Here is a 137,774-nt window from a genome sequence, read left to right on the forward strand (position 1 = left end):
AAAACTTCGCATGAAATCGTAAACTCTTAAAAAACTTTGATATTAAGTTGTAAAACTTTGTATTCGTATCTACTTAAAAAGTTAAAAATATTACCATTCATCTAGAGGCACTTCTTTTTCAACACCCTTTCAGGAAGAGGAGAGTAATGGACTCGGGTGGAGATTGTCCTACATGCATCAATAGCAGCCTTGATATCAAACCGTTTGTTGACAGTCCTTTTCAGGGCCACGTTAAGCTTGTAGTCAATGCACGCGATTGAACCACTTTCAAGATCAGCAATAGTCTCTAACTTTCTCATTGCAGCTTTCATATTTGAAGCTTGATCACACACAACAACCTGCTTCTTGACCATTTTAAGTGACTCAAAACTTTTAACCAAGTTGTCCAACTGAGTAGCAATGTTCTGACCAGTGTGCTTTCCCTGAAGGAATGGAACAACTCCAACAGTTACCTTTCGTAGAACAAACTCCTTGGTGATGTAATGAAGAGTCACCGCCACGAATGGATTGTTGTTGCGTGAGGTACAGATGTCAGTGCTGATTGCAACACTGTTGCAATGAGGAAGCTTCTTGTCAAACATGCTCTTCGTGGCCATCTGCAGATACCTATATAGAAGAGGTAACTTGAAGCGAGCCATTCAGGCACCACTTTTAACGTTAAACCTCGAGTCAAAGTGGGCAAGCAGTCTTTGGAACGAAATAGAGTCACGCATGAAAAAAGGCTGATTGTCAGTTCCGAGGTAAATCATGTGCTCCATGTCACCACAAAGTTGAGTGATGCTCTGAGTTATAAAATTTTGATTTCCAACTTTTTGCGGCTTCAAACATCGTTTTAATTAAGTTTTAACATCTTTTAAAGGTTTTCAAAGTCGATTAAAATTAAAGCTACAACCTTTTACTGCTTTCATAACCGTTTAATTGACTTTTTTCGAAGTTTAACGGATTTTAACTTAGTTTACTTTAGGAAACGGCTTCCAAAGTCGAACAAAAAATATACGATCTTGAAAACCGTAACTCGATTGCTTGATCTTCAATAAATATCAGGAGTGTATTTAGGAAATTAACTTTACTTTTTTTATTTAATAAATATGGTTATTTTTTCAAAATAAAGTTAAAACAATTTTAATTTTTTACTTTTGATAAAGAAAAAATTTTTCCAACTAATGTTGCAAATTTCAATAGAATAAACATATAATCAAGTAAAGTGAAAAACTTTCCAATCCTATCGTATTCCGTTTTAATTAAGTTAAAAAACCTCGAACTTTTTTTTTGAAAATTCAAAAACTTCGAGCTATATTTCGTTCTGATCAGGCGGAAACATTTTCGAATCATATTGTTTACCGTTTTAATATTTTTATATTATAATTCTAATAATCTTTTATAAACCATATTGAAACCAGGGCCGGCGCGAGTAGGTGTCAGATAATGAGGCAAAAATTTTGCTTAAAAATCTTTCCATTTTTCCACATTCTGCTTGACTTATTAGTTAACACGAGTAATTTTGCAACTTTCTGAATGATGAGATTAAAAAATAGTAAAATTTGAATATATTAACGAAATGTATGAAATGTATTTAATAATATCAATTAATATATAAATCGCACAAACATATTAAACTTAAAATAATTCAGGAAACAACTCACGCAACACAGTTTTCAAAATTTTTCTGCAAAAAATTAAACTTAATTAAAGTAAGGAGAAAAAGTTTTTTTTTGTTTCAGCAAACTTAAACTGTGTACTTAATATAAAAGATCTACTTTTAAACAATGTGTGAAAAGAATTGGTCCACTTTTCCTATAAGATCAAGATACACAAGAGAGCAAGAAAAATAATCTAACATTTTTTAAATTTTAAAATAAAAAATTGTACAAGATCACATTGCATATAAATTTAATTGTATAATATTACATTGCGTAATATTTCGTTATCATGAAGTTATTAGCTTAATTAATATGTAAATTTGTCCCTATTACTTTGCTGATGAAGTTCTGAAAGAATTTTGAACAAAGATACATTTTGTTTCTTTAATTTTCCCCCTTAACTAGTAAGAGTCAAACAATTCGCATTAATTTAGCACGCTTTATGACCATAAGATTAAAGTGATGCATTTTGCCTCATTTCTCTTTGCCCCATATTATTTCACTTTGCCCCAAGTTACCAGATATAAACAAATACGCATAACAACTTTTTAAGCACGTAAAAAAGCAAATCAACAATAACAAAAAACAAAAATTAAATACAAAATTATGCTATAATTCATTTATATTGTTGTTGAATATGAAGAGTTCTTCTTCTTCTCATCTAAACAACAAGTAATATAAAACTTATTGTCTTTTAAACAACAACTATTAAAAATAAATATGATATATTTCAATAGTAAGGTTATAATTTTTTATTAATTTTAGCTACCTGCAACCTAAATAGTTGTTTTGTTTACATTATAAAGTGCGTTAATAACGATGAGCGAAACATCGTCGGGTTTTGTTATTAATCTAAAGAATTCTTAGAAAAAAAACATTCAGCTTTTTAAAATAGTAGCAAGGGAAGTTGGGGCACAGTGGATTGGATTTCTTTATTTTTTAAATTGAGCAAAAGTTAAAATATGTATTTTATTTTTTTCATGGCGAAAGGATTGAGATATATGTCTCTTATGATAATAAATCACTAAAAACTAAATATTTGTTATCTAACGGTTCACAGAAAGGTTTAAAGTGAGTTGTGTTACGTTATTCCCTGTGCCCCTTTACTGGGGCAAAGTGAATCAATGAACACAGCTGTGAATTAATGATAGTGAATAGGGGCATAGCCAAATAACTATGAGGCTGAGGGAGTAAAGACACTGTACATTATAGTTTTGGCATACTTTTATTAACTAGATTATTATAAAATCGAAAAAATAGACATTTTGAAAATTGAGAAGAAAAAAAGAATTTTATTAATAACAAAACCTACAAAAATATTAAAAAATCAAAAAGTCATTCAAATATTATATTCATAACTTAAAACTAATAAATTTATTTTCATGTAGTTTGTTTGTTAAAATGTCAAAAAGAAAAAGTAAACTATTAAAAGGAAGCATAAATAATCCGAATAGAAAACTTCAACTTTTAAAATTATTTCAACCATGATCTCCATAAAAAAAATGAGGAAGGTAAGAAAATTTACTTTAATTAGTTAAAAATAAAAGTTACCTACCAAAAACCAATAGTCCAAAATTTTGTGGTAACAACTATAAATAAAGATGGCTGATATATGAGTACATAAATTGATCACACTATCAAGATGAAAAAAATTATAATCTTTGAGGAAATGTCTTTATTCACTGTGCCCCTCGATCCACTGTACCCCAACTTCCCCTACAATGTTACTACTGTTTTCAAATAGAAGACCAAGTGACAGTGTTTTTAAAATTTTTATGAAAAAACCTTTCGACGAGCCATATTTATCCCTCTAAACAGCTATGCAATAATGCGAATAAGTTATAAACATTCATCACGTTAAGCCTTACTAATAAGATTAAATGACTAGGTTTATTATTCATATAAACCTATGATATTCATATGGGTAATTCTGTATTCATATAAACCTATGATAACTCTAATATACACCTTTGTGTATATTACTTTTAAACTGCATATTACACACAATAAAAGTTAAAATATTTTAAATTAATAATATGAACGTAATACATATGGTATAATATATCAGATATGCATACAGTAATATATAGATGTCATGCATTGAATAAGTATATATAGTAAATTTGAATAATATATGTAATAATTTGGATACAGTATATTGAAAATATGGATATAGATCAATATTTATAAACAATATTGTAACAAGCTAAACCTTAATTTAAAACAAATTTTTCAAAGTATTTATCAATATGTTTCTATTTAAACATTACTTATTGTTACAAACTTTTATTTCACTTGCAATTGTTTTAAATATTTTTCTTTAAATCGCATATTTTTTCTTTTTCTTGTTTACAGATGAAGATGTTTGCAATATTGGTCATTAGTCAACTAAATAAAAGACAAAGACATAAGACAACTACCCAATGTGCACAGAGGTCCGTGAGACGTCTACACGATGTCTTGTGGACATCTCATGTCCAAAGGACGTCCTTAAGACGTCCGTTCTGTGCCCGCTGGGTAGCTAAAAGACAAAAGACATTATCAACTGAATAAAAGAAGAATTTAAAACTTCCAAAAGAAGAATTTAAAACTTCCTTAGGATATATGTTTCAATCTCAAACCTCATTTGATTTATATTCTAAAGCAGTATTACACACAATCTTCTAGCAGTATTTCAATGCATCGTCAGTTTCATGCAGATCTTACTTTGGTGGATGAAGATGGCGATGTCCAAATTTACTTTGCACGCTTTAAAATGCCAACTTTAAACTCGACAGTTTTTTTTCAGAAGAAAAAGAAAAATACTTTTTTTTCCTTTTATATTACACAGGGGCACGTGACCACAACCCTCCCCACTAATTTTTTTGTAAAGGACTATTTTTTTTTAAAGAAATTTCTAGATGTAGAGGACTTTTTTTTAAATTGACCTCCACTTTAAAACCCGTGTCGTCGGCCAAGTATTATACACACTAAAAATTAAAGGTAGAAATTTTTAGTTAAGGTAGGATATGTGATATACCCTTAGTAAGGTATAATTTTGTACCTTATAAGGTAGAAAATTATACCTTTAAGTTAGAAAATTGTATGACAAATAATTGTTTTTAATATAATTTTCTACCTTAAAAGGTAGAAAATTATACCTTACTAAGGGTATATCACATATCCTACCCTAAGGTAGAAAATTCTACCTTTTTTTTTAGTGTGTAAGCTCTTCATATATAAAACCTCAGTCAATCTACAAAATAATACATAACAACATAACCAACTAAATTTATATTTTAACTTTCGTTTTATACCACAAAAAGTTTTCATTAATTTATTAGTAACAAATAGACGACGATAAAATTTTGTAATGGCAGTTAATGCGAAAATCGACAACACAATTAGTGACAGTATTAATAGCTTAAAAAGCTACCATTTAAATAGTATTAGCTGCTAATTGTCAAATATGTGTATTTAAAAGTGTAAAATAAAAGAATAGAGATCTTAATGGTTTTGCATAAAATCATAGATATTAAAAGAATAATTAAATAATTACAACAGAATTTGTAACGTGACTCGGAGTTTCACGATTTACGCGATCATCATACGTTTACGTCTGATGACGAGGTGCTGTGACAATAAAACTGCATTTTGTAAAAATAGACCAAGGTTATGCGCAGAATTCAACGAAATCAATAAGAAAATATGTATTTTTTTTTTTAATGCCAAAATTTTCAAGGCCAAGGCCTCAATTTTTGGCCTTAAGGCCAGGCCAAAGTCAAGTCCAAGGCCAAGGACTAACAACTCTGATTTATTGCAAGAAAATATTAATTTTAGTTTTAAAAAAAACTATTTCACGTTATTATAACAATATTTTATTTTCAAATTTACCTTTAAAGTAAAGAATAAATTTACCTTTTTTACCTTTAAAGTAAAGAATAAATATTGCTTGCGAAATAAAAACTGTTTAAAAGAACCCTTTTGTCAAACAAAATTTTATCAATTTTGTATAGATTATCGAGCACCTTATCTCTGGAATAAAATTGTCCAACCTAATTTTAATTCATCTATCTCTTTTTCTGTTTTTAAAAACAAATTAAAGAATATTATTTTTTCAACGAATAACATATTGAAATAGTTTTGAGATTTTAACGATTTATTATTTCAAATGTTTTGAATTGTTATTTTGTCATAATCTATTTGTATTATTTTATATTATATTTATATTGTAATTTTTATATGGTTCTGGCGACAAGATCGTTATGATCTTCTTCCAGATTCCAAGTTTATATATTTATATATTACATATAAATCACGACATGTAAATAATGTAAACTAAAACTAAACTTAAAAAATAAAAAAAAATTGTAACGTAAAGAAATGTTGAACTTTGACTAAACTATTTTGGGATAAAATGACCATTTGATGCATGAGATATGACACTTGCAAATATAGCGCAGACTCCAAATATGTTATGTTATGCTCGTGTTAATTAAGTATGACTCCAAATAAAGTATGTTGATGCTCATGTTAATTGAGAATCTTTTCCAAAAAATTACGTTTTGTGAAGCCTGGGACAAAAAAAAAAAAAAATCACCCCTATTCCAAAATAATACTTTAATTCAAATTAAAAAACTAATTCTTTAAAAAAGATTATTTGATAAAATTTGAGACCTGTCAATAAACTTACCTTTACCCAGTAGGCACGGTACGTTTTTTAAACGTTCTTTAGACGTTTTTGTTAGGTTTAAACCTGATAAAAACGTCTAAAAAACGTTTTAAAAGCATACTATGCCCACTGGGTAGTACAAGTTAGTTAAAATATTTTGTTAGTTCATATCTCGTTTATCCAATGCCGCATTTGTAGCTATGACCCTCTAAGCATGAATAGTCATCGCCCTATTATTTTTAATAGAGTTAAATCAATACATATCAACAGTAAAAACTAATTATCTATTTTTTTTATAATTTATTGATTTAGAAATACGCTATAAAAGTAGTAATAAAAACGGTTCTTACAAAACGTAACAACAATTAAGTTATGTAACGTGAGTTTTTGCGCTTAGGTTTTTCTCTTAAAGACTCTTTTACCTTTCGTTGCTTAAAATCTTCGTGCTTTATTTTAAACTAATCATAGGAATAGTTTTGAAAAGCTCAAATAAATTCAAAATTAATTCTGATTATGGAATTAAAAAAAACTGTTTGACAAAATTTTTCAATGGAAGTTAAAAATAAAGCGTTTCTTTTTGGTTGGCGCCCCTAGGCAGTTGTTATTTGCAACTATTTCTACATAAAATACTTACTAATGTGCTTTTAATCATTTGTTAGGGTCTGCAATCGTAACATACTTCTTTTATTTTTCCAATAATTGTTTCTGCCAGCGTTTACAAGTTTGTATAACTAAAAAATTTTTGAAAATATAAAACAGCTTAAAAGTATAAATATAAGATTTTTTTTTTACTCCGATAAAAACTAATATCACGACCGGCGTTAGAGATTAACAATTTCCGAAATTTTTTGGTATGGACTTTTAATTTTCATGTCAATATAATACTATTCGGCTATCGCATTTTTTATAAAAAAAAAGTTTTCCATTTACTATGAAAGTTATCTTATTTCAACGGTAAACTTGGTTAGGCTTACTATCTTGCTTAGTATTATATTGTATTATATGTAGTATTGTCTTTGTACTCTGTCCTTTTTTCCGCTAAACAGCCTGAAACTTAGGAACGACCTAACGACCTAATGCCGACTTGTCTGTCATTAACTGTTAAATCGCTTTTTTGTAAAAAAAATTATTTTCTTTTTTTTACAAAAAAGTAGAAAAAATAATTTAAAGTAAACTTTTCTCTTACCGACTTGTAATCTCCTTCTCGTTTTCCTGTATGCACGCGATGAACTTGGCCTTGCAAAGTTAGACAACAAATGTTGTTGAACGACAATATGGAAACCAGAAACCAAAGAAGTATAATTTTACGCATTTTTGAATAAAAGAGCGATGATATTAGATGGTTTCACAAGATATAAAACTATAAACAAATTTGATATTTGCATAAAAAAAAAAATTAAACACACACATAAATATATATTTATATACGTATATATATATATATATATATATATATATATATATATATATATATATATATATATATATATATATATATATATATATATATATATATATATATATATATATATATATTTACATATACATACACATATATATATATATATACATATACATACATACATATATATATATATATATATATATATATATATATATATATATATATATATATATATATATATATATATATATGTATATATATATGTATGTATATGTATATATATGAAAACGATTGAAAGTATTATTACTATTATAAAGTACTACACTATTATAAAAGTTTAAAAATAAACTCACCAAATTTTCTTTTAAACAAATTTAATTTGGCGTTGTAACCGACTTTGGATACTGTGTGAAGAAGGTCTTCTTTGCAAAGTTACCAGGAAATAACTGTTAAATAAAATAAGAGCATTTTTAGTTTAAGATAAGGCGTTAAATGATAACAGATGTCAGATTCTTAAATTATTACATTCAACATAAAATATTAATGGCTATTAATCTTCTAACCATTTCTTCATTTGTAAGTTATAACTCAATAAACTTACTAATTAAGGATTGTTGAAATAGTTAAAATAATAAATTTACCGACCATGTTTTTATAATTAAGACGAAGATCTTTAAAAAACTTGATTTAATAGATAAATAAATATAAAAATAAAAAAATCTAACAAACAGAAGATACTAGAAATATCAAAAAAAGTTGTTTGAAATAAAAATGACTTTTAAATCTTTTTTTTTTTTAATTTTATTTTGAATTCTGTCACAAAGTTGATATCGCGGATTAAGGATTATAAAATCGAATGTTTATTCGAACTTATTTTAATTTTGTTAATGTTTTGTATTAATTCATTAATAGGATATCATTTCTTCAATAATTTTAATTTGATCAAAACAAAAGATTTCAGACTAAGGACGGAGAGAATATATAAAAATTTTAATGATTAATGTCCTATAAAAACTTTTATTGTACTGAAATCCTGTAAACAATTTCATGTCGCGTTTAAGTTTTTTAAAGCAATATATATATATATATATATATATATATATATATATATATATATATATATATATATATATATATATATATATAAACACACATACGATTTTGGATACTGCAATCAAATCCCTGATTCGATAAAAAAAGAACGTGCTTTTTGCCGCGCAATCTTGAAAAATTATTATGAATATTTGAAGCAGATATAGACTTTAAATTACGACTTTTACAAATGCGTCGAAAAAACGTTGTATTTTTTAACTTTGTGGCATGATTTCCGCGATACCGTTTAAAAAAGCTATTTATTTAAAACGCGCACAGTTTTAAATAAATAGCTTTTTTTGATGTTTTTTAAAAAAACATCAAAATCATCAAAAACATCAAAATCATCAAAATTAATGATGACCATGTTTTGACTTTTCACGTAAAAAAACCTTTTTTTTTCGTGAAAAGTCAAAACATGATCAGCATTAATTTGTTAAATGTATAATAAAAATTATTAGTTTCTTCTTTTTAACTTTTCTTTATCTCCTTGTGAGAAAATATTAATCATTCCTATATGACTGGCGACAAAAAAATCATAAGGGTTTAGGTTATATGCTTTTTAAACTTAGTTTATTTTACCATTGAATGCCATGACAGCTGAAATTGTCTCCTTAAACATATTAGACATTTAATATTTAAATATGATTTAATATTTCTTTGATAGGAAATAATAATGTGCTTATTTTATCAATATATTTATTCTATTGCTAATATTATAAAATAACAATAATGGCAATAGAAAAAGTTTGTTAAAGAGACTATTCTTCATTATTAAATGTCATTAGTAAAAACATTTGGTGTGTAAACCAACAATAAATAAAAAAATTAAACTTCGCTCAAGACATTTAATAAGTTCTGTCGGTTCAAACAATCATCTAATAGATACTGTCTGTAAAAGTAATTTTCATCTAAATGTTTCGTCTCATCAACTTTTTCTATAATATTTTTAATTTTTCTTGATCGATTCTTTTACCAAATTTTTTTATTTTTATTATTCTTTAATTATATAAAACATCTTTCAAGCTTACAAGAAACCGGCCACCATGTCTTTCAAGAGAGTCACTTTGGAAACAAGGAGTCAAAATAAAAGTCAAAGTCATTATTTAAAAGTTCTTCTATTAGAGATGCTTGGCATAAAAATGTCCTTTTTAAAGCTAAAGATGTTTGAGCTGATAAGGTAAAGTTTTCACAATTAGAAATTTTTGAACTTCTAAAACTTGAAAAGCGACTGTGCAATTGCACGCAGAAACTCTTTTCAAGTGGAAAAAAAAAGCTTTTTTTATCTTGAATCGCTGCTCTTCCAAGACTATTACTAAAACAAAATCGGTCTTTTGAGTTGGAGATTGTCCACCACACTTTGAAAAGATGCAGTAAGCTGGAAACATCTTTAGAATTTGGAAAATAAGATTTTATAGCATATAATGCAAGATTTTCTTTTAACCCAATTATAATTAAACATACAATTCTATAAAGTTCATTCTTATTATTGGTACTAATAAATTCTTCTACACAATACTCGGCACACTTTTGCAAATATATTTCATCAAATAAAACAACAATATCCTTTGATAAAGTATAATTTTCCAACTTTCAACGAATCAACTTTATCTTCTTTTATCTTGTTTAAAAGGGAAACTGAAGGTAAGGATAACTGTTCAAGAAGAATTTAATGAAAAATCTTAGGCCTAAAAAAATAAGCCAATAGAAATTAATAAAAATTTAGAACTTAATCAGTGCATTGGCAAGAATTCTTGGCTAATATTTTAAAATGGTACTTTATTTATCAAAGCGATTAGAAATTACAAGTTAAAGTCAGTGTTTTATGAAACAAGCTTTTACTTTTCCATTAATAATTAATTTTACGATACTAATAAAAATGACAGTATTGATAAAAATAAACTTACAGTAATAACATAAACATTGCAAAAGCAGTCGTAGAATATGGTTATTTCATAGATTTGTATGCATTATTATCTCCATCACTGACAACTGAACTACAAATGAAAGACGTATATCCATTCTTACTTGAGAAACCGATGAAACCATTTTTTCTAACTTGTCTACTCTACAAAGCCTACTTAACTCAGTTACAATTGATAATGGTGAGCAGGCCAGCCCAGAGGGGGGCACTGAGTACATTTTTCCTAGGCACAAGGACAAAGGGGGCACATGCAACCCTCAATAAAAGATTTTATTAAAATTTTTAAAAATCATAAAGATCTAAAAGACTCTTATTTCAATTAGAATTTATTACAACAGACTTCAAATATTTATTATTCTAAACTTTCGAAAAAGAAAAAAAAAAACGTTGTTTAATAACAATTATCACTAGATGAATATATTTTATTAAACATTTTATTTTATTCTATTGTAAACGTACATATATATTAATGCATACGCATTAGAAAATGTGTATGCATTAATATATATGTACGTTTATATTACTTTTATTTTAAATCAGTTAAAATATACTATAGTTTCACGTTCTTTTAAAGAGATTTTAAGCATTTTGCAAAATTTTTATGTATTTTAAAACTGATTATGTATGTATTTGCTTTTATATAAACACAGGCAATATGTCAACGGGGTTCGGTAATAAGACAGTTTATGTCTTCTTCTTACTCTGGCCTAAATTTACATATGTAGTATATATTTATTGTAAATTTATCAAAAGGCAAACTTAAAAAAAAAAAAAATAATAAAGATATTTTTATTGTGACTAGCAAGCAGACTGAATACATTTTTTTTGAAATCGATAATAGATAACTAGTTTTTAGCTGAATCATTTTGAATATATCTGCTTGTGAGTGTGATAATGAGTCTAGTACTACTGCAAATTACTAGAGGACATTGTGACTCCAGGTATAGCCTAATAGATGTATTACCTTGTTCATAATTGGATAATCATAATTTTAAAACGAGGTTTAAAGTAGCAAATAAATATATTGGTCGATTTTTATTGCAAAATTTATGCGAAACAAAAGGTTATTGGTACAAAAAGCGGCGTTGATCGCACCCACCAACCCCACATGCAGTATGGACTTGTAATATTTTGTGAACGTTTTAATAATGATGGTAATAATTGTCAAGTGAGAAAAAAAAAGGAAGATTATTTGCATAATTTTAAGCAAAAAATTTAGAACAAAATAAAAGATTTTTTTTTCCTGTTAGATATTTTGTAAGATTTTCAGAATTTTATAACAAGAAATGAAAATGAAATTTACGTTAAGTTAAACTGAAATTTCACAATTTTCCTTTTTTTTGCGTGGAAAGACTGATAAAAAAAACTGTAAAAACAGTTCTTTTTTAGACGGAACATGCTACCAACAGAGTTGATGAACCCTTAAGTCTAAGAAAGCCATCTTCCCCTTTAATTTTTTCATCGGTCTCTGAAGAAGAAGATAATCGGGTGAGTTTGGGACGCATTCTTATTTTATGAAAAACCTGCAGATAATAAAAACATATCACATTCTCAAATACTTTTTTTAATTAACGATCAAGAGGCGATTCAACTGGTTGATTAAGCATTTATAAACGACCCTACTTTGTGGAAGTGGGTTTTATCCAAAGTCAAACGCGATCTAGTGATACTAAATAAACCACCTCAAAATCCGGCACTTTTTCCTAGAGATTCGACAAACAAAAAAGTTTCTGCCTTCGTTTTTTACAAAACTTCTCTCAACGAGGAGAAGATTAACAGAGACTGGCTTATATAGAGTGGAATTGCAAAAAAACTTTAGTTTGTTTTCTCTGCTCTATTTTCGGACAAAAGCATAATTTTGGCTTTAGATTTCAGTCTTTCCTCTAGGTGTGATATGGCGGAATAAAAGGTAATTGGCGAAAGCTAGAAGAAAAGATTAAAAGCCACCAGTGTAATGTTCAACACAGAAATCACTACATTGTCTAGAAATCAGCCTTTGAAGCCTTGAAAAATCAGACCGGGATTGATTCAGAACTTGAAAAGTCAATAAGAAATGAGGTATCTTAATGGTATTAAATTGTACGCTGCGTCCTGGATCTCACTTTCCATTTAGTTTCGAGAAATCTAACTTTTTAAGGTGTGTTAACAGTTTATGTTCATAAAATAATTTTAATGTTTCTAGGAGTATTAATCTATATGTAATCTTTATTTAAATGTTATGTTCATGTTTGTTTAAGGTCATCAAAAATGCTGATCGAGTACAATAATGGTATTTTTTCAGCCACCCTTGAGCAGTTGGGGAAATAAATAAGACACTTCAGTCCCATCTAGAAGAAGCTTCTCGACACCAAAAAAAACAAACAGGAATGCAAGCACGCTATTTGAACAGGAGAACTCAAAATGAGTTCATTATAGCATGTGGTGAAACTGATTTCGTTGTTATTATTAAAGAGATCCACAAAGCCATTTATTTTTCCATTATTGTTGATGAGACACCAGAGGTGTCTCATACGGAACAAATCACTTTCGTTCTTCAATTTTTCCGCCTTGATTTTGAAAATCAATGGACAGTAAAAGAGCGATTTCTGAAAGTAGATAATCTGGAGAAAAATTGATTGCATGCCATCATTCTCGAGAAAAATCCACAAGTTTTGTTGATCCCTTGCAGTTCTCATAGTCTCAATCTAGTTGGTGTTCATTCTGCAGAATCCTCTACCATAGTCAAGAACTATTTTGGCAACATCCAATTGTTGTATAACCTTTTTAGTGGTAGCCTCATTCGCTGAAAAATTTTGACTGAGGCCACATTTTTTACCTTGTTTGGGACAACACTTTCCATCTTATTTGGACGTTTGATGAAGGGCAATCCCTTCCCCAAACGTCCCAAAACTAGATGAAGTGCGCGCATAGAGACTGTCCTGTCATTGTCGAAACGACCAAAAGAAATACTGAAGTCCTTGAAACTTCTTGAAGAAAATGATTTAGAAGATCATCAACTGACTTTAGTTAAAGCATTCAAAAAGTGGATTCAATTATTTAAATTCATTGTCTTGACTTCTTTCTGGTTCAAGGCTCTTATGTGTCAACGATGTGTGTCTCCTTCTTCAATCAGAAAGTGTTTCTTTGGATGATGAGACAAAGTCTTTAAAGACTCTAATCAATGATCTTGACCGAATACGTTCTTCTTGGCCTTAAATCCTCTGAGAAGCAAAACTGGTTGTATCTGGGTTAGCTTCTTTTAGGTTTCAAAATTATTTTGGTCAAAAGAGAAATGGACAAGGAAATGGAAAACACTTTACGGCGAGTCGATGAACACAGCACACTTCCACAAAGACAAATCAAAGGCTTTTGAGGTGAACGTAATTACTGTTGCTCTTGGCACGCTTCTCCAGCAGATAAGATACAGAATAGACACAGCTCAAAAGATGACGGATATGTTTTCGTTCATATGGTGTTCTCCATTTACTTAGAGTGATGATGACTTAGTCAGAAAAAAACATGCAAAGTCCTGGCAAATCTCTACGCAAATGATGTAAAAGAAGAGGAATTGAAGAAATCCGTCATCTAGATGTTCTGACGCAATCAAATACTTTTGGACAAATAGAATCTCTTTCTTCTATCAATTTGTTCAACAGAATCTACCAGAAAGGTCTTAAGTCAATATTTCCTTTGACCTGTATTTTGCTTCCCATTTTTAATACAAACCCGATTTCAGTGGCTGAAGGAGAGCGCTATTTCAGTAAGCTTGCACTTAACAAATCCAAATTGGAATTAACAATCACTGAAGAACGCCTTACTTGCCTAATGGTGATTTTAATTGAAAACAACTTTGCCAAGACTTTATCGTACGAAAACGTCATCTCTAGTTTCGCAAAGAAGAAATCCCGCACAGTGAAATTCCGCACAGTGATATGACCAATGATCTATATTATAACTGGATAGCGCATCTCCTTAGAAAATAGCGTAATTTTTGAAGCCAAAATATTTTCGCCAGCGCCATATTGGAAACGCTGAAATATTATTTAGTTAAAATATTGTAAGGTGAACAAGCTATTTCTTTATTTTGGTGGATATTATTTTTCCTTCTAATTTTATTCCTTCAAACACTAAAAAAAGAAAAAAATGGACCATCAAAATACACAATCAAGAATGGAGTCCAAGTAGTAGCAGTTTGGTATGTTCTGATCATTTTTTAGAAAAAGATATCAACAGAACTGAACAAACTGTTAGGTTAAGGGAAAATTCTTTTCCTAAAAGATTTAAAAAATTACCTGACCACTTAAAAAAGGTATATAATCAATTATGTTTTTATATACTCTACAGGTTTGTTCAATATGTACCTTTTAGTTCTTAGTTACCCTATGCAGTGTGCTAGAGGGTTTATAACACAACTGTATGGTAAGAAGCTAAAACATATAATAACCATTTCGCTATTGCATGCTTTAGTTTTATAAATGCTGCATGAACTATTAGCTAAGCTCTGTGAGTAAACACAACTTAGATGTTCCTTCAAGTTTGATATCAAATTTGAAAATTTTATAAATATATATATATATATATATATATATATATATATATATATATATATATATATATATATATACATATATATATATATATATATATATATATATATATATATATATATATATATATATATATATATATATATATATATATATATATATATAAATATATATATATAGGTACCTTCATTCGCGTCCGTTAAATATCCGTTTTTTATTTTGACATCGCTTTCAAAAAGTTTCCGGTTTTTTTATGTTTTTCAAATTACACTATATACATGAGGGAAAGAGTTTTAAAAAGCTAGCAAAAAAGGAACTGTTAAATTTGTTTATATTATTTCGATTTAAGTAAAGGTTAAACTTGATCATAATGCTAATTTTTTTTTTTAATTTCGAGTTTTTCATTGTTAACGAATCTTGCAAAAGGTAATTTTCATATGAAAAATTTATTATACAAATGCTCCTAAATGAAACTAACATGCTCAAATAAATTATTTATAGATCTTTCATTTGATATATAATAATCAATATGTGAAAATCTCCTTCATTTTTAAAAATGTTGCATACAGTTGCTCACGACAAAATGACTTATCTTCGATAGCGCGATTTTGTTTTACAATTCTTTGTCTCTTTTTATTGCTAATTTTTTTCTTAATTTTAGATGGACAACAAGACTGCAGAAGATATTTGCCTTTTAATTAACTCATATAAATGGTAATCCAAGCTTGTGTTAAATGGTAACATTTACAGCATTTTTTATAAAAATAAATTCAGGTTATTAAAAACCTGTCTGAAACTATAAAAACTGAAAATTGAACCTAAAGATACATCTGATTTAAAGATATTCACTAACAATATAAGACACTTGCATAAAACGATAAAAATCTTCAAAAGAAACCCTACCCAGTCATGCACTGCTATTGCTAATATTTGGCAACAGCCATTTAAATATGAAAGAAAAATAAATAGATCCAATGTAAATATTCACCTAATCACTAGTGATTTAAATACAGAGCCTGGCGTAGCTTGTCAATCAAGGGAAATTTCAATAGATAAACCAAAAATTAAAGCTCAATCACATGAACATAAATTTTCATCCTGTTCTAGCAAAATGTCTCCTACCTCTAGTAATCTTACCTCTCCTACTTTAACTATTGCCTCAGACGCAACACAGAGAATAAAATGCAATTTATGCAAAATTTAAAAAAAAGGATTACGTAATTTACAAGAAAAGAAGAGAAAATTGGCAGTTTGTTTGTTAAGAAGTTCAATAACCCAAAACAAACATGCAAGCAAAAGACTTAAAAGACAATGTTTTTCAATAAATTTGTGAAAATTAAAGTATTCAAACGAAAAAAGAAAAAATAGAATTCAGCAGAATAAGTTCCATACTCCAAAATGTATAAAGTTGAGAATTCTTAGAATAAGTAGAACAAAGTTGCAACAAAGAGTTAAAAAGATAGAAAGGAAACACCAAATTCAAAGAATTACAGGAACAGATAAAAAAAAAAGAGCGTGAAAACAAACAACTTGTAGAACAAAATCATTATTTAACTAGTATTATTTTAGAAAAAAAAGGAGATAATAGGCTAATTATAGAAACCAAAAAACTAAAAACATATGATCTACCCATAAGAAAATGTGTTTATGCTGCAATTGTTAACAATGTGCCAGTGGAAAGTGACTCATTTTTGTTGGAAAAAATTTCTGAAACATTACACAACACAGAACTACAGGAAACAATTGTGAATGTGCAACATTGGTGTTCGACGCGACCACCATTTTAGACAAACATGTCAATGCGTTTCATATCAATACCTATCCTCCACAGAGATCTTATTCCTTATCAACTGCTAAACTTGCTAGGGGTACAGGATTTGACTGTGCTACTCATATAGTTAGTGTGTTAAAAGAACTTGCTAATACATTTGCAGAGTTCAAAAAAATGCCAGCAATAAAAGTTTTAGACATATTCACTCATAAAATCAAAAGTTGTCTGTCAGACAGAGTACCTGTTAATAGTTTTGTGAGAAACATGCTTCAGGAGGAAATGGACATTGAATTAATACAACTACACTGCAATGTTCATCAACTGGAAACTATCGCTTTAGAGTCATTATAAGCTCTTAGAACAATAGATAACGAGATGAAGCTAAAACCAGCTAAAGTAACTGATGGGATTGCTGTAACAGTCCTCAAAGATATTTCAAAGCTAAGGTAATGGATATTTTTTATATGTATAACTTTATAAAATTTTCAATAATAGTTTTAAAAACTTTTTTTGTTTGTTTGTTGTTTTACAAATTGTTTTGAAAATATGAAATAGTAACTATTTTTTTCTGAAAATCAGGTATAGTTTCAAAGAAGATCCTGCTTCATTCAAAAGCCATCTTAAAAAAAAACAATGTTGCTCCAGGGCTATTCCTTCGATATGTTGGTAATAGATTTCATGTCTTGTTCCATATGGCAGGGATTGCTGTTACACAAAAAAAACTTAAACAAAACTTTCTTGAAAGGTACATATTTTTAAGATGAATAATAAGTTTAATAGAATTCCATTACAATTTTGTACTATACTTGAATTTTTTTTCTTTCTGTTATTTCAGCAACACTATAAATAAAATTTGCAAACTTTTACTTCAAGACATAAGTAAGGATATGACACTTGAACAATTGCAAGGATTGGGCCAAATAGGTAAAATAATTACTGGGCCATGGATGAGTCTGGTTTATAAAAATGCAACAGGAAAGAGTAATATTGAGTTGGTAAGTTTTTAATAAAAGTAATAAAGGAATTTAAAACATGTATAAAAATTTCATCTTTTTTTGTTAGGGGGACATTTTCCAGAAAGCAATAAAGAAATTATCCAACTTTAAAAGTAATCCAGAATCAATTCTTTAAACAGATGTGAATGTATTTAGTCAAATATTGAATATTAAAGAAGCAACTAGAGAAGGATGTTAAAAAAGCAATAGCTGGAATTGCAAAAATAACTCTTTTTATTAATATTGATGAAAAACAAAAACAATTTTTAGCTATAATTTTAAAGAATGGAACGTTGATAGGGCAGTTTATAAGCCATATATTGGAGCTTGATGATGGAAATATATATTTATTTTTTGGTAGGATTATTAATCAAAAGTTAGCAACAAAGAAAACATTATATACATGCACAATAGGATATTGGAAAGTCAATGAAGATGAAGCTGAAGATATTGACATAAGCCAGGAAGGAGTTGTAGCAGATTTAATACTTAAAGACCAGGAATTTATTTAAAACTTTCATTATTATATTATGTCCTATTGTCAAAGACGTCTTTTTTGAAAATTTTGTATACAAATTTTTTATTTAATTTTTATTTTTTTAAATTTTCTATAGTAACTAAGAGCTGACACATGATTATTTTACATTTTAGGTAATGTAAAATAAAAGAAAGAACAGACACATGACTTAAGGCTTTCTGAAAACTCTAAATATAATGATGTTCATTTATATGTCAAATAAAAATGATTTGCAAAAACTTGTGATAATTAAAACTTGGGAAAATACCTAAAAAAGTTAGCATCCCTGTCTCTGTTGGCTTAACTAACTGTTAAGCCAACGAGTAATTAATTTTTTATCTTAAACTAAATTTAAATTCATGAACAGCTTTCAAATTTAATCTAAACATCTTTTAATGCTCGAAAGATATGACCATGTGATATTTACAACCCCTCGTTTAGGGCTGGGTGGAAACTTCACTTGGCCATAATTTAAAAAAAATAAAAGATTATTAAGTGAATTTGAAGCCTGTTGATGAATTTAAATTAAGTATTGTATTTACTCAATCCCGTCACATATTTAAATAAAGTTTTTTTCATGGTATATTGTGACTTTCTTATGAACTATATTTTAAAGTCCACCTTTTGAATTGCTAATCTTTTGGGGTGTTTTTGTTCCCAGGCTCCAATCACAATTTTTTTTTTCATAAATTTTTTTTACATTCTCATTTGATACTGAGAATGTAAAAAAATTTTGAACAAACTTAAATTTATGACAAATTATGACAATTTTTAAATAAAATGACTTAAATAGAATTTTACTTGTTTTTAAAATGGGCCAAAGCAACCCCCTTTATATACATATATTTTTTTTTATTAATCTAATTATTATGAAGTGGGATATAATAAACATTTTTTATTATATATGTCATGGTACATTGTGAATATCTTATGCGCAATATTTTAAAGTCCACTTTTTGAAGACGTTATCCTGTGTATCTTTGTTAAGATGTCCACTATATTTTCTCCACCTTCAAAACGGCATATCTTTTTTTCTAGTTAACCTAGGATAATTAATTTAGTATTAAAAATAGTCATTTAATATTCTCTTTATAATAGAATTAATTTGGTTTAGAAAATAAAAGTTTAAATTTTTTATGAAGATACCTATATATATATATATATATATAGTTTTTTTTTTTTTCAATATTAGAAAATGAAAGAGAGAAAAGTTCCTGTTAATAGATCAACTTTTGAAAATTCTGAAAAAAGTGATGTTGAAACTAGTGTTATACCTATCTGCATGAAAGTTGGCTCCCCCAAAAAAATATATAATTGCAGTTTAACTAAAAAAAAACAGATCCTAGAAACAAGATAATTATGTCTTTGAAAAAGAAGGTAAAAGCAGAGCAGTAAAAATCTCGAAGAATGAAAAAAAGATAACATCTCTTAAATCAGTTGTAAAAATATTAAGCCAAAAACAAAAAATATCATTAAATTGTGAAGAAATGCTATTAAAAGCATCTTCAGAAGTTCCTCAAGTTTTAACCAGAAGAATGATTATGCATAAAAATCATGGTAAAGGATTTAAATATTCAGAAGAAATCAAATCCTTTGCACTTGCCCTGTAGTTTTATTTAAGTAAAGCTTATGATTATGTGCAAAAAATATTTAATTTTAATTTACCAATCAAGCACAAATTAGGAAATGGTATGGAAAAGTTTCAGCAGAACCAGGCTTTACAAAGTTAGTGTTTACAGCAATTAAATACAAGGTTATAGAAGCTGAAAAGTTAGGATCTAAAGTCATTTGCTCACTTATGTTAGATGAAATGGCTATCAAAAAACACATATCATGGGATGGAAAAGCATTTAAGGGGTATGTTAATCTTGGGAACGGCATACAAGATGACCAGTTGCAAAAGATCACCATCACCAGTTGCAAAAGATGTCCTAGTTCTCATGGCTGTCAGTATAAATAGTTCATGGAAAGTTCCATGTGGATATTTTTTTATAGATGGATTAAATGGTGCCGAACTAGCAAACATTGTAAATTTATGTAGTAAACGATTGACAGATGTTGGTGTTGAAGTCATATCACTAACATGTGATGGACCCTCATGTCACATTTTCATGTTATCAAACCTTGGTGTTTCAATTGATGCTTTAAAAATGAACACTTTTTTCAATCATCCTCTCAACTCTGATAAAAAAGTTTATACTCTCCTTAATATTTGTCAAATGCTTAAGCTAATTTGGAATTGCTTTGCAGATAGTGATGTTTTGTTTGATAGCGAAAACAATGCAATGTTGTGGAAATATATAGTTTATCTTCAAAAACTGCAAGAAGATGAAGGATTTTGCATAGGAAATGAATTAAGACTAGCGCATATTAATTGGAGGCAACAAAAATTGAAAGTTAATCTTGCTGCTCAGGCAATTAGTTCAAGTGTAGCTAATGCAATAGAGTTCTGTTGCAAAGACCTTAAATTAGTGCAGTTTTAAGGAAGTGATGCAACAGTTAAATTTATTAGAATATTTGATAGATTGTTTGATATTTTAATCTTCAAGAAATCCCTTTTCTAAAGGTCATAAATCTGCACTAAAAATGAGTAATAAGCATATATGGGATAAATTTTTTGATGAAGCATATGATTATATTTCAAACTTAAAAGACTCATCTCATATATTGTTGCATACGACAAGAAGAAAAACATAGTTTTTATTATAGGTTCATTGGATTTTTAATAGCTATAAAAAGTATTAAGCAGGTTAAAATATTTTGTAAAGTTATATTTATATCTGAAAATTGTAAAGTTATATATATTGTATGTATTATATAAATATATATATATATGTACATATATATATATATATATATATATATATATATATATATATATATATATATATATATATATATACATTTATATATATATATATATATATATATATATATATATATATATATATATATAGAGAGAGAGAGAGAGAGAGAGAGGAGAGAGAGAGAGAGAGAGAGAGAGAGAGAGAGAGAGAGAGAGAGAGAGATTATCTATAAGAATCATAAAGATTACCTATGACTAATGAGAATCATTAAGATTATCTATAAGAATCATAAAATCATAAAGATTACCTATAAATAGTGAGAATCATTAAGATTTGCTATAACGAATGAGAATCATAATGATTAGCTATAAGAATTATTAAAATTAATAAATTTAAGTGTAACCGTAACCGTAACCCTAACCCTAAGAAATACAATATGTATATATATATATATATATATATATATGTGTATATATATATATATATATATATGTATATATATATATATATATATATATATATATATATATATATATATATTTACATATATATATATATATGTACATATATATATATATATATATATATATATATATATATATATATATATATATATATATATATATATATATATATATATATATATATATATGTACATATATATATATATATGTACATATATATATATATATGTACATATATATATATATATATATATATATATATATATATATATATATATATATATATAGATATTTTATTACCTTGTTGAAATTCCTGAAGCACCTTTGAAATATATTCTAACATATAAGTTAAGTCAAGAGAATCTGGAGTTGTTTTTTGGTTCAATATGAGGATCAGGAGGATTTAATAATAACCCAACAGTGCAACAATTTACTGCAGCATTTAAACGACTTTTACTGAAATTATAAACCAATATAAACAACTTTAATGAAATCTGCCAAAAGCTTTAATGAAATCTCGCAAAAGATAAACTAGTAGCAAACTAAATTTTTTTCCTAATTTTTGCTTTCAGCAATATTTCTAGTGTAAATACATTTTTAAAAACAAAACCATAATGAACTCAAACTTTAGATTGCTTGGCAATTGGATGCACACAATATACACGATAAAAGGCACACAAAAGCATTGATAAAGTACGTTTACATCGGAGCCATATTGAAGGAGGATCAGGAAATTGTGAAAAATTACAAGCAGAAAATATTTTAAATGTCTTTTATGATTCAGTTACGATAAATAACAGCAGTTTGGATATTACATCAGTAAACATAATCAAAAAGTCTGACTTATCTGAAAGAACATCTAAGACTACTGATCATTATTATTCTTTTATTACTAATATTTCATTGCTAACTGAGTATAAAAAAGCAGCTGTTGCTTATATATTTGGCTTCGTTGTTAAAATGGCAAAAAAGAAAATATTTTGTATGTTATGTTGTGATGCACTTGGTTCTAAAAAACATTTTCCAGAATCCAATTTTCTTAAAGTAAAGGACAATGGTGGTCTTATGAAACCAACAAAAGATGTTATTACTGTTTGTGAAGAAACTAAAAAAAAAATTACAAGAATGCTAGCAACAATCCTGGAAAACTGCCACAGTCCAAAAATATCCCAGAAGTTATATCTATTTGAGTTTTAGAAAGTTTAAGATTTGTTATATTTAGAGACTTGCATGAACATATGTTTGATACTGGTATTAATGAAAACCATGTTTTTAAATTAATCAAAATAATTTCTCAATGTTATTGCTAAGTCAGACTTAATGATCTGGGAAAACAAGCCACTGAGAAAATGTCACGGAAAAATATTAGAAAAACATTAAGTAAATTGGTATTATTTAATCATCAATAACTACAACTTTTACAAACACAAAACTATCTTATATCATAAATAGTAAAGTAATATATATATATATATATATATATATATATATATATATATATATATATATATATATATATATATATATATATATATATATATATATATATATATATATATATATATATATATATATATAATATATTATTAACAACAATAAATAGAATGCTGTTTAACTTATATATTTTAGAAAAAAGGTGGAGAGATTATTTACTTACTTTTAGGAGTATTATATTTTCAACTTGTACTTTAATCATAATTTTTGAATATCAACATAAGAATCTAGATAATTTGTCTAAATAATACGATCATTCGTTAGACATTTTACAACAGATTTTTACTATTTTGTTGATATTGTCTTTTTTTCCTTTTTATTTTAGGTACTTTCAATCCTTTTCTTTTCTTCTTCTTTCTTTTGGTTTCTTTTCTCAGAATTTCAAGCGCATCATAACAAATCGTGGGTTCTCACAATATGGCCGCCAAAATATTTTTTCCGCTTCAATTTCGATATAAGAGATGCCCTATCCAGTTATAATATAAATCAGTAGATATGACTAGCTTTCGTAATTAACATTTTCTTGATGAAATATTCCATTCATTTTAAATTGTATTTTCTTTTTATCATATATAGCCTAGTTCAAATATAGAGCGTTTATGTGCAGCGATAGTTAATACAAAAATAATTTTTGTTTTTATTAAATTGTAATGTGATTGTAGACATACGGACGATAAACAGTGAAATTCATGCTTAATTCAATATACCTAGGAATCCAAAGTTTGGGGCACCAAAAATTGACCCTAGTTTCAGTTGAAAAAAGATTATCAAAAGTTATTCTCGATCAGCAATGACAACAAATGTCTTTCTGGATTACAATAATTTTCAATTGAACATCAGCTGGCTAAGCATTGACTTTAATGAAATCTCGCAAAAGCTTTAATGAAATCTCGCAAAAGCTTTAATGAAATCTCGCAAAAGCTTTAATGAAATCTCCCAAAAGCTTTAATGAAATCTCCCAAAAGCTTTAATGAAATCTCCCAAAAGCTTTAATGAAATCTCGCAGAAGCTTTAATGAAATCTCCCAAAAGCTTGAATGAAATCTCCCAAAAGCTTTAATGAAATCTCCCAAAAGCTTTAATGAAATCTCGCAAAAGATTTGTATAAACTAGTAGCAAACTAAATTTTTTTCCTAATTTTTGCTTTCAGCAATATTTCTAGTGTAAATACATTTTTAAAAACAAAACCATAATGAACTCAAACTTTAGATTGCTTGGCATTTGGATGCACACAATATACACGATAAAAGGCTCACAAAAGCATCGATAAAGTACGTTTACCACAAGTGCAATCCAAAAAAATAAACTAAAGTAAACTCAGTAAGCTCAAACTTTAGATCACATAGCAATTAGATATACGTAATATTTATGATAAAAGACACACAAAAGCATAAATAAAATTTGTTTACCATAAGTTCAATCCAAGAAAAAAAAATTCTTAATGTAAGAGGTTAATGTACTCTAGGGTGCTCCAAATTTTTTTTCTCAAAATTACTTTGCTCCCCGGGTGTTTTCCTATTCCTTTCAGTATTTAAAGTGAAAAAAATCATACTTTAGGATTTTAAAATAATTCTAAGCCTTGCCACCATGACAAAAATGTTTGTCACATTGTTTAACATTGAAAAAGTACCGTAAGATTGGGTGGCTTTGGCCCATTTTGCACCTTAATGTCTATTGCATGAAAGCCGCAAAAGTTATTTTCTCAAACACTAAGTACTATTAGAAGTACATAGAAAGGACAGTTAGAACTATCTGTCTCCCATTTAAAAATTATTTACCTGAAGTATCTTTTGGGTGGTTTAAATAGTGGGCTAAAGTCACCCTGTGTGTTAGGGTGACTTTGGCCCAACCCTGTAAAAAGGGACTAAAGAAAGCAAAACAACAATAAAAACAACAATATTTAACCAAAGAAAAAAAATATACAAAAATAAAGTGACAAAAAAAGAATTAGTAACAAAGTTCTTGTATACAGTAAATAAAATATAGGTACAAACTAAACAAGTATAGGTACTAAGTAAACAAAACAGTTTAGGTATAAAGTAAACAAAAATGACTAAAATGTTATAAAAAATTTAGTGAAAAAGTTCTGGAACTGAATAAATTCCTCTTTTCAAAATTTTCTTTGGTTCCTCAATAAAATCGACTATTTCAGGCTGGGGAAAAAAAGTTGCACTGCTGGTAGTGACCATTTCCAGTTAAGTCCATTTTTTTTCAAAATAGTAATTTCTACTCCATTTTATCAACTGCAGAAAAAAAAAATTCGAAAGTTACTTTAAAATTAATCAATAGTTATTACATTAAATAATAATAGTTATTAAAATAATTAGTTATAAAGTTTACTAATTGATTAGCTAAATATAAATAATTCAAAATAAATAAACAAACCTGTCCAGGATTTAACTCTCCATTGCATTTAACAGTTACAAAACAATTCTCAACAAGATTTAACAATTTCTCCTTTTTACAAACATTTTTTGTTTTATCAATATTTTGAAAGTTCTTTTTGCCTAATGCTGAATGATCTAAAGATTCTGTATGACTTTCTAAGACTAAACTTACATCCGCAAAAATTAGATTAGAAGTCTCAGTAGTTCCAGTATTTGTACTTGGACCAGCAAAGTCAATGTTGTTGGTCTCAATTGTATTTATAATACTGATAGGTGCAACATTATTTGAATTTAATCTATTATTTTCATTTATAACACAAGATGATATATCTGTTGAACATAAGCTTTTACCTGGGACAGCACATACTTTACGTCGCTTTGGTTTTTTAGAACCATTTGAGAGATCATCCAGTGACTTACATAAATGATCTAAAAATGATTGGCTTACTAAATTAGTAGTTGAGTCTAAACCTACATTACAACATGGTAGTCGTAAAAACACTTAAGACTTGTCTAATGGAAAAATTCCCATTATCATTCCCATGTTCATTTAAGTTGGTAGTTAAACGGTCTAAAAGTCTAGGAAATTCATCTTTAGGAAGAGAAGCAACTCTCCTTCCTTTTCCTTTCTCCTTCCATTCACATAATATTTTGCGCCAGTTAATTTTCATAGGTCTAAAGTAGGCAACATCTAATGGCTGCGTGAGATGTGTAGAGCTTGCTTGTAATGCCACAAATCCTATGTTATTGCTTTGACACGCATCCAGTACTGCAATGCTCAAATGTGAAGATACGTTATCACCTATAATCACACTTCTTCCTTGAGCCTTCTTAAGTCTTGGAAGAAGAAAAGAGAAAAACCAGTCCTCAAAACATGTTGAGTCAAACCAACCACTTTTTGATCTGTTATAACGTGCTTTTGGTGGCCCATGTTCCACCCATGTATTCCATAATGACTCAGCTTTGTAAACAACATAAGGTGGTAGCAATTCACCATTAGCATTGCCACAAAACATTACAGAAAACGAGATCTTTGTAGAATTAATTATGCGTTCAGGATACTTACATCCACGCTTTATTAATACATTTTTTTTTAACTGGATCATCACTGAGATTGGTTTCATCATAATTCCATATATTATCAGGTGATATATTACTTATTTCATTTGATAGATTTATAAAGTAGTTATCAATCACAGTCGTTCCTATTTCTGCTCTCTTTCGCTTTATGTTGCTTGCAAATCTTACTGTGAGTTCTGGATTTCTTTTTAAAAAAGATCGAATCTAATCGCCGCCTGGAAAATTATTTTTGAAATGAGGTATAACGACGCCTTTTTTCTCTAAATACCCTTTTACTATGCATCTTAGATCATATTTATCAACAGGAAAACCAAACTCAGATGATTTTATTGCATATCACGGTGCATAGGAACATACTCTAAGACCTTGCAACACATCCCCAGAGATTTTATTTTTGATTATCATTAGAAAACATTTCCTCATTCAAAAAATGTAAACGACAACTTTTTTTAGTGGGGGCCTGGGGAGAAAACACACATTTTAGGGCAGTGCCCAGGAATTTTGTTGTTCAAGATAGGTAGTTAATAAGCATGGGGCATACTCAAGTATGTTGATACTGGTAGCAAATGAGGATGACTTGCAAAAAATTAAGGTAATTGAAGCTAAACCAACCCCGCCCCGATCCCTAACTGCCCCCTTCCAAGAACTACGTCTCCTTTAATCGTAAATTTTTTTTTTTTGTTTTATCATAAAATAAATCAAAATTCATCGACAGATTTCAAATTTCATCAAAAAATCTCTTTTCGTTTAAGATTTATAACAATGCAAAGCCTAAAATTACCCCCTGAAATAACCTTAAATGGTCTCAACTTTTAAACGAAAAATTTTTTTTTGATGTAATTTGAAATCTGTCGATAAACTTTGATCTAGTTTAATATAAAACAAGCAAAAAGTTGAAAAGTGTTTTTTGGAACCATATCCTGTGGAGGGCTATAAGGAGTCGAGAAGGGTTTGCTACAATTATTTATTACAGTAAAAAAAAAAACTCTGATTTTTATGGTTACATTATGATTGATATTTTACATTTCAAAGTCATACTAAACGTTTGTTCATAGGAGATTTAACACTTTACTTTTTACAAACTACATTCCTGCAAATAGTAAGCTACTTTAAAAGTGCTTGTAGTTGTAAGCAACAACTGCGTTTTTCAGCGCCTCTATATAGTTTGGGCTGTGCTCTCCAACTTTTCTCATTCGCCAAAACTGATTGAAATCCTGATGAATGGATTCGAGAGCTTGTTCAGTCCAGTAACCTAAGCCTATAGAACAGTAGAAGTTCAAAAGAAATGCAAGTTTATTTAATAAATATTCGTCGTAAATTATGCAAATTTTACGAATCAACTGTTGAAATAGAGTATTTAATTACTAAGATTATAAATTATTTTTAATCAAATTTAAAAGTTATTTATCATACCAAAGACTCCACCTTTCATGTTGATAAATTCAATAACATGTTGCTCAATTATGTGTACCTTCAAAGGAATTGTAGCCCTTAGATTTCTATAGCTCGTAGAGAACTCCTCTAGATCTTTAACATACGTGGAGCTTAATGATTTTCCAAAACAACCATGTACTATTTTTTCAAAATCTCTAAGTACCTTAATATATTTGGCAGCGGAAACTCCAAAATTAAACTCTTGAAAAAACAGTTCAAAGCTGTCTATGTTTTTAAGCAATTTATGACAAGCATTGCCTTCCAAACGATGCTGCCCTTGGTAGGACACTCTGCAGATGTTTATTTTAGACAGATATTGATTAACAAAGTGTAACCCACACTCCTTGTTTTCAAATAAATTTTTTTCAATCTCTTTTAAAATTTTGTCTACAACACCTAGCAGTATATGTAGTCCAGGAATATTTACAAGTTCTAGTATTTTTTTGTTTTTGTTGCCTGTTAATAAAGGGGAGTTAACAACATTAGTGTATTTTTTAGCTTTTTTTAAATTTGCACCATCAGCCATCCATTGGTCGTACAATGTACACAAAGACTCTAGAGTATAATGATCAGCTTTTTGAAAGTCAGGAGATGACGTCATGCAATACGGACAAGGGTGTTTTGATGTTGCAGTTTGTTTTCCAACCATTTGAAGCAAAATCTTTAGATCTTCAGATACTGTGTAATCTAAGGATGAAATGTTTAGCTTATCCAATATTAACCGCAAGTTATGGTATTTTTTGTTCAATGAAGGCAAAATGGCCAATATAATAGTTTTGTGGACGCTTGAATCTTTAAAATCTTTGCACGCATATCCGTCACTCTTGCTCAGTTTCTCTGGAATTTTATTATTTTTTAACTCTGGTTTTAGGGTTATTGACAGTGTAACTTTTAGGAATCCCTGCCCTATATCTACACCTAATTTGATATCAACATCATTTGTTTCTTGACTTCTGTGATGAAGTACCATTGCTACGAGTTCTTCAATGTCATTGCAATACACAATAGGAGTATCTTTTTCTACCAACTATACATTCATAAAAAATCCAAATGAATAATACAAATTGCAATCTAGCTATAAAATAATTTTTTTGGAAATAGTTTACTTACCTCTTCGCTTTCTTTTAATTTTAATAGCAATGGGAGTTTATCACAATTGAATAAATTTCCAATTATTTCGTTGTTCTCAATCAGTTTAATATTGAAACCGGATTCCACACTTTTTTGTCCTGCCTCACTTCTCAGAAATCGTGCAACTTCAATCATGTTGCGATTACTTATAAATCATAATAAAGTTATTACAAAAATTGGCTTTAAACTCATAACAAATTTATTTTTAAAAGTATTTTTAAGCAACAAAAATTTACCTGGAATGTAGTTTTAATTGAAGTTTGTTCAATTTATCTAAAGAAAAGAAAGGTTTCTTAACCTCAGTCTTTCCGAAAGAGACAGTGAGTTGCTTCGGACCAAAGGTTTTCAAAACTAAGGTGTTCTCTGAGTCATTTGTGCTGAAATCTTTGATAGAGCTGGACAGAACTTTTCCTTGCGTTGATGGGGATGTTGATTTTACAATGGCAGTCAAATTCTTTTGTCTTTCTAATTTCGTACAGGGATGTGGAATTCCCTGTCCCACTTAGGCATAACAATGTTGACAAACTAGTCTTTCTGCAGGTTTATTTGAAACATCTTCAGCGCCTTGATAAACAAGCTTTCCCGAAACACAGGGATGTGGAATTCCCTGTCCCACTTGGGCATAACAATGTTGACAAACTAGTCTTTCTGCAGGTTTATTTCAGCGCCTTGATAAACAAACTTTCCCGAAACACAAATTTTAAATGAAGTAAATTAAACATCAATATAGTTATAATTACCTTCATAACACGGCCGCATAATGAAGTAAGGATCAGTCCCTGCAAGCTTTTTTCTACATTTTGAGCAAAGCATGGTAGGAAGGTCAGGATTATCCGCTGAATAATCTTTCCAGAATATAGTTTTGATAAGGTTTGAGTAGTCATTTTTCTTTTTATTTAGATTTAAATAAGTTGTTTCAGGGTTATTTATTGGTCTTAAATCCGTGCCTTTCCTGAAGCAGCAAATGCAAAATTTTTTTACAAAATCACTATGTTCTTTTGCATGTTTCGGCATTTTAAATGAATGCTTCAAATAAAAACTTCTGATATAGATTGATAATATTGGCATGATATGTCGGTTATATCAATCAAATGTCAATATAATGCCTATAAACACATGTCAATATAATGGCTAAAAACATGCTTTCAGTTTGTATATCAACGTGTGCAAAGAGTTATTATGCAACTGTTAACAATTAGCAACTGCTAACTTTTACTAATTGTTAATAATTAAAGGTTGCTTTGCTTTGTTTTTATTTCAATAAAAATGTAAATAGAAAGTAATAAAAATTACTTATCCGTCTGTAAATTTTAATGTTAAACAAAAATTTTTAAAAACTTTAAAAAATAAAATTGATAAATCTATCACAAATATTTCTGAAAATCTAAATATGGGGCATGGGCATGATTTTGTGGTGTTCGAGAAGATTCCCCAAATCCCCCCTAGGGTATGGTTCCAAAAAACACTTTTCAACTTTTTGCTTGTTTTATATTAAACTAGATCAAAGTTCATCGATAGATTTCAAATTACATCAAAAAAAAATTTTCGTTTAAGAGTTGAGACCATTTAAGGTTATTTCAGGGGGTAATTTTAGGCTTTGCATTGTTATAAATCTTAAACGAAAAGAGATTTTTTGATGAAATTTGAAATCTGTCGATGAATTTTGATTTACTTTATGATAAAACAAAAAAAAATTTACGATTAAAGGAGACGTAGTTCTTGGAAGGGGGCAGTTAGGGATCGGGGCGGGGTTGGTTTAGCTTCAATTACCTTAATTTTTTGCAAGTCATCCTCATTTGCTACCAGTATCAACATAATAAAAATTTGAGTATGCCCCATGCTTATTAGCTACCTATCTTGAACAACAAAATTCCTGGGCACTGCCCTAAAATGTGTGTTTTCTCCCCAGGCCCCCACTAAAAAAAGTTGTCGTTTACATTTTTTGAATGAGGAAATGTTTTCTAATGATAATCAAAAATAAAATCTCTGGGGATGTGTTGCAAGGTCTTAGAGTATGTTCCTGTGCACCGTGATATGCCTTAAACATGTCTTCTTCTTTTGATGTAAATATTTGCTGACCACCATACTTTTTAGGATATGTCTGTTTTATTTTATTTTTTAATGTTGATCTTGGTATATCGTATTTCAAAGCTGCTTGTCGTTGAGTAATTAAACCATTCTTTAAATCTTTTAATGCATTGTCTAACTGTTCTAAAGTATAAGTAACATATTTTCTTTTTCCACGATTTAGCTGGTAATTTTGTGGCATATTTAAACTAAGAACTAAATAAATTTCGCTATTTACAATACAAACTGTTATACTGATTTTCTATTGCATTACTACTACAAAATTTTTCATTCCAACATAGTAACTACCATAATATCTATAAATGATCACTAAAAAAGGTTTACTCTAATACATGGGGTGACTTTAGCCCGGGCCAATGTCACCCTATATAGTGGGCCAAAGACAACCTATTTTTTTTAAATCTCAATTGCAAAAAAGTAATAAACTGTTAAGCTTTCAAAACAAGATAGAATCAAACACTAATGGTTTAAAATTAATTCAGTGTATATTCCAATAAAAAACCTTCTCCAGCTACTGCTAGGTAAAAGTTTACACACCTAAAAAAATTCGGATTTTAGGTGCTTCTTCTAAAGTGCAACTTACAATAATATCACAAAGACTCGAGTTAAGTAAACTAAGTTAGGCTAAATAAATAATAAATTTCCAACAATTTGCTATTAAACATTAACCGTTGAATTAAAAGTTGAATTTAAGCAATCATAATTTAGGTGTAAACAATGATCTAGCCTAGCTACCATGATATGATAATGTTAGGCCTAAGAAAATACTGATCCAGCCGTATTTGGAAAAACAATTATGTAAGTTATTTCATAGATTTTTTAGTTTTTTTTTTCTGAAATCTGGTACATTGCGCCGGTGTTGTTCCACCACTTGTAACATATATTGTTTTTGTGCTTCGTCTCTTGTTAAAGTATTTGCAAAGTCTGTTATGAGCTTCATTTCCCTCTCGGCTAAAGCATTGACAACTTTTGCATGACGTATAAACATTGCCGCTTCTTGCAAATTATTGTCGGTTTCCCATTGCTTTGGAGGCAAGTGCAACCAGGCTGTTTCATTTCCAAGTAAATTGAACAGGAGCCAGGATTTCTTGCTAATCAGATGTACCAATTTTGTTGAGGATACTAGCTGTGGGAAGACAGGAACACCTTTATCTAGTGGTTTGTCTTTTTTTGCTTTGATAAGTTATCTGGCAATTTGTTTTTTTTCCGAATCTGACACCAAATTTGAAAAGAGCGAAAATGTGACCGTTTCTTTTGCCAGATACCACATATGCCTGTTCAATGCTGAATTTGTAGCTCCAGCTACCTCGGGGCCAATTTTCTTGAACATATGTAGATCATACCATAACTGAAGATCATTTGATGGTGCATCGGCTGAAGAAGGGGCGGCAAACCACGCTTTCACATTAAATAGGGCATTGAATGTGCAAATACGACGCAACTTTTCCATTTTTTCAGGATCATAATTCAGCTGATCACCAAAAGCATACATTTTAGCAATTTATATAACAGTTGTCATCCAGCGTGCATGATGGTGTGCACAAGGCTTGAGCCAATGCACTCCACGAGGAGGCGTTTCTCCTAGAAGTATGAGCACAAATTCTGCAGATTCTCTGTAGTCATTCTGAGGCCAAGATTTGTTGCAAGAAATTAACAACATTTTCCTTCTGTTGCTTGAGACGTCGATCAGTAATACTTAAAATTTTGAAATTCGATCGTTGTTTTATTGTATCCCAAGATTTTTTAAATTCCATGATTTCAGGGGTGTCCGGACTGGATGTTGGACCAAAAATCTGTTGCCATGCGGAACACAAAATTCTCTCCATCACATGATCACGACAAGCAAAATATAATACTTTCTTGTTTAGCATCAATTCCAACTGTGCACATGCACCATTTTTCCATCCTGAATTTGATACAGTAGTATCGAAAACAAGACCAACAATGGACTATTCAACTTTCCACTTGACTACAAGTGAATAGCTACTATCATCCGAGATAACTGGAACCCCAAGAAGTTTACCTTCTTTATAGTTTGGCATCCCAGCCACAAGAACACCTAGCCGTTTAGCATCCTAAGGAACAATTTTCCCGTCCCAATGTAATGTTACGTACTTCGGGGAAACAAATGTAGTTTCAATCTCATTGGCATTCTTTATGCAAAGCTTTTTAGCAGCCGTTCTACTGCTTGTTTTCGATAAAGTCACACACTTCAAATTAGCTCCACCCTCTGCGAGTATAGCCGCCATGAAGGCCGTTCGTTTACCAGTTGATAAATTCAAGCGGTCTGCCATTGTTGAAAGTTTTGTCACTTTTGAAAGGATTTCTTGGAAGATCCACTGTAATTTTGTCTTCTCTGTCAGGTTTCCTTTGTTACAGTATCAGCTTCCTGACATTCAAAGTCTTCATCTTCACATTCGTCTGAACTACATGTAACACTAATATCCTCTTCTGATTCCATTACTGACTTGGGGGTGTCAACACTTGTCGTTTCAGGATTGGTGCTCATTGTTGCTGCCAGATTATTTTGACTCAGTTCTTCAGCCATTTTTCTTGCTAATTCAATTCTCGCTCTCTGAATTTTTTGAGAAACTTTTCGTTTGTACTTTTTGTCTTCTGATCTCAAAATAACTCTTTCTTGAGATTTAACTGGTGTAAGAAATTCAGCATCTTCTTTTATTTGCTCATTATCACGAAGCCGGTCCGTTTCTATTTTGTTTTGAGCATCTTGGTGAACAATATAAAAGTATTTTTTCATATCTTCAATAAGTAGTTTTTCCTTTGCTTCATTTGATTCACATCTTTTTTTCTTCTGGAGTGTTCTATAAATATTATAGAGATCCAATATTTTAGCTTTAACTTTGTCTTTGCGTTGTATTGCAATTCCAGCTTTATCCTATTGATTTTGAATTTCCACTACAACTTTTTCAGCTACAGCACCATTACAACTGACATGTTTGGTTTGTTTCATCGGCCCGTCCTTCAAAAAGAAAAAGAAACACACCTCATCTCCCTTCGAAGGAATTCTTGTTTGTAGTAATTCAGTTAATGCTTTTCCTAATAACCAGGTGTCAATATCTTTCCTGTCAATAGCTTTCCTGAGGACAGGTCTATTCATGATCGTTTTTAAGAGTTCCTTCAAAACCAATGATTCCGTATTATAGTGTAATATATACACTATACAGCGCTACAAAATTCAGTCTGCTTCTGTCTGATGAGTAATTCTTGTTTAACTTCTTTTATTAAATTTTTTTCCTAAAAAAAAATTTAGAAAAGGTTTAGAAAAATATTTAGATTAGTTTAGAAAAAGGACTAGCATAACTTTTAATAAGAAAATTTAGTGAGCTCGTGGCAAGGCTTAAACATGACTAAACGACTTGATATTTTGTATTTTATCACAAAATAGATGAACGAATAGGAAAATTACCAGGGAGCAAGATTCTGAGAGAAATTTTTTTCCACCATTCTTCTCTAGAGCGCCCTAACGTACTCCCAACCTCTATCGTCACCAACTCAAACCGGACCTGATATCCATTTGCCCCTTTCTCCCACAACACTTAACATTAATCTGCGACTAATGGACCTATATATTTGTATATTTGTAAATATATATATTAGATTTTTACCAAAAGTTTACCGGTAAAATTATGTCAGTAAATTTCCGTAACTAATGATTTTCACTATACTATACTATAAATTAAGCAATTTATTTGAAATCTCCAATTATGAAATGAACTTTCTTTTTTTCTATCATTGTGAATGATATTTTATTAAAAATTTTGTTACAATTTTTTTATCATAGTCAGAAACGCACATATCACTCCTAAAGTTAGGTGTGAGCAAAGCCGGATATTTGGTCCGATTTTTAAAATCGGATTTTACCAAACCGGACCTGATATCCGGTCCGATTTGTTAAAATCTGTAGCTGGAGTTTTCAACTATGGATGAGCAAAACCAGATATCCGGAATAGACTAATTAAAATCCCCCCTAGTTAAAACTTCCAACTTGGAAGTTTTAACTATGGGTGAGCAAAACCGGATACCGGATCCGATTTGTTTAAATCCGAATTCGATTTCAGTAAATCGGACCGGATATTCGGGTTTGCTTACCCCTACCTAAAGTTATGCATGCTGTTACGGAAATCAGAACTCTTCTATCTCATTTATTTATTTGTTTCTCTAACAAAAGTTTAAACAAAGAATATGGTAAATATAATTATTATGCTCAAAAATGCTTTAAAATATTTTAAAAGGTTTGAAATATTTTAAAATGGTTTGGTCAATAAATTTTTTATCAACTAAGCAATTGTTTGTTTTGTTTGGAAACTGCTACTGTTGGTTAAGTTTTTTCTAAACATTTTAAGAAGTATATTACTTCTTTCTTGTGATACATTTATTGTGATGTTTATGAATTAATTAGTTTCAGTTTTCTTCAAAATGTCAGACGTTTGGTACACTACACCTCAATCAATTGATAATTGATAATCAATCAATTGATAACTGATAATCAATTTATTTCTCCTTTAAAGGAGAAATCAATTGATTATCAATTGCAAATATTTAAGATTTCTCTTTTAAAGGAGAAATCTTAAAAGTTTGCAAAATATTAGACTTGAAAGAAGACTTGCAAAATATGTGGAAATATCAGTAAATACTTAAGTTTCACAACTGGAATGTGGTATTAACTAGACAAAAAAAATGGAGTCAAAAAAAGAAACACAAGAAAAGTTGGCAACAAAAAGCTGCAACAGAATCAAAAAAAGTATTTGATTTCAACTTTTTTTCCAAAGCAATCAATTGATGAAGTTGTTTCGACGGCGCTGGAAGAATTTAGTTTCCACGCCATTGTTAACAGTTCTTTAATTTAATCTGCAATGTGTGAAAAAGTTTTTTAATTTGCAAAAAGTCACAAGCAAGCAATCCAGTCAGTTAAAAATTTTGCAACTAGCGTGAGAAATGACCATTAAAACACTTTTAAATCTTTAGTAATTATTGGAAAACGCTTTTCGATTACACTGGATGAGTACACTTCTTTGAAAAGTCAAAGGTACAGGAATAATAATATTCATTAAAAACACACTCGAACTTTTACACTTTGTTTCCTCATTTTTTATCAATATAACAATTATCGATAAAGATATTATACCTTAGAAAGACTTTGCCGTCAAGTTTTACACGTCACATTGAGCTAAAAAAGCAAATTCTTATTTTCATAAAATTCATTACTTTAATTATATGGAAGTTTTAATTACTTTAATTATATGGAAGTTTTAATTACTTTAATTATATGGAAGTTTATTGTTTTGTTGTTTTGTACAGAGCGCTATAAACGTTTTTTGTCGATTCGCCATGTTTTTTTTTTAGTTTTTAATAAATTTTTCATTGAGTAAAAATCAATTTGACATAAAAATCTAAGGTTACTCTGGTTACCATTGATTTATTTTAACATACACATTTATATTAAACACTTTTAACTTGTATTAACCACACAAAACCTACAAAAATATGAGAAAAGATTTTTAAAGAAATTAGTGAAAACCCGCATTTCTTTTTGTATTTTCAGAATACAAGAACGCTTATCGCCAAATAAGTACAAAGACTTGTTTCTCCGCGCAGCGGCCTTGTTTGTCAAGGTTCGTGTTTTGGAGTTATAGAGTTGAGAGAGGGTTATAACCACAAGTAGCCTCCTCATCTGTAGTGGCCTTCTCGGCCTTGGGGAATTATAAAATAAAATAAAAAAAGAGGTCAAATAACTCAAAACCTATTCTGTTAAAAATAAGACCTTATTATTTTAGCACCTATATGTAACTCTTTTATCAAGACGTCATTAATAAGATTAGTGATTTTCTTTTTTGATTTTCTTTGATGATACTTTCATTTCTTGGTAAATTTTACAATAAAGCATTCTTCCTTCTCCATCAAAGTTTGCAGGTATTGCTTTTTTATATTATTAATTTAAGCTGCTTTGCAAACATACCAGTTTGGAAAAAGCATAGATGTTTTTTCCACTTTTGTTATGAATTTCGGTTTCATTAATGCAAATATATATATATATATATATATATATATATATATATATATATATATATATATATATATATATATATATATATATATATATATATAACCAGCTAATAAATCATTCTTCACTTTCTCTATTCAAACAAAAACTCAAACAAAAACCTTATAACGAGGTTAATAAATTAAATTCTTTTTAAGGTTCTTTTTTTTATTTTTTATTTTTTTTTAACACCAATCTTATTAACTTGTCTCTAATTTAAATCTTATCTTAATTAATTATAACATTATTAATTTATCTTTAGTTTTTTAGGTGTGATTATTTTTTACTTTATTTTTACGATTTTCTTTTGATTATAGATTAGTAACAGATCTTAACATACTTGTAAATATTTGTATATAATTTGATTATAGATTAGTAACATACTTGTAAATATTTGTATATAATTTTTAAACGGTGCAAAGTTATTGTATGTTTACTTTATAATGGTTGTACACAGCGGAAGAGTATTTAACAAGGAAGTTCACGTCTCCTTTCTTATGGATAACGCAAATTATGCCCAGAGCTCGCATTAAACCCTGGATCTTTTTCTTCTGAAGCAAGCGCTCTTACTACACCTTTTCAAGATGTAATTGAGAACTTGAAATTTGTAATTGAGAATAGTAAGATGTAATAGAGAAGGTGAAAGTTGTAATTAAGAAACGTTACATGTAGTTGAGAAGATGAATGTTGTAATTAAGAAAAGTAAGATGTAATTGAGAAAATGAAAGTTGTAAATAAGAAATGTAATTGAGAACATGATAGTTGTAGTTAAGGAAAGTATAAAGAATACAAAGTTCTTTGTATTTTCAATTTTGCAGTCCTAGTATACATTGTAATTTAAGGCTGGAAATAATAATATAATATCAATGAAATATAAAAAGTCAAAAAGGCATTTGAGGTTTAGGCGGTAACTGGAAATATCCTATTGGGCGTCAATTAAAACTTTCTTTTATTTTTGTTTGTGAAAAATTTAATTGAGATTTAAGATGAATAATAAATAAACACAAATAATTCCATTACTGTATTACTGTATTGCTGGTGCATACAAATGCTAAATTTAATATTATTAACTTATCAAAATGCATGTCCAAGAAGATCTTTTATAATAACCTTTAAGCTTACATTGCATTTACAAATAATGTATTCTCATTTACATATTACGATTTCTTGATTACAACTTTTGTTTTTCTAATTACATAGGGTAACTTAATCAAACCTCGCCCACATCCACACTAAAATTACAGTTGAAAGGCATTTTATAGACCTACACTGCTGTACAATACATCATTCGATAGCTTAGTCTTTCAGCTACAAAACTATGCCGACTATTGTAGACTTTTTAAAAGTGTTTGGCATTACCATTAAAAACTGTACTGAGTGTCAAAAGCACTGAATCTTGCCCACTTGAACTCAATCTCGCCATGCTGATTTAAAGTCACCCTTTGTGTGCCTTTTAAAAAGAACTTATACTCGCCTAGGGTGACGTTATATACAGGTTGGTGAGACTGAATCTCGTTAGTTAATTTGTATGCTCAATTGCACTATATTAATTAGAAAAGTAAAAAAGCATGGGGTTTTTGTAAATGCGATCTTTCACCCCTCCCTAGATTCTGACCTGGATCTGAATGGGACTCGTAATACAAGGGTTGCGAGTTCAAATGCTGTTCGAAGCAATTATATGTTATCGGTTAGGCTTGAAATGGGCAACCAACTCATTAAATGCTTATGCCCAAGTGGCGGTGCTTTGTGATAAGACCATTAGGTCTTATCACAAAATTAATAAGACCATTAGGTCTTAACATAAGACCACGCACATAAGACCATTAGAGTATTTTTAAATAAAAATAATAAAAAAGTTTATATATATAATACGAAATTGTATGCATTTTTTATTATATGAAAAAGATTTTAAAATATTTAGTACATATTAGTCAGTATTGTTCTCGGGACCAACCCATGGTTGCAATAAAGATGATAGTGAATTGAACTTCTTTTTTTTTGTTGCTGTAGACTTGTTGGCACAATTTTCTAATTTTCTTTTCTAAGCCAATACTTTTTCTTCTTCTTTTTCTTTGAGTCGCTTAGCAGCATTGATAAGTCGCAGTTGTTTTCTTTCCCATTTTTCTCTTTCCTGTTCGATTTTGTCCCGGTGATATTTCAGTTTTGCTGAGTTTTGCTGAGACTTTTTTTGAGGAGTTAAAACGAAGTATTTTAGCTGACCTAGTCTGTTCGCTATCTTTTCCTGTGCGGTGGCCTTAGAATATGTCAAGACATCATCATCTCCATCACCTGCACACATATAAAAACATATATTCAATAAAAGTACTAATGTTTAAATAATTTTAAAGATTTTAAATTTCTTTAAAATTTAATAAAAGTTGCATTGTTGCTATGAAAATATTGATCACTTCGTGAATTGATTGACTTACCAGGGTAGGATGAGCCTGCAAATGGAAAATCTGAAACTGTAGTAGATTTCAATTTTAGCGTTATAAGTGGTTCTAAGATTTCATTTTCTTTTAGTTTAGTAAGAGCGTTACTAAAACTATTCACAATTAAATCAACTTTTTTTTCTTCAACTGGATTGACCAAATATGCAAGCTGCTTATCAGGAACAACATTTTCTGCTTCTAAAATAAAAACGTTTCTTTGTAGCAAACTGTGAACTGCGTAATCTTCTTCAGCGCCATTTTGTAACTGTTCTAGAAGAGTAGCAACCTTTCCAGCGTCCATAGAAACATCGAAGTCTGAAAAATTATTTTCTTGAACAATTGATGATTGGAATTCCTAAGAAAACAATAAAAATTTTTATCAATTTGTACATAAAATATGAGCATCAAAGTTGCAAGCTAAAGTTTTAAATAATGATTTTCATTGTATAGTAGTATTAGCAAAAATAAAATAGTCTAATACCAAAGAGCAATTCATTTCAATAACTTCTGTTACTTTTGTTAATGCTTGATTTTAATGTTCAGATATATTTTTTGACATATTGTTGAGAACTAAACGTTTTAGTGCATACTAGGTCACAAACTCGTTGTCGCAAGCAAGATCAAAGCCGTTTTCAAACAGATAGTTGTAGTTTATTAACTGAGAAGGATTCATTTCAGTTTCCATTATTTGTAAGCATTGTGATGTATCCTGAGTCATGACATTATTAACATTGATAAGAAGTCCACTATCTGCTGCAATCTCATGTACATTCAGATTTTCATTCTCGTTTATGCCAATCGATGATTCACCGGTACCATTGTGCAAAACGTTTTCAAAATTTTTATCATTATCTGCACCAGGTAATGAAATATTATCAACGGTTGAAATAGCTGAAATATCCTCAACTGGGTGTAGATAGTTTGGCAAATATGCATCACTAGGAATACCCTGAGGATTAAATGGATAAATTCCACACGACTTGAACCCAGATGCAATGTTACTAGGAGTCATTGCTTTTTTCCAAGCTGAAGCAAATATACCTGCAAAATTTGAACGACAAGAAATAATTCCTGGAAACTGACCCATCAGATCTTGTGCTGTAGAGCAATAATAATCTTTCGGTGGCTTGAATAAGGTTCGGTCGCATGGTTGAAGCCAGTTTGATGTGTGTGAAGGCATTTCAACTATATCTATCTGGTTGTGGATAGCAATATCAATTAGCTCAATGAAGTGTGAGAGTCGTGCCTATCCAGAATCAATAACTGAGGACGTTGTGGATCAATGTTTTCTAAAAATGTCTTGGTAAGCAATTTATTTTTTAATTAGTTTCCTTAAAAACAATACACTGAGGAAGCGTATTATTTTAAATCAAATATACATTAACGTAGATATCATCAATTTTTGTCAAAGCAATTATCAAGTAAATTTGGGGTTCAATTTTACGATAATACCAATGTTGAATTAAGGGTAATTAATTTATAAAATTATTTTTTCAATAGTATATAGAATAAAAATACATATAAAATATACTTCTTTGTAAGCGATCAAAAACATGATGTCCTTAATATATATCTTTACAAAATTTTATGATTTTGAATTTCGATTATTTTTTAAATATGTCAATATAATCAAAAAGTAAAAGGAGTCACGGCGAAAGGTTTTTTAAAACTGCTGGTAGCGAAAGAGTTCTCATAAACATGTTTTAATGTAACATGCTGCATCTATTCTCGCCCATCCGGGTGAGGTTGAATGCATTGGGCGATAATATATTTATTCTGTGAGCAAGATTAAGTTAATTTGGGAGGTTGAGCAGAAAATAAATTTATGCATATTCTACTATTTCAAACGATTGTTAATGTTATTACAATTAGAGAATAAAATGTGGAGAACAAAATAAAAATATAATCTAAAATGCACAATAACTAATTAACTTGGTAGAGTTGCATTAGCTGGTTTGAATTAGGCAAATTAAGTAGCAAAAAACTTAGCAAAAATCAACTAATTTTCCTTAAGCGATAATTCTTTATTTACGATTCCTCTGAGGTTGGTTGTTATGATGCTAATAAAGGTTAGGTTGCTGCTCTAAATAAATGTCTTTGTGATGATGTAGCGTGTGTGTTAACGGACATATAAGCAATCAAAGATGGTGGGCGAGATTGAGTGGTGGGCGAAATAACAATAAATTACCATATTGCGATTTCTTATTTACATGTTGGGTTTCTCAATAACATTATAAAATTTCCTAATTACATGTTGTGCTCCTTAATTACATATTCCGACTTCTAAATTATATGTAGTATTTCTCAATTACATCTTACTTTACTTAATTACTTTCAAGTATTCAAATTACAAGTAAGTCAAGTAAGTCAAATTACATCTTACTTTCCTTAAAAACTTTCAAGTTCTCAATTACATCTTGAAAAGGTGTAGTGCCACGGCTGCTCAAAATGATTTAACTAAATAAGAACGTAATAGTAAAAATTAATTATGTTGCTTTGAAACGTAACTTAGCGATTCTCAAAAGTTTGGCTTTGTGTTTAATGTGTGGTTTAATCTAAGAACCCACTTAAATCTAAAAACATCTCAAATGCTATAAATGTTCTTTTTTTCTTTTTATCAAGCTGATTAAAGTAATGTAAAAACATTTTTTATTTGTAGCGAACGATTTATTCTAAAAATCCACCATTTTTAATGAAAATGGATATTGTCAAACTTGCTTTTTTTTTGAAAAGAGTATTTATATAAAATAATAAAAAATAAAACAAAAACACATTAAAGCTTAAACAGTGCTAGTCCAGAAAATAAACAAAAGATAATAAAAATAAAAATAGGAAAACCATTTTTAATGTTTTTTTATATAAAAACAACAACAAACATATATTAACAATTGAACAAGTTTATAGCGCGCTGTAGTAAAATAATTAATTACGATATAAATAAAAAAACCACCTTTAGGGCCGTAACATTTTTTTAAAATCTCGTTAAAATTGGTAACTTTTACTAGTTATTGATAAAACATTATATCTAATTTTCTATCTATAATTTTTCTTGAAATCGAATGATGAATAAATCGAAGTGCATCTATAAAAAATACATATAAATCTAAAAAACTATAAAAAAAATTTTTATAGTACAATTTGAAAATAGTAAGAAGCCATCTAAAAGTAGGAATCGCCACAAGTTCTCGGTTCGAAGAGAGATTAGAATATCTTCTTGCTAGCAACCTTTTCACGTTTAAACAAGTTTAAACGTGAAAATTAGTCAACTGAAAGCCCAAAACTCCCCGTGATACAAGAGAAAAGTATAAGGAAAAACTTTTTTAAAAACAGTTTTGTGCGCTGAGTATCATAAAATCAAAAGAAAACAAATCTAGTATAGTTTATCAGAAAAAGAGCTTTTATTTATTTTTTGGCTTATCTGCATGCAAATGCAAACTGTCTACAGCCCAACTTGATAACAATTATATTAAAAATTTATTACTTAAGTTTTATAATTTTAAAATTTAAAGGTCATCTCAATTTACTTTGCGATTTTTTTCATGGTTAGTTTTTAAATGCATATAATTAGTGATCGAGAGAAACAGAAAAAGAGCAAAAACCGAAATAAACCGAAGTTTTGGGTACTCTAGTTCGGTGCCGAAACCGACATTTCGGAAAATAATTTACCGAAACCGATACCGACATTTCGGCAAGTCAAAATTAATTTCGATAAAAAATTTTATTCAAAAATGCAACTTTACACTTGCTCTTTTTTTATACGTATATCATTTTAGAATTGATTAAACGTGTTTCACAAATTTATATTTAATGCATAAGTTGGAGATATAAGTTAACAGCGAAAGTTTTTTTTTTTTTCGATCATATCAATAAAAATTTACAAATGCTCATCGTAAATTAATAGAATTTGGTTTGGTGTCACTCATATAATTACAAACTAGTCAATGGAGTGACACCTAAAAAACATAAAAAATATAAATAAGAGAGGAAAAAAAAGAAAAGATTGTTAAACAAATAATAATGATATTTGTAATATTTATAGCAATAATACAAAATAATAACAAAGAATAATAAAGTATCAATAATATTAAGAATAATTATAATAAAAAACAAATTGTATGTACATATCATAGATAATAAATAAATATAATAATAACCTAAAATGTAACAACAATAACACAATAATAAATAAATATAATATAGATAAATAAAAAATAAAGCAAAAATCAAACAACTCGTTTGTTAAAGAAGTTATTTATCAAAGACAACTTCAGTACAGAGAGAAATTTTAAAGAAATACACTCCAACAATATAATTTTAAATTGAACTCTGTTGAGCAGTAAATAGTCCATAACAAGTAGATATTTTTTTTAGACTTTTTTTATAAATGCAGGAATACCCAGTGTATTCCATTGGGATTTACATTGTTGTTTTATAGAAAACTTACCATATTTAATTGTGTTGAAAAAAGAAGAGTATAGCTTACTATTTTCTGTATTCCTGGTGTGATGATTGTGAATTTCATTTGGTTTAATAAACAAATTTAAAAAAGAGTTTGGTAGTTTTTTTTGGAGTAAGTCAAACACAAAAAGATTTGTGGAGAAAGTCAAACACAAAAAGTTGTAAAACTTTACAAGTTTTACAACTATCAGAAAATTTTTTTTGGATATCAGATCTCATTAATTTTGATTCTAATATTATCAATAGTTTTTTAAGGGGAATGAAAAATAATGTATTCAGTTTTATTAACATTCAATGAAATCCGATTACTATTTAACCAGTTATATAGCGATGAAGATCTTGATTAACCTTTTTACAAAGAGAATTGTTAATATATAAAAGATTAGTATTATCAGCATAATGACGTATTATCAGCATAATGACGTATTATCAGCATAATGACCTTTTTTAGTAAACAAAATAAATCATCTATATATAATAAAAACAATAACGATCAAAGAACGAAACCTTGTGGAAAACCATATTTAATAACTTTATGTGTGGATTCAAATCCATTAATTGAAACAAACTGAGTGCGATCCCTAATATAGGAAGAAAACCAATGATTAGAAATACCACATATTCTGTAGTAGTTTAACTTTTTATTAGAATATTGTGATCACCCGTATCATGAATACACCACAAGCAAAGGAACCACTGTCAATTGCACCACGAATCATTTCAGTAATGCTAATAAGAGCATGAGAAGTGGAGTGATTTGAGCGAAACCCAAATTGTCGAATATGAAAACAAGCAGAATTATTCAAAAAGTTGTAAATACGAGAATACATATTTTTTCTAAAAGTTTGCTGACATTTGATAATAATGAAATTGGTCTGTAGTACTACATTCAAATTTTGAACCTTTTTTATGAGTTGGGATAACAGAAGCAGTTTTTAAGATATCAGGGAATACACCGATGATGAATGACAGATTAAATAGTTCAGAAAGCACAGGAGAGATATTATTTGTAAGAGCTTTAAAAATAGATATTGGAATGCTGTTAGGTCCCGAAGCCTTGCTGTCATAAGGAGAATGAATAATCGATAATACTTCGTTTTTGTCGGTAGGTTTTATTAATATTGATTTAAGATTAGGATTTTTAAGATATTTATTAAAGTCAGTATTGGATGAGTGAATCTTTTTCTGTAATTCTTCAGGAATTGAAACAAAGAATGAATCAAAAGATTCCGAAATTTTAATGGGGTCATATATCATGGAGTTGTTAGAATATAAGCAGGAAGGATATGAGTTAACTCTCGAACTAATGTTTAAAAGATTCCTAAAACCATCCCATGTAGATTTCAAAATTTTGGAATTATCGGAGAAGAACTTAGAGTAATGGTTCTTTTTACTACGACAGGTGAGAGTAATAAGTAAGTTTCTATATGCTTTATAAGATTTTTCTCGATTGAGTTTGCTATTAGGATTCTTTGTTTTAAGAAATTTGTTTAATATTTTATTTCGTATTTTAATTGAAGTCAAGATTCCTCATGTTATTCAAGGTTTGAGACCCCTTGATAAGCAGCGATTGCTGACTTTTTTTAATGGTGCATGTTTATCTAAAAGAGAATTGAAAAACTCTTCAAATGACTTATTAGTCTTACCTTCGTCGACTACATTAGTCTAGCTAATTTTTGAGAAATCACTACATAATTTCTCGCAATTAATTTTTTTTAAATTCCGAAGAAAAATGCAGCTTTTACGAGGATTAATTTTGGTTCTATATAATGGATGTATTAAAAATTGGGGTAAATGATCTGATACCGTGCAAGTAAAATTACCGGCAAAAATATTTGTAATATTTTTGCCGGTAATTTTACTTTTTTTTAAAATATGATATAATAAATTCTGAAATATTATTTAATCGTTTTCCATATTAGGAAAGCGATTAAAACAGCCAATAATGATGTTTGCTGCAAATATTGTTTTAATTTTCTTAAAACAATATTTGCAGTGACTAGACATTTAAGTAGTACAGTTTATAAAATGATATGATTGAATGAAGTGAAATAAGTACACAAACAGTAATATGAACCGCAATATAACTTTTTATTTTTTATTTTTTCGATGTTTATATAAAAATAAAATAATAAAAATACAATGAAACTTTTACGTTACACAAAGAATATACGTAAAACAGACAGGGGCTCAAAGAAGATACGGATGACTGGTGTCCCCACAATCTTTTCATAGAGCCCCTTTACAATAACATTTAAAGCCCACATGGCTTTAGTAAATTTACAATAAAATATTTTTTCTGAAAAATACTAGGTGAAGAATAAAAACTCATATATACATCCTCATATGTACACATACACATACACAAACACATATACAAACATACTTACACACACATATATAAACATACTCGCATATATATTAGAAGTTTAGGAAATGCAATTTCATTTGTCGTTTAAAAGAGGAAGTGCTTTTCAAATCTTTTATATTGTCATTTTTAATTGATTCCATAATGACGGACCTTGGTTAATAATTGAGAATTTTGACACTTGTGATTTTACTCTGCTCAATTGATAGTTATGGTTGCTATTTGACCGAAGATTGTATTTTTGTGAAAACGCCAATGTAAAAATATCAGAAAATATTTTTGGCAGCAAGTTATTCTTATATTTATACATAAATATTAATATTTGACGCGAATTAAGTTTTGATATGTTAAACACATTCATGTATTTCATTACAGGGGAAGGGTTTTCTAATCTTTTTAAATAGTTAACCGCTTTACATGCGTGGTTTTGTAGCCTCTGTAATCTTATTAATTTAGTTTTGTGTGTGTTAGTCCAAACAATATTAGCGTAAGAGAGATGACAATGAACAAGACTGAAGTAAAGCATTTTGCGTGATTTGTAATCAAGAAAGACCCTAGATTTATATAACACACTTATAGCAGATGATATTATTGCTTCAATAAGACTAATATGTTTTTTCCATGATAGGTTCTCATCAAATATTACTCCCAAAAACCTTGTATAATTTACTCGATTTATTTCATTTTTATTAATTGACAGTTTTGGCAACTTTAACGGAAGATTAGTTGATTGTCTTATTTTATGGAAGAAAGTAAAACTTGTTTTTTTACAATTTAATGATAACTTATTAGCTATAAACCATTGGTTAAAGCTTTCCAGTTCAGTGTTAACTGTTTCGAACAATATTTTTACATCAGAATTGTTGTAGAATAAATTTGTATCGTCTGCATACATAATTGACGATATTTTATGAGAAGCTTTATTCATATCATTAACATATATTAAAAATAATAAAGGTCCCAAGATCGATCCCTGTGGGACTCCGCAATCAATATCAAGAGCTCCTGACTCCTCCAGGACAACAAACTGTTTTCTATTAAAAAGATAACTTTTAACCCACTTATATGTAAGGCCTTTAATGCCAAAATGCTTTAACTTTGAAAGCAAAATTCCGTGATCAACGGTATCGAATGTCTTAGAGAGATCGATAAATACTCTAAGTACTTGTTCTCCTTTATCAAAGCACATAGATATTTTATTGGAAAGTTCAATAATAGCGTGTTCAGTAGAGCAGTACCTCTGAAATCCAAATTGATTTTTGTATAAAAGCGTATTTAATGTCAGGTAATCATAAATTCTATTAAAAATTACCCTTTGAAATATTTTTGAAAAGACAGGGAGTAGTGATATAGGGCGGTAATTGGAAACAGAAGAATAATCACCATTTTTTAAAACTGGGTGAATTTTAGCTAATTTTAATTTATCAGGAAATATACTATTCTCAAATGAAAATGCTCTTAAATAAAATAATGGCTTATTTATACTATCCATAACATAGATAGCTACATTACTAGTAATGTCGTCATATCCACATGACTTGTTACGCTTTAGTTCAAATAGCGCTTTGTTAAACTCGTGTTTATTTATTTTTTCATTAGATATGCTAGTTGTAGGTTTATCTCCCAAGTATTCATCAAACACTTTAGTCGACTGAACAATATTAGATGCAAGAGAGGCGCTTACATTAACAAAATATTTGTTAAATTCTTGACATATATTTATTTCACTTGTTATAGTTTTGTTGTTAATAATTACTTGTTTTGGTAAGCAAGAGAGTTTCTTTTTCTCTCTTCCAGTTATTTCATTTATAATAGACCAAGTTTTCTTGATATCAAACTTGTTTTTATCCAGCTGGTTAGAATAATACTTTATTTTAGCTTGTTTTAAGTTATTTTGATAAAACCTTTTATATGATTTGTACGCATTTTTGTCAATTTCCTTTTTAGATTTTAGAAATTTTATATAAAGATTTTGTTTTCTTTTTGATGATTTTATCAAATTATTTGTCATCCATGGGTTTTTAAGTTGTTTATTTTTTATTTCAGTGGTTAATTTTGGGGAGACATTGTCATAAACATTTTGAAATGTATTCAAAAAATTGTCAAACGCGCTATTGGGGTCTGCAGAGGAATAGACGTCTTCCCATCGCTCTTCGTACAACTTCTTTTTAAGTTTATCCAGGCTTGAATACAAAGATTTCTTTTAGTAACAAATACTTTTTTATTGCCGTTGTTAGAAGAAACTCCGTGCGCAATGTGATAGATAGAAAAATGATCAGAGGAATCTGAAATAAAAATGCCAGATTCGAAAGGAGTATTTAAAAAATTATTAGTTAAAATATTATCAATCGAGGACAAAGTAGTTTTTGTAATACGCGTTGGCTTGAAAATGGTAGATATAATGTTAAATTCAAGTAGTAGATTAAAAAAGTTTTTTGTATTTACAAACTTTTCATAACACATAGCATCTAAGTTAAAATCACCAGCGAAAAAAATATGCTAATTCTGAATGCTCATTTGCGATATAATTGCTCTAAGGCTATTATGAAGGCTAATTTGCTTACCGCATGGTGGTCGATAAAGCGAGAAGATTAAAAAAGGCTTACCAGTTTTATTTAGAATTTCAATACACAAAGTTTCATGTTTGTTTGCTTTACAAAATTTTTTTTTTGCTTTAAATACAAACTTGTCAAGAATATAGATTGCAACGCCGCCTCCCATGCTTCCAACACGTGGTTGACTTATTATTTTGTAAGATGATAAATTGTACAAAGAATTTTCTGACAAAGGCATTTTTGCATCTTCCCAAGTTTCTGAGATACATATAACATCAAAAAGATAGTTTATAGAGTAATAAAAATGTTTAAAAGCCTCAAAGTTTTTATTCATTGATCTTATGTTTATACTTAGGAAACTAAAATCTTTATTGTTTTTTTCTCTATTAAACTCGTCATGTAAAAATAATGAAAATAATAATAGTATTTATTAATAATATAAATGTAATTCAATTAATAAAATAATAAAATAAAAATATTTATTTAACAATTAAAACAAATAATGAAAAAATTATAAAGTTAAAAAATTATAAACTATTAATAAAGTTAGGGAATAATAACGTAAATATATATTAAAAATAAGTTATAATTTGTTAAATTATAAGTTATAAGTATAAAATAAAATAAATTGTATAAAATAATAAAAATAATAAAGTTAACAAATGGTTTTGATTTTACTCTGCAAAAAAAGAATTTTTCAATGTATATTGTGAAGATTCTAAAAACCTTAGTGCGAATGCTCAAAATACTTTGCGAAAGTTCTCAAAAATAACTATTTTTTTTAATTAGATAAAAATTAAAAATCTTATAAATTTTTCGGTATGTTTTTTAACCGAAATTTTGCTTTTTACCGAATTTATAAAAAGAGCAAAACTTTTTCGAATTAAAAAATTTTTGAAAATAATTTGTAAATACTGAACCCGCAGATGGCTGTTAGTATGATGTCATCAAAAACGTTTCATGCAAGTAAGCAAAGATTTATATAAATGTCTCTGTATATTTATCAATCCAAAATATCTATAAAAGTACTCAAGTCTTGATCGCAAAAGCGAGCTCAATATTTAAAAAGTTAAAATTAAAAACTAAATTAGAATGAAGATTGGGTGTATCTATTTATAAAGACGCAATCGAAAACTAATCGCCACTACCGGAAATATTTTTGTGTTTACACTTTTTTTGTTCAGATTGTAAAATATTATTCTGATACACACGCAAAAAAAATCTTTTAAATAATGAGGTGAGTTCTTTGCTTACTAATTTAAAATTTTTATTAAAAAAATTACTGACAATATACATATCGTTACATACAAATAGAAAAAAGTATCTATATCGAAGAACAAGCTAGTGAATAGTGAAAATAAAGATCATTTGAAACAAACAAATTTTATAAATATAAATTATACAAGTCTTATTCTAAATCAATAATAAAAAACAATCATAGCGATTATGTTTCACAGTAGTAAATTCTTTTCGTTACTATTATTTACTCTCGACGAAGATTATCCAGCCTAAAAAATATTAAATTTACTTGTTTTTTTATTTGTCTTTTTAAATAAAAATAACTATAATTGACTATTAATACTTTTTTTATTTAATAAAAAAAATTATTTTAAATTTTGATAGAATAAGTGTTATGCAATAGATGTAAGTTTGTAATTATACTGGTAAAGCTCAAAATCCTTACATAAAAAAAAAGCAATTAAGCGACATCATGAAATTTAAGTAATTACAATGTAAATAAAAAAAGATACAAGAGATAATGTACTAATTCCACTAAAAATAATCCGCTTTTTCTGAATAATAATTATATATAACTTTTGAATATTTTTATATGTGCTATAGTAATATATGTAATATGGCGATTATGAAACCGAAATTTATGTGGGAAAAACACCTATTCCTTTTGGAAAAATTAATTCAGTAGAGGCAAAACTTTAGTGAATTTGAAAAAGATAATAAAGTAGAGGCAAAGTTTGAAAATTATTCGTTAATATTTTTTGTGTGTATTTGAATCAGGGTTGACCCAAAAAAACCTGGGCAATCTGGTTTTTTAGAGATATTGTATAATTTTATGAATTATTATAACCAATATTCCTGAAAACATAAGCATATTGGCTAACTATAAAAGGAAAATTTTCAATTCAAATATTATTTTTAATAAAAAAAATTTTCACAATGATATTTTTGGAAACCAAACAAATTAAAAGATTCATTCAATAAGATTTTTTTAGAATAAATACACTTTGATAAGAATTACATTTTTGACATTTTTTACAAAACCAACTATTTATTTTTGATACTGTCTGTATATATGCACAGGCTTTTTTGAGTACACTTCTTAATTTATTACCACTATTGGTTCCCAATATTAAAACTGAGGCTAAAAGTAAGGATTTTAAGGGGATTTAAGGAGATATTTTCCTAATATTTAAGGAGATTTGGTCACGAACGACACTTTTTTTTAAGAAAAATTAAGGAGAAAACATTAGAAACAGAAACTTATTTTTTCAATAAATTTTAAATATAAACAGAAAAATTATTATAAATTAATATATTACTTTACATATATATAAATATATATATAATATAGGTATATATAAATATATATATAATATAGGTTTGCAAACTATCAAAGAACTATATATTTTTTTCTTTGTTAATAAGTATAATCTTTCACTTTAATAAAATTTCCTAGATGATTAAAAAAAAAAAAAAATAAGGAGAAATTAAGAGAGCAGCCAAATTTTATCTTTTTTTAAGATTATTTAAAGACTTTTAAATAGAATATGTTTTTTTAAGGATATTTAAGGTTTTTAAGGAGGAGTGGGAACCCTGTACCAACTTTTGACCAGATAAAAACCAAACGAGAAAAATCTTCATTTTATTGATCGTGAGCTAGCAGAACATGATTGAAATTTAGGAATAAATTTGCAGGGCAGGTTTGAAGTTTAGAAAAAATTTGCAAAATCTTTAACTTTATTCTGAACTGATTTCTTGTTTCTCTGGTTGATAATAGACCACCAATTGCTGCGCAATATTGTTGATATAATTGCTCAACATTTTTGTAAGAAATGCATCACAATCCTTTAATTTAAGCAAAACCAACCTAGGTATAAAATCTGGATAATGATTGGAAAGCTGTTGCTTTTGTCTCCCTTTATTTTTAATCTCCAAGTTCCAAACTATGAAAAAAAAAACTAAATTTCGATTAGCATGTAGTTTTACACATTGAAAAAAAAAGTTTTGTCTTTGAAAAAAAAATTAAATTCCAATTAGCAATTAGCATAAGCTGTGAAAATCAATTTTTATGATTTTTACCCAAAGAGCAAGAAATGGTCATAATAAATAGGCATCATAGCATAATTAAATCTCTTCTTGATAGCTGTGTGGTAATGACTTCAGGGTTGTTCAGAAGTGAGAGCCACAACTCAGCACAATTTGATAGGTGACAGGTGTCACTTTACATCTAGAAAACATTTATTGATTTTTTTTCCTTTACGTCAATAAAGTTTTGTGATAAAACCTTTAATTAACAAAAATTAAATATCAAAACAACACCAAACATTTTGAGTTGGGTTTGAAGACTGTTATCTTCTCAAAATATTGCTCAATTTTTAAAACTTTTTTTTGATTTCGATAGGTATATTATGATTATCTACAATTTCTACATTAAATTGAATAGTTTTTTATGCATATTTCAATACAGTCAATTTAGGAGTTCCATTGAGTATTGTTTGGTAGCCAAGAAATCCTTTCACCTGCAACTATTTCTTAAAAGTTAATCTTAGACTTTATATAATTTTTATGCTTGAAGTTAAAAATCCAGAAATATAAAATATTTACATGTGGTGGATGTATTGTGAAAACATTTCTGCACTTCAACCAAGTGTTTAATGACATCTGGGTGTGTTCCTTTTCTAAAAGATTTAAAAAATGTGAAGAGCGCCCATATGTTAAAATATTTAGGTATGTTTCTTTGATTAAATCCCTCATTTTTTCATCTTATTTTTATTATCTCTAAGCACAGCAAGTACTTATTAATACTATTTTATAAGAATTACAAATTGAATTTGTATAAGCATGAATGCCTGTCAACCTGTCATACAAATACACTATGTATGTGGTATATTTTCTAACCTTTAATCATAAATTATTGCTACTTCTTTTAGATAATTGTCTAGTTTGTTTTAAAAATTGCTTAAGGATGACGCATATAAAATGTCATCTGGGAGGGAGTTCCATTTGTTGATTACTTGTAAGGTGAAAAAGTTTTGATGAGAAGCTAAACGACAATAAGGTACTCTATTTTAAATGACTGTCCTCTTGTAATAGAATTTATAATTGTTTTTGGAAAGACATTTATAGCAATTGTTTAGCCATTTATAGACGTTTATTAAATCTCCACAGATTAGTCGGTATTTCATGGTTGTCATATTAATTTTTAACAGTCTTTGGTGATATGTAAGATTGTGTAATCCATGAAATAATTTAGATGCTCTTCTGAGTATATGTTCAACTTGTCAATTGTCTTTAAATAGACAAGGGTTATATACAGATCCACAATATTCTTAATATGGTCGAACTATTGCTAAAAATAGTCATTTAAAACAATATAAATTTAGATAAGAGAAGGATCTTTTTATTAGCAGTATTATTCGCATTGTTTATTAATTTGTATGGTGGTAAGTTTGGAGAATAGTAAGTTATTGTTGAAATGTATTCTGAAGTCAGTTTCTGAGTTAGTAGATTTAATGTCAATCCTTATTTTCTTTACTGAATTATACATAGTATAGACATGATGTTTGTTTTTGTAGCCTATGAGGAAAAACTGAACATTTTCCTCATTAAATTTCATCCCCCGTTTAGTTGCCCAGTCAACCAAGATATCAATATCATTTTGAAGTACGGTGTTAGAATGCATAGTTTGGTACAACACTTGGCTGTTTTTATACGTGATGCATATTCAGTTATGCACAAAATTTTAGACTTAAGTCCATCATATACACTGTGAGCAATAATGAGATCATTAGTAACACTACACCAACCATCTTATATAATTGTTATTGTTTTCTCTTCTTAGGTAAGTTGATCCATCATTTTGTTATTTATTTCATGTTAAACTTTTTTCAAAAGCTCTCCTCCAAGCATTTTATGGTTAGGTGGATTATATCCTGATCTCAATAAATTTGTCATGTCTATAAATTTTATGGTTAGGTGAATCCTGGTCTCAATGAATTGACCATGTCTATAGATTTTATGGTTAGGCGGATTATATCCTGGTCTCAATGAATCGAGATTCATTGAGATCATATCTATAAATTATCAGAGGTTTTGAATGATACATTTGCACTGAAGAAAAACTTATTTTTATATCAATATTTTTTCCCTGCTCCATATTAGTTAATATTGCGTATGATGATTCATCAACTATTTCTTTTTACAAGGTGTTGGCAAATTTATAGAACTAACAGATGCCAAAAAGATTGTTATCCAGTTAATCAGCTTTTCATTTCCAGATACTCGGAAGAAAAAACTGAATAACAATGCCTCCCCTCACTTCTTCTTAAAAAAAAAAAAAAAAATAAGATTTATAATTTAAAAAATTTCCTTTTTGTTTATTTGGAACAGAAAATGAAAGATAAATTTTAATAGATAAATACATTTTAACATCTACTATTCAATGTGTTTGATCAACGATTTCACTATAGATAAACCTATGTAAGACATAAATGCATAGGTTTTTACTCGCACGTTTATGTTAACAGTATCTGTAATCCCAGAAATTCTCCAACCATTTGATAATGAAAACACTTTTTTTAGAAGTCATTTTATTGTATGTTTTAATGATCCAACCAGCATGAAGGAAATATAAAATTGCTAGTCAAAGTTAGACAAAGTTAACTAATTCTTTCACAATCTGATTTGAATACCATTTGTTAAATTTGTTTTTAATTTAACATAAGATTTATAAATCTTTAGGGGTCCATATGAATTTTCTGACAAAAAAGCAAACTATCCTTTTTAACTAAAAAGTGCATACAAAACTGTAAAGAAACTTTATCATTATTAAACTTTAAAATAAAAAAATCTTGATATGAAATAATTGTCCCTGTATGTACCACATTCAATTTGTTTATCCTTGAAGCAGCCATGTTAGTCAAGGTTTGAGTTTTGGAGTAATAAGGCTGAAAAAAGAGTATAACAACAACTTTTTTTTTTAAATTTTTGCTTCCAACAAGGCTGCAAGCAACCACTATTAGAGTTGGAAGTTACTGGAAGAGAAAAGATAAAGATTGTAGAGCAAGATAAAAATTGAAAGACAACTTAAAAGCATGCAAATTATATGAATCAGGAAAGCAAGATGAAGGAAGCGAATTTCAAAGAACTGATGTCCGAGGTAAAAAACTAGAGGAATAAGAGTTTTTGGAGCATTTAGGATCAGTCACAGAAAAAGGATGAGACTTAATTGAATAATGTGTAACACGAGAATGAAATTTAGTAGTTGGCACAAGAGATGCTAGCTCTTTAGAGCGTGCCCATTATAGTATTTGTAGAAAAGAGAAAGAGAAGCAACATTATGACGATGTGATAATGGTTGGAAGTTGGCTGCAAGAGCAGATTCAACTATGTTTACTCTGCATTTTTGCACCTTGTCTAAAAGTGAAAGGGCATCATTTGAAGATCCGCCCCAGATATGGCAATAATATTCCATACAAGGCCGGATTTGAGATTTATAGAGTTATAGAATAGAATCTGGAGTAAGAAAGTGTTGAGCTTGATAAAGAGATGCAACCTTAGTAGATGTTAATTTTGCAATGAATTCGATATGTGGTTTCCAAGAAAGATCCGAAGTAAAAGTTAATCCTAGAAGATGAAGGGTAGATGACTCGTCAAGTTCATTACTGTTCATAAATAAAGGAAAATCTAAATAATTACAATAGCGATTGGCTGAACAAATTAAGTTTTATCTAAATTAAAATTCACCAGCCACTGTGAGCCCTATGCTGTAGCAGAAGTGAGATCCTTTTGAAGCTCAAATACCCCCTCCGAGTAATCAGAGAGTGTTGGTTTCTTATCAAGACAAGAATAAATGGTAGTATCATCAGCAAACAATGCCACCTTAGATGTGAGAATATCTGGAAGATCGTTAATGTAAATTAAAGAGAGTATAGGGCCAAGGATTGAACCTTGAGGAACCCCTGAAGTTACAGAATAAGAAGAAGAGTGCTATCCATCGAGGACAACTTTTATACTACAATTGGAAAGGGAGGATTCAATAATCTTAAAGATGTTGCCAGATACACCATAAGAAGAAAGCTTATGGAGAAAGACCAGCATGCCAAACTTTATCAAAAGCTTTAGAAATGTCAAGAGCAATGGCCTTAACATTTCCACCTTTATCTAATGCACGATAAAACCTATCTGTTATTACTGTTAGCAAATCACTACTGTATTGTAGAATGAGAAGAATGAAATTCATATTAATGATCAGAAAGTAAGTTATTAGATTCAAGATGAGAGATTAAGTGTTTGTTAATTAAAGATTCAAAAACCTTGCTTATGATAGGAAGAAGACTAATGGGACAGTAGTTAGATGAATCAGATCGCTCTCCAGAATTTTTAAAAATAGGGATAACAGATGCCGCTTTTCAGCAGGCTGGAAAACAAGACTCTGATGAGCACTTGTTAAATAGTTGTGAAAGTATAGACGACATCTCCAGAGAACACTCCTGTAAGACTATAACAAGCATATTGTCCGGGCCACAAGCTGTAGAAGAATCTAAGCAGGAAATCACTTTAGATACAGAAGCTAGAGTGATACGAATTAGAAAAATATTGAAAAAAAAATTAGTTTCTTAAATATAGTGGCCTCTAGGTCTTTGGAGGTGAATATGGAAATATAAAGAAAAAAAAAAAGTATTATTTGCATTTAACAAAAATACGATTTAAAAAAATGTCATTTATATATGCTTTATTACAACACCATTCTTTAATTTTCATGTGGCATACTTTTAACATATTTTTACAAGCATTTGTACATATTTTTGTTTACAAAACCTCCTTTTGTTAATTTTGAGTATTTGAAGACACTTATTTTTTTGCGTTTCATTAATTCAATCTGTGAGTTTTAACTGAATCATTTCTAAAACCGTCTGTTGTTCAAAATGCAAGGTCTACAGATAATCTACAGACAATTATCGCCCAAGTTTCCCATGCAGCAGAATTTATTGCATCTGATTAATCAAAATAAAACTTAAAGCTTTGGAAAATGGAGGTTCACCAGCAACTTGTGGTTTTTGGTGAATACGTACTTAAGAAAATATATTTTAAAAATAAAACTCTAACAGCCAGTTATACTAAATACTAAATATAAAGCCAAATATAAAAAGATAATCCTTTATAAATGAATTGTAACATACTCAATGAGTTTTAAAATTTTTAACTACTAATTGATTACTACTAAAAATTTTACATCTTTTCTGGAAACCATATATAAAACCATTACAACGATAGCATCTGGCAAAGTTCTGTATTGTTTGTCATTTTTTTTACTTCTATTCTCATTACAAATCTATTGACCCTCAAATAAAATTTTTTTGTCATATCTATGCTGAATCATCTAATAATGTTATTTCTTTTAAAAAAGATACAAAAAATACATTGTAAATATACTTGCTGGAGTTTTAAACCTTTGCACAGTGGGTCAAAGTGTGCCAAAATTAAAAAAAAAATTGTGTTTAATGTAGGTTTAATGGTAATAGTTGTTTTCATACTTATAAAGCTTTAATAAAATGATATTTGTTAGTCATTAGCTTTTAAATTAAAGTTTTGACAACCTATTGAAGATGAAATTTTTTTTCTGACTTGTAAATTTTAAAACAAAAATTCATTAAAAATATAAGTTGCTACACATAAATTGTAAATTGTTTTATGAATTAAAACTATATGTGCTATTATTTTTTTATATATTGATCTTTTTTTAAAAAACAGAACTTCGCTGCAAGTTTTTTGCTTATAAGTAAGAAATTTTATTTAACTTTAAAGTTGATGTGTTTTTATATGTTTTTTGAGTGCAAATTTTTACTTAAAAAAAAGTTAATTAAAAAACCCTCCAAAACCCAGAACTTCCAGTCTGAAAATACTTGAAAATTTTTATTAAGTATATATACAATAATTGAAAATTTGTTCGAGCCTCAACAAAGTACCACCTTGACTAAAAAATAACTTTTAGGATGTTTTGCAAAAAATTGCAATGATTGGAGCCTGAGAACAAAAAAGCCTCAAAATTTTAGTCCCCATGCCCCAAACGTGAGAGCAACAAGCTGATGAAGTATTTTTTGAACTATTTTCAACTAGACTTATATTCATCGATAAATTTTAAATTTCATAGTAAAATATTTTAGTGTTCACAAAATATGACCATGTAAAGTTTAAACCTCTCTCAATTTGAGAGGGTTGCAAATTTTATATGGCCATAATTTTTTAACGCTGAGAAATTATGCTACGAAACTTGAATATAATTAAAAAAATTTTTTTAATTTTATTCAAGTTTAAAAATCTTTCTTTTAATTTTAAATACAATTTTAAAAATCAATTTTAAAAATCTTTCTTTTAATTTTAAATACAATTTTTTTTAAACTTTAAATACAATTTAAAATTTTTTCTTTTAATTAAAAATATATTTAGAAGCTCCAAATATGTTATTTTAAACTAATTTAGTAATATTTTATAAAAAAATAATTTTGGCACAAAAATAGGCAATCTGATCCACTGTGCTCTGTTTTGTTACAAATATCATTTATCATTTACTAAAATTTATTTTTGTCTAATATTTTAAGTTACATCACAGTGATTGTTCTTCTGACACTTTCTTTAACTTTTTCATTTTTTAAAGCAACTCTAAAGTTAAATGGTGGTCATCGGCAGTCTAGTTGGAAGCTAGTCAGGTATGTTCCATCCTTAAAGTTAAACTTTTTTTTTTAAACAACTTCACTTCCAGCAAGGCTCTAAGCAACCACTAATATTCTGTGAAAAACTAACCCAAAAAATAATTTTTGAGCACTTAGGAACAGTCACAGTAAATAGATGAGACTTAATTGAATGACAAGTAACATGAAAATCTTAATAGACAGTACAAGACATCTCTTGTAGCTCTTTAGTGCAGCGACGTTAGAGATTTATAGAGATAAGAAATAGAATCCGGAGTAAGAAAGTGGCAAGCACAAAGAGCAACCTTAACAGATGCTAACTTTGCAATGGATTTGATAGATGGTTCCAAAGGAAGATCAGAAGTAAAAGTTAATCCTAGAAGACAAAGGGTAGATGACTCATTGTCTCCATTAGTGTTTATAAATATAGGAATATCTTGATTATTGTGATAACAATTAGCTGAAAATTTTTTTATCTGAGTTAAAGTTCACCAGTCTCATAATGAAGCAAAAGTGAGATCCTTTTCAAACTCAAATACCCCCTTTGAGCAATCAGAGAGTGTTAGCTTTTTATCAAGACAAGAACAAATGGTAGTATCATCAGCAAACAATGCCATCTTAGATGCAAGAATTTCAGGAAGATTGATAAAGTTAATTAAAAAAAGGGCCAAGGATAGAACCTTAACAGCCAAGGATAGAACTTTACGGAACCCATAAAGTTACAGGAAATGAAGAAGAGACCAACCAAAGGACAATTTTTGTACTATGATTGGTAAGAAGGATTTAATCTTAAAGATGTTACCTGATTCACCATAAGAAGAGAGCTTATGGAGAAGACCAGGATACCAAAATTTATCAAAGGCTTTAGAAATATCAAGAGTGATAACCTTAACCTCTCCACATCTATGCACAATAAAACCTATCAGTTATTACCATTAACAAATCGGCAGCAGAACAAGAAGATCCATATTGAGGATCAGAAAGTAAGTTATTAGATTCAAGGTAATAGATTAAGTGCTTGTTAATTATAGACTCAAAAGCCTTGGTAGTAAGAAGACTAATAGGATGGTAATTAGACAAGTCAGATCGATGTACAGAACTTTTGAAAATAGGGATAACAAACCTTGATAAGGATTTGTTAAATAGTTTTGAAAGTATAGACGATAGCTCTGGAGAACACTTCTGCAAGACTATAACAGGTATGTTGTCCGGACCACAAGCTTTAGAAGAGTCTAAACAGGAAATCACTTTAGATACAATAGTTGGAGTGATATAAACATCAAGAATGGATCTTTTTATTTTTATTTTTTTTATAATTCACCTCCCCAAGGCTGAGAAGGCCACTACAGATGAGGAGGCTACTTGTGGTTATAACCCTCTCTTAACTCTCTAACTCCGAACACAAACCTTAACGAACAAGGCCGCTGCGCAGAGAAACAAGTTGAGCGCGGTACTACCAGGGACATGGCGGGAATCGAACTCGAAACCTCTCGCTTATGAAGCGAGCGCTCTACCACTACACCACTACCGCATCTAGTTGTTTGTTGACAATATCAGATAGGTTTACCGATCTACCTGTTTGTCAGCTATATCAGGTAGGATGTGATAAGATGAATTAAGTGATAAGATTAATAAAAAAATCTTAGCAAACAATTTAGCTTTGGCTTTAGGAGAAATAAAAAAATCTGAACAATGCCTTATAGTAGACACTGTTAAACATTCTTCAGAAGTCTCGGGAGCTTAATTTTTGAGATGAAATATAAGATTTTGTGACCTGAGAACAGCGGGCTTTGGCATTAGACAAATCCTTTTTACAATGGTTATTTTCAATAGTAAACAGACACCTGTTTTCTGAAGAACTGTTCTGGTGATAGATATGGAAGTAAAAGTTATGATTGGAAATTGCAGCAGCACAATGAGAAGAAAACCATGGAGAAAAGTGAGGCTTAACTTGGAATTGACTCAAGAATGAATAAAAGACTCCATGCCAGCCTGAATTCAAAAGGTTACATAAGAACCACAAAGACGAAAAATTTCTATCTAAGGGTCATCACAAAGAAAATCTTATGAATGTAAGACAAGTCACATGCTTGGCCCAGGCCAAGCATGTGACTGTTGGAGTCTTTATAAATTAAACAAACAATCAACACTAAGATCACAAGATGAAATAGCTGAGCTCAAACTAGTCTCACAAAGAGCAAGTAGGTCTGGTCTCATTGCAAGAGATAAGACTCAACAAAAAAAAAGTTACTTTAAAGACCGTGAATATTAGTGAATGACAGATTTAGAGAACTTGGAGATGATGATAGTTTTTTGTGTTTTATAGTCTTGGTAATTTAGTCATTTTTTGATTTGCTAAAGAACTTGACTCAGAGCACAGATAGTACAAAGTACAATACCTAATAGTCCAAGCAATTGCCTCATTACTATTAATAAATCCTAAACCATAACAAAGGGCTCCAAATGTCATCTGGGCAATGCACACCGAAATTACGAACAGGGACACCATCCATACACAATATCTGTTTACTTCTAAAGTCTAAAAAATGTCTAAAAAATCTTCTAAAAGGCAATAGCTGGATGCATTTAACATCTGCCCAAGATGAGTATTTTTATTCAGACATTATCTCCAGCCTTTACTCAACCAAGAGTCACAAGGCTGGGGGTGTGTTAAGTCAGAGTTGGCTTCTCCTAGCCCTTGCCTTAAAAAGCGTATCCTACAAAGCAGTAGGACATAAAGCAGGTTGTACTGGGTTACATGTTACCAGTAGCAAGATAATCTGACCTGACAAAAATATCAAATAACAAATAAACTTAAAATGATATAAAAAAATATTCTAATAAAACAATTAAACTTAATGTAGTTATAACTTTATCGTGCAAAATCTTTACTATATTGCACAATATCTTTACCATATTGTACAAAATCTTTACTATATTGCAAAACATCTTTACCATATTATAGAAAATATTTACTATATTGCAAAAATCTTTACCATATATTGTGAAAAATATATACTATATTGTGCAAAATATTTACTATATTTTGAAGATCTTTGCCATATTGCATAAATTTTTTATCAAATTTATCAAAATTTTTTGCAGAAAGTCAAAGATAGTTTTTTTTTTTTTTTTTTTTTGGTTTTACAATTGTCATTAATTTTGCATATGATTTAGACTTAATTTGTGAAAAAAAACAACCTTACTAACCGAGCTTGTAGATCAGCATCTTCATCAGCTGTTACAGGCTGTTGATGTTGTGACTTTTGACCATTTGGAAGTTTACCACCAGCTGAAGGAAGTTCAGATAACTAGAAAAATTAATGATATTAATATAAAACAAAAGTTTAACATGAACAATAAAAAAGAGAGGAAAAGTAAACAGTTATATTTGATTCTAACAACAAGGAAAAAAATATTTTCAAAAACAGTTTTTAAGAACAAGAAGGTGCTATATATTTTTAAGAACAGTCTAGTAACAATCATTTCAAATCTCAAAATACAACCCCACCATATCTGGTAGTTCTTTTTTCTGAAAACAAGGAAAGTTTTCTTAACATGCCTTATTTTATGATTTTAAGACATGTACCAGAAAAAATCTGTGTGTGTTCTAATTTGGTGTGATCAGAAAACATGCATTACTTTAATTAGTTAATTGTTTTAAAATGTCATTGTGTAATTCAAAATTTAAGCAATTCTGTTATCAAAACAGTTTTAATTGAAATGTCATCGAATCAAAATAAGAAGCAAGAAAAAATTTTGCATTTTCTGGTTGAAAGTCCTGGTGTATGAAACAAAACAATTTCTAAAAAGTTATAGATTGCTTCGAGAACAGCACAGAGCATTGCAAAAGAATTAAAGAACACTGGTACAATCAAAAGGAAATCAGGAAGTGGAAGAAGAAATGTTTTTATTTAACGAGGTCTTGTTAAAAAAGTGAAAGATGCCTTAGACAGAAATCCTGAGATTTTGAACTTTAGCAAATAAATTCAAGACAAATGTTTCTACTATGTAAAAAGAGTGAAAAGAAATTGTCTTTTTTTAATAAGATTTATATCTTATAAAAAGAAAAAAGTTCCTCAAAATATTGCAACTCTTTGTTTAAAGTTGCTCTAAACAAAGAGTTGCAATATTTTGAGGAACTTTTTTTTAAAATTATGTGCTAAAAAACCTTATTTGATTATTGATGATAAAGCTTGGCTGCATCATTCATATCTCTTCATTTCAGATCTCTTCCACGACACCAAGTATTATTCAGCAATTAATTGCAAGATTTTAAAATATAAATGCAACTTAATAAAATAAGCGTCTTTTACCGTTTTTAAGATCTCATACAGTTAATCTGTTACTCTGGCCCAATTTAGCATCATGTTGCTACTCTGGAACAACTTAAAACTGGCTTAGAAAACATAAATTAAATTTAAATAAAAAACATTGCAATCCACAAAATTGTCCCGAAATACATCCTATCAAAAGGTATTGGTCATTGTCAAAAGAAAACTGAGGTTCAATGAAAAGAAGCTAAAAACATTCAAGACTTTAAAAATAAATGAATTAAAGCCACCAAGAAAGTCCAGCCAAAGACCTTGCAAAAGCTGATGTTGAGTGTAAAACGCAAAATGAGTGCGTTCTTAAGTACATCACTTCACAAACATATCTAAATGAAATTTAAAAATATTAATATATGTATTTTCAAAATATATATAACATTCAATACCGAAATACAATAGTTGAATAAATATTCTTTAAAATATCCAAGCAGATTTTTTCTGGTACATGTACAAGTCATAGGTTGAAAAAAAAAAGTCTTTTCTATAGTAACAAAATTACAGATAGAATAGAGCTGAATTACCTGATCAGTAAGTCCAAGTCCAAGCTCATCAAGCACTTGAGATACAATAGCATCACTATGATATAAAAAAACTATTTGTCAGATTTGTTTTACATTTATTAAAATCTTATTGTAAACATTTTTGTATAATGATACTGAATTCAACCGTTCTGTAAAAACTTACAAAATTAAGAATAGGTATAATAAGATTTATAGTAATATAACATTAACAAAAAAGTTATACTCATATCAAAATCAATTTTTAAAAAAGTTACCTTTCTTCATCATCTTCTTCATCACCAATGGCATCATCAATGGCATCATTCATCATTTCTTCTTTCATATCCATAATTTCACTCTGAATATAATCAAAGGTATTTGCAGAAACATGTATAACAGAACACTTTTTTTAGATAAGTAACTTTTTGAAGACAAGTAAAAATGTATCAAACAAAACAAAATTTAATTATTAACAAAACTTTTTACAGGTTTTTATAATCATTACTGGTTGTTATTGTGCTCTGAGTTTTCACATAAATCAAACTAATAATTTTTTAATATCTAATGGTCTGCTAAATTTGTACTACAATTTCTTTCTGCTACAATTTGTACTACAATTTCTTTCTGCTACAATTTGTACTACAATTTCTTTCTGCTACAATTTCTTTCTGCTACAATTTCTTTCTGCTACAATTTGTACTACAATTTCTTTCTGCTACAATTTGTACTACAATTTCTTTCTGCTACAATTTGTAAACATTTTTTTTGCCAAAATCAAACTATTATTTTAATACACTATTAACAAATACTCGATTTTGAAAAAAATTTAACTTTTATTTTCTAAAATTAAAATACCTGTTTTTCAAACTCCATCATAATTTTTTGTATCTGTGGTAACTTCATATTTTTATTCATTGAAGCCATTGTCTGCAAATAAAATATTATAAAACTTTGTTTAAATGGTTTTTAAACATCTTAAGTTTTTCTTTCTTCTTTCAGAGTAATAAACAAAAATAATAAACTGTTGAAAAAATGATTAAAGATTTGATGTAATAAACAAAAATAATAAACTGTTGAAAAAATGATTAAAGATTTGATGTAATAAACAAAAATAATAAACTGTTGAAAAAATGATTAAAGATTTGATATAATAAACAAAAATAATAAACTGTTGAAAAAATGATTAAAGATTTGATGTAATAAACAAAAATAATAAACTGTTGAAAAAATGATTAAAGATTTGATGTAATAAACAAAAATAATAAACTGTTGAAAAAATGATTAAAGATTTGATGTAATAAACAAAAATAATAAACTGTTGAAAAAATGATTAAAGATTTGATGTAATAAACAAAAATAATAACTATAATAATACAAAAATAATAAACCGTTTAAAAAAAATTAGAAGATTTGATGTTGACAGAATCAATAATAAGAATAAATTTGAATCAGTTCAGTTTAAAAAATTCCTAAAAATTAATTATGTACCATAAAAAAATGTATGTGTAATGATTATGTATGTTACTATATATTAAGTAAAGGATGGCAGATTTTCTCACATTATGGAAACAAATTCCAAAAAGGATATTGCATGTCCTAAAATGATTGAAACCATTTTTTTTTTAAATATTTTCTTCTAAAGAAAAGATTCACTTCAAGAATCACTTTTTTCTTTTAAGATATGTTTCTGTTAATTTTTTTTAGCACTAGCAACCATAGATCAGTCCAATTATTCTATAAGTACAAATTATTTCAACCAGTGTGGATGAAAACAACTTTGCTGGTGGACTATTTTTGATAGGTTTATAAACATAGATTTATCATTAATTTTTACATTTATTTAATTAAATTAGGACTAATTTAATTAATATTTTTTATCTTGAGTCTTTAATAAATTATTAATTTAATAAACTAGGACATAAATTTATCTTGTGTCTTCTCAGTTGACAATTATTGAAGTTAAATCTTTAAATAATTACCATTTAGTATATAAACACTTCCAACATTTTATAGATGCAAATTTAAGTTAAGTCTAATTTAGTTATTTAATACGAAAAAGTATTTTATCGTTGTATTTATCAATATGTACAATTTATTGTAACAAAAAGAAAAAACCACAACCCAAGATTAAAATATAAAAATATAAAATATATAAAAGATAAATATTTTAAACAGCATTTTTAAGGAAAAAATGGTTCATTATTAAAAAAATTTAAAACCAAACTGCATATAAAAAATAAACAAGTAATTGTAAACATAGATTACTTTTTAATTAAATTAATTAACAATTGAAAATAAAGCTTAAACTAGTTAAAAAAAAAAAAGTTTGTAGATTATATATCCCTTATAAAACTATATATCCCTTATAAAACTATATATCCCTTTCAAAACTATATATCCCTTATAAAACTATATATCCCTTATAAAACTATATATCCCTTATAAAACTATATATCCCTTATAAAACTATATATCCCTTATAAAACTATATATCCCTTATAAAACTATATATCCCTTATAAAACTATATATCCCTTATAAAACTATATATCCCTTATAAAACTTTATATCCCTTATAAAAGCTATTCTCTTTAACACAATTAACAATTAACAATTTAATGCACTAACAGAAAAACTAACTTCCAGTTAGTTTTTCTGTTAGTGCATTAAATATTTCACATATATTTAAAGTTCGTATTATACTGTTGGTATAATGACTAACTGATCAGGTGTGGTAAAAATGTTGGGCAATTATTACCTGTAAACCAGCAATTATGTTTAGCCCATGGTCTGCAATTTATTAAAATAATCTAATACAGAAAATACTAAACATAATTATTTTGTTTCAAAATAAGTCTGCGAGACAGTTTTTATTTCCAAATATGAAAGTTGCAAATTAAACCTTTATTTTAAACAGATCTATAGACTTCATGGTCAAATGGTTGTCATGGCTTTATGGTTGTCAGTAAGTTAAAAAGTTGAAAAGAATGAAGCTAGAAGATGACAACTGCTATTATGCTATTTCCTGTAAACCTGTGTTAGAAGTAATTGAAAAATTAATCTTTCTGAATTCACCTATAAAGAAACTGAAAAAATTCCATTAAAAAAAAATCACTTAGCTCAGAATACTGTCAAATAAGTTGGTCCTGGTATTCATCACACTTGCAACAAAAATAACTGTTCAAAATTGCCTTAATTACTTCAAAAAATCCAATGTCACTGACAAAGTTGTTTCTTTTATGTTAAAAAAACCCTGCTGTTTATGACAGTACAAAGTATAAAACTTGCAACAGGAGGAAACTCTCCTTTTTTTTTCTCTGTTTAAGTACATATAGAGAAAAACAACCAGTAGTGTATACAAATTGTCAATTTTAGATTAAATTAAATTAAATATACTAATATAATTCAATTTAAGATCATCAAAATCTGAAAAAACCTCTCAGATTGTGATGATTTTCCATGGTCATGGTGGAAAATACTTATGTTGCTATTGTAATTTGTCAATGGATAAGAAAGGAGTTCTAAAGACTTTCCAATTATTAGCAGATAAATTCAGAAAGCACCAATTTGATAGCGAACCTCATATTTCGATGCAATATCATAAATATGTTATTAATCCATGCCTGTTAAATACCAAATTGACTGAGGAAATTTATGATTCCACCACATAAAATACCATATTTCTGAACACCATATAAGTAAAATTGCTCATCTCCTTATTACTGATAATCTGGGAAACTTTCTTGAATGAAAACTGTTATCAGGATACAATCAACAAGGCCAACAATGTTTTAGAATGAAACTTTGTATTTCCTTAAAAGAGAAAATAGTTTAGCTTGTGGAACTCATGCTTTACTTGAAACTTTACGTCCATGATGTATTAGTAAAGATTTTATTTAGATGAAAATTTCGCATAATCAGGTTCCATCTCAAGAAATATCCTGTTTAGCATAAAAACTTAAACAAGATGTAGAAAAGGTTTGTTGTGTCTGTTAAATTTGTACATGTTTTGTGTGTTTGTCACTAAAGGCGAAAATTTTTATGCATTCCAAATTGATTTTTGTTAAAAAAAAAGCTCTAACTATTATTGTGATGATACAACCATACCAAGTTTAGAACCCCCTCATTTTAAGAAGTATGATAATGAAACTTTGGGTGTGCTCTGCTTCCTCAAAATGTAGTTTTAAAATAATAAAAAATAATTACATACAAATTTTATATTTATAAAAACAATGAAACCCATTTAATTTGATAATTTGAAGTATTTATAAAGTTCTATATAACTTAATAAATCATAAACATTTTTTGAATGTCATGTTATTAAATTTCTTAAAATTTTACTAAAACAATGTCCTAATATTTTTCATTTAAAAATTCTAAAATTTTAATATATAAGTATAGCAAAGGATAACAAACTACACTCTTATGAAAATTGGTTCTTAATTGGTTACCTAGAAAATCAATCAGTTTCACAGAAAATCCAAAGGTTTAAAGGCATGTCCAAAAAATGATTTGATTTTTCGCAAGAGAAACGAAAATAAATTCATTTTTCAACAACAATTCAAATTTGAAAAACTATCGGTTTTTAAAAAAATTAACGCTTGAATTTTTTTTATTTTGGTTTTACCTAGTACCTGTAGCAAAAAAAAAAAGCTGTAGCAAAGACAGAAATTCTGTTAAATATCAACTCTCCATTTATAAAACTTTTTTCATGAAGTGGACAGCAATCATTAAATGAAAAGGTTTTTAGTCTATTATGAAAATGGTGAAATTTGTTTATGTTTATGAAAAATGGTGAAATGTGTTTATTGCTGTTCTACGAGTTATTTATCATTGAAGAAGTCAAACGATTTTAAAGCGTTTTAAAAATTTAATAGATTTCCCTGACTCTGGGCCAGAGACAAAGAGTAGAAAACACATTGGATAGAATGTTTACCTTATGCGAGTTTTAAAACACTTTATTATATGAACTGATTGACATCAAAACTTCAAAAAGGTTAAACTAAAATCACATTTTGTACAGTTTTCCTCTTAGAAAGATTTTTAGTTTATTCTAAAATTGCAATGAACTTTCTACTACTTTTTTTTTTAAATTTGAAAACTTCTACTAGGAACTATTTTTCTCTGTGACTAGGTGTATGTTACAAGAATATTATTGTATCAGGAAGTTGCTGTTTTTAGAAAACCGATGACATAAATTCTATTTCGAAAAGTGTTTTAGATGTTATGATAACTTGTAATACAAATTATATGTTTGATGGTCCTAAATTTCTTTTGAAAATGTTGTGAAAACCTGTAAACAAAGAAATTCCTAATTTTTATGTGATCAAATTTATTTAACTTTAGAATTAGTAAGAGAGTCAAATAGCATAGCAAAGGCAATTATATGTGATAAAGATTTAACATTTTATGAAAAACCTTGGTTAACTAGAGATGGAACTCTTTTGTTATTTGACTTTTGTCCACATTATCAAAACATACAAAATAATGGACTCAGAAAGCAAAATCTTTTTTTCTGATAATACTTACAATGTTCTTCTTAATCACCCTGAAACTTCTACTATCTCAAACTTTAACAAGACTGGTGATTCTAATAAATTTGCTGTCACATAATGGAAAACTTTTAATCTAAAAAGTGTGGGCATATATTTTAGGTTCAATAATGATCAAAAAGCTTCCTCAGAGATCTAAATGATGAACAAAGAAAGTTTGTTTTGGATTTTTACGATACAGCATTATGCATAAAAAAAATCAGAAAATAGGTATAAAATATCAACACATGTTACAAGGCTTTTCACAAATTATACATGTGAAGAAATAGTCTAGCTGATTAAAACACTATTAAGAGAAACACTTTTGTTACAAGTATATTATGTTAGGAAAATTTGTTTCAGAACTACTTGAAACAGAATTTAGAAATTTAAGAAAAGTATCTTTAGACAAACTTTTTAGGTGTTCTTCGAAACCAAAAAAGTCTCTTGTTTACATTAATATGTATTTTGAAATTATGATATGCTTAACAAATATGACATTTAGACCAGTATTTTAATTTTTTTAAATTTTAGTCAATATCCAAAATCATTTGAAATAGGTGGATTAAAAAGTCCTTTTGACAATACTGTTCAATGGCTTTTCTTTAATTTGATTAAAGATAAAGTTTGTTTGACTTCCATCTTTAATACTTTTATGCTTTAATGCATTACTTAATTGAAATTGAGTATTATCATCACAATATACTTTTCTATATTAATTTATAAAAAACCACTAAAAACTTTCTACACCAAAATCAAACAAAGAACTATGTTGTTTTAAACTATTTTAATTTTCAGATATTTTATAAAGTAAGCCATTAAGTAAAGCATACTGTTTTTTAAACAAACTTTAATTAAATAAAAAAATTGAATTTTAAACAAATTTAGATTAAATTTGTTGTTTTCATTTTCAAATATCAACCTCCAATTTTTTTGCAGACCAAAACATTTTAACAAGCATAAATATTTTGTTGATTTAAATATATAGATAAATTTATATGATAATGTTTTGTGTATTATTTGACATAAATACATTGACTGGCAATAGGAATACCAAGAACTAAATATAAATAAATTAAAAAAACATTGACTGAGGATAAGAGTTGGGTCAGGGTTTTAGTCATGATTATAAGCCATAAAAAGACAAGTAAACTTTCATTTCGTTAAAAAGTATTCAGTTTAACTAGATGGTTTTAATGTCGCCTAAATCAATGTTCTTCCACTCTAAACGGACGGAAGGAGAAAGCAGTGGTAGGGGACCTCATGTATCACTATAAGCCACTGTACATACAAGACTGGTGCAAATGATAACCTCCCCCCACACCCTATCAATGAACTTTAGTTAATTATGTCTGCAAATTTAGCTTATTTAGACCAGCAAATCAGCATATGTAGATCATATAGTACAGACGGCAAACTTGGACTTTTAGAACTGTCGGCAAATGTGAAAAGCGAGGACCTTTTTTTTTTTTTTAGACAAAAAAATATTTATGGCATCTTTTCTACAGTCAATAAAAATCCTGGATTCATGGCAGTTTTGAAAATGGATTTTCAAAACTGCCATGAACTCTGTGTGTATATATATATATATATATATATTTATATATATATATATTTATATATATATATATTTATATATATATATATTTAAATCATAATTTGCATATATTATATAAGAATAAAAATTGAAAATGAAAGTTAGATTAAAGTTCAGTTTTTTAACTATTTTTTAGGCAAACATTAAAAATGGGATTCATTGGATTGTTGCAGTTGGTTAGATTCAATTGGGCTAACTAAATATAGAGAAGCTTTTAAAGGTATTCTATAATTTCTTGATATCATATTTTGCGGCATGGAAAATACATTTTTTTGCTTTATTTGCCACCATTCAACCATAAACCTCTCTAAGTTGCTGAGACATTTAACGGTTTATAACAGTCATGATTTGAACTTTAATGTAGAATGCTGTTATACAAGTTGCAAAAAAATATTTTATAACATAAATAGCTTTCATAAACATGTCTACCGTTTTCATAAGAACTATGGCTTAAAACAAAAAGATAATGAATATAGCAAGTCTGTGGTTGGTAATGCAGAATTAATTTTTAGTTGTGACACTTCTAAAGTAGTAGTTGATAGTCAGTCTCTTTTTTTAAAGATTGTGTCTGAATTAAAATATTGTGTTGGATTAATGTTTCTAAAATTGAGAGAAAAACATGTAGTTTCCAGCCAAGTTCACATTAAATTTGCATCTGATTTTAAAGAACTGTTTCAAACCTTTTTGACATCATACAACGATGTCATCGAGAAGTGCTTACCAATGTCAATAGATGCTACACTTAAAAGTATTTTAGATAGTGACTTCTGTGTGACGTCTTTTCTCATTTTATGAATGAATATCATCTTGTTAAATTTTGTAAAAATACTCTTTCTATGGTTGAGCCAATAGAAATTAAAATTTTTGATTCATTTGTTCATAGATGAGTTTGAATCCATTACTCTTCTAGGTTCCAAGAGAGGCAAACACAAAATTATTGGTATTTATTACACTATTGGAAATTTGCATCCACGCTATCACTCTTAAATGTCTCAAGTTCATTTAGCTGCATTCGTTCTAATAAAACTAGGTTCGTTCTAATATTCTTAAGAAAATGTCTTATTCTGAAATTATGAAGCCATTAATTGATGAACTTACAGAGTTGAGCAACAATGGGATTATTTTAAAAACTATTAATGTTACTCAATCACTTAAAGTTAGTCTTGCAACAGTTTCAGCTGACAACTTAGCAGCTCATGCACTAGCAAGTTTTCACTGTTGTTTTAGTTCGGGTAGGATTTGTAGAACCTGTATGGTTCATTTTAAAACAATGAAGCTAAAAGAATATCACACTGACTGTTATTTAAGAACAGATGATAACTACAATCAACAGTTAAATGCAATAAATAATTTTCCTGTTAACAAATCTGTTGATGGAATAAACCAATCATGCTGCTTGGATAACCTACCATTTTTTAAAGTTTTGGAAAGTTTCCAAAACTTTAAAAAATGGTAGGTTATCCAACCATGATTTCTTAGAAGGAATAGTTCCTATGGTTTTGAAACTAGTTATCCAAAAATTGATATCACATAACGTTATTTCTCTTAAACAGCTTAATTTTGAAATTTGTAATTTTTCATTTGGATTTAATGATAAAAAAAGTAAACCAATGCCTCTAAGTGCATCAGTTTTGTCTCACAAGGGTCGTATAATTGGAAAAGCATCTGAATTGTGGTGTTTTTTTAGATGCCTGCCAGTTATAATATTTGGTTACATATCTAGTTTTAATGATGATTGCCCTGCCTACTGGTTGGTCTTGAACTAAGAAATATAGCTGATATCATATTTTCACCAATTATTAAAAGAGATTCTCTAGGATATTTAGCTCATATGATTGCATCATTTGTTAATTCTTTCGTGGATATATGGCCAAAAAATATTATTCCTAAAATGCACTACATGGTGCATTATCCCAGACAAATTGAACTTTTCAGACCTTTGTGACATTTATGGTGCATGCGATTTGAAACCAAGTCTTTCTCGTGTTGTTTCTAATTTTAAAAACATCACTTATACATTGTTAAAGTGCCATCAAATGCGCCAGTGTTATGAATTAAATTCTGTTGATTTTATGAGAATTGAGCAACATAATCAAAGAAATGGTATTATTATATCATTACCTTCATTAACTGAAGGTCTTCAAATAGAACTTATACATAACTTTTTGCTTGATCAAAACACTCAAATGTGGAAAGTGACAAATGTTTCAGTGAATCATTGTTCCTACCAAACTGGTGACTTTATTGACCCCTATTTTTATGTCACTCAAGTATATTCTTAAAATTAATGGTTTATGGTTCTTGTGTGGTAAACTGTGTTCTTGTGAAAAATTTCTTTTTTATTCACATGCCTATAACTTGATTGAAACATTGTCTTGGGTTGTTATTCTTTCAGGAAAAGAAGTATTGCATGAACCCTTGGATGGATATTTAATGTCTGATGGACAACTTTTAGTTACTTTACCTAGTTTAGCAATAAAATAATATTACATTTGTATGCATTTCAGTTTTTAGTTTACCTGATTAAAACTCAACAAAATTTATTATTAGATTTTCACTGATTTCAATTAAAAGTGTTTCATCTGATTTTCATATAAAATAAATTGGTTTATACAAGAATCGGTACAATATAACACATTGTACTAATTCTCGATCTATTTTATGATAAAAATATAGCATAGCAGAAATATAAAAATGTACCTTGATACATCCTTAGTGATGTTAAACATATTAAATGTTAATTATTTATTCATATTTTTCAAACCTTTTATTTTAATTTAAACATGGTGAACATTCATTCAGTAAGGTTTTTTTTTAATATTATAATATTGTTATACAGGAGAAGATATTGATGGTTTGGTTATCAACGATATAGACGATTTCACGTTAAAGAAACTTATTTCTCCAATTAAAGACAGAATCGTTTTTAAGAAAGAATTAGCATCAAAGAACGTTATATGTGTAATATCTTCATCACCTACATTAAACTCTTGTAATGTAAGTTTTACAATGTCACCTGTTTGTGACATTAATGAAGCACCAACCATTTCTAAACCTTAGTAAGTTATGTTTTTTTTTATTTGTAAACATTTACAAATTTCTTTATTTTCTCCTAAATGTTATCTTATTTAAAATGTTATATTTTTAAACAAAAAAATATTTAAATAACTAATAAATGAATTATAATTTATTAAATATTATTATTATAAAATTATCTATTTTCAAAAAAAAAAAGAACATATAACAATATTGATTGAAATATATTTTCTTTCAACTTTTTTTGTGTGACTTATTTTTGTGGCTTATTTTGTGTGACTTCTTTCAACTTTTTTTGTGTGACTTTTAGCACTTAGGTCTTCAATTTAATGCCTTGAACTTTATTTTTAGTATTCAGTCAGATAAACTGACATTGCCCCCTCTTCTCCTTGCTGCTGTGGAAAGAAAAGAAGTTAACTTTAGTCTTCCAAAAAGATCAAAACTAAAGGAGTAAATTATGGATTTTCTTTTTGATATCATGAAGCAATAGTATGGGTTGTAAGTATTTTGATTACTGTTTAAATTACAAGTTAAAATAATATAATTTTCAAATTTTGAAAGTAAGCATTATTTATCATCAGTATCAAAGTTGGCGAAATGTTGCTATTTTATATTTCTTAACTATCTCTTCAATAATAATAAAATTGAAATGAAATATTTTATTGCTTTTCACCAAAGTGAATGCTTTATAGATTTCCAAGTACAAGTAACTTTTATGAAATAGCAAATGAGCTTTTCCTAAGGTATCCTTCACTAAAACCTCATCACTGCAATGGCTCTGTGAGCATTTAACTGTATAATTAAAACTAATAATATCAATGATGTTACAAAATTATATAGCTAAAGAAGTTTTTTTTTAAATCTATTGTCAGGAACTGGTTGTGCATTTGTTGAAGGCAAAATTTAAGCGAGCTAGACATCCTCTTCTAAATGATGAGCAATCTGCACAGTTTAAGATAAAGTACTCTGGAATTAATTCTGGTTGTAAACGTAACTCTGATTTGCTGAATGAATCTACTAATCTGTACTTAGCAAAATGTTACTGCCATCATTCAAGTGATAAGGTAAGCATGATTTCGCAGCATATATAATACATGATTATATAAAAAAATTACTTACCATATTTTAATTATTATATTATCGAATGTGGATGATGGCATAACGCAAGATGTTATAAAAAGCCTTGTTGATGAGTGTCAAAAACTGCAACCTGATAAAGAATTTTTGGCTCACCAGATTGTCTTGTCAATTGAGGCATTAAAATATACATTCCAAAATGAAATAACTTTAGATGTCCTTAATAAATTCCCAGCACTTTACTATGAAAAAGTTGTAAGTGGTTTATTATTTATTTTATATCTATATTGCTCTGTTAATGTTGTCTTTAAACCGCAATGTTCATGATATAAGCAATAATTATCCCATTTAACGCAAATCCTGAAATAACAAATTTCATTTGTTATATTACTTTTATAAAGAAATATCCTTTAAATAAACATAAATTATATATAAAATAAATAACAAAATTAAAATTATAATAAAACAAAATAAGACTATTAGTTGGACTTTTTTTTCTTTTTTGGCATGGGAAAATCAAGATTATTATTTCTGTGTGAATTCAATTTTTTATTAGTCTGTGCTTTTATTCATGCTGCTCTGGGGTACCACTTCCCAAATTTTTCTAGAATTGCCCCTACAATGTTAGGGTGGAAGTAAATTTTTTATTGTTTTATTTAGCGGCTTTGTTTTTTATTTAGCGGTTTTGTTTGTTTTATTTTTAGCTTTTTGCAACAGCAAGAGCTATTACAAATAAAGATATTGATAATAACTGCTTGCTATTATTGGGTAGAATGAAGGAGGGAATAAAGAAGTTGATAGATTTAAAAAAACCTTTGTTAGCTAGATGGAAAACATTGTGCAATGAGGTACTGGATGAGATTAGTGATGGTAATAATTGTTATTTTAACATCAAAATTATTTAACTGTTACTCGAATTTTGTAAATTATTTATCTATTTTTAGCAACAATAAAAAACCTTCATGCATTAATTCTTCCAAGCATTTTTTGTGACAAAGAAACACTTTTATTCACTATGACGCTAGTAAGTTTTGTTGATCAGTATATTCATTTAAATGAATGTATATCAATATCATCTAAATCGTTTTAATATTTATTTATTTGAATAAAAATTGATAGAAAAAAATTCAGTTTCACTTTTTATTATTTAAAAACTCAAACAATTAAAGTCAACTTTTTTATTTTATATACATTTTTAATATTTTTTAACATTTATATTTTTTTATTCTAATTATTTGCAAGTTAACTAATGCAATTTTTAATATTTGTTAATATTATGCATCTCTTTATTAGGATCCAATCTATCCTATCCCAGCTCTGAAAATTGAGTGAGATGGTATAAATCGAACACAAATAAGTCTTGTAGTTGACGGGGTGACAATAAGCAATTCTGTTCCTGATATAACTTGTGGCTTGGGTCTTGTCATCTGTTCATATTATATTTTTGACATCACATATCCAAAAAGACTCCAAAAAACCTTGTCATTTCTAGAACATTGCGTGTTCGAACAAAATAGTAAACTTCCTGGCAACATTTAAAACATTGCTAGTTGTATGAACTTATAATATAAATTATAAAACTCAATAATATACTAATGTTATTAATTTGTTTCAAATTTTAACCTTTTTTTAAATCAATTTTATTTTTTTGAACGCGCTTACAAACTTTTAGTTGTTTTTATAGATAATTTTTTTCTTTTTCAAATGTATAATAATATAATGTATAGTTCAAATGTATAGTAGTATAATAATATGTTCCATAGTACATAAATATTTCTATATAGTATACAATTTATATATAACACCATTTATTTATATAATGTATATAAATACGTATCAAAAATATATATAAATATGGTAATAAATTAATAAACTTTAGTTTTAGTATTAAATTGTAATCTCTGGCCAAATATTTCTATTCTGCAAAACATAACTTATAAAGTTAAGTTTTGTAAAATAATCATAAAAGTGAAATTGCATTTCGTGTTAAGCATTTTGACATAAAGTATTACTTTTATTGTTATTGCCGAAAAAATTTTTTTTTTGGTTTTATGGCTTGTCCCAATAAATGAACCAATTTTGATTATCCAGAAAACCAAATAGTGTCGGCTTTCTAGAAAACCAATTTAGTTTGATTATCTGGATATTCAAATTGGTTTTTCAGAAAACTAAAATAATTTGGTTTTCTGTTAAACCAGAATAAATTGGTTTTCTAGATATTCAAATTTGGTTTGTTTATTGGGATAATCCGTAAAATCAAATTTGGTTTTTTGAAAAACCGATTTTCGTAAGAGTATAGTTTTAATAAATATACTTTCAAAGGATTACACTTACATGACAATAATTATGACAATGAAACAGATAATGGTAACAACAGTCACTTACATCTTACCTTAGCACAACCTTTCATTGCTTGTGCCATAGCGTTGTTTGATCTCAAAGTCTAAAAAAGTTATAATAATTATATATTAAAGTAATAACAAATGGTTTTACATAAAGAAATATTTAGTTAGATTTATAAGAAGTAATAGAATTAATTTTAGTTAACATTTTAGTAAAAGTTAAAAAAAAAACAGAGGGTAAACTGAGTAGCCAAAAAAAAATTAAAAAAGTGTAAACTTTAAACCCTTCTTTCTTAACTTTGGTAATTCCTTTACCTTAAATTCTAAATTTTATTCTATAATTGTTATATACATAAACTGCATTCTATAATTGTTTTATATATAAATTGTATTGTATAAATATTTTTAAGTTACAAAATTATCATTTATTTCTGGCATTAGTTCAGCTGTCTATTTGAATTTGAAAAAATGGTTAAATTTGGTAACAAACTATTTGACAGGTCCCTAATAAAATGTTCCTCCTATGCTATAGCAAATATTTTTCCAATTAATAGATGCAAGATTCTTTTGAAACATTGCAAAAAAACTGGATTTCTTTATTTATATTAAAAATTATATACTTTTTCTGCAAACTCTAAAGAACTTACTTGCTTATTATCAATATGGATTTCAATATTCTTGTTCTACTGCTGATTTGTTAACGGTAATAACTGATAGATTTTATTGTGCATTACATAGATGTGAAGAGGTTAATGGTATCACTCTTGACATTTCTAAAGCCTTTGGTAAAGTTTTGCATGCTGATCTCCTCCACAAGCTTTCGTCTTATGGTCTATCAGGTAACATCTTTAAGATTGAATTATTGAACCCTTCCTCACCAATTGTAGAATAAAGGTTGTCGTCAACGGACAGCTCGAGGAGTAATTTGAGCTTGAAAACAATCTCACGAGAAGTGAGATTGTTTTCAAGGTAATTAGTTAACCAACCACTCAATTTTTTTCAGCAAATCATTATCGCAACAGTCTAGAGTACTGGCAACAGTAATGTACTCAATGAGTCATCTACCCTTCTTTTTCTAGAATTATTACTTTTAATCTTTCTTGGAAACCATATATCAAATCCATTGCAAAATTAGCATCTGCTAAGCTTGCATCTCTTTATCGTACTCGCCACTTTCTTATTCCAGATTCTATTCATTATCTCTATAAATCTTAAATCTGACCTTGTATGGAATACTGTTGTTATCAATGGGGCAGATCATCCTATAATGCCATTTCTCTTTTAGACAAGGTGCAAAAACGCATGGTAAATATTGTTGGACCTGCTCTCGCAGCCAACCCTCCAAGAAAAAAAAAAGGAAACTAATAATGAATGTATGAAAGAAAATGTTTTACTGCTGTTATTCTTTATATTTATAATCTATACACTTATGTTATTTATGTTTCTGGGTTGAACCTATAATATTATTTATATAATTTTCTAGTAGTTTGTTTTTGTTATTAACTGTTAATTTAAAACTATAATCACTAAATTCTTAGAACATAAGCTGATAAAGACTATAATTTGTGTGCAACAATCTATTATTAAACAGTTTATCTCAAAGTCTCAAAGCAATACTACTTCACAACAAAAACAACATTAAAATTGTAATCATATTAGGCCTTCAAGAAAAGAGCGTTGTCAAGTTGAAGTTTCTGGTAGAACATCAGAAGGTACTGATGCTGCCAATATCTATCAAGTTAAGTCTAATCAAGCAACCCGTTACTGCCCTTGACATAGAATCAGCAGCTTTTAAGCACATCCTAGATCTATTTCCAAAGCTATCCAAGATAAAGTTCACAGCTAGTATGGTTTTTTTTTCATCAAATTGCATAACTTATCATAAAATATGATGAGTTCCCTAAACTGCTAAATGGAGAAAATGGTTTGATACAGTCTGGTTGCAGTTGTTCATGGCTTTTAGGTAACCACAAGAGTAAACATTAAATGCAGTAAATTTTACCAAAATGGGATGAAGAATATCTCTCAAAATCAATATCTTTAACACTAATCTTTACCAATTCAAAACCATGGAAGCTTACTTTCATCCAAATTTATTAGAGATTATAACAAAAATGTGATGATAGACTATATTAGGGACTTATTCAAGATATTGATTTGCAATACATTAGCAAACTTAGAAAACTCATTTCAAACAAATAGATTAAGACTTGTTTACTCATTAAGCAAGTTTTTTTTTAAATCAAACTACATGAACATAATAATAAATAGATTTCCTTGATTTGTCACAAACCTTTTTAAATATAACACTTAGAAGCCAGGAACTAAAACTGTGCTAAATAGCGTAATCTTTCAAAACATTATTTTGTTAATAAAATAAATTTTGTTCAAATTAAGAAAATGAGCACTGTATGAAAAAGAGTTCCTTAAGAGATTTAATGGTGGTTCTCTTTATTCACTAAAATTTATAATTTCTCTATAAATTTCTTTTTAAATAAATGTATGTAAAATTTCTCTAGATTTTGATTACATAACTATGCATTTTTAAAAACTTTTATAAATAAATTGTGAAAAACATTTGAGGTCTTTCATCATCATGATCACCCTACTATTATTAACATGGTAACAATCTGTTGCATGTCTTGCTAAATTGTTGGATTCGCTTTTTATGCAAAGGCTAGAAGAAGTGAACTTCCTGTTATTAATACTATCTAATATTTTTCATGTCTATCGTATCTTTTTTTCTTATGTCTATTATATAGATATCTTAGAGATATCTTAGCAACTGTGTTAGCTCACCTGTAATTTATTTCTTAACATCTGGCGCAGTGTTCACTTACCCATAAGTAGTTATTTGTCCAAAAACTCTTATTCTTCTAGTTTTTTCCCTCTAACATCAGTTCTTTGGAACTCGCTTCCTTCATCTTGCTTTCCTGATTTATATAATTTGCAATCCTTTAAGTCGTCTGTCAATTGTTATCTTGCTCTACAATCTTCCTTTAAGTCGTTTGTCAATTGTTATCTTGCTCTACAATCTTCATCTTTTCTCTTCCAGTAACTTCCAAATCTAATTAGTGGTTGCTTGCAGCCTTGTTGGAAACAAAGATGTTTTAAAAAAAAAAAGGGTAAATACTTGTAATAATTAATTAAATAAAAAACTTTTTCTATAGATATAACTCTGTTATTAATTTTTCAATACAATACATCGTGGGAGTTTAGATGGTTATTAAATATATTTAAAATAAAAAATATACTTGATAAGGTTATCAAGTATATTAATTCTTGATAATGAAGGTATCCCTTGAAATATTATTTGAAAAACTAATAGTAGAGTTATATCAATAGAAGAAGTTTTTTACTTAATTATAACAAAACAAAGTCATAGTAAGATGTCATTTAAAGTTTGTAATAATTGATAAATGTTTTTAATTATTTTGATGAAACCAAACATTATAACAAAACAAAAAGAAAAAAATTAAAAAATTAAAATTGGTGCTAAAATAAAATAAAATTTAACATATACTATTACTTAGCTAATAATTTTTTGTTTCTTTTTTAATTTTTTTTTTAAAAATTAGACATTTATTTTTGTTATTGTTTGTTATGAGAAATTTTCTGAATAAATACTTGTGCGCTTGCAAGATGATGAAGAAAAGTTTTTTTGTTATATTTCTTTGATGATTTTTTTTCTTACGCGTCATATATCTTCATTTTTTTTCTTTTGCTGAACATCTTTAATGGAAAAGTCAAGTTAATAAAAATAAAAATGTAAAAAAATATCATTTGTAAATAAAAATAAAAATGTGCTAATATCAAATGTAATTGTCATTCAAATTTTTTCAAGTAATCGTCATTGAAACATAAGTGGTTTTTATAAAGTTAACTACTTCTCTTATCTTATCGCTTGAACAATATCTTTAGACTTGTTTAAATAATAAAAAATGATAAAAAGTGGTTTCCTGCTTACATTAAATGGCTTAATGCCTACATAAACTGCACACGATTTTACGCTTTCAAACAAAGTCTGTATTTCGATTTACAAAAAAAAATTGATAAATTTTAATATATGCATATTAAAAGTTTGATATTATTGTGTGTTATTTGAAATAAGTTATTATAATTAACTAATTTTATTTTCATTAGTTAATTATAAATTATCATAAATAATTTATAATTAACTAATGATAAAAAAATTTCGCATTAAAAAACTTCGAGACAAATATATTAGAAATATTGTCTCGAAGTTTTTAATAATTTTATATTCATATGTAAAAATATTCACTCTGCCTAGGCAGAGATCTTAATTATAAATTATTTATATTTATTTCATACAACACGCAAAATCAAACTTTTAATATGCATATAGTAAAAGTTAAAAGTTTTCATGTAAATCGAAATACAGGCCTTGTTTTAAAGCATAATACCTGATTAGGTGGGACAATTTTTCTCCATATGAACAGGTTAGTTATCTTACTTAAAAGTTACAGTATTGAAAAAAGCATTTACACAGACAGAATAAAAGAAATCATGTTTTAACATGGTTACTTTTGAGGTCTTTAAAAATGCGTTTTATATTTTAGTAACTAATTGTTTTTTATTATAAATATTTGTTTTTTATAATAAATAAAAAACTATTAATCACATAATTAGTTAATAAAAATATTGCTGAAGTAATGTGTTTGTTTTGAAACGTTCACACGTTCTTTGATTTGTCACGCCCTGGAATTAATTGCAACAGTTTTACAACATAGATCTTTTATATCAAAGAATATAGATGCGTAGGTTGGGGTAAATAGAGAGAAGGGTTATCTCAAAGTTACCTTATCAGTTACATCGAGCCAGATCCACATTTGATGAAAAGAAAAGAGAAAAATATTGTGATAAGTATGAATGTAAAGTTTTAAAAAGTTTGTTTAAAAATTTGTTTGAGAACACTAATTAGGTTTTTTCTAGCTGTAAATAGCTATCTGTCTACAATATATCAGAGTGTCTTATAAAGGTGGAATGAAATGCAAATTTATCTAAACAAGCACAATAATTTGAAAGGTGATATGAAAATATACCAAAGTTTACAGAGACTTTAGCAATGTGTTTAACATATTGTACCTAAACTAATATTCAGAGATTTTGGTTTAAACATTACTCTTAAAGTTCATATAGTGGAGCAGCATGGATAAGAGTTTATTGTTATAGAAGAAGAAAAGTTTGTATTTTTAAAAATCAACAGTTAACATTTTAACTGTACTTGAAAAAATGTTATTCTTAAATCCTTTGATTGAAAGTTTAGGGTATTGATTATACAATCCTAGGAATCAGTTCATCGGGATTCGGTAAATACGTAAGGTAGCATTCCACAACACCAATTTCAATAAAGTCTTGTGAAGCTGTACAACAAAAGGCACCTGTAACTGTGAAACTATATATGTAATACTTATGTTATAGTAAATATTTCTAGAAAAAAAGCTCCCAAATTCAAAGTTTTATGCTAAGCCACTATATTCCTGTAAAATTGCCTTAACCATATTGCCCTCAATAAAAAAAAACATAGTAGGTCAAACAACCAAACAAATTATATACCGCAATTTGATCCCCTCACTAGGGTCTGAAGGTGGATCAGAGGGGCTTAATCTTTAGTTCAAACTTCTAGTTAAGTCTTGCAGGTAATCTTTCTCAAAAGGCTTCCAACAAATGATGTAAATTTTGATAGTTTTGAAATGTGCAAATTGACTGCTTTCAAAATCCAAAAAAAATGCATGGGATAAGAAATAAGGTCTTAGGTTACCTTCAGAGTACCTGTGTGCTAAGTTCAACTATTCCCAGTTTACTAAATCTCATTTTGTATCTCTATTGATTCTAGAGACTTTTGGAAAAACTTAAACATTATCATTAACAAAGGTAAGTTGAACATTTTTTGGTAATCTTGCAGGGTGAAGGTATTAGCAAAGAAGCATTATTGCCAATAGGTCAACAACTTGAGGAAGTCGGTTTTCCAACTAACCCTTCATTAGCTGATGTGGCAACCCTATCTTGCGTGGTGAAGGTATAAGCTGATGAGTTTGTTCATGTGAATTTACGTCTGTTTTATTTTATTGTACATTGCTAAAACCAATCCCACAAATACATGTTAGTTAAGCCATTTAAAACTAATTTAACTAAATTTATCTATCTTGCTTAATGTAATTGTTGTGCATCGGGGACTTAAGAGACGAACTTCCATTGTATTGTATTTCTTTAATCTTGCAATACCCTTTCCCCTGACTAAATATGTAAGTCAAAATATGTGCTTTAAATAATTTAGGACTCTTTCAAATGTTTTTTATATGTTTTATTTTATGCTCTCCAAATACAACATTACTAACCAATCACTTTACACTTTGATCTTCCAATCAATTAATTATCTGACCAATAGGATTATTATTTACTGAGACTTAGCTTGAAGGACATTTTTCTTTTCATTAATTAACAGCAAAATACATCATACAACACCTGTGTACAATTTTACAACTTACATGTGCTCTATAAACTGCACATTGGCATTGCGCAAAATATCCTTAATAAGACTTATTCTTATTCAATATCAAATTATGGTAAGACTTTTATCTTAAATATTTTTTATTTTATTGTGTGTTTGATTGCCTTAAATTTGTACTTTAGTACTTAGGAACAATGTCACTTATAAATTTTTGTCTCCTAATGTTACTTCTTGCGCAACGTGTTTTATTAACTTTTTTAAAAGTATATCAGCATACTTTGTTTAAAATGGAACAAGTTAGGGTATTTGGTTGAGCAGTAGTATGTCCGCTCAAATGTTGCAACATAAGAAGGCTTTGACGCAGACGTAGAAGTGAGTTTTAGTTGCTTATTTTGAGGATGGTACCCTGACGGGGGTTTCTAGGAATGAGCATTAAAACATTCGAAACATCACATACCAGAGTATTGAATCCATGTAAAGGTCAATACTATATCCATTTCCTGACAAGAATCTGGTATTTTACTAGAAAATTTACAATTTATTTTTAACACTGATTTACTTTTATACTCTTTCTGTAAGTTATTCTTCGCGTACTTTCCTTACTATATCATGTGTTTATTGTAGCTGTTTGTTATAATACTGCTGTTGTTGTGCTTTATGTATCATAAAATGAGTAATTTTGTAACATTATGTTATTTGTTTTTCACATTATCCTCATCACAACAATATCAAACATAATTGTTTTAACATTTAAACTACTTATAGTTATTCCTACTTATTTCTTGACATAACCAGATTTCAAATTAATTTTTTTTCTACCTTGTTTATCCATTTATTAAAGCAAGTTTTTACGTAAATACAAGAAAAAGTTTTGTGGTTTCTTTCTTGTAAGTGGGAAGTTTTGGATTGTAAGTGTAGTACCTACTCTTCCCATGTACCAAATTTACTATGGGACTTAAGCGTTCAAATTATACAAACTAATTTTAGACTAAATGAATTGGACTGCACTGTATAAAGCAAATAAATCTAAATAAAAATTAAACATAAAAAACAAATATTTCCATTAAACCATTTAAAGTAAATTACATGTAAAATGAATAATATTTCCATTAAACCATGTTAATTAAATTTGATTATATATGAGCTAAATATAAAACGAACAGCTTTACCACACCGTATATACATAATTTTAATATAAACAAAAGTTAAAACGAATAATTTCGAACAAATAATAAATATAAACTAAAAATAAAACGAGTACCATTACTAAACCAACTAGAATATTATAATAATTAGAATAGAATAAAATAAATTTTAAATATAAATGAATATTTATAGTATACCATATTAATTTAAACTAAACTTAAATTAAATTCTGAAAGAATAACTATACTAAACGTATATATTAATTTGCATATAAACTGAATATAAAACTAGGATGATAAATAGACCATATAAACTGAAAATAAATTTGAAATGAATTATTTTACTAATAACCGCATAAATTGAACAAAGTTTAAAATCACACCATATACTTGTATTTAAATACACAAAAGTTAGTCTTAACATAAATATAAAATGAAAAACTGCATTAAAACATATTGACTAAATGGAAATTAAATATAACACAAACAATTCTATTTAACCATATCAATATTACCATTTTGAACTACATCAGATCACAGAATCCATACCATCTGCGAGACATCCATGATATGCATCTATAATGTTTACTTTGCTAATAACACAAAACAAATGGTATCCATGCTTTACAACTGACACTCTTATGCATCACATTTACGCTCTACACTAATAAATTTTTTTATCACAACAATTAATGACATTTACTTCCTCAGTTATGGTTTATTATTTCTGTTTATATTTACTACATATAACTATGATTAATTTTTATTATTTCTCTTCTTAGAGGCTCTTTGTTCTCCACTGTACATATGTCCTTTTGTACTTTTATCTTAATCTGCTACACCCTTTTAACTTGTTATGCTTCTTTAAGGCGTTCATTGCTCAGTGCAGTTCTACTAAAATGCATTGCATTCAACACAAAAGGTTTTTACAAACACACAGATTCATACAAATAAAGACATTAAATGACATATAAAACTTTAACATTTAGAACACTAAAAACACAAAACACAATAACTAACACAACTAACAGAACATATCTAACTAAATCAACTCTATCTAACTAAAACAACACTTCTAACAATATCTAACTAAAACAACACTTAACTCTAACTTAATCACTAAATAATACTTCCCTTTCAGAACACCACCTCTCAATACTGAACATCTGTCCAAATATTATAATTTATCTAGCACTCCCTTGCACTTATATAAAACATTTCTTCCTTCTCTTAGGACTATTACGGCCTGATAGTTCCATATAACTGGTGGAACTTTAATAGCTTTCACTGCAAAACAATAGCAAATTTTATCATGCATTAGTCAGCTCTTTTATATAGGTTTTAAGTTGAAGCTATTTTTACTTCAGATTTTTTTAAATAGAAACCGTTGAAATAGAAACCGTTGAAAACAAATTAAAAACCGCATCTTTTTTCATTTTTTGACCATTTTTCTAAATATTTTAAACCTTCAAAAAATGAGGGGGTCCTAAACTTTATGTGACTGTATCTTTTGAGTGTCAAAATATATTTTGATAAAATTTGAAACCTAATTACAATTTATGTTTGAATTCAAGATAAAGAGTTTTTTTTTTTTTAAATAATTTCCCTTAACCAGGGGGATTCAGGGGTCATTTTTCAAGGGTATTTCTACTCTTGTTTGCAAATCACGTGGTTTGTGCCTGAAGTTGAAGTTAATTTTATTAGAGACTAATTACAAATGATCTAATATCAAACTAATGGCATAAACACGATAACTTGGACAAATTAGTCTCAATAAATTACGTCAATTGTCTGATAATTTGTTTAAAATAAACAATTTGTTAGAGTATTGATTTATAAAATTTATTATTGTATTGATTTATAAAATCTAATACAGAAAATACTAAATAAAAATGTTTTTGTACAAAATGAGTCTGCAAAAAGCAAGATCTTATTCAGAAAAAAGGAGATGGATATGTTTCTGTTGCGCTAATAAAGACAAAAAATGTCTATCTTTGGAGAAGAATGATTCATTGATTCATCTGATTAAAGACTTTGTGGACCCTGAATTCAGTCTGAGCCTAAGTTCTCATCTGTCTGGAATATGTGGAAGCTGCAAGACAAATTTATATTTAAAACAGAAAGGTAAAGTTATCAGTAAAGCTGTGGAGACTTCCTGATAAATGGTCGTGATCAAGTTAAAAAGTTGGGAAGAACTAAACAAAAAGATGGCAAATGCAATTGTGCTATTTGCTGCCTAGGGCAGTGTACTAAAAGTAGTAGTACACTTAATCTTTTTGAATTCACCTACGTAGAATCTGAAAAGATTACATTCAAAAAAAGAAATTCATTTTGCTCAGAAAGCTGTCAAATTGTTGGCCCTGGTATTCAATATCCTTGCAGCAAAAAAAAACTGTTCAAAATCTTCATACCTTAATTACTTCAAAGAATCAAAATATTGTTGACAGAGTTGTTTCTTGTACGCTAAAAAAAATATCTGTTGTTGGTGATAGTAAAAAAATAAAACTTGCAACAGGAGGAAAAGTTCTTCTTGTTAAAGTATACAGAGACCGATCACCTATAGGGCATATAAGAAGTGAAACAATCATGAACTTGAAGATAAACCATGATCTTCCAAATAATGCAGTGTTAGGAATAATGAAGGAGATAAGAAAAGATCTTGGAGGATCTGGAATACAGGAGAACACCTATGCTGAAGTTACGAACAAGTCACGCTAATTGAATAGGTTTTACGATGTGATAAAAAGTTAGCTCAAGATTGGTAAAAACTTTTTTGAAAAAGATATTGTTTATTGTACTGACTTATCTATGCTTGTAACTGTAGTTTGTTCCTTCAGAAAAATGTATATTTTTAATTCTGTTGTCTGTGTTGGTCAATACCAACACAGACAACAGAATTAAAAATATACATTTTTCCATTAATATGGAGGGCAGGGATCTCTAAAGATTGTCATGAACGTGTTTGACCAATCAGTATTAGATTTTAAACCAAGAAACCAGAAGTCAGAAGTACCTGGGGTCAACAAAGTGATTATTTTAGGCATAGTTTAAAATGTAGAAGAGAATTATCTGAAATCTGAAAACAATCTGAACAATCTGAGAACAATCTGAACAATCTGAGAACAATCTGAGAACAGTCTGAACAATCTAAAAATCTGAGAACAATCTGAACAATCTGAGAACAATCTGAAAACACTTTTCCAGCTCCTTCAACTCAATCAGTTGAAGTTTACCTTGGCTTCTCACCTCAAATTGATCAACATTGGATTATCAGTAAGTATCTTATTTCATTTATATTTTATATTTTAAGTAAGCAATACCTATAAGTTATTTTCTATAATCAAGGGTCATGGTGGAAAATACTTGTGTTGCTATTGTGATAGGCTGATGGATGAAAAAAAAGTTCAAAGGATTTTCGGATCACTAGCAGATGAATTCGAAAAATACCAATTTGATAACAAACCTCGTATACAGATGCAATATTATAAAAATGTTACTTACCCATGTCTGTTGGAATAACCGTTTTCTTTCATAATAAAGTTAATTCATAATAATAAAATATTTCATAATAAAGTTTTAAGATCATTGGACGAAATGACATTTTATTTTCCAATTGAATATCTGGAATGTATTGAAACCCTGAGGAGGTTTAAAGAAGGTACTTCATTGCTTTTTAAATTTTTTCAACACTTCTTAGAACGTTTTTAATTCAATTAATACAGATAGGAGACTATTGACCTACCAGTCTAAATAAAATTACGAGACACAAATATATTAATACTATTATTGTCAGCAAGTTAATATTTGGTTAAATTTTGTTTGATTTAGTAGCTGAATGCTGTTTTGGGATGAAACTCGATATATCCTACAAAGAAAAAATAGACAAGTTTGTGGAGTCCATGCTTCACTTAAAAGTATATGTCCATGATGTAATCACAATGAAGATTTTACTTGGATGGAAGTTTCACATAATCAAATTCCATCTCAAGGAGTATCTTGACAGGCAGAAAATCCTGTTCGGTATTACATCAGAACAAACATCTGAAGCAGTGCATAAAAACTTAAACAAGACACTGAAAAGGTTTGTTATGTCTGAGAGAAATACCCATCACAGTGAAAAGCTAAGAGCTATGGTTGTTGAATACAGTTCAATGAGATTGTAAGAAGATTTTTCAAGAATATATTCAGATTGAAAAAATACCTATTTCTTTTTCATTTTTGTAACATATTATAATTTTAAAATACTGTTTGTGGCATTTCATTTGACTGATTTTGTTATCGGAGATTTACTCATGTTTTGTGTGTCAGTAGAGATGGAAAATTTGTTGCATTCCTAATAGATTTTTGATAAGAAGATAATTGCAACTATTATGGCAGTCAGATTACAGGGGCAGGAATACCCTTAAAAAAAATGACCCCTGGTTGAGGAAAATTATTTTTTGAAAAAAAAAACTCTTTATCTTGAATTCAAACATAAATTGTAATTAGGTTTCAAATTTTATCAAAATATATTTTGACGCTCAAAAGACACAGCCACATAAAGTTTAGGACCCCCTCATTTTTTGAAGGTTTTAAATATTTAGAAAAATGATCAAAAAATGAAAAAAAGATGCGGTTTTTAATTCGTTTTCAACGGTTTCTATTTCATGTCAAACTGCTCGAAAGAGTGGTTAAAAAAAATCTGAAGTAAAAATAGCTTCAACTTAAAACCTCTAAAAATGAGCAGTGTAGATAGAGGCAGTGAGGAAAGGGCTATTGCACTTGACATATCAAAAGCTTTTGATAAGGTTTAGTATGCTGATCTACTCCATAAGCTTGCTTCATATGTATTTATTTAAGATTCTTGGGAAGCTTCCCAAGAATCTTATATCTAAAGTGGTTCTATTTGTTGGTAACTCAACTTTAACCCCTGTCTTGACAAAAAGTTTTTTCTTATCAACCACTTAAAACAGGCAACCCATCTTGAATCTGACCTTACTTCTGTAACAGCTTGGAGCTTGCAGTGGCTTGTGAATTTTAACTCCAACAAAACTCAGTTATTTACTGCAACCAACTACTGCAATACTGTTAAGATTTTATCATTGATTAATGGCAACCGTCTCACTAAGTCCACTTTATGTCTTCTTTAACTATCATTCACTACTGACTACTCATGGAAACAACATATACAATCTATTGCGAAGTTAACATCTGCTAAAGTTGCTTATCTTTTATAGTGCTTTTGCCATTTTCTTACTCCTGATTTGATTGTCTACCTTTATAAATCTCTTATTTGTCCATGTATGGGATACTGTTGTCATATTGAGGCTGGTTCATCTAATGATGCTTTATCTCTTCTAGACTAAGTCCGAAAATGCCCTGTAAATATAGCTGGATCTACTATATCTGCCAAGCTTGAGCCACTCTTTCATCGTCATAAGGTTGCATCTCTCTCTACAAATACTACCATTGTCTTTGCTCAAACGACTTATTATCTCTAGTTCCATCAAGCAAAACTTATTCTTGCTTGATTTATTATTCTACAAAGTCACATCCTTTTACTGTATCTGGCGTTTCAGGCCCAAAAAGTTTTTCAAAAAACCAAAATCTAGTTTTTTCCCTGCACTCTAATGCTTTGAAACTCTCTCCCATCTTCATATTTTCCTGATTTATACAATCTACAACTTTTTAAGTTTTCTGTCAATAGTTTCTTTGCTCTTTAACTTTATTCTTTGTTTTCTAGTAATTCCAAACTTAAGAGTGGTTGCTTGCAGCCTTATTATATTTTATAAAAAAATGAAACAGCTTAATAATTTAATTTAATAATTTTATTTTATTCTAATAATTGGAACTTCTTGTTATTTGCAGGAAAAAGTCAAAAGAACTTACGAGGCTAAAGCATGAAAAGAACTTATGAGGCTAAAGCAAGAAAAGAACTTAAGAGGCTAAAGCAAGAAAAGAACTTAAGAGGCTAAAGCAAGAAAAGAACTTATGAGGCTAAAGCAAGAAACGATCTTATGAGGCTAAAGCAAGAAAAGAATTTAAGAGGCTAAAGCAAGAAAAGAATTTACGAGGCTGAAAAAAAAAGAATTAAAACAAGAAAAAAAAAAAGCTAATTTTTAATAATTTTTTTTTTTAATTCAATTTTTTTCTGAGTGAAATTTAAAACTTTCAAATTTTCACATAGTGAAAAGCTTTTATCAATCATTGATTTATTGTTTACTTTGTTAAAAATAAGTTTAAATAATAAATTTATATTATAAAACATTAAATAAAAAGTAAATTTAAATAAAATGAAAAAAATTAGTTTGTTTTTATTCTTCTTTCCATCACTTTTTTATTATATGTATAATATTGTACCATAAAAAATATCTGCCATGTAAGCAATGATTACAATGTACTAATACTGTATATACATTATTTTATTATAAATAAATACCTGTATTTTCAATGAAACAGCCTGAAGATTGGCTTTCATGAGTATAAATTTTTTAACATATCGACGTGTTCTGACCAGATCTTTAGCCATAATTTTTACAGCATCCTTACAAATAATAAAAATTTTAAAAAATATTCATAAATATTTAAGTGAAAATACTTAAATATTTCAAATTTTTCATGAACAAAATTATAATAAAGTTATTACTTATTAATTATTATTTATTAAAAACACCAAAAAATTCAATCTTATTACACAATATTACAATTTTTACAAAATATTAACTGAATTTTTATATTAAATTTTTAATTTCTTTATAAATTAATTTTCTCTGTTAATTCTAGAAATGTAGAAATATTTTCTGTATCATTGACTGTTTTAAAGTTAAAACATTTTAACTCCAATCCACAACTGAGAACCTACAACCCATTTCATGGGAGGTTGTTATTGTACTTATCTCACAGCCTTGGCTTAAACGAGGTAAGAAAGTAGTGGGTTACCAGACAGATAAAAATATGAATATTGTAGATAGAAAAATGCATCATTATTAAGTACTCTAATTGGGTTATTCCATGCCAGATGAACCAAAATTTTAGAATTTCAACATAGACCACTTCAGATTTTGATGAAACTTGGTGTGTTAGTTAATATCAACGAGAAAAGCAATTCCTGAAAATTTTAGCATAAAATCTTTTGTGGTTTATGAGGTATAGTTATATGAAATTTCTGATTTTTCCTAAAATAAAAATTTCAGTAGCAAAAACATGTTTTGTTTATACTTTGAAGCTTCATATTTTAAAAACAAAATTTCAGAAAACCTTCTAGTTTTTTTTAGACTTCTAGACTTACTTTAATACAACTTTGACATTGAAATCTCGAATGTCACATTTTTTCCATAATGGCTACCTAAAAAACCAAAAAAATTGTTTGCAAATATAAAAAGTTGATTTTAAAATTTACTGATAAAATACAATTAAGTAAAAAATTATAGACTTCTAAAAATAGCTGCAGCTAAAACTTAGGAAAATATGCCTTAACTTCAAACCACTGGTAACCTATGATCAACACTGGTTTTGATAAAAAAAAAATTTTCTAGTTTAATATTACAGTCATTTCAGAAAAAAAAAGTATTCATGGGGAAGTTACAAAATCAGAACAATGAAAATTGCCCAAAATGCAATAAAAACAAAGTTATTGTTGTATTTTAATTTGTATTATATATTGTAATACAAAGTATGAAAGAATTTAAAAGTATTTCATCATCAGTACTAGAAATAAGTCTTTAAATAAGAATTAAAGTTTTTAAATAGCTGTAGTTCTTACCTGCCCCCTCCCTGTCCATTTACTTTTTAACATGCACATATTTGCCCAGAATTTAGAAAAAAATGTCTGATACATTACACAATATCCATATACACAAAAAAAGAGTTTAACATACACATTTAAAAGCTGTGACATAAAAGACGAGCAAATAATTGAGTGTTATTTTAATATCTTCATTTCATATATAAAACTTATCATTTCCTATTTATTTATTGTGCTAAAACTGGAAACCTTAGTTTCAAAACTAGTATTTAAATAAATCTTTGTAGATATTAATTAAAAATAAATGGCAAGTGCATCATTAGATCTAACTTAATGTTGCATTGGAAAAGCATCAAATAAAGATAGTCATGTAGTAAAATTTGCCAAAATCAAAAAAATTAAAGGTTTTGAGGAATTAATAGAAAAAGATCAAGAACTTGTGCACTTGCAGAGTAAAGTAAATCATATTCAAACTATTTGTAATTACCATGAAAAGGTCTACTTGGATAGATTTGAGACTTCGTATGATGGAAGCTTTTGTTGCAATCCATTTAACAAACACAAAATTAAATTAAAAGTATTTAAAAAAAATTGACTTAATTAATTTTTTAAAAGATAATGGGCTATTTTATGTTTTATCATTTTGTTACCTTTTAGAATCTATCCGAGTAATCAGTATGGTGTTGTGAAGGAGTTTGGTTAAACACTTGGTCATAAACTTTGTATAGAATGTCGAATAATGTTGTATTTAAAAAACAAAGAAGATAATGGAAACAATTCATGTCAACATAAAGATAATGATTTTAATGAGACTAACATTTTAAAAGAAAACTTTTATTCAAGCATTAATAGCCTTGGTTGTTCACTGCTAAAATTAGTGCCACATAAAGATAAGGTCAGCTATGCAAAGAGAAAAATGAGCAAAATCCATACTGCAACCAAAAAAAAAATAGCAACTGTTTTGGGAGTTTCTTCAGACTTAGTTAAGGATAAACCAAAAACAAAAGAGCTGTGCTGCAAAAGTAAACAAGATTCAGACTTAATAATTAAAGCAAAGTTGTTTCTTCAAAATCAGAAAAACCTAAATTACTGACTTTGGTTCCTGAGAGTGGGAACATTATTTATACACATAACTATTTTTCCATAAGAATGATAAAAGCTGCAAGGTATATGAAACAAATGCATTATGACATAATGGCAGAACCATCTAAAAAAGAAGGAAGATCTATTAGTGATGAAGTAAGAAATCAAGTTCATGAATTTTACTAATCAGATGAATACTCTGGAATGTGTCCAGGTATGAAACAGGTATGTCTCAATCCAAGTTGATGGTAAAAGACAACATTTTCAAAAAGACTTTTATTAGTTAATATATAAGAACTTTATTTAGAGTTCAATAAAATTTCCGTTGACGTCAAAATTGGGTTTCCTAAGTTTTGTGAATTTAGACTAAAGTGGTGTATTCCTATTGGAGGTGCTTCAGATTTCCATTTAGTATGTGTTTGTGAGTACCACCAGAATGCAAAACTTTTACCATTAAAAAGTCCAGATATTTTAAACTATAAAGAGCTCTTGACATTAGTTGTATGTGACTTAAGAAATCGAGACTGCATGCTGCACAGTTACGATAACTGCCCAGATACCAACACACTAAAAGGGTATCTTACCGTTTTGTTTGATAAAAACAACATGGAAGAAATTACCTTTAATCAGTGGTAAAAAACCAACAAAAAACATAATATAGTTCTAGTAACTTTATTGAAAAAGCTTGTCAACAAATAGTCCAATTAAGAGACTATCATTATATAGCCAAAAATCAAATAGTATATTTGCAACATCTAAAAATAACATTACCAAGTAATTATACTTTAGCATTACTAGACTGCTGAGAATTACAGTTTTTTAATTCAAGATGCAGTACAAGGTTTCCATTGGAACAACAGTCAAATAAAATTGCATCCTTTTGTTATTTACTATATAGAAGAAAATATGATAAAATGTAAAAGTATTTGTATAATTTCAGATCATTTGCAACACAATACAAACTCAATTCATTGATTCATTTATGATGTAATAAAACATTTTAAAGAGTTGATGCCTTACTTTAACCATTGCACAATACAAAAATTACAAAAACAAATCTAATTTATGTCACCAGGAACATATCATTATAAAGTAACTGCAGAATGGCATTTTTTTGCTACATCACATGAAAAGAGTGCATGTGATGGCGTCAGAGGCTTTGTAAAAAGACTTGTAGCTAGGGCCAGTTTACTATCATTAACAGATCAAAAACATAATCCTATCAACTCACCTGAAAAAATGTATGATTGGTGTAGACAAAATATCAAAGGAATACATTTTCAATACATTTGTATTGATGCAATTGTATTACATTGCATAAAGTTTAAATTAGAAGAATGTTATGCTACTTGTTCAACAATTCTAGAAACAAGAAACCGCCATTGTTTTATACCACAATCATTACTACTTTACAGATGAGACGGGCAACATTTGACAATATGTAAACTAATGTAAATGTTTCTGAAATGCAGCATAAGGTTCCACTTGCTTCGTTTTCATCAGGAATTAATATACCATGTGTTTATGATGCAAAATGGTTTTTAGGCAATATTGTGGAAATATTGGAAGAAAATCAAGATGTTCTTACCAAGTTCATGAAGCAGTCTATTTCCTTAAACACTTTTACTTGGCCACATAAAGAAGATAATTGCTGGGTTTCAATAACACGTGTTTTATGGAAAATTTGATCTTTAAAAGTTCAATAACTGGTAGATGCTATGAACTATCAGCTCAAGAAAAAACTGAATTGAATGAATATTACATTTGTACAATAGCATAAGTAACATAATTAAATAACTACGTAGCAAAATTATTATAAATTTGATTTATTTGTTTTAAGCATAGTATTTTAGCAAAAATTTATTTAAAAGATGTTTATATTGATTTTTTAATTACATAATATCATTCTTTATTACATAATCAAAATGTGCATTGCGTTGACAAGTCAACTCTTATAACTTGGTAAAGTTTTTATATGTGTATATTTAGTGGTGTGTTTGAGCATAAAGGCACTTCATACATAATTCAGGCTTAATTAAAGACTGAGTTTAATTCAGGCTTAATTATATCTAGCACTGATAATGAAATACTTTTAAATTCTTACATACTATGTATTACAATATATAATACAAACTAAAGTACAACAATAACTTTATTTTTATTGATTTTATTGCATTTATTGGGCAATTTTTATTGTTGTGATTTTGTAACTTTCCCATGAGTACCCACTATTTTTTTCTTCCTGAAATCACTATTAAATTAGAAGAATTAGAAGTCTATTAAATTAGAAGAAAAAAATCTTATTAAAACCAGTATTGAACCAGTGGTTTGAAGTGGAGGCACATTTTCCTAAGTTTTAGCCGCAGCTATTTTTAGAAGTCTATAATTTTTTACTGAATTGTATCTCATCAGTAAATTTCAAAATCAACTTTTTATATTTGCAAATGATTTTTTAGGTTTTTTAGGTAGCCATTATGGAAAAAATTTGACATTTGAGAAATCAATGTCAAGGTTTTATTAAAGTAAGTCTAGAGTTGTATGCACTAAAAAAAAACTAGGTTTTCTGAAATTTTGTTTTTAAAATATAAAGCTTCAAAGTATGAACAAAACATGTTTTTGCTACTGAAATTTTTATTTTAGGAAAAATCAGAAATTTCATATGACCATACCTCATAAACCACAAAAGAATACTAGATCTAGAAAATACTATAAATCATAAATGGAAAATATTAGAGAATTTCAAAATTCTTTTGATATGTTTTGCCTTCTCTGTGGATATTATATTGGCAAAAAGCACGTATTACATAAGATTGTGAAACCATATCATGGATAGCATACACAAAATATTTTAGAATGCTTATTGGTGATCAATCATATAATATGTGAAACTACTCTAGCAGGATGGTTACTAGGTAGAAGAAAGACCCTTACTCTGTTACTCTGTCTACTCACCATACTCTGTTAACAGAGTATGGTGAGAGCTGAAGAACCATCGTGATGGCAGTTACTTTTTGATGATTGATATTAAAAAGTAAAGAAAAGCTAAAGTGAGAAAAGCTCTTCAATATCCAGACATGCTATCATCTACAGCAACAGCCCACATGTTGACAGCCTACCAATTCCACAACCACTACAAAAATAAGTATACTTCTCATCATACTCTCCAAAAATCTTACATTTATTTTTATTTAACATGATGCATATTTATATATATATTTTATTTAACATGATGCATATATATATATATATATATATATATATATATATATATATATATATATATATATATATATATATATATATATATATATAAATCTATAAATATATATATATATATTTGAGATTTAGATCTTACTAAATAAAAAGTTTCTTTCATCAAGACTAATGGAACAAAGAATTTGCAATTTAATATGACTTGTGTAACGATTTCTGTTAATGCAAAGATGTGACTGGTTTGTTTAAATCTCTTAGACTCAAGCATGACCTGCACAAAGAGGACTGTTTATAGATTCTCAAAACAGAGTCTCAATTCAGTGTTGCTCCACAATGGAAATAAATAACTATCTTAACCTCTTGCACACTTACTACAGAAGAGAGATGTCTATGATATGCCAAAGAACTTTTTGACAAAAATAATTATTCTGAATTAAAATGGGATTTTTGTGGTGATTTCAAGAAGCTTGTTTCATGTTTTCCTTTGCTTATGGGACAGCTTGGCTGATGATCATTACAAGAAAGTTCATTGTGGCTGTGGCCCCCACAAGTGAAACTACAGTCAGGATAGTTTAATATTCTCAAGCTGTCTTTAGTGGAAAAAATCTTATTACCACCACTTCTAAATAAACAACAATTGTTAAAACAATATCTAAATGTTTTATGTTTTGGAGCTTTAAAAGAAATTTATCTCATGTTTCCAAAGCTATCTGATTCAAAGATAAAAGGTGTTATATTCGTTGGACCCCAAAGAAAAGCAATGTTAAAGTCAGAGAAACTTGAAAGAGCATGAGAAAAGTTGAAAAAGAAGTTTGGTATGCGTTTCATGATACAGTTTGTGGATTCCTAAGAAATTGGAAGAGCCCAAATTACAAACACTAACAAATTACAAACTGCTTGCAATACTCATTAAAAAATTCAAGAAACTGGGTTGTCTGTCCATAAAGATTTATATGCTGCATTCTTTCCCAAAAAAATGTGTGCTGTCAGTGCAGAGTATGGTGAGAGATTTTATCAGGACAATGCAAAAATGAATAGTAGGTATCAATGATGATGGGATATTGCTATGATAGGGGATTATACATAATCTAAAAAAAAAAAAGACATCATTCAAAGATCAACTTTAGATATGGTAACAGTATTTAATAAAAATTTGAGATTTATAGAGATAAAGAATAGAATCCAGAGTAAGAAAGTGGTGATCACAATAAAAAGATGAGCAAAAAAGATAGTAATGGATTTGATATATGGTTTCCAGGAAATTGGAAGTAAGAGGTAATCCTAGAAGGTCAAAGGTAGATGACTCACAGAGTACATTACCATTTATAAATATAAGAAGATCTAGGTTTTTGTTTTAACGATTAGCTGAAAAAAAAATTTGAGTTATATCTGAGTTAAAGCTCACAAGCTACTGAGAGCCTCATGCTATAGCAGAAGTGAGATTCTTTTCAATCTCAAATAACCCTACAAGAAATCAGAGAGTGTTGGCTTCTTATCAAGACAAGAATAAAGTGTAGTTTGTCAGAAAAAGTGAAAGTATGCACTCGAAAAAATCTTCAAAGCATTTCTAAGGGAAATGTTTAAAGTAAAAGATTGTATTTAATAGAGCAAAATAAAATGAGTACTTGTAAGTGCTAAAAGTGCTAAATGCTCCATACATACATAGATAGAACCTGTAGATTTTGTGCTTATATCATACAATATTATAATAGATACAACATACCTGCAGATTTTGTGCTTATATCATATATTATTATAATATTATAAAAGATTTTGTGCTTATATCAAGAAAATATGAATTTAAGTGGGCAAGACCTTTCTTGCATTGTGTTATATAAGCAAGATCTTTTTTGCATTGTTTTATAGTATATTTGATTGCTGGATCTTGTTTATTTAATAACTCCAGAAACTTACCATGATTTTGTATTGAGTCAAATCTTACATGACTATCATCTATATACAGAAATCTGTATTCAGAAAACAAACAACTTTTTTAAAATAAATTATAAAATAGAAACAAGTAAATATACCATTGAGCTTCCATGGCATCCAATAGGTCCAAAACTTAGAAAAGAACTTAAACCTTACAATGTCAGAGCAATTTTTACTACACCACCTACGTTAAAAAATATCTTATGTAACAACAAGTCAAAGTTAATTCCCAATAGCAATCCTGGTGTTTACAAACTCACATGCTCTTGTGGCAGTATATACATTAGCGAAACAAAAAAGAAAATTTTAACGAGATGCATTAGTATTTATTTTTATGCAATAGTATTTTTTTTTGCTTGAAAAAAAAATACTCTTTTATTTTTTTACAAATCTTCTTTAAAGATAAAGTATAATAAATTAAATATAGATAAAGACTTTATTTAGAAAGTATTTTTTTAAATACATTTAAACATTTAATTTATTTCTATTACTTTAAGTATTAGAAATAAATTTGTAAAAAAAAAATACTTTGACAAGCTTTTGAAGCATTAGGCATACATTTTACGTACGCGTTCAGTAGTTTTATGTTAAGCGAAAAAAGAACATAAAATAGTTTTGCAATTTTTATTTAAAGAAATTTTTTTCTTATCATTTGCTAATAAATTAAAAATATTTTCTTATAAATAGGGACAAGTGTTTTTGTTTAAGAGAATTCTTTTCACAAATGTATTTAAAATTTTTTGTTTCTTTATTCAATATATAAATGTTTCTTCATTCAATATTTCAATAATTCAATATTGTGTAAACTTCTTTTGACGTAATACATTTATGAACATAAATTACATTTACAAATATCTTATGGGTAACTGATAAATGTATAAATTGTTTACAATCTTTATTAAAAACACTACTTTAAATTGGTATAAATTAAAATAAATAAATAAATTGTAATAAACAAACAAAATAAATAAATACATATGTTTACCCACAGCTACTGCATTTTGCTAGTGGATAAAGTTGGCAAAACACTTGCTCAGCTGTGCAACAATTACATTAATAAAAGTTAATATTAATATTCAAGAGATTTTAATTTAACATAATTTAAGAGTTTTCTGGTGGAATAGTTTACCATTCACCATTAAATAAGATTATAGTTCTTTCTTATAAATAATTGTGTTTTTTTTGTCATGGATGATATTTGGAAGTAAATTCCAAAGTTTAGGACCATAGTGGGATAATGCTCGATTACCAAAACGATTACTGCATTTTGTTTTCATTAATTTTATTGTTCTTTCTAATATTGAGTAGTGAATTAAATTGCATAATGACGTTGGTGCTTCCAGAATAATATTTTTGTGCATTATTAAAAGGACCTAGAAATATATTCTGTCTCTAATTTTCAGCCAATGCAATTTGTTAAATTCTTGGTTGTTTACATGATTTTCTATTCTAGTTTTAAATACCAGTCTTGCTGCACAATTTTGAACAGACTGCAGTTTTTTAATAGTGACTTTTCAATTCCAATAAAGAGGGAATTGCAATAATATAGGTGTGCAAATATTAGTGAAAATACTACGGTGCACAAATCTTTGTGGGATAAGAATTGTTTTATTTTGGATATTTTGCTCAATATGCTGTAGCAGTTTTTAACAATCTTATTTGTGTTTTTAAAGATAATTCATAATCAAGTATCACCCCTAAACTTTTTGCTGAGTCAACAAATTAATGCATTCCTTGTTAATAAAAGTACCATTAATAATAATGTTTTTTTGAATGCTAGGTGGTGCCATAATTAATATTTTTGTTTTCAATTGGTTAATACATAAGAATGATTCGCTCATCCATTAAGATTGATAGATCCATTTTAGGTGTATTCAAGACATTTTAGTATATCTAGGACTAGTGCAAAGGAATACTTTTAGACTTTTATGATCATCTGAGTATCAAAAAGTTTTAACATTGATTATGTTCAGATATTTGTATAGTGGCCTCATATAGATATTAAAGATTTTTGGACCCAGGACTGTATCTTGTGGTGCTCCATATTTTACATTTTGGTTCGTGGAATATGAGTTACCAATTTCAAATTTTTGTGTTTGGTTAACTAAAAATGATTTGAACCACTTGAGAGCTGAGTCAATTACACCTATTTCACTGGTTAATAATCCAGGTGATTTTTGCTGATCAATAGTATCGAAAGCAGCACTTAGATCAAGTAACATTAGTACTGAGGTGTATGTTTATCAAAGAGTTCAATTATGTCATTGGTAAGCTTAAGTAAAAGTGTTTCCGTTGAGTGATGCTTTTTGTATCCATATTGTTATTCTATATGAAGATTATTTGTTGTCATGTGGGAATCAAGACAATTAGAAACTACTCTTTCTATTAGAATACTAAATTAGAAACTGGTTCTACAATTTTTGGAGTCTTCAGTATCTGTGAGAGAGTCTGAATTCTTTATTATTGAAAGTAATGTAGCACTTTTTAGACAATCCATGCTGCTTGATTCTAGCAATAGGTTTACTATTTCAACCCATATATGTTTAAATGTTTGTAAATTATTCCGTAGTAGAGAGTGGAATCAGATCATCAGGAGAACATTTTACTCCTAATGACATGGTGATTTTGTAAATTTCTTCATATGTCGTTGAATCAAAATTTCTTAAAAACTGACCATTATAATCTGATGTGTTTTTCTTTGTTTGGGATATTTGAAGACCAGACCTGAGTTTTCTGATTGTTTCAGTAAAATAATTATTTAAGTTGTTAGCTAGTTCTTCATCTGAATTGGCTGTTCGTATATTCTTTTTATCTAGTTTTCTCTGTATAAGATTGTTTTAAGAAATAATTTATAAAAAAATATAATTTTTTTCAAATACTGAATATAATATTAATTATAGAGTTTAACAGATTCTATCAATTTTTATATTAGTTTAAATGATTTTTAATGTGGTTTAAAATTAAATTTAATTACAACACAATACTTTAATTACAACACATTAAAAGCAAAGGGTTTCAAAGTATTTGTAAATTGTTTTTTTATATTTGTCAATACAAAGGGTGTACCGAATTGAAAATTTTGAACTCCGGCCGGAACTGGACTTGCCGGAATACCAGATGGAATGAGAAATATATTTATATAACTTTTTACATTCAAGATTGAAAGTGAAAGCCTTTTTCTCAGCATCATGGCTACATAATATATATTTACAATCTAATATATATACATATACATATATATATATATATAGAGAGAGAGAGAGAGAGAGAGAGAGAGAGAGAGAGAGAGAGAGAGAGAGAGAGAGAGAGAGAGATTTAACAACCATGTGTATGGTTGCCAACATATAAATAATAAAATAATGAAGCTTTTTACCAGGTTTTTGTTATTCTAGAACTTAAAAGTGATAAAAATTTATTGTTGTATGAAAGTCATTTGCATAAACAAAAGCATGATACTTTTAACTAACATTTTCTGTTTTAAAAAACATTAGACAATGATAACTAATAGCAACAATACCTTATTTGATTAAAAATTATACTTTTGTAACAGAAATAAAATTTTTTTTGGCATAACAGCATTTAAACTAGCACTACTGATAAAACATTGAAAGGCCTTTAGTGCTAAATATATTTTGTAATATTTTGTTTACTTTTATATATATCTATATATATATATATATATATATATATATATATATATATATATATATATATATATACATACATATATATATATAACTGGTGATGCGGAAATTATCGGACAAAATAAAAACGTCAACAACTTATTTATAAATAAAAAAGGTTGAAGGTTTTTTCAAATTACTGTCACCAATAGCTGATGCAATAAAGAAAACTGAATCAAATACTCACAAAATTTTCAAAATTTTCACTTCTTGGAAGACCCCATTTTTAAAAACAAAAAAAAAAAATTAAAAAAAAAAGAAGAAGCCAAAAATATTTTCAAGAAAAGAAAAGATTTTTGTTTAACAGAAATTAACTTGGCTGCCAATATACTAGATCCCAAATTTTAAGGCAGAGTCTTGACTGGAGAACAAAAGGTATTTACTACACATAATTCATACGTGATTCTTAAAACCAAATACTTTTAAAATAATTTTAGCCTCGGGCATTAAAAGTAAAATTTTTGAAAAATTTTGAATTATTTTAAATACTATTTTCAAATTTGAAAATACTATCTAAATTAATAAAGTAATTGTAAAATTATTGAAAGAAAATCTTTTTACAGATTGATGCATGTGAGGCAATACACAACATTGCTGCAAGTATGTCTGAAGTAAAAAAAAAATTATGTTTGACTTGGCTAATTACCAATCAAAGGGTGGCATATTTTTGAAACCTTTTATTTGGACTGCAGTTGGAATAACTCAACCCATAAATTGGTGGAAAGGGTTGTGTTCCTTTACTGTACTATCAAAAGTTGCATCTAGAATTCTTCAGCTATCAGCTTCAAGTGCAGCATGTGAGAGAAGTTTTATCACTTATTCTAACATTTATAGTGTGAAAAGAAATCGCTTAATGACTGAAAGGGCTGAAAAACTAGTTTTCATTTCACAAAATTTAAAACTTGAAAATATTGAAAACACCAGTTATGAAAATGGTACAAGCATAACTACTCCTCAAATTAATAATTCAAGTGTAAAGTTCCTAGCACTTAAATGTCAGAGTCTGAAGCAGTTAATATAAAAAGTGACAGTGACTTTGTTTATGAATCATTAGATAAAGGTAGTCTAGGGCGGGAAGACTCAGACTCAGAAAGCATATCCATTTAGAATATCTTTTATAGTTTAAATACATGTTAAAATTACTAAATTATTGACTCTTCGCTTAAATATTTATATTTTTTATTAATTATGTATATACTAAACTACACAGTGCTACATTACTTAGCACTAAATCAATAACCAATGAAAACTAATGAATATTATTATTCAAAAATATTAGAATATGTAAATTAAATAAAGTTTGAGCTTTTTTTATAAGAGCTTACTGGCAATATAATTCAACATACGTAACAAACAATGTAAGACCAATTTATAACATAATAAATATAAGGATTGTCTAATTCTTTAAAGATTTGAAGTCTGATATTAAATAAACATGATATTGTATATTAGTATATTTAAATTATAAAAATGGTTATTTTGTAATAGACAAGTATAGGTTCTGTATATAATGAATAAAATGTTTAGGATGTACAACAATATTTAAGAATCATATTTTTGCGTTTTTTTGACACCAAAAAAACGCAAGAGGAAAAAAACGCGTTTTTTTGCAACTCTAGACTAGACAGTTTGTTACTTATAAAAGTGTGTTTAATAATAAAACAATATTTTGATCTATAAAGATTTTATTCCTTGCTATCATTTAAAAGAAAACTTTAAGAAGCATCTGGAAAAATATCTGATCTTCAAAAATTTACTTTATGCAAAACCTTTTAATTTGTTTTTTAAGGGGCGAATCAACTTAAATTTGTTAGTGAAAAAGTTATAAAAAATAAAGCAATAAACTTATGATTACAAAAGTAATAACACTCTAGTAACTACATTATAAAAGTATAAAATAACACTAATAATAACACTATAATAGTGTTATTACTTTTATAACACACTTATAACTTTTATAGTTCATTCTTTGTTTTAAACAAAATTATTCAATTAAAATTTGGGATTACTTATGTGGTTTACCACATAAGTAATCCCAAATTTTAATTGAATAATTTATAATAATTTGCTCCTTGAAAACAAAGTACATGGCTTTGCATAAAATAAAATAAAAAAATTTAGTTTCACCAGAGAAAAAATACAAAAAAAACTTTTACACCAAAACTGATTATTATAGCTGACAACTCAAATGAGAAATAAAAACTGTTTCAGTTTAAAAATAAAAACTGTTTCAGGGGACTGTGAAAAACTGTACACCACTGTATATGTATATATATATATATATATATATATATATATATATATATATATATATATATATATATATATACATATATATACATATATTTAAATATATATATATTTATATATATATATATATATATATATATATATATATATATATATATATATATATATATATATATATATATATACATATATATATATATAAACCCAACTGGCAGTCAGAAAGTTTTTCCGTATTTTGTTGACAAAAAGTAAAAATTAAAATGCAAGGCCGGAATTTTTTTTTATTGCCTGCCCCAACCAAACCCTCAGTCTATGTAGCAGCACTCCCTTACGAGTCAGGCTTTAAGATAGTCGATGTAGCAACACTCCGTTGCGAGTCAGGCTATTTGTCAGTCGATGTAGCAGCTTTTTGTTGCGAGTCAGGCTATAAGATAGTTGTTGTAGCAACACTCATCGCATGATTTACAGTAAAAAAAATAAAAATAAAAACATTTTATTTTAAAAAATTAAAATAAAAACATTGTTTATATTATTAAAAACATTCAGAATGTTTTTAAAAACATTCTGAATTAAACTTGCGCTTTTGCGGTTTTTAAAAAACGATTAATTTGTAATTAAATTAATGGTTTTAACTTTTTCTGACAACACACAAATGTTGGACGAAAGTCAAAAGTAATTAAAAGTGACGTGTTTGTTGGCATAAGAATCATTTTTTTCCTTCCGTACTCCCAAATGCAGCAACCTATATATATATATACATATATATATATATATACATATATATATATATATACATATATATATATATATATATATATATATATATATATATATATATATATATATATATATATATATATATATATATATATATATATATATATAATATATATATATATATATATATAGTACTGTGAATAAGTTTTAGACCACTTTTATAATTAGACGTATTTACAATTTTTTTCCTATGTAATTTTATTAAAGCGTACTTAAGTTTAATAATATATAAGAAAAGTTGAAAGAATATATTATTTTGAATAAATAAACAAAATTAATGAGGAAACATGAAGGATTTGTTTGTTTACTTATTAAAACGATGTGCCATAACAACTTCATCAAAATAGGATATTCGAAGAATGCTGTTACAGAAATCATTAAGAAGTTTAGAGAAACTGGCTCCCTTGAAGATAGAAAGAAAAGTGGTAGACTTAATAAGCTAACAAAAGATGACAATAAATATTTAAATTAATAATAAATATTTTATATTATTTTACGTTTTATGAAAAAAATATTTTTTTCAAAATAAAATTGCGTTCATATTTGAAAAAAATAATACAAATGATTTTTCAAATAGGAACTTAGATTTTATTTGTAACTTTTGTTATAGTGAAGAAAAAAAAACTGTTTGTATGATTTTTAACGCAATAATAAAATAACTTTAATAACAATGCGGTACTTGAAAAGACGCGAGTGATGCAATATAACTTCTAACAATTCAGAATATATTTGCCGAGTTAAGTTACTTAGAAATGCGTTACACATTTTCGTTATGCAGCGAAATCTCGTAACAAGGCCTGAGTACTGTATATATATGCATATATATATATATGCATATATATATATATATATATATATATATATATATATATATATATATATATATATATATATATATATATATATATATATGTATATATATATATATATATATATATATATATATATATATATATATATATATATATATATATATATATATATATATATATATATATATATATATACAAACCATAATTAGTGTCGGCATTCGGCAATACCAACCTCAAAGTATTTGAAGTCGGCAAAAAATTGCCGACCCTGTTTCTATGTTTTATGGTTAAACCTTTGTATCAAAAAATTTTTGCCGACCAGATGGTGATCTCAAAAAAATTGAGGTGGGCAAATTATTGCTGACCTCATTTTTATTAATTCCAAGGTTGTATATATATATATATATATATTTACATATATATATATATATATATATATATATATATATATATATATATATATATATATATATATATATATATATATATATATATATATATATATATATATATATATATATATATATATATATATATACAGTGGCGGCCCCACCTATTTTTATTTAAGATAAAGTATTTGATAATGTTAATATGTATTTATATATATGCAAATATGCAATTATCAGCCTAAACTATTTGCAGACAGGTTTTATAAAAATAAATAGTTCTAAGTTAGTTCTAATTTTAAACTATTTTAATTTATAAGTAATATGTTTATTTGCAATTAATTCAAAGTATTGTAGCGTTGTTTTAATTCATTGCCAATAACGGCTGGGCTGATTTTTACTGGCCCTATTTATTATGTTTGTAGTAATATTATTTTTGATGCAAGCGCAGAATTTATTGTGCTTTCAGATGGGACGAAAAAACGCACCGCAGGGCCTCATTGAACTAGCCAAAAACATCACGAATTTTGAAAACTTCATCCACCATTTTTAATTCTCGATTTTAAGAGTGAAGAATTTAGTTTAGAAGTTTTGTTGACTCAATAAGGTACAGTAATATTAGGAAACTTTATAACAGTTAGGTAAAAGAAATAAACTTTTAATATTTTTCAGAAACTAGATTTTCTAGGACAAGTCATTTTATTCTATAATTATAAACAGGAATAATAAAAATTATAAGTTTGGAAATTTTATAATTTGGAAAATTGATTTTAAAATATCATAGAAAAATTTTGCATTTCTTTTATAATCAACAATCTTGTACATTTTATAATTTTTGTTAGTGAACTACATTTTTCAGGCATATATTGTTTTATTTATTTTTAAAAATTTTAAAGCTTGTTTTTTTTTTTTTTACAGAGAAAAAAATTGTGGCTCAGCCATATTAATGATGATCTTGATTTGTGTATTGTTTGACAAGTTTATATATTGTGACACGAGAAAGCTTAGTCATTTCTACAAATATAATAAAAGCTACTGCACTTTTTTAATTCTTGTTCTTTTCTCAATGAGGGATTGCTAAAGTTTATTTTTTCCAAATAGCTTATGTATCATATTCTGTGGCATAATGAATCAGCCATTGAAAATTGTTTACATTGTTTGGTGGCAGTTTAGTCATTCTACCTTTCAAGTTATCAATTGGATTGACGCTGAACCAGAGCCAATATCAACCATGATGATAAGCATTAAACACAAGTTTTAAAGACTAGATTTTCAAGTAAAGATTAAAATTAATCAATATTATTATTAGTTCGATACAACAAAGGTACAAACAACAGAAGATATAAAGAACATTTTTTTTCAATCACAAAAACTCTACCACTGGTGGTACTGCTACATTTCAAAATACAGCTTCAATAATTGCTACTTCCAAAAAGGCACTAATTAAAAAAATTTACAAAGTTTAGATTATTTTAAAATGTTTGACATTTACCATTGCCATCGAAATAAAAAAATCAGAGTATTTTATTGAAATTTTTTTTTTTTTTTTGGGGGGGGGGAATAAAGCTAAAGCCATAGAACTAAAACTATATAAATATTTATGTATGCTTACAAACAGATATTAAGTTTTTATCTTTAATTACATAAAATTGTTAAAGCATGTAAAGACAATGTAAATAATCTTGAGAAGTTTACTATTATTTATGACTGACACTGTAAATGTTGTATTTAAGAATTATGGATTTAATTAACTAAAATATGTTGTATTATGAAAAGATTCTTAAAAAAATTTTTTATGTTGTAAAAGTATCTTTATTGTTTTTGTTGACCCTTTCGTCATTTTCAGAAAACTTTATGTGAACCTATCAGAGAGTTAAATGTATATGTAATGTTACATTCTTTATTATTTTATCGATTATTAAATAAGATTAAGAGTCCTTCTTGACTGAACTACTGTTGATAAAATTTTGAACCATGCCATAGTCATATTCTAGTTACAATATAGTTTAAAGTTATCTTATTACAATAGTTTAGGTTTATTAATAAGATAATTTAATATGAACAAAATTGATAGTTTATTGGCAAAACGTTTCTCGTCATTGGGCCTTCAAGAAAAACTAGAAATCAAAAATCTTGGGACATACCAACCAAAAGGGGTTCGTATAACTCAAGTTGATGGGAAAAAAAAACGAACATTTTGTGTAACATGGTTTGAAAAAAATCACGGTTAAGTGTAAGTGAAAAAAATTTGTTGTTTTGTTTTTATTGTGTTTTGTTTGGTGGCAAGAGCTTGTGGGCAGAAAATGGCTGTAAAGATATGAAACATCTTTTTGAGTGAATGCAAAAACACGAATCCAGTAAAACACATATAAGTAATTCGTTGCAGTTTCAAATGCTCGGAAAGACATACATTTTATCGACAATTGATGCTGGATACAGTCTTAACATAAAAAAATATAATGAATTAGTTGCCAAAAACAAAAATATGTTATTGAGGGTTATAGATTGTATAAAATTTTGTGGTGAACAGGAATTGACCTTAAGAGGACATTGCAAAACTATTGACTCAAATAATCGAAGGGTATTTTTAGATATGGTTTTATACACAGCTACATTGGATAGTGTGTTTAGCGATCATCTTAAAGATTAAAAAATAACAAAAAATACTTTGAAAACAAACCAAAATGACATTTTAGAATGTATGTATGAAGTATACATAGAAGAAATTAAACGTGAGATTGATAAAGCAAGATATGTTTCCTTGCAAGAAGATGAAACCACTGATGTATCTTGTCATTCTCAGTTCGTCATTATTTTGCGTTATTTAAAAGGTTATCAACCAGTTGAAAGATTTATAGCATTTATTGATGTTCAGGATAGAACTGCTATGGGTCTTACAAATGTATTAAAAGAAGAATTAAATTGTTTTGGTCAGAATAAAAAAATTAATTGCACAGGCTTATGATGGCGCAGCAGTTATGAGCGGATCGAGAAATGGAGTCCAAAGTCTAATGAAAGAAGTTTACCCAAATGCCCATTATGTTCACTGCTATGCACACCAATTGAATTAAGTTTTAAAAAAAGTGTGTTCATCGAATAAGCGAGTAAGAACATTTTTTTCTACTTTAAGTGGATTTGGCGTGTTCTTTACATCTTTGCCAAAACGAAATGATTTACTTCGCGAAATTACTTTTAAACAGATACCAAGAGTTTGCGAAACACGATGGAATTTTCTATCAAAAATAGTTACTTGCATAAAAGAAAACAAAACAGTGAGTGAAGTTAAGTTGTTGTCCGAATTAACCGTTTTATATGAAAATGCTGTTTTTAGTGATATCGGCACCATTAATTATCCCAATTTATGCATGAAAATAACTTGATTAAAACTTTTTCTGAAGTATCAAAGTTGATAGAGATTGTTTTAGTTCCACCTGTGTCTACAGCCGATACTGTAGACACAGGTGAGTAATTCCACAAGTCAAGATCAGTTGAATGCATTAGCTGTACTATCAATACATAAAGATTATTTACAGGATATTGATCAGTTTAATCAAAAAGTAATCGAAATGTTTTCTTTTATGAAACAGAGAAGAGCAGAATATTTGTATAAATAATATGCTTAAATCATTGTTTTTAACATCATTCTTTATTTCAAAATATATTATACTTTTATGAAAATTATAGTGTTAATCATAATTTTTTATATTTATGACTTACATCAAACTAATTAAAAGTTTTTACCATAAAGTTAAAATTAAAAAAAAATCTAAAGAAGAAATATTAAAATCTGTTCAAATCATAATGCACCACTATCAGGGCAGTTTTCAGTCAGTTTTTGCTGCTTTTTACGTAGGTTTAAAAAATTCAATGTCATTAAATACTTATGCTTTATTTTGGGAGTATGCTAGCGCTAACTCTCTCAACCAATCAAAAAACGCTAGCGACCAAAGACTTCCTAACTAACACCAAAGTATCAGTTACGCTGACAGCAAGCTGTTGCGATATTTGTTGGTTTATTTTTTGGTGGGGATATTTGCTGGCCCCACCAAAGTTTATTGTCACCGGCTGCTACTGTATGTATGTATGTATATATATATATATATATATATATATATATATATATATATATATATATATTATATATATATATATATATATATATATATATATATATATATATATATATATATATATATATATATATATATATATATATATATATATGTATATATATAACTTATTTCATTAACTTGATTCTTGTTTCTATTAAATCTAATATGTTGTTTTTATTTGTTCCTTATAATTTTACTTATTGAAAGTTTTAACCTGCATAATATTTATATTTACTGTATTAGGCATCCTATACATTTTAACTATTTAAAAATTAAGAAACTTTAACAATGAGACTTTTCTCAGAGGTAGGTAACAATTTTGATGAAAAAAAGCTCTTTTGTTGCCCAAAACTGGATAGCAACTCTTTTTGCATTACACTATTCATAAACTTTTAGAAACCCATACATAAATGATTACTGCAAATAAAATTTTCAATATAAACATAAAGATGACTTTTCAATATAAACATAAAGAATATTTATTGGCTTGTTGGGAATGTTGCTGCATCAACTATATTATAGCCTGCTACTACAAGGAAGTGCTGCTACATCAACTGAAAGTTTGACATGGGGCAGCAATCTTTTTTCTTTTATTATTTCAATTAATATTATGTTTAAATCCACTGATGAGAGCACAACAAGTGAAAAAAAAAACTATTTTAGACTGCTTAGTTCTAGCTGTACCTAAAATTACATTGTGTTTGTTAAGAATTTTGTATTTTTTACCTAGATTTACATATAGTTTTTCATTGTCCTGAAGGACAATGATTTTTTGATTTAATTTACACAGTCTGTGTCATGCGTCTTAAAAAAAAAAGTAAAAAATAAATTCCAGCAACAAAATGTTATACCTCATTAACATTATGTTATAACTGTTAATAATTTTGTTATGTGTTATGTTATAACCATTAACAACTTTGTCATTACAAAACATAACATTTTTATAGGGAAATGTTTTAAATTAACTTATGATAAAAAATATTTTTAACATTTCACTACAACTTTGAGTGACAATAAAAGTTGACTACAATTGTGACATTAAAAAAATTTAAAAAATATGCAATAAATCAAAATATAAACAAAAATCTAACCATTTGACCTTCTTTAGCCATCTTTTTAATATCAGCTATAACTTTTTTTTCTTGAGTTTCCATTTTTAAACGCTCTCTATCTAAATCTCTTTTATAATAAATTTAAAATTTAGTTGAACTTTAAAAATAAAGAAATATAAAATCTGCAAATATAACTCTAATATTTAGAATTTTTTAATTAGCACATTAATCATTAGTTTTTAAATGTTAATATAACTGTATTATCAAAATATTAAATGAAAACAGCTTTGTGTACTCATACATACCTTATTGCTTTTTGTAAAGAGCGCTGATGCTGTCTTAACATTTGTTCTGGAGTTTTCTTTTTTCCAAACAAAAACTCCATGTTGATTTTTGAAAATAAATATTTTAATGGATACTAATACTATAACATAAAAAATAATTCTTAATTTTAATGTGCAAAATTTTTCACATTAGAATTAAGAATTATATTTTATAATTCTTCACGATTATACACTATTAATGTTTTTGTTACTCAAACATGACATACTCAAACATGTATATATATATATATATATATATATATATATATATATATATATATATATATATATATATATATATATATATATATATAGTGATGTATCAATAGCACTTTTTTAGATGATGCCGATACCAATGGATGGAAAAAAGCCGATATTATGCCGATACTGATAAACTAACTAATTAATAAAATTTTGAAACTATAAAGCCATACTACTTAAAATCGTGTAATCTTTTTCATGGAATCAATACTGGTAAACAAATACTTGGACCCAAATAAGCCAAAACATTATTTCAAAAGATATTAGAAAAACTTAATTAAAAAAATATACACTTTTTAGCTTTTTTTTGCTATGAAAAAAAAACTTCCAAATAAATAAATACAATTTTAGAGGAACGCTTATTATTTCGATTTTAAAAAGAAAATGGTACTATCAGCACCAGTTTACTTAAAATTCTTTAAAAATAAAATCATATATTGTTTAGATATCTAAAATGTTTTTTAGATAATTAAGTTGTTTTTAGAATAATATCATTTTTTGATGTTCGATCCCCACAACGCCCCTGATAGTACTGGGCTCAACTTGTTTCTCTGCACAGGGTCTTGTTCGTCAAGGTTTGTGTTTCGGAGTTATAAAGTTGAGAGAAGAGTGTAATCATAACTAAAGTAGCCTCCTCAACTGGAATGGCTCTAATGGCCTTGAGGAGGTGAATTTAAATAAATAAAAAACATATATATAGAAATATAGTAGGCTATACTTGAACACAAATTAAATTACTTTTAAGTATAACAATGAAACAACACAAAACAAAATAATTCTAAAAACAACATTATGGTAATAAAAGTATAAGTTTATTCAGCTGTTAGATTAAAGCTAGTAAACATTATTTTAAGAATAAACAATATCGTCTGTAAACAAAGTCAAAATGAATAATTTCTCCAAAAAACTCTAAGTAATGCATAAAGTTTAGTTTATTTAGCATTTAATTATTATCATAATGCAGGATAAAAATATTAAAATGCTTTCAGTTGGAAAATCTGAAAATTAATAAATAAAGGCAAATGCCACTACCAATCGTGCAAAAAGTGGTCGATTAAGCCAATGCCGATTAATCAGTACATCACTAATATATACACAAATATATATATATATATATATATATATATATATATATATATATATATATATATATATATATATATATATATATATATGTGTGTGTGTGTGTGTATATATATATGTGTATATATATATATATATATATATAAATATATATATATATAAATATACATATATATATATATATATATATATATAATATAAATATATATAATGCATATAGATATATAAATATATATAATACATATATATATATAAATATACATAATATACATGTGTGTGTGTTCTATATATAGAGAGAATGTTATATATATATATATATAACATTCTCTCTATATACAGAACACACACACACATGACTCAAGAAACATTGCATGATGAGAAGATAAAAATGTAAGCAAACCCAATATAATAAAAAATATATCATTAGGATTTTTAAATAAATGTTAAGGGTAGCACTTTATTGCATATTCTCAGCATGCTTTTTTTTTACTGCTAGAATGTTTGTTTAAATGTATATTATCTCTAAATGTAAATAGTTTTTTGTTTTAAAACCATTTACCTTTAGCAATTTTAAATTTTGCAATGTATATTGGTACATCTTACAATCATATATCTTTTGAACTGATGTGACAGTAACAAATTAGATCCAAAAATGATTGAACAATACTTTCAATGTGTTTAGGTTCACTGGTTTCGAAAGTAATTTTTTAAAGATAAGGATATTTTTTTAAATTCCCTTGATCCTCATTTGGGCAGATGTTAAATGCATCCAGTTATTGTCTTGTAGAAGGCCTCCTAGGCAAAGACTTAAGTGGTAAACAGATTCTATCTGTTGACCAGTTTCGCACTCCTTCTTCATCTATTAGGCTAACGCAGATGCATTTTTAATACATTTTTTCCAGTTTAGATAGTTGAATGCTGGATCTTCTTAACTCAATGCATAGGTTTTGCTTGCGTCTCTGTTTTTATGATTAGGCAACTCATTCTATCATCTCCTAATAAGGGTACAGCTCTAAAACATTATGGTTCTGAGGCCGGCTGGTAGTCAGGTTTCCCGAACTCTGTGGTAGCTCTCTGAGAGGCTGATTCCATCAACAGCTGAAAAATATCAAAGCATTAACAGTACCAAATTGCCAATGGATGGTGTACCTGTATGTACTTTTAATGTGCATTGCCAAGGCCATATTTGGAGCCCTTTCTTATAGCTTAGGATTTATTAATAGTAATGAGGCAATTGCTTGGGCTATTAAACAATGTGCTGAGTAATATCTATGCTTTGAGTCAAGTTCTTTAACAAATTTAAAAATGAATAAAGTACCAAAAACTATGAAACGCGTAAAAACATCGTCATTACCATGTACTCTAAACCTATTATTCACTAATATTCATGGTCTTCGAAGTAACTTTTCTTCTGTTGAGTCTTATCTCTTGCAAAGTTCACCAGACCTACTTGCTCTTTGTGAGACTAATTTGAGTTCCGCTGTCTCATCTTGTGATCTTAATGTTGATGGTTATCTTCCTTTAATTCATAAACACTCCAATAGTCACATGCTTCGTATAGGCATATATGATTGTAAAAATTTACCCATTTATCAGGAAATTAGATTTATTACCACAGACTATTTTTTTGTGCTTTTGTTTAACACTACTTCCCTCTATCACGTTTCTCTTTATTCTATATGGCTTTCCTTCAACTTAAGACTGCACTCTTTTTGATGTTATTTCTGATCATACTGACCAAGCCCTCTATCTTTATCCATCAGCTAACATTGCTGTTGTTGGTAACTTTAATGCTCGTCACACTGAATGGCTTGGCTCTAATGTCAGTGACTCTGCAGGCATTAAATCCCACAACTTTTGTCTTTCTCAATCCCTAACTCAAAAAGTCAACTTTCCAACTCGCTTTCCAGACAACCCGAATCATTTAACTTCTCTACTTGACTTATGTCTTGTTTCTGATCCTAGTCAGTGCTCAGTTTCTCTACATTCACCCTTAGGTGCATCTGATTACAGTTTGATCTCTCTAAAACTAATATCTCATTCTTCTTCATCACCTGCATCCCCCTATTATCGTACCTCTTACAATAATATAGCTGACTGGGATTCTTTCCGTAATTTTCTTCATGATAGCCCTTGGGTTGAAATCTTTCGTCTTCCTGTTGACAAATGTGCTTCTTACATTATTTTGTGGATTCATGCTGGCATGGAATCTTTTATTTGCATTCAATGATTCTAGGTCAAGCCCTCGCTCTTCTCCATAGTTTTCCGCACATTGTGCTGCTGCAATTGCCAATCGAAATCATTACTTCCATATCTATTAGCAAAATAATTCTCCAGAAAACAGACGCCTCTTTATTATTGCTAGAAACCATTGTAAAAAGGTTTTGTCTAATGTCAAATCTCGCTATTCTCAGGTCATGAAATCTTGTATTTCATCTCAAAAATTAGGCTCTCATGACTTTTAGAGAATCTTTAATAGTATCAATAATAAGGGCAAATCTGTAATTCCACCTCTCTTGTATGGTTCATTCTTTGTCACTTCACTATAAGACAAAGTTGAATTGTTTGCTAAGAACTTTTCATCAATATCATCTCTTGATTCCGCTAGTTGCGTTCTACCTGATATAGCTGTCAAACAAGTTGATCCATGGCTTGAGATTTGATCATTCCAGTTTCTGTATCTAAAGTGATTTCCTTCTTAGATTCCTCTACAGCCTGTGGCCCAGACAACACACCTGTTATAGTCTTGCAGAAGTGTTCTCTGGTGCTGTTGTCTATACTTTCAAAACTATTCAACAAGTGCTTATCAGAGTCTTGTTTTCCAGCCTGCTTAAAAGCAGCATCTGTTATCCCTATTTTTGAAAATTCTGGAGAGCAATCTGTTTCATCTAACTAGTCCCATTAGTCTATTTTCTATCATAAGCAAGGTTTTTGAATCTTTATTAACAAACACTTAACCTCTTATTTTGAATCTAATAACTTACTTTCTGATCATCAATATGAATTTCAATCTTCTTGTTTTACAGCTAATTTGCTAACAGTAATACCCTGTAGGTTTTATCGTGCATTAGATAAAGGTAGAAATGTTAAGGTCATCGCTCTTGACATTTCTGAAGCTTTTGATAAAGTTTGGCATGCTGGTCTTCTTTATAAACTTTCTTCTTATGGTGTATCTGACAACATCTTTAAGATTGAATCTTTCCTTTCCAATCGTAGTATAAAAGTTGTCCTTGATGGACAGCACTCTTCTTCTTATTCTGTAACTTCAGGGATTCCTCAAAGTTCAATCCTTGGCCCTACACTCTTTTTAATTTACATTAACGATCTTCCAGATATTCTCACATCTAAGGTGGCATTGTTTGCTGATGATACTACCATTTATTCTTGTCTTGATAAGAAACCAACACTCTCTGATTGCTTGTAGGGGGCATTTGAATTTCAAAAGGATCTTACTTCTGCTACAGCATAGGGCTCACACTGGCTGGTGAATTTCAATTTAGATAAAACTCAATTTTTTTCAGCCAAGTACTTTCGCAACAATTTAGATTTTTCTATATTTATGAATATTATGATTATGATGTACTTGATGAGTCATCTACCCTTCATCTTCTAGGATTAACTCTTACTTCGGATCTTTCTTGGAAACCACATATCGAATTCATTGCAAAATTAACATCTACTAAGGTTGCATCTGTTTATCAAGCTCAACATTTTCTTACTCCAGATTCTATTCTATAACTCTATAAATCTCAAATCCGGCCTTGTATGGAATACTGTTGCCATATCTGGGCCAGATCTTCTAATGATGCCCTTTTTCTTTTAGATAAGGTGCAAAAACGCAGAGTAAACATAGTTGGACCTGCTTTTGCAGCCAACTTCCAACCATTATCACATCGTCATAATGTTGATTTTCTTTTTTACAAATACTATAATGGGCACTGCTCTAAAGAGCTAGCATCTCTTGTGCCAACTACTAAATTTCATTCTTGTGTTACTCATCATTCAATTAAGTCTCACCCTTTTTCTGTGACTGTTCCAAAGTGCTCTAAAAACTCTTATTCCTCTAGTTTTTTTCCTCGGACATCAGTTTGTTGGAATTTGCTGCCTTCATCTTGCTTTCAAGATTCATATAATTTGTAATCTTTTAAGTCGTCTGTCAATCGTTATCTTGCTCTACAATCTTCATCTTTTCTCTTCCAGTAACTTCCAAACATAATTAGTGGTTGCTTGCAGCCTTGTTGGAAGCGAAGATTAAAAAAAAAAAAAATACGTTAAGATTTCTTCACAAAAAATTCTATAAATGAAAAAGTCCTTTATTATCCACACAAAAAATTGCAGCATTAATATTCAGTAACAAGAAGTTGAGTTTTTACTTGGTAGTGATATCTTTGGTCTTTTTTAAGTGATAATTGAATTTTTTTTTTAATAAACAATAACAAGATTTTTTAATTTTAATCAAATCTTGTAATGGTTTTTCTATAACTTTATAGAAATTTAATTTCTAAGCATAATTAAAAAAAAACACTTAAGACCCTCTGGTTCTTTAAAATTATAAGATTCAGTAGAGTATTCATGATTTGATTCAAGGATTGTTTCTAGAATAGCTGCCTTTAGTTTTGATTTATAATTAAAAAACATTATTTTGTTAACTTTGCCTGTATGTTTGGTGGTAACCATTAAGAATTATAATCAGTTATTGTTTTAGATTCTTACATTAAATCCATAGACTAATTTATTATTATTTAGGTATTATTTAGATTTTGTTTATTATTTAGAACTAATAATATTAGTTGATACGATAGGATAATAAATAATGCCAATATTTGGCATTATTTATTATCCTATCATCGCCTAGGGGATTTAAATCCCTTATCAAGATAATGTTAGTAATATCCATCGATTGATTTACTCATAATTTAATATTCAGTAATTGGGTAAATAATATGTCTAACCTATTTTCCAACATGTATTATTATTAATAGTATTGTAAGTTAGATGATCGATTAAATCTATGAACTGATGATTATAAATGAGTAATTTAAAAATATGTATTAAAAATATTTATATATTGTTAGAAAAATATTTACACAGATTTATATATTTACGTTAATATATACTTATAAATTATATACTTATGTATCAAGTAAGATATTAATATCATATGTTGTAAAAATTAATTTCCCACAAGTGAATTTTAAAATTACGAAGCTGTGATAAATTATTTTTGTTATTATATATTTTCTCGTCCGCATTTTTATTTTATCCGAACAACTTAAAAGCTCGGAAAACTTGGATTTATTCAACCCGAAAAATCTATTAATCGCCGTCAGTTTTTTTTTTATTATTTTTTTTTATTCTGATTCACTCCCAGCGTCGTACTATCTCAAGTGCAACAAGTGCAATCGCACTGGGCCCCCTATTAAATAAATTAGAAAAACTTCTCCAATACCATAAATTACTAAGAAATAAAAGAAAAAATCTTTTTTTTTAGTTTCTGCACAGGGCCCCCAAAAGTTACAGCACGGCGCTGTTCACTCCCAACAAGGCTGCAAGCAACCACTATTAAGTTGGGAGTTATAAGTCAGGAAAACATAAAGATAGGAGAGAGCTCTAAAGGGTTAAAGTGCAGGGGAAAAAGCTAGACAAATAAAAGTTTTTGGAGCATGCAGGGAAATATACAGTAAAAGAATGAGACTTTGATGAATGACGAGTCAAGCGAGAATGAGTTTTAGTTGATGGAACTTAGAGATAAAAGCTCCTTTGAGCAGTGGCCATGATAGTACTTGTAGAAGAGAGAAAGAGATGCAACTTTATGACGATGGGAAAGAGACTTAAGCTTAGCAAATAGACCGGATCCAACTACGTTTACAATGCATTTTTGGACCTTTTTCTAGAAGAACTAGAATCATCTTCTAGAATCATTAGAAGAATCAGCCCAAATATGACAACAGTATTCCATACAGAGAAGAATAAGATATTTGTAAAGTTAGAGAATGGAACCAGGAGAGAGAAAATGACGAGCATGATAAAGAGAAGCAATCTTAGCAGATGCTTATTTAGCAATCGATTGTATATATGGTTTTCCTGAAAGGTCAGTAGTAAATGATAATCCAAGGAGACGTAAAGAAGAGGACTCAGTGAGAAGGTTGTTGTTCATTAATATAGATATGTCGAAAGTACTGCGATAGTTGTTTGCAATATATAATTGAGTTTTGTTGGAGTTAAAATTTACAAGCTACTTTGAGCCCCAATCTGTTAGAGAAGTAAGACCAAGTTAGATTCAAGATTGGCTGCCTGTACAAAGCAATCGAAAGGAGAAGACTTTTTGCCAAGACAGGAGTATAAAGTTGAATCATCAGCATAAAAATCACCTTTAGATGTAAGGTTGTCGGGAAGATCATTAATGTATATAAGAAACAAAATAGGACCAAGGAAAAAATCTTGAGATACCCAAGGAAATAAAGTAGAGTTTTGGCCTTTGAGAATGACTTTAATAAAGCGGTTAGAAAGAAAAGATTTGATAATCTCAAAAACTTTCCCAGATACACCATATGAAACAAGCTTATGGAGAAGACCAACAAGAAATGGTTAAAGGGTTCGAACATGGTTTCACAAACAAATAGGTGAATTGATGCGTATGTATACCCCTAAGCCAAGCATTTGACTATTTGAGTTTTTGCAAATCAAAGGATATCCATCAACATTGAGAATAGAAAAAGGAATAACAGAATTTAAATTAGTCTCACTAAGAGCAACCAAGTCTAGTGAGTTCTGCAAAAGGTAAAATTCAACTGATGGAAGGTTGCTTGGCAGACCACGAATATTGGTAAAAGATATATTAAAACAGTTAGGTGATGGGGATGGTTTTTTATGTTTAATTTTGATTAAGGTTTGGCATATTTTAGTTTATAAAGAACTTGACTCATTCATAGATAGAGCACGGCCTCCCAAGCAATGAGCTATGCAATTTTATCAGTCCTATTAATTAACTCTAAGTCGTAACATATGGCTCCTTATGTGGCACCAGCAATGCGCACCAGAAGCATTAACAGGGACACCATCCACCTGCAACATGACACTGTTAATACTCTGATATTTTGCAGCTGTTGATGGAATTAGTCTCTCTGAGAGCTACCACAGAGTTTAAGAAACCCGAATACCAGCCAGCCTTAGAACCATTAAACTGAGTTTTGAGCTGCACTCTTATTAGGAGATAACAGGAAGAGTTGCATAGCCACTATTAAGGAGGCACAAGCAAAAACCTACGGAAAAATTGTGGTGATCCTGAACCTGACCTGACCTGACCTGGAGTAATTAAAAGGAGCTACTTCCTTCAAACAGCACCTCAAAATATCGGGCATGATGAAAGAAAATGCATTACGAAAAGTATTATACCCAACAAAATACTAGAGATAAGGGTGAGCATAAGTTAATAGTTAGAGTGATTAGTTAGTTAATGAGCTCACAAAGCATCAAAACAGATTTAAACATTTAAACAGAACATTTAAACATTTAAACAGAACACATACATACACAAAGTAACTTACAAGTGAGTAAACCTAGCGCCAGAGGTTCAGATAGAACACAAATGTACATATAAACATAAACAGACAGAACAAAAACTCACAGATAGCAATTTACTGGTGAGTCAACACAGCGCCAGAGGTTCAGACAGAACACAAACATACTGATAACAACTTATGGGTGAGTCAACACCGCGCCAGAGGTTTAAACAGAACACAAACATACATATAAAGTAGATTATAGGTGAGCTAAAACAGTAACTAAAGCACCTCAAACTATAGAAAAGACGCAACAAAAAAAAAATAATAACTAAAACAAAAAAAATAATATATATGTATATATTACTTTAGGCATGACCAATTTTAAATACCGCTGATGACAGGAAGCAATCTCCTTCCAGCCTTTGCTTAGAAAGCGAATCCCACAAGGCAGCAGGACTTGAAATAAGATGCACTGAGTTACATTGTTATCAGTAGCATGAAGACCATACACATAACCTGACCATTAGACTATTAAATTACCGACTCTGGTTTTAGCAGGATCAGCGCACCGTGGAAAACCACATGGTCAAAAATCAATGATACAATATCCATATTTTTTTAGTCTATAGTGTCCACTCACTACCCTAATAAGTGTGGCTGCAATCATCCGCGATCTTGAGCACTTAATAATTTTGAAAAATTGATGTTTTTTCAAAAAAATAAAAAAATTTCTTTTCTTATTCGTTATTAAAACTAAATTAACTACTTTAAGGCATGAAAGTAAATTTGTTTTTGTGTTGTTCTTGGAAGAAAAAAAGTTATTTTTTATTTTAATTTCAAGTGTTAATGGATTAATGTAAAGTAAAGTAAAGTGTATTTTTGAGATCTCACTGATCGACCAAAAACCACGTGAATTTCTAAATTTTGCTAAAAAGTTTTTTTTTCCTTTGTAAGTATATTGACGTGAACTGAGCTAATGGAGAAAATCAATTTAAGACAAATTGTGCTGTGCTTTCAGGTTTCGAAAAATACCTTTGATAATCTAGATTGTGGTTTTAAATACATTATTATTGGGATTCAAGTCAGAGAAGACAAAGTAAATTTATTAAGAATGAAATTAAAACTAAATCTTGCAAAGTATGTTGCACTATGACATCCATCGTATCGAAAAAATAGAAATATTTGGTATTAGAAATCAGGTTTAGCTTAATTCATTTTATAAAACAAATGATTTAGTTTAATCACGAGCAATCCAAGAAGGTTTAATAAATGAATTAGCAAAAAGAGGTCTACCTACAATAGGGTGGTCCTTAAAAATGAAAAGTTGAAATGTTGTGCTCCCACCCCCTAGAATTGTTCGTTTATATGATAAGATGTTTGTGTAAAAATATTTATACATTTGGTTGATGTTTAGAGGTCGCCCAAGCATGTTCTATAAATGTTATTTTGGCTTATTTAAAAAAAAATTAGTTTATGAAACTTGTTCATGAAACATTGAAACTAATCAACACTTTCACCTTGTGGTCGATTCAGGTGTTTAGTAATATCAACCATCAACTAATTAAGTAATAAGTATTCTTTGATGCATGTTGGTTGACGTCATTTAGCCTAAACGTCATTTTTCAAAATATTAATGCGTGTTTTGTGAGATAATTACCAGTTAATGCAATAGAAACGTCTCACTATCTGCAATTCAACTCAGTAAATACAATACAAGGAGTCAAAGGAATCTTCAAACCAGGAATAGTGAGTATAAATTTATCGTTTCATTTTGTTTTTTGCTCCTTGACCAGTTGAAATTGTATTGCGTCATTCGTTGTATTTGTAGGCAGCGCAAAAAATCAATTGCTGTAATTTTTTTTATGCATTGAAAGCAATTTACTACTTATTAATTTTGCATCACTCAACACTTTCTACAATTAATATGAATTTCATGAGCGATTGACCATTTTATCATTTTAAGAAATAGCCTATGGGCCTAACGCATGTCCCATCGCACTGTGTGAACTTTATTTGTTCTTTATTTCACTTTGTAGGCGAAACATGACAACACGTAGTAAGTTGGCACTATATCTCCTGGGTGAACCAACTACTGCAGTTTCCAGCATCCGCCTTGCATCAAATGGTGAAGCACTAGGGCTTTTCTGTCATCATCATCTCAATCTTGGACTCACAACACGCCAAGCATCATCGTATGTGATTGAAGAGGTGACAAAAGTCTAGAACATTGCTCGTATTCCAACTTGCCGGAAGGATCATGCCATTGCCAAGTTGGAGCTACTGTATAAGGAATGGTCAACTCTGAAAAAGCACAAAACACGCCAGTCGGAGTCGCATACATCAAATGAAACCCAATTTTGTGGCGAAATGAACGATCTCCTTGATATCGCTCACGCTAACGCTGTCACGATGATAAAAATCCAGGAAGATCTCGAGTTTCTTGCCGCACAGCGGGAACCTGGTCGACGAGGTTATATGGGCTCAATCGACACAGCACTGGTAGCCAAGGAAGAACGGAAGGCAAAGCGTACTGAGCTGGAGAATGCTAGAAGAAAACGAGCGAAGGACCAATGGGCTCAGGTTTCAGCCAGTGCAGTGTTGGATGAAAAAGACTACATCAGTGAAGAAGAGCGCATCGATGATGATGGTGAATTCAGTGCGCATAAGTTCTGTACTCCACCAAAAAAAAAAATAAGAGCAACGAAAAAAGTATTAACACCTCAGTTAGCTGCTGCATTAGATCGCACCAAAATGAGCGACAGGAAAGCCACTTTCGTCATTGCTGAAACTGCTCAAAGTTTGGGATATGACATCAGCAACCTCAGTATAAACCGTAGCACTATAAAGCGTGGACGTGAGAGATATCGGTCGGAAATTGCAGCAGCTTTGAAGAACAATTTGTAAAGTGATGTACCGTTGACAGTACATTGGGATGGCAAGTTAATGCAGGATCTTTGTGGCAAAGATCATGTTGACCGCCTTCCAATAATAGTTACAGGTGTTGGTGTCTGTCAGTTGTTGAAGGTAAGCAAGATGGTTGGTGGAACAGGAAAAAATCTGGCGTCAGCGGTAGTCCAAGCACTTCAAGAGTGGAGAGTCCAAGATCGTGTTATTGGAATGTGTTTCGACACAACCAGCTCAAATACTGGAATTCACATTGGGGCCTGTGTTGAAATTGAGCGAGCACTTGGCAAGGATTTGCTGTACTTGACATGTCGCCATCATATAATGGAGCTGTTGGCCGGAGCTGCATTTACAGCAAGCCTTACCCCCTCGTCTGCCCTAGAGGTTCTGCTTTTTAAAAGATTTCAGCAGAAATGGTCCGTTTTGGATCAGACAAAGTATGAGACAGGCTCAGAGTTGGGTGAAATTCCGTACGCAGTGAAGCAGGAAACACTGGAATTTGCTCATAGCCAGTTGCTCCGTGAGTCAGTGCGAGACGACTATCGTGAACTCCTCCAGCTGTCCATCATCTTCCTCGGAGGTTCACCCGATCCTGCACGTGGAATCAACTTCATGGCACCAGGTGCCATGCATCACGCTAGATGGATGTCGAAAGTTATATACTCACTCAAAGTCTGGATGTTCTGGTCACAATTTAAGCTCACAGCATTTGAAGAGAAAGGCCTCCGTAAGATGTGCGTCTTCACAGTCATCATATATCTGAAAGCCTGGTTCACTGCACCACTGGCTGCCTGCGCTCCTCGTAATGACCTTCAACTGCTTCAGAATCTCTACAGCTACAGGCAGTTTGACGAAAAAATTGCCATAGCTACTTGCAAGAAGCTTGAACATCACTTGTGGTATCTGTCGGAATATTTAGTGGGCCTTGCCTTTTTCGATCCAAACGTTTCATCCGAGACAAAACGAAACATGGTGGATGCACTACAGTCCAAACAATCTGTTCAACCTGGTCCAAAACGAATCATTCTAAAAGCCAGCGAGTCATCGCAACACAATTTAGAGGACTTCGTAACTTCAAACACTCGTGATCTTCTCAGCAGTCTCCACATTGGTTCTGATTTCTTGTGCGCGAAGGCAGAGATGATTACAAGCAAAGCACAACAATTGTAAACAAACTTCTGGTCACAAATGACAATGCTGAACGGGGTGTAGCCCTTGTGCAGGAGTTAAATAAACTCATAACCCATAATGAGGACCAGTTCCAATTCCTTCTGCAAGTTGCGGCCGATCACCGACGTCGCTACCCGGATTGCCTCAAGTCAACACTGCAGGCACAAACTGTCTTATAGGCCTGCTAATTTAGTCATTACTGTGGTGATTTTGAACATTAAACAATTACAACACACTACACTAGTAATACTATATCTCTACACTGCCATTACATTAACTATGAGTTACAAACACTAATAAGAATACTGTTGAACTGTCACTTCAGTCAATTACTCTTTTCGGAATAATCGTAATCGGTGTTCATGTTTGCTATACCCTATAAAAAGACAAGCTGGGCGACCTCACAACACTGTCTGATTGCATAAATATTTTTTGCAGGCTCTCTTGTTACCCAAAGGAACATTTTAAAAGGGTGGGAGCTTAACATTTCAAAAAAAAATTTTTTTTATTGCTTTAAGGACCACCCTAACCTACAAAAGAGTTTGATGAATTGAGTTCTCTTACCAAAAGACGATTGACAGCAAATATATCATTTGATTCAGAAACGAAACCTGTTGAAAAAATGTTGTCAGTTGCACAAATAATAGCATTTAAGAAATACGAATTTAATTATTCAAATTACTCAGTTTACAAAGTTGCAAGAGAAAACGACATCTAAAGAAGCATTTTGCATATTTCTTGAATAACAAACTTTCAAAAAGTGTTTATAAAAATACTCATAAAGAAGCACCATGCAGATTTACATCTTATCGAGCATTTTCCAAAATAAAAAAAAAGATGGCTTATCTATAAAAACATCAATTGAAGTTACTAAAACAAAAGTCAAAATTATTACTACAAGACCTTATGGATCACAGATCCAAGAGGCTTGCGAACCAACAGAAGAAGGACATTTTGAAACATTTGGATGATAAAAAAAAATTTATTGAATTAATACAAGTTAATAGTTGGGGTATGGACTAAACATCAAGTTACTGTAAACGCATTAATAATTCCAATCAAAATAACCTTCAAGATTCGAATCTATTAGTCACAGCAACATCACCTCATTGACTATATGTACATTCAGATTCAAACAGTTTTTTATGGAATAACATAATGTCTCAGAGTATTAGTTTCTGTAGACCAATTATGGTGGAGTATATCAAGGAAAATAAAAAAGTAGTGTTAAAAATTGAGGAGAAAATTGAAAAAGAAATTTTTAATTTATATCCTATTACAAATTACCTTCTAAGACATAAGAATGTTTTGATCAATTATAGTTTTGTCCTCCAAAGATTGATGGGAGGAAAATCTTAGTTCGACACTTCTTCGACCCAATATTGTTCAATTTGTCATGCCACACCTAACATGATGAGCAATCTAAAATTCTGTAAAGAAGGATTAGTTACAGATGGGCAGGCATTAAAACGACGAGCATTAAAACGACAGATTTTAATTCTCAACCAATAGTCAGTTAAAGTTCGAAAAATATGACTATATAAAGTTTTTACCTTCCCCAAAATGAAGAGGTTGTAAAGTTTACTTGATCATAACTTTCAAAGAATAAAAGATTATTTGATGTAAGTTAAAACTTGTCGATGGATTTAAATTTAGTATAAGATAGCAACAACAAATTTTTTAAACTCATAGCTTTCATATTTGGAATGAAGGGCTAACTTTTTTGGGTTTTTTGATCCCAAGCTTTAATCACCACAATTTTTTTGCAGAACATTATATTTTGCCTTTAAGCATGAAGTTAATAAATATGGAAAAATTTAGAAATTTTGCATTTTTCGATAATGCTCGAAAGTATCATATATAAAAAATCCAACTGGTGCCCCCAGTTCTCATTTCCATTTCCTTCTCTTCCCCCCCCCCCCCCCCTCCTTCCTACCTTCCTTGTTACGCCTATGAGCTGGTTAAACTCAAAAACAAAAATAAATATTATCTTAAGTCTCAATTAAGGCTTAATATCCACGTGAATACAACAGTTATTTTAATGAAATGTTCCCACGTTGCAGCTTGAGTAGGTGTCAAGTGAGGGGTGCCGTAAACTTATTTGCAGAAAAAAAGGTCCTCAAATTTGGCGATTATAGATATATAATACCCTAATTTGGCGATTATAGATATATAAAGTTTCATTTTGCCAACATAATCCACAAATAGGTGCCAATTTGACAATTGAAGGTACAAAAAGTTAAAATTTGTCTACTGATTGTAGATGGGGGTGGGGGGAGGTGTCTTACCCTCCGATTGCACCAGCGTTGGGTTTTAGAGAATTTTTGCCAAATAATTCTTTTGCATAGCATTTTTATTCTGATTTTTATAATATAACGCCTCTTCTCTGTAGGAATCCAATAATCTTTTTTCTTTTTTGTTCTACTATATTTTTTTAAGCCCAAAATGTTATCAATTTCATCCCTTTGTTGGAATAACTTTGATAATCTAATTAATTTTAGATTAATCATCCATTAATTCTTAATAGCTGATTAATTTAAACCTCCTCTCAAGTGTCATTGATAGATTTTTGGAGTTTTACATCATTATTGTACAAAATGATCGTCAACTACTTTGAGCTGAACCGAGAAAACCACTTTGACTGAGGTTACAATGTTTCCTGACTCCAAAAATGAAATATTTGAAATCTAACTATTTAGTTCAAGAAAATAAACTTGATTTTAAGTTACTATCATTTGGCGCAAAATGACAGCTTTTCAAAGTTTTCTTTTTTACAACATTCTAAAACATTCTAATATTAATACTTTTTACTTCAAACATACATATATACATAATAAAGACAAAGATGATCATTTTTTATAAATTTGAAAAAATATTTTTTCAAAAAATGTACAACTGCATATTAAATTTTCTTTGACAACATTTTTTAAGTTATTTACTGTAAAAACCTTCTTTGGATTCTTATTAATATAAAGAGAATTTTACATTTTCAACTTTTTACATTTAAACTTTTTATAAGATTGTATGTAAAGAAGAAGTCTCTTTGCATATTCTGAATGATTGCAATCTCGTTTGTACCTCGGCCATTATGATAATGCATTGATCCTGTTGCCTGCTCAATAAGAATCCCCAAAGCAGTCCTATTCATCTCAATGAATTGCTTCACATGAACAAAAGCATTATTAACTTTTGGGGTCACACTGATATTTATAACTGCTAGATATGAGCGTCTGAAGCAATATATTTTTTCTGCAAAATCATCCTCCAGGATCATTCCAAAATGTTCAAAATCACCACAGATTTAAACTTTCGAAGTACATTAATGATTCTAAAAACTTAAAAAGCAGATTCTGACTCTACAAATCTTTGGAGGAGTTTTATACTTTTGAGTAGCTTGACAATAAAAGAGTCTAGTTCGATGATGCCAAACAACACTTTAAGAAAATCTCCACCACCATCAATTCTTAACTTGACTATATAGTTATGAAAAACCCTTTGAAAATGAGCACTTCGTTGAGAAATTAAGCCACGATCCTTGCTATGCACAATCGTATCGTCAGTGAAAACAAAATATTTTAAATATCTTTTTTTTTTAATTTAAGTTTTACAATGAATGACATTTTATAACTCTCATAACTCTGAGAGGTTGACCACCTTTTGGATGTGATATTTTAACAGTGCCTCCTGGATTTGAAGATTTGGAAGAGATAAGTTATCAAGTTGCTATTTATTCTGCAGCCAATGGACCTACTGTAGCTAGTTGTTTGAGATTCTCCCTAAATGTGAATTAAGTACACTGATGTGGCAGACTTCTTACAACAAAATTTAAGCAAAAACCACATTGTTGGTGAATACTTTGTTCCTCGGGTTTAGAATAGCCCAAAGGGCTCATTTCATTAAGCTTAAATGTCCAACATGGCAACTGAGACAGTTATAATCTTGATCTCTTGTTGCTGTCTTAACTTTTACAGATGAAAAATAAACAAAAGTGAAAAAGCGGCATCTTTTCCTTCATCTTCTCTCCGAAGAGTTGTTCGATTTGAGTCACAGATTAATACAGAATGAACCATCTTTCTATATTATTATGTGTATTTGTATGTTAGGAATAATAAATATTGATTTTAGAATGTTTTTAGATGCTGTAAAAATGCAAACTTTAAAAAGATGTTATACCGCCTATTGTGCTAAATGGTAAAAACTTGAAATCAAATTTATTTTCTTGGAAAAAATAGTTAGATTTTAAATTTTACATTTTTGGAGTCAGTATACATTGTATTTTTACCCAGTCAATGCGAGTTTCTCGGGTCTGCTCAAAGTAGTTCCCAGCCATTTTGTGCAACAGTAACAGTTAAAACAAAATCTAAAAAAAATTTATAACATTTTACTGGTAAAATTATCAAATTAGAAAACAATTTTGGTTATCTAATATATCTGCAGAATGGACAAAAAAACATGTTTAATATTAATATGCTAAACATTGCAATATGTATCATTATAGAACAAAAGTAATAGAGTACCATATGCTATATTGTATAACTTTGATGCGTTGAAGAGTTTTTAGTACACAATTTATCCGAAAGAAAAAAAAAAGATTTTGGGCATTTTACAAGGATGTGTAAAAATCATTATTTTGTTGTTTAAGTCCGGATAACTGCAACATATTTGCTTAAGTTAAAATCACTTCACAATTATTACAATTTAAAAATTATACACAGAATATACTATTTACCAAAAAAAAGAAAAAAAAGAAATGGATGGGTAATTTATTATTTTACAATTGTGTTTTCAGGTCAATACTTTTGTTACTAACAGACAAAGTTGAGTCATCTCCATTATCAAAGTCACCCCTTTTGACGAAAAAATTCAAAATAACAAATAATATCAAATTAATGAAAATTATCGACTGGTTAATTAAGATCAATTTCAAACTTTTGGTTGTCCTGAGTGAAAAAAAAGTTCAACCTCAATACTTGTTGTCAATAAAATTGAATATACAATTTCTAAATATGCTATAACTCATTTTTAAATAGTGAAACTTATTTTTTAATTTTTAACAAGATTAAAAGTTCCTTTAACCTCAGTGAAGGTATTGGAGAAATTCTTTTGTATCAGTTTGAGGTTTGTGCATTCAATGTACTAAAGCGCGCATTTTCTTCGCCTATTTGTTGAGAATAGAAGCGTGCCTTTTCTTTGCTTGTTTGTTAAATTTCATTTATTTGTAGCTGTATTTCTTGCATTATAACTCTTATGACTTCAAATAGACAAAGTAATAAACCTTAAACGTACAGAGAATCAAACGTTGGTACGTTGGTATGTGAGATCTGCGTATCTACGGTCCTATGCCTGGGTACGTTGTACACGGGGTGCATATCATTTAAATATTATAAATACGATAACACAATTTGAATAGTATTCAAAACATTTCTATATAAATTAAGTTACTCAACGGATTGGTAGTACTAATTCCTTCACTACCATCACTTTTCATCACTACCATTTCTTATTTTTTCAAGCTATTTCTCGCAATTTCACGTAACGTTTTTGTGGTTATTTATTATTTAAAAATCAAATGCATACGTAATAGAAAATAAGAAACAAAGGTAAAAAAAAGTTTGGTTTTGAAAAACAAGTTTTCTATAGTATGAGACCTTTATAAATTATTATAGAAAATTCAATATTTATTTTTAAAATCGTCCTAATAAAGTTTTTCTTTACTTTGGCTTCAAAAGTCATTGGCTGTATTTATGATGTTCAGTTCGTTAGTTTTTTTGCTGTCTATATTTAACAGCATATACCAGTGCTTGGTTCATGACACTTCTTAACCAAGTTTTGATTCTTTTTAGCGTGCTAAAAGCTCCCTCGCGTTTATTGCTGGTATTAGAATGATAAGTTTAATTCATTTCCTGGTTTCTGATGATTCTTTTTCAACTTTATTTGCTTATAGTAAAACGCAATAAAGAATAAAAAAAATTTCTGTGTGGTTTATTAACCTACATACACGCAATTCAGTGCATTCAATCTGCTATTCACTGCAGTTGGAGTTATTATAATAAATAACAATAAGATTTATAGCAAATACATTCATATCTTACTTAACATGATTAAGCATATTTTGTGTCCAATGGCGGAGTAGAAGATAGAATCAGTACTTATAAATGTTTCATCTTACGATGAAATATTTATAAGTATATATTCTATCTTCTGAGGTGTTAAATAACCATGTTGTTCAAATCTAAATTAAACACTGAAAATTGTCATTTCTATAGCGTTTAAATAAATTCTGTTGAAAAAATCATTAGAATTTTCAGGTATTATTGATGCAGATTCTCCATCTTCAAAACAACGAGGTATTTTGTCATAGACTTAGAGTTTTACTTTTCCCGGATGGGCACAAACTATTTTGTGGGAGTTGAATATCTATAAAAGATATAACAAGCCTTTTTAATAGGCATATAAACATAATTTGTTTTCTCAAGTAAAGTGTATTTATACGTAAGGAGGTACGAATTACAAAGTCATCGATCATAGAATCGAGATCGAGAGTTGTGATAATATTGTGATGACAATTCAAAAGAGAGCAATGAATCAATCGCTTTTGAAATACCGTAGAACGCAAATAGGTCTTTAGCCTACAAAGAACTGAAAAAGAGCACTCACATAAGTACATGAGGAGACAGGCGTACATAGGAAAACCTTCACCAACCTCAAACACTCGGGAATCAGTAAAACTAAATGAAAAAGAACAATATCGCGGCACGCTCAAAACTGATTTAAAATTGTTTAATTGAATATTCTTGAATTTGGTGTGATCCACAAATATATCGGAAGACAGTTTTAGCCTTCCATAATCTTCGGATTTAAACAGTAAGAAGATCCGTCAAAACATATTATTCACAGGCTAAATCAACACAAAGCGTTCATCAAACAGTTGAACAAAGTCGCACTCTTAAAGCTTTCGGTTTAGTAAAATTGTTCCAATAAAGCTCCTCAATTTTGAATTTTTTATTAACACGCTAAATGCAGATCAAAATTTGTTCTTTCGCAGACATAATCGCTGTTTCTTTAGCCATCAAACTATAGAACAGTGAATCCCTTACACTTTCGCATTGCTTACAAAGCTTTGCATGAGCAAAGTCATGTAGGATTTCGTTTTCAATTTCTTTAATTCAAGAGAATCGCCTGCACGTGGTTTTAGTAGCTTGCAAATCTTTAAATTATTCTCACCGTTTCCACAAATGGCAAGGTCTTGGGTATATTGCGATGAAGAGGCTTAATAGGAATTTCTATTTGAAGAAATTTTCTTTTGATTTCAATACGAATACAGATAAATTTTTTTTGTTGTTGTTGTTGGTTTTTTAGGTGTCCCAAGAAGTCCTTACGGTCTTGTCACAGAGCACCGCGGAAGCGCATTTAACCAGGAAGTTCACGCCTCCTTCCTTACTGTGACGCGAAAATATCCCCAAAGCTCGTTTCGAACCTGGATTTCCTGCTTATAAAGCAAGCGCTTTAACCACTGCGCACATTAAAAATATAAATTCTTAAATAAATTTTCAGGCCGGATAGATTTCAATGTAATTAAAGTTCTTTCATCGACATTCTGATCTTCACAAGCTAAAAGTTTGGACTTATGCAAACTTTTTGATATACTGTTTACAAAGTAAAGAATAGTCTTGCCCAGTTCGATTTAAAACAAAAAAAGGAATTTGTACGTTTGAGCTGCAACTTCTTCTTTTTGAGCAGCAATCTTGCTTTACTTTGTCTCCAATTTAGCTTCTTTCCATGGAACTTAAAGCTTCATAGTTTTCAGGTAATGAATAAAATCAATCTGCTCTTACCGTCCAGCATGCAGGACAGAGCATAGGAAAACTGAGTGTCACAGTGACAACATCTTCTTTTATCTTTTTGAAAAGACATTCACATTTTTCATCAGTTGCATAATTTCATGAACAGTGTTCAGAGCATGTTTTATGATGCTGATGGCTTTGAGAGTATCTTGTACTGCTAAGTTTAAAGCGTGACTTAACAATGGGATTATAGCGATTTGGACTAAAGGTCACTTCTTTTTGCAACTTCAGACTTACTACCTGTGACTTACTACTACATGACGCTGACACCATCATAACATTGATCGAGAAATTTATTTATTGAAAAATTCATTTGAGAAGAATATCTTTGGTAGAATATCTTTGGTAGTTGCAATTATACTTTCGTGTATTTTCCATACTACAAAGTCCGACAAACTCTTCATACACTTTCAAGTCATCTTCATTTACATATCGCAAGAAAACCACCGTTGTTGGACTTGTTCGTGTTTATCTTATCTTCATCTACCATAATAATAAAAAGCTTTAGTTAAATATTTAATAATCTTTAACTGTATTATAGTCACCACACAGAACACTACCTTGTCTGGCAAGAAATTGAATATTGGTGATTATTATTAGTAACAATGTTCTATTTTCTACTTTTTCCTCTGCATGCGTTTTGCTGAAAATTTCACAACTATCTTTTGTTGTTGAAAGAATAGTTATTATCTTTTCAATGGCTTCTCGATGAGAAATATTTTTTAGGTGTTTCTGGATTATTTTTAACGTCCTTTTTTTAGTAAGAAAATCCTGTTTTTGTGAATAAATCCTTGCAGCATTTTTAAATTAATAAGTTATGCTTTTCCACTAGCATATAATAATATCATAAAACTATCGTTACATTTGTAGTAATGCAACTACAGAAACAGCTTGTGCTACTGCTCACAAAATGAATGCCTCTGACTACCAATGTATTTTGTGAAAAAACTAACACGTTGGTAGATTTAGTAAACAAAAAATTAATATTAAAAACAGAGCTAGTAGATGATGCCGAAGTATTAGAACTAGTAGAAGTATTGATAGGATCAGGAAGAGATACACTAATAAAAATGCTTTCAAAACCACTAGAAGTTTAAGTTGTATCTAATAAAAATGCATTACTTGCAGTAGTTGGTGGGCTAGCAAAAGATGTATTCTTAACAGTAGAGGTTATGCTAAAAAAAAGTTAATGGGGTTACAGTTCTTTCATAGAAAAGAGTAATAGAGCGATCATAGGCAATCCTACAAATAAAATAATGAGAGGGGGGGGAGGATAAACCCTTAAAAAATACTGATGGTTCCATAAAAAAAAAAAATATCCTCAAAACTAAAATCACCCTACTGAAATGTATCAAATATCGAATAGCCAATTATATTCCTCAAAAAACCGACTATAACTTGAAAATCACCTTCCTTTTTTTTTTTTTTTTTTTGGGAGGGGGGGGGGGGGGGTCCAACACCCACACCATCCGCCTTTGAGTGCGACTTGTATCTAACAAAAAAACAAGGAGAACCATATGGTTTACCATGCATACGATTTGAATCAATAAGCTGCGGTGTTCCACAAGGATCTTTGTTGTTTTTAATTCATATAAATGATATTTATTTGTCCTCAAAGTACTTAATTATATTATTTTTGCTGTTGACATTAATGTTTTCTTTTCAGATTCAAATTTAAAAAATATTTTTCATTATGCAAATACAGAACTAATATCTCCTTATGAGTGGTTTATAGCAAATAAACTTTTATTGAATACTGTTAAAACTAAATATTTTGTTTGCTAAACCATCTAAATTTGAAAACCTTCCACTTAAACTACCAGAACTAACAATTAACAATATTAAAATAAAAAGAGTTTTTTTAATGAAAATACTTGGGATAATTTTTGATGAACATTAAAATTAGAAAAGCCGAAAAAAGTTAATCGAGAATAAAGTTTCAAAGACTCTGGGGATTATGTACAAGACAAAACATTTTTTGAATAAAATATGTTAAAAAAATTTATACTATTCATTTATATATAGTCATATTAACTATTGTAATATTGCCTGGGCAAACAATCATTCATTGGTCCTAAAAAGATATTTATACAAAACATAAGCAAATCGATTATTTTTAGGATTAGTGCCGAGCCGTTGCTCAAGGAAATAAATGCTCTAAACGTATATGAACTGAATATCTCCCATAACTTGTTATTTATGTTTAAACTTCAAAATGAAATAATTCCAAAGTATTTTTATAAAATTTTTTCTTTAATTAATCATAAATATAAAACAAGGCACTCAATAAGTAATTACTACATTTCACTAACATCAATAAAAAAATCTGACTTTCAAGTTACATGTCGACCACGCTTGTGGAATTCTGTTCTTGACGGAATTCTGTTCTTGTGGAATTCTGTTCTTGACGGAATTCTGTTCTTGTGGAATTCTTGACGAAAATATGAAAAAATAAAATCTATTAAAAGAACTATAAAAGAATAAATTTAAACAAAACTCTCTTTTCTTTTTTTTTCTTTTTTTTTAAAAAAAAGGAATTTTATTTTTTCGACGACTTTCTTGTCGTTTCTGTCTGTCTGTTTTAATTTTGTATAAAAATATAAATAGATGAACTTTAGTCTTGAAAATGTTTTGAATCTTCTTAAATTTTAAATCTCTTTTAAATATTTAAATATGTATAAATATATACTACATATTGTATTTAATATGTTTACGTATATATACCGATTTGTAAATTTTTATATTTACGTTATACAACACGTTATTTTTATATTTAAGTCGGTTAAGTAAGTTATTTATATTATACACGTTATTTTGATATTAAGTTAAGTAAGGTATATTATGGTACCTACATTACGGTACGTATAAGTACCAACTTGTACATTTTTCTTTTCATTTAAAAGATTCTTTCTTTTAAATGAAAAGAAAAATGTACAAGTTGGTAAAAATGTGCAAACTTTATGACTTTTTTTTTCAAACCTTTTAATTTTTAATTTTTAAAATTTTTTTTATACTTTTTAGATTCACTCTTTTGTGTCATAAAACCTTCGAAAATGTATTTATAAATCCTGATTTGACTGAATCTGAACGGTACAAATCAAATATCTTGTCAAATTAGAGAAATTTATTTAAAAATATCATAAAAACGACAGTATCATTTTCTGGACTTGTCTTGCTTTGTCACATTTTGCTCAGGCAAAATCTAAAATCTGTTTGGTATCAAAAATTTTGTTTGAATTACGACCAATTGAAGACTGAACTTGAAAAAGTTGGTGTAGTGGAGAGTGGGGTAATGGCAAACGCGGAGTAACTCCGAACATGGTCAAAACAGCATTGTAGAAAAATAAATTCGACAATTTCTTTTTACCCGCTGAGAAGGGATCCTATGCTTATTTATTACACTATTGCACTCAAGACGTGCAGTAGTGTAATGAAGCTGCGGATGTTGTTTAGTATAATTTGATTTTAACTTTTTCTGATAATATTATGCAACTTTTTTCTTAAGTAACACTCTGTTGTAGCTTTTATAGAAATAATACCACTCTTTTTTGTTGTTGTTGTTGCATAATATAACTTTTAGACATAGTTATTACAATCAGCATTTTATTAGTTATTACACAACAGTGTTTGTGATTGCCCCCGATGTGTTCGGAATTACCCCACGTAGGATGGGTAATTCCGAACACCAATGGTTTTACTTTTGCCATAAATTTTTTATTTTATAATAAGATTTTTAAAAATTGCTTTTGAGTGTTTGTGACTGAATAGTTAAACTAATTGATAAGCAATAAATATGATCAATTTTGTATTACTGGTGTCTTTAATTCGCATTCCCGCTTACGTGTTCGCCAATACCCTACTCTCCCCTACAATAAAAATTGGCAATCATAAACTTATATACAATAGATAAGCTTGAAAAAGGGATCGAGTTTTCAATCAAGAAAATTGACATAAAACAGGTACATCGGCTAGCTGCCGCAACATTTACAAGAGTGGACACTGTTCGTCGTCATGGCATGAAAAACTTGTAATTTCATTTGATTTTATTGTTTAGACTTTTTTTGTTGTTATATTTTTTGAATTAATAAAATTTATCGTTCTATTAAAAAGTTATACAATTTTTAGTTTTGTCCAGATTTTTAGTTATCACATATTATAACGTTACTTAAATTATGAAAAACCTCTTTTTAACCTAGTTTGAAACAAAGAAATGCATAAATAACATTTAAACTGCTTTTAATAATGCGAATACAAACGTTTTTAGAACAATCACTCTTTTAATAAAACTGATATATAAGTATTAATTAATAATATATAAATTTAAATATAAAAGGGACGACTGAATAAGCACAAACTTCATAAGTGCGAACTGGCATAAGCAAAAATTGGGTTAAATGCGAATCAGCATACTGGCATAAAGTTC

The 137,774-nt window shown here is 28.6% G+C and overlaps 1 protein-coding gene and 2 long non-coding RNA genes across 8 annotated transcripts; 1 reads left to right on the forward strand and 2 right to left on the reverse strand.

The window, feature by feature from the left end:
- Positions 1-2,232: 2,232 nt before the first annotated feature.
- Positions 2,233-23,669, reverse strand: LOC105846077 (uncharacterized). Of its 5 annotated transcripts, XR_010639111.1 has the most exons (6): positions 23,450-23,669; positions 22,093-22,248; positions 8,050-8,142; positions 7,478-7,651; positions 6,926-7,022; positions 2,233-2,301 (listed from the first exon to the last, which is right to left on the reverse strand). It is a non-coding gene; the product is annotated as an uncharacterized LOC105846077 (long non-coding RNA). The 5 variants fall into 5 exon arrangements; XR_010639113.1 differs by lacking the exon at positions 22,093-22,248 and having other exon boundaries at positions 23,450-23,652; XR_010639114.1 differs by lacking the exons at positions 22,093-22,248; positions 23,450-23,669 and adding an exon at positions 8,854-8,879.
- Positions 23,670-50,248: 26,579 nt separating this feature from the next.
- LOC136081781 (uncharacterized) lies at positions 50,249-76,853 on the forward strand. Of its 2 annotated transcripts, XR_010639116.1 has the most exons (9): positions 50,253-50,516; positions 71,303-71,386; positions 74,006-74,225; positions 74,554-74,700; positions 74,895-74,982; positions 75,075-75,534; positions 75,984-76,149; positions 76,224-76,303; positions 76,573-76,851. It is a non-coding gene; the product is annotated as an uncharacterized LOC136081781 (long non-coding RNA). The 2 variants fall into 2 exon arrangements; XR_010639117.1 differs by lacking the exon at positions 74,895-74,982 and having other exon boundaries at positions 50,249-50,516; positions 76,573-76,853.
- Positions 50,508-112,697, reverse strand: LOC100200760 (charged multivesicular body protein 2a). The gene is made up of 9 exons (XM_065799879.1): positions 112,567-112,697; positions 112,301-112,388; positions 91,657-91,761; positions 77,672-77,722; positions 64,895-64,966; positions 64,315-64,397; positions 64,061-64,115; positions 62,419-62,519; positions 50,508-50,787 (listed from the first exon to the last, which is right to left on the reverse strand). The coding sequence occupies exons 1-9, from the start codon at positions 112,644-112,646 to the stop codon at positions 50,763-50,765; spliced, it is 660 nt and encodes a 219-aa protein (XP_065655951.1). The 5' UTR covers positions 112,647-112,697; the 3' UTR covers positions 50,508-50,762.
- Between the last annotated feature and the right edge of the window lie 25,077 nt (positions 112,698-137,774).

Source organism: Hydra vulgaris, chromosome 06 (assembly GCF_038396675.1).
Source record: "Hydra vulgaris chromosome 06, alternate assembly HydraT2T_AEP".
NCBI classification, from domain to species: Eukaryota; Metazoa; Cnidaria; class Hydrozoa; order Anthoathecata; family Hydridae; genus Hydra; species Hydra vulgaris.

What these genes read in the sequence shown, in the direction of transcription:
- LOC100200760 (XM_065799879.1), bottom strand. Translation starts at nt 112,646, where the DNA reads ATGGAGTTTTTGTTTGGAAAAAAGAAAACTCCAGAACAAATGTTAAGA. An exon ending in TCTTTACAAAAAGCAATAAG is followed by an intron (nt 112,389 to 112,566) that starts GTATGTATGAGT and finishes TTATTATAAAAG; the next exon opens with AGATTTAGATAGAGAGCGTT. An exon ending in GACTTGGACTTACTGATCAG is followed by an intron (nt 62,520 to 64,060) that starts GTAATTCAGCTC and finishes TAATTTTTCTAG; the next exon opens with TTATCTGAACTTCCTTCAGC.